A 144,179-nucleotide genomic window follows, 5' to 3' on the forward strand; every position below is an offset into this window, starting at 1 on the left:
TATATCCAAGGTGTGATGGCTTCCATATACTCCAAACGATTTTTCCTTCTGTTCCCACAGCCAATGCGTTTCGTCATAGTAAATTATATCATAAAAGGGTTCATTTTTAGATTTCCTTTCTTCTAATAATCTCCTGAAACATTTAAATATTCCTGATGATGTCATTAAAATATTCCTACATGAATGTTGCTAAAACTTCTTTTAGAGCTTATACATACACTGAATGCAGAAAATTAACCAGCTCCTAACCTAAGGCAACCTTTTATCATGCTCTGAATGCTCTTGTAAAGGGAGAGTCTGCTAACAGAAGCAATGTAATTCTTTCCAATAGTTTTATTAATTTTAGTATCAAAATAAAGCAATTAATATTACAGCTTCTGAAATACAGTACAACATGTATCCATATACAACATATACATTGTATTAAACACCGGAAACATATCCAGTTTTTAGTTTTCACACGAGTATGTAAACCAAATTTCAATTTTACTGTCAGTATGTTTACACCTGTTATACTGAATGAAAGCTGTGCATCTCTTCCATTCAATATTAAGGCAAAAGGCAAATCAAGCATAATATCAGAAAACAAAAAAACAAAAACAAAAAGCATCAAAGTGTCTATAGACCCAAAAACATAAATGTATTGTATTGAAGCCTACCTGCTCCTAGATTAGGTGGCTGCATTTGTTTTTTTGTTTGGTTTTCTTTCCATAAAATATCATAATTACTGTCTTTGTATGGCTTTACCATGCAGATTTATGAGATTTGTTATTTGCAAAGGAACAAATAAGATTGTTTTTGTTGTCTGCTCAGCTCATGGTAGCACTGCAAATTCTCCGTACTTGCAAAAAATGTTCTTAACCCAAAAAATAAATCTAATGCAGCCACCACATCTAGGGAGTGATAACTTGTTATATATATATATATATATATATATATATATATATATATATATATATATATATATATATATATATATATATATATATATATATATAAAATATTACATGTTTTTTTTTTTCCTCCTGGCTAGGGGAGAAATCTATCACATAATGTAGTAGAAATATATGAATGAGGCATCAGCCAAATCAAAAGCAATATAATGCATGGACAAGAAAGCTAAAGTATATCTAAAGCCAAAGCTTATTTTCATCTTGGATACAGTAAGGAATGGTTAAAATGTGTGTGTTCATTGGAACAATTTCACTTCACTTCAAGGCCTGTAGACACAACAGTAAGTGAGGAGAAATTCCCTCTTAGACATCTGTCCCTGAAATAGGTGTCCCCATTGGAAGGAATATTTCAGTATCCACGACAAAGGTTGCCAGGGCAAATAGAGAGGGTGAATTTCCCCATTGCAGACACAGACAGCAATATAAATCTGTCAGGAGTTCTAACCCCTCACTACTCTATCCAAAACGAAAAAAAAAAAAGTTCTGCCTTTAGATACATTTTAAGTTACTGGTCAAAGCCCTCAGAGCATTCTCTAGGCCCATTTATGGTTGGAGTGTCTATTCTTATCGGTTTAGTTTCATATTTGTTTTAACTGATAAAATTTGTAAATACTATAACCAGATCCCATACTCTTTAAAATAATATGTATTCGTCCTCCATAAAGATAAATCATTTATTCAGTGGTCATAATCCATGATATATTCTTTATCATTCCTTATCTGTCAGAAAAATATTGGCTATCAGTTTTTGAGCATGTTTTAAATTTTCCTCTTTTTATTTGTTCAGAAGAGCAATCTGTGGTATTTTTGGAACATTAATTCGAGTTGCGCTATGGATTAGTATAATAATTCTGGTCTTCACTAACTTACCATAAAATATTGTACAACATACCTCCCAGACTGAATTTGCAGAAACAAAATGAGCTTTGAGGATTAATTTTATCCAGTCTTGATGGAACCAGGGGCGGATCCAGAGCCTAGTCTCGGGAGGGGCACTGCCAGAAAATACATTTTTTGGGGGTAAATTTAATGGGGAAATGGCTGGTGTTAGCGCTTCAATCATCACGGCACCATGGTTGTTATGGTGTCAGGATGATTGAAGTGCATTATTACTATTATTACATTGTTATAAAAAATGAAATGGTTCAACTCACCATAGAAGCAGTGGGAGCCCCGAGCGTGTCACTTGCCACTGTCACCTGCCACACGCTGCGGATTGTCACTTGCCACGTCGCCTGTCACTAGATGTGGATTGTCACTTGCCACGTCCCATGCCACACATTGCAGATTGTCACTTGCCAGGTCCCATGCCACACATTGCGGATTGTCACTTGCCTTCTATAACTGTCTCTTGCTGTGTCCCAGACCCCCCTGTGTCCAAATCACGCTCTGATTGGCTGCCCGCTGCCCCCCTTGTGCCTAGATCATGCTGTGATTGGCTGGCCACTGCCCCCTGTGTCCTGTGACAGTGAATTAACTCATCTCCCAGGACAGCGCTGAACGCAACCCACGCTCGCCCCTTCAACAAGCACCACCTACCCAAGCCGCCATGGGCTGAGCACTGATTCTCGGCCCCGCCCCTCCCAGCCTGCGCTGACATCAGTGCTGGGCAGGGAGGAATGGGCTGGCTGCTGCCGCTGGGAGAGCGGAGAGAGAGAGCAGAGCGCACAAAGGGCTCATCCTGAGCGGACGTGTCAGCGCTGCATCCCGCCCCAGGGGCAGCAGAGAGATGATGTAATCTCTCTGCTGCCACGGCTGCCTGCACACTGCACAGTGAGAGCGGAACTGCAGGGATGCAGGGCAGGTGCTGGGCGGTGAGAGATGATGTTATCTCTCTGCTCCCCCGCCCGCCGGCTGATTGGCCAGCAGCCGCTCACTGTCACTGAGCCGCACAGCTGCTCACCAACGGAGCCGCCCGTGCTCTCAGCCGCGGAGCCGCCCTCTGGCTCCCTTACCTGCAGCGACGCCTGCCCGCCCACTCACCCACATTCTCGGAGGGGGCAGTTGCTCCGTTGCCCCCCCCGGATCCGCCCCTGGATAGAACCACATATTAGATTAATTAGTTTAAAAACAGCTTCAGCTGGAGACATAGTAAGGCACCAGGCATCATTGACATCAGTGTTTAGACCCCTTTCACACTGGGGCGTTTTTCAGGCGCTTTAGTGTTAAAAAAAGCGCCTGTAAAGCGCCTGAAAGAAGCCTCATCTGCAATCCCAATGTGAAAGCCCGAGTGCTTTCACACTGGAGCGCTGTGCTGTCAGGGCATCAAAAAAAGTCCTGCAAGCAGCTTCTTTGCAGCGCTTTCGTGTTTTTGTCACCGGTCTGGGTGCGCCGATGGCCCGAGCCCTTTCACACTGCCAGTGCCCGAAAAACGCCTGAAAAATGCCCCAGTGTGAAAGGGGTCTCAAGTGGTGCTTTACCAGCATTTTTCGGGCGCTGGCAGTATGAAAGGGGCTCGGACTTTCATATTGGGATTGCAGATGAGGCTTCTTTCAGGCGCTTTTTTTAACGCTAAAGCGCCTGAAAAATGCCTGAAAAATGCCCCAGTGTGAAAGGGGTCTTAGACATGCTACGAATCCCAGCTGCAAGAATCTACTGATTCTTGCAGATGGGGTTGACAGCTGTGTGCAGATAGCTGGAGCCATCAAGTTTCTTACTTTTCTTCCCTCTATTCTCTCTTCTTTTTACACTATAAAACCATTAGAGGCATATTGGAATATAATAGTGTTTTACCTTCATGGAGTTGATGACGTGATACTGTTATGTAACAAATTTGCTGATGGTTCTGGCAGCCTTTAACAAACATCTGAATGGCCAACTGTTGTGTATTCTGTACGTCAAATTATACAATTTGTATTTGTATTTATACTCTGCCTCTTTAATAAGTACTGATTTGAATTAAATTTAAATTTCATGGCCTACAACTTTTTTGGCAGCTATATATTAGTCAACAAACTTACTGTTGAAATCATCAAATCATATTTAAAAAGTGGAACTTCTGCTCTTTTTTCTCCTCTCCCCTCAGGTGCCACATTTGTCACCTTTCAGGGGGGAGGGGGGAGCAGATTGTGTAGAAGAAGGATGGAGGGAGCGTGATCAAATGCTTACATCAAAGAATGTTTAGTTTATTCATGTACAATGGAATACAAACATATAGATAATACAAATACTACCTTTCGTAAAGACAGGTAACAAAATATGCACTAAAAAGTTAAAAATGGGACATGCCCATGTTAAGGCAAGTATCTTTGACAGGTATCCTGTCCCCACTTCTGGGAGCCAAAACTGCAGCCATTGACATTACCGCTCAGTTCCCTCCTCCCTCCTCCTTCCCCTGCCGCCGGGTCAGTAGGAAAGAGGAGCGGAGCCTTGCGCATGCACAGTAAGGTTCCCGGTGTGAAGCTGTAAGGCTACACTGCCAAGTTCCCTTACCTACAAAGGCGGCGGCAGCACCCGACAGCTGATGGAAACATCAGCTATGGTGCCGACATCACTGGACTCCAGGACAGGTAAGTGTCCTATTATTAAAAGCCAGCAGCTGCAGTATGTGTAGTTGCTGGCTTTTAATTCTTGCAGCAGTGGGCGGACCGCCGCTTTAAAAAAGTAACCTTGTCATCTTTTGTAACTTCTGGACCTCAGATCCAAAGTGTTCAGGTAGCTACCGATATAAATTAAGGACTCTATTCATGAGGATAAGCTAATTTCTGACAACAGAAGAAGCTGCACTTTGGAGAAATTTGTATTTGTTTAGAGAAAGCATTTCGAAATTCAGTGGCTGCAAAGTAATAACACACGGTGTCCAGAACACAGTTAGCATTAGCAATGATTGATACTATTTTTATAAAGACACTTATTGATTTAAGACTATGGCAGGGTGCATGGTTGCTTTCAGCAACATAGCGTACTATGTATCCCACATGGATTGGCAGGAAACAGACCACAAAAATCACAAAATTAGAGGCAGTAATGTTCATTGCTTTCCTAAAGGCATGCTGCTCTTTGAGGTCCATTGGTGCTTTGACACGTAGATTTTTCATGACCCTTCCAAAACAAAAGCAGATGAATACCATTGGGAGAAAGAACCCAATCCCTGCAAGAGCTAGATTCATTTTATTGGGTTCTGTGTTCACCTTTAAAAAACAGGTATTTGGATTTTCTGCCCCGGTTTGATACAGAATCCTCAGTATGCCAATAGTAATACATAGAGTCCAAAAGAAACAGCATGCAATAGAGGCTTTCATGGGGGACATAGAGCCTTTATACTTCAGTGGATTATTTATGGCCAAGTATCGATCAAAGGCAATAGCTGAGATTGTGAAAATGCTCACGTAAGTGTTCACAAAGTAGAAGATTGTTAGTGTTCTGCACAACCCAGTGCTGAGGTTCCATCCATATAAGAAAGTATATATTCTGAATGGAAAGGTTAATACAATCAAGATATCAGCAAATATCAGGTTCATCAGAAAAACAGTGGTTTCTGTCCTTTTTCTCATTCTACAACAAAAAATCCAGAGGGCAATGATGTTGAATGTGGCACCAAAGAAAAAAAGGAGTATATAAGTAATAAGGCTAAATACATTTAGAGGTGAATCCAGATTAGTAACTGTAACAGAGCAATTCATCCTTACAAGACTCAAACAGCAAGAAAAAAAGAAAATGCCACTTGGGTAGGGTGTTTATCAAGACCCTTATTTTACACTTATTTCTCCAAATGTGCTGAACTAAGTTGTGCTTCCCAAAGAAACAACCACAATGTATCTCTTTTCTTATTAATGTGATGACTGGTGGTTTACTAAAAATTCTTCAGAGTTCTCACAAAGTTCAAATTTATCTGAAAAAAAGACCAAAATTAATTGTGATTTCTTTTTGCATTAGTGTAAAAAGTGATAATCAATATACACAGTAGTATTCAAACAAATCCAACATAAAGTAAGCCTGTGTCAGGAATACAAACACTTATTTTCAACAAGTAGTTAAAGCACTTTAACCCTTTTGCTGCGGGGGGGGGGGGGGGGGGTTTACACATTCGGTGCAAATTAGGCAAGTAAACTGTCAGATGTCAGGTGGAAGTTTGTTGCTGTTTCACAGCTAGACACATTGGGGGTCATTTACTATAGCGTCACGGCGCTAATTCGCGCAAATTGCCACGAATTAGCGCTAACTTGCGGCAATTTAGTGCGAATTAGCGCTAATTCGCTGCAATTTAGCGGAAATAAGCGCTACTAGCGCTAATTCACACTAAAACGGTATTCACTAGCGCTGGTGAGAAAATACTCCCAAAATCGAATTTACTATAGTTCCCTGAAACCAAATAGCTCCCAAAGCGGACTTTACGGCAGACTTTGCCCGGCGGATGGGATTTCGTCGGACAATTCGATCGTGTGTGGGCTCCAGCGGACTTTGTTTTCTCAAAAGTTGGACAGACTTAGATTTGAAACATGTTTTAAATCAATCCGTCGAAATCGAGTCCGGTCGAAAAGTCCGCTCGTCTGTATGCTAGTTCGATGGACAAAAAGCCACGCTAGGGTAGCTATTGGCTACTGGCTATGAACTTCCTTGTTTTAGTCCAGTCGTACATCATCACGTACGAATTCGACGGACTTTGGTGGATTGTGTGTAGGCAAGTCCGTTCATTCAGAAAGTACGTCAAAGTCCGCCGGGCAAAGTCTGCCGTAAAGTTCGCTCATGTGTACGTGGCATTACTCTGCTAAAACCTGGAGAATTGCACATGGAAATAATGTTTAGAGCATGATTTAATTGCCTAAATGGTACTGAAATGTGTGTTATATTATTTAAAGATAATCTGCTTTTAAACTGTGTGAAAAAGTGATTTCTACACTGAAATATCTTTAAAAGTCTGAAAAGTGAAAAATTCCCCGTTTTGGACAACTAGGTGCCAACACAACTGGGCATGTTCAGACCTGAAAATAGCTCTCATTTTAACTCAAGTGTCTTTTTTACCCGGAGCTATAGTAAATACCAAAATGAGAGCTAATTAGAGAGCATTTTTTGGAAATTAAAATCTGCTCTATTTTAGTCCAAATGAAGTTTCAGCCATTGATTCTAATGGAACAATTCTAACTTTCACAAAAAAAAAAACCTTTTAATGTTGAGATGAAATGTATCTTTCTGTGAAATAAATTTTCCTTTGCAACATTGTTGCTTCTACTTAAAATATTTTGATTTTAAGAATACTAGAATGTGGAATGTTTTGATGTTTTGGTAAAATATATTTCCTGACGCATCATGGCAGCACACACAATGGGTTGTGACTCCGCCTCCACAACCTGATAGGACTGGTTAGCTATAAGTTTTGAAGAGGAGCCCACCGCTGCATTCTCCTTTTTTTCCTCACCTAGATGGTTGGACCGGTAAAAGCTGAAGAACCCCTTACCGCTTCGCCCCAGCTAGGTTCAAGCCTCTCCTAGTTGGAAGCCCTGCTGTACAGTCTCTAAAAGAGCTTTATGCAAGGGAACCCCACTCTGGTGGTCTCAGGGGTTAGAAACAAAACAATCCACCTGTGCCTTACAAACCTTAAAGAGGTTTTTGGTGACATCTGCAGCGGCCTCCAGGTACTAGCTTTCTTTCCTTCTCTGCCCTCTCCTGACATGCTGTATTTCTTTATACACATCTGTGTAAGGGGGGCTCCAGGTGTGCTGGGCGCTGTAGTCCCACAGCGTCTTCCTACTATGCATAGCTATGCATAGCACGGGCTCCAGGGCGCACAGGATCTGACATAGGCGGCGTTAGGGCACGCCAGATTCCAAGATGGCGCCGGACACCGCAAATGGCCACTGCGCATGCGCGGTCGTGACGTCAGAGCCACCGCGACGGCGGTATATTTAAAAACGAAAGAAATCTGTCATTTTGCCTCTGTGAGCCCCAGAACATCACCACAGTGCTGCCTTGTGTTTATTTTTCTGATCCCTGACACTGGTAAGTCTGGAACTCTCATCCTCTCTGCTAAAACTCTGCATTTCTATTCTCTGGGCACCTCCTGCCTTTTTTAAAAAAAAAAAAAAACAAACACACATACAAACTTTTTTCCTTTCAGATACACTCTATCTCCTTTTTATGGAGGCCGCTGCTCCAGCAGACCATCCACGGGCTACAAGGTAAGGGGGGACAGACATTAGGTAAGTAGTGAAGAGGAGTAAAAGAGAGCCTTGCCACTAATGCTATATTATTTGATAGCTCTGGCAGATCATCAAGATCAACGCACTCCAAACGCAAGGACCGATCACCTTCAAAACATTCTCAGTCCAGACGGAGTCGGTCAAGAACCTCATCCCACCACCATAGAGATGAGACTTCATCCCGCCAAGCTCGCGATGACCATCGCACCCATCCTGCGGCAAACGCCTGCTGGGTTTGCGGAGCAGTAGCACTACCCGCTAAGCTAGTCTGCCAAGTCTGTTTGGATGAAGCAACCCGTGAAAAAGAAGCGGATGCAAGGGAAGCATCCAATATAATAAAAGAATCTGTGAAAGAGTCTATCATGCAAGTGGCAGCCCACGAATCCATCAGACAGGCTTCAATGGCCTCAACCTCTTATACGCCGCAAGATCTCTCCCCATCAGCCTCCCATACTCTTCAGGAAGACTCCCCAGAAGAGGAAGAAATTCTAATACCCACTTCGTTTGATTTTGCGCTTATAGACCCCTTCGCAAAATCTGTAAAAGAGGCAATCGGTTGGGAAGAGGAGAAAGAGGCACCACGCAAATTAAGGAAGTATTTTCCTAACCTGAAAAAAGACCCTGAAACCTTTCCTTTTATTGAAGAGCTAGAAGAGCTAATAAAGGATGAGTGGCAGAAACCAGATAAAAAAACCAGTCTGAACAACAGGATAGCAAAACTCTACCCATTAAGGGAACCAATGGTGAACCCTCTAATTTCAGCTCCTGTAGTAGATTCCTCACTAATGCGTTTGGCGCGACATGTAACTCTCCCGATCGAGGATGCCGTTACCTTTAGGGATGTAATGGATCGTAAAATAGACCTCGATCTTAAGAAAGCCTATTCAGCAGCAGGAGGAGCATGCAGACCAGCGATCACTCTGGCAGCGGTCGGCAGAGCGATTACCTTTTGGGCAGCCAACATTGAGAAATTGTTGCTAGAGGCAGCGGATCAGGAAAAAATCATATCAGCTATGCAAGAACTTAGCCTAGCAGGAGACTTCGTGGCTGAAGCGGCCGTGGATATCATAAGATCTTCAGCAAGGGCGATGTTGGCTTCAGTAATGTCAAGGAGAGCACTCTGGTTAAAACCATGGGTCGCAGATGCGACTTCTAAGTCGACCTGGTGTAGGATTCCCTACGACGGCACCAACTTATTCGGCCCTAAACTAGACACAGCGATTTCAAAAGTTACTGGAGGAAAGTCTGGCCTCATCCCTTCCGATAGAAGGCCCAAACAAAGAAATCCACCGTTTAGACGCCAGTTGCCAGAAAGATACCGAGAGGCAAGATCTTACAAACCAGGAAGGGAATTCAAGCGAAATTGGCGAAATCCCCAGTCGTCCTTTGTAAGGGTGCAAAAACCTAAAGTCCCCAATTCAGGAGAGCAGCAGAAGTCATTTTGATGGCGTGCACGCCCAGCCCGCGATAGTAGGAGCGAGGTTGAGGCGGTTTACTCAGACTTGGGAAAATCAAATAGGAGATGCCTGGGCGATTTTCACCATCCAGGAGGGTCACAGATGGTCATTCAAACACAAACCTCCAAAAGACCACTTCAGACTGACCAGAACACCATCTTCTCTACCAAAACGAAAGATTCTGACCAGTTATATTCAAGAACTATCGCAGAAACAAGCAATCATAGAGGTTCCTCAGGAACAGAGAGGTTTAGGATTCTACTCTCCGCCTTTTTTAGTAGCAAAAAAGACGGGAGATTTGAGGCCAGTACTAGACTTGAAAGACCTAAACGAAACAATTTCAGTCGAATCCTTCAAAATGGAGAGCCTCCAGTCCATATTACTAGCAATAGGGACAAAGGACTGGATGCTCTCGGTCGATTTGTCCGACGCCTATCTACATATTCCGGTGCACCAAACCTTTCAGAAATACCTACGCTTTGCAATAGGTCATCAGCATTTCCAGTTCCAAAGCCTTCCATTTGGCATATCGACGGCTCCCAGGACCTTTACAAAGGTCTTACTCCCGATCATAGCTCTCCTAAGAGAAAAAGGTCTAAGGGTATTGGGTATCTCGACGACATCATCCTCCTGGCCGACAGCCAACAAGTTGCCCTCCAACATCGAGCAGTTCTAATTTCTACACTTCAACAGTTCGGTTGGGTAATAAATTGGGGAAAGAGCAGTCTGGTTCCAACGCAAAGAATGGTCTTCTTAGGCGCAGAATTGGACACCAGTTCCAATACGGTCGGATTGCCTCAAGAGAAGATAGGCCCATTGATTCACAAAATAAAGAACCTTTTGGCGGCAGAACATCTTCCTGCCAGAATGTGTCTGAGCATCCTGGGCTCCATGTCCTCGACCTTCCTAATGATCCAGTGGTCCCAGTGGAACTCAAGGGTCTTTCAAAACGCATTCCTGTCTCAATGGGACGGGTCCTCAATGAAGCAGAGAATAATCATCAGCCAAGCAGTAAAGAGATCGGCATGGTGGTGGACACGGGTCAGCAACCTATCATGCTGTCGTCCCATAGTTCCTCCACTACCAGAAGTGGTCACGACGGATGCCAGTCTTCAGGGATGGGGAGCACACTACCAACATCACGGAGCACAGGGACGTTGGTCTTTCCGCCCACACGGCATAGTCTCCAATGTCCTGGAACTCAGAGCCGCCTGGCAGGCTATTCTAGCATTCGGACCATACCTAGAAGGGAAAAGTGTTCTCTTACGTATAGACAATACAGTAGCGGTAAATTACATCCACAGACAAGGAGGTACCAGGAGCAAGACGCTCATGGAGGAAGTGCGTCCCATACTCGAGTGGGCTCAGATCTACCTGACGGATCTGAAGGCGATTTATGTTCCGGGTATACAAAACCAACTAGCGGACGACCTGAGCAGGAAGTTTGTATCGAACAACGAGTGGTCTCTCAGTTCCCAAGCCTTTGCTCTCATCACCCACAAATGGGGGATGCCCGACATAGATCTAGCAGCAACCCCAGAGAACAACAAGTGTATTCAATTCTTAGCGAGGAACAATTATCCGACAGCAGCAGGGATCGATTGCCTTCACCACCCATGGGAATTCCACCTGGGATACATTTTTCCTCCAATTCCCCTAATAGCCAGATTTCTGGCCAGGCTGAGGAACTCGACATCCACGGTCATAGCAGTACTGCCCTTCTGGCCAAGGAGGCCTTGGTTCGCGACTATGTTACAATTGAACACAGAAGAGCCGCTTCCGCTCCCGTTGAGTCCGGAGTTACTCTCTCAGGGTCGATTCCTGCACCCGGCACCAGAACGCTTACACCTAACGGCATGGAGGTTGAAAGGGAAAGGCTGCTGGATAAGGGATGCTCACTCAGAGTAGTGGCCACACTGCAACAGGCCAGAAAAAGATCAACAAATGGCACGTACAGCAGGATCTGGGAAAGATTTACCGCATTTGCCCAGCAACATTCTTGGGATCCGTTATCTCCTTCAGTCTATAATATCCTGGAATTCTTGCAGCTAGGCCTGGAAAAGGGCCTGGGTGCGAGCACTCTTAAAGTACAAGTCTCGGCACTGTCCGCAATGATGGGAACTAGATGGGCCCTAGACCCGCTCATAGTTCAGTTCTTGAAGGCATGCATGAAGATAAGGCCGCCCAGAAAACCAGTCTTTCCAACCTGGAATTTGTCCACCGTGTTAGAAGCTCTATCAAAAAAACCATTTCTTCCCCTGCAATCAGTATCCTTATGGGATCTGACGCTCAAATTATCATTTCTGATCGCAATAACGTCTGCCAAACGAGTCTCGGAGATGCACGCTCTATTAATTAAAGAACCACATCTAGTTCTCTACCCGGATAGAGTTGTCCTCAGACCATCAGAACGATTTATACCCAAAGTGACGTCTACCTTCCACTTTAACTCGGAAATCAATCTTCCAGTTTTTCTCTCTAATGAAGGGCATCCACACCCCCTAGATGTCAAGTCTACCATTGTTGCCTACCTTGAAGCTACTGAACCATTCAGAAAGGTCGAAAACCTCCTAGTCATTCCACATGGCCCTAGAAAAGGGCAAGCAGCTTCCCCTAGAACAATAGCGACCTGGTTGATTAAAATCATTAAGAGGACGTACAGTATACAATCGCTTCCAATTCCGGATGGTCTAAAAGCCCACTCGACCAGAGCAGTGGCCACCTCCTGGGCAGCGTACTGCAGAGTGTCAGCGGAAACTATTTGCAAGGCAGCAACTTGGTCTTCTAAAAACACGTTCATGTCACACTACAAAATAGATCCGGCTCAATTAACCACTGTTGAGTTCGGAAGATCAATCATTCAATCTAACTCCTCTATACCTTGTACCTGAGTAAATAAAATGCTCTAAAAGCACCCACCCATGTAGCGAGTTATTTCCCATTGTGTGTGCTGCCATGATGCGTCAGGAAAACGGAAAATTGTATACTTACCTTCCGTAATTTTCCTTTCCTGACGCATCCCATGGCAGCACACGGAATCCCACCCTTCTAAGGTGATAGTTACTAAGAATGCAGCGGTGGGCTCCTCTTCAAAACTTATAGCTAACCAGTCCTATCAGGTTGTGGAGGCGGAGTCACAACCCATTGTGTGTGCTGCCATGGGATGCGTCAGGAAAGGAAAATTACGGAAGGTAAGTATACAATTTTCCGTTTTTTCTCTGTCACTTTCACTTGTTACTCTTCATCTCACAACAATCTTTACTCAAACTCACACAGGTGTCGTTATAATCCACAAACAATACCATTGCTGATGCAAATTTAAAATTAATCACAATTTTTTGTGCTTTTTATTATTTCCAAATATTCATAATTTGAGCCCAAAAAATGTGATATGTGTACCAACATCAGAAATCAAAATGTAATTCCTGAACAAACAGCGGAGGCTGTTTAGGGGTGGTTTGCAGGCGGTATTTTTAGCGCAATACCGCCTGCAAACCGCCCCAGTGTGAAAGGGGCCTTAGTGTGCCTATGGGAATGTTTGATCATTCTTCCAGAAGTGCATTTGTAAGGCCAGGCACTGATGTTGGATGAGAAGGCCTGGCTCGCAGTCTCTACTCTAATTCAGCCTAAGGGTGTTCTATCGGGTTGAGGCCAGGACTCTGTGCAGGCCAGTCAAGTTTCTCCACCCCAAACTTGCTCATCCATGTCTTTATGGACCTTGCTTTGTGCACTGGTGAGCAGTCATGTTGGAACAGGAAGGGGCCATCCCCAAACTGTTCCCACAAAGTTGGGAGCATGAAATTGTCCAAAATGTCTTGTTATGCTGACGCCTTAAGAGTTCCCTTAACTGGAACTAAGAGGCCAAGCCCAACCCCTGAAAAACAACCCCACATCATAATCCCCCTCCACCAAATCATTTGGACCAGTGCACAAAGCAAGGTCCATAAAGACATGGATGAGTGATTTTGGGGTGGAGGAACTTGACTGGCCTGCACAGAGTCCTGACCTCAACACAACAGAACACCTTGGGGATGAATTAGAGAGGAGACTGTAGGTCAGGCCTTCTCGTCCAACATCAGTGCCTGACCTCACAAATGCACTTGGAAGAATGGTCAAACATTCCCATAGACACACTCCTAAACCTTGTGGACAAGAAGAGTTGAAGCTGTTATAGCTGCAAAGGGTGGGCCAAATGAGTTTTGAACCCAATACTAATACTGGGATGCCATTATAGTTCATGTGCATTTAAAGGCAGGCGTCCCAATACTTAGGCCAATATATTGTATATTGCTTGTGACACTGAGCATGGCTATGGACTTAGGGCTGGTTCACACCACAGAGATGCAGAGAACATGTGTGAGGCTGCTGGGTGGCTAAGTGGATAGCACTTCTGTCTAGCAGCACTTGAGATGTTGGTTCAATTCAACATGCTAATGCTTGTGTTGAAGTTTATATGTTCTCCCTGTGTGGGTTTCTCACCACAATCCAAAGACATGCTGGCATTTTATTTGTCTCCTGTCGAAATAGGTTCTAATGTAAGAAAGTTAATTTTGGACTTTAGATTGGAAGCTCATTGCAGCCAGGGACTGATGTTAATGTTTATTAGCACTAATCATGCCCAGGGACTTGGACATTTCAAATTTTAGAGTTTACACTGCACGGGTACATATGCTTAGAAAACTGTTACTTTGTTTATGTGGATGCAAATGGATTTTGATCTTTGTCCTGTAGTTGGAGATTTAATGCACATAGCCAAGGCTAACACATAGTATTATGTGTTCCTGCTCATCAGGTGCAATCACTTTAGACATACATGAAGAGACAGATTGAGCCTGGTTTCACACATGTGCGGTGCGAATTGAAGCTCAGGTTTCACTGGGGAGATAACAATCTCCTGTTCAACGGATTCATTGCGTTTTTGCTCAGGATTAGAGAGCAGGGAGAGGGGGAGGGGGAGGGAGAGGGAGAGGGAGAGGGGGGGGGAGGGAGAGGGGGAGGGAGGGAGAGGGGGAGGGAGAGGGGGGGGAGGGAGAGGGGGAGGTGTAGTGAGGAGAAAGAGAAAATCCTTGTTCAGAACGCAATGCATCTGCGAATCAGATGCGTTCCCATAGGAGATAATAGGCTTGTAGTTCGCACCGCAATGCCCAAAAAACGCACACGTTTTTTGTGCAATGCGCAGTGCGAATGCAACGCACATATGTGAACCAGATGCATTCATATGAATGTATTTTAAAATGTCCTGCGAATTAGATGCGGTGTAAGCCGCATCTAATTCGCATAGGTGTGAACCCGGGCTGAAAGATACTGGTGAGCGTGTACTTCTATTGGGTGTGTCAGTGTGCTAACAATACAACCTCTCTTATATAAAGGCCTGCAGTAGGGGGGTTTGTTTGGCCTGAGAAGGTCAGGTTTTTTTGCTGTGATTTGTGGGGGAGAAGGAATGCTATTGGGAGATTTGATGAAATTCTTGTGCATTTTTTCAATCAAAAGTGGGTTTATGTGGCCATGCTGTCAATGTTGTGTGTGTTGTTCCTGTCTGATCATGCAAACATCGTTTGGAAGCATCTGCTGACCTACTCTTTTGGATCTCGTTTAATCTTGTACACCAAAATGCAGCTTCCAGCAGAACATGGTCACCAATGTATGTATGTGTGGATTGTGGGCTGGTGGTGGGTGTTTTGAATAAGTCTTTTGTAATATTATGTAGGAATGATTTGTAAGAATGATTGTTAAGTATGTTTCTATAATCTTGTAGATAACAATGTGATGTGTTGCCCATTATACACTGAAATTAAAGCTGTGTCTACTCTAAGGTTTTGTCAAATTTTAGATTGTAAGCTCCTATGAGCAGGGCCCTTAAAATCCCATTGCTAAATGTAGCACCATATATCCTGTCCAAATTTTTTTTGAAGTTAGTAAATGAATGTAATTTTTTTTTTTTTCTGCTGGTAAAATAAAAGTACATTATTGAGCTTTTATTGTGTGGTTTTTCTTTTTTTTTTTTGTTTTTTTTTTTTATATCTTCTAATTTTCTTTCTCTTTAGTTTTTGTGGGTGGTGGTTTTGGGAAAGTGCAATATCTCTTATATTTTATTTCAATATGTATTTGTGCACCAAAAAACTAATCTTTTTGCCCTGGTTCACATTGATGCTACTTTGAAATCATGCTACTTCACTTGAAGTAGCACGATTTCAAAGTAGCAAGGTCAGTGTGATTTCAGGTGTGACTTGATAGACATCCGTGTGGCTTCATACACAAATGTCTATTGAAGTTGCACCTGAAATCGGCAAAAGTATAGTGCAGGAACTACTTTAGCAAGTTGGTGTGCCGCCACAAAATTGGTGTCGCATCGATTGGAACAGTGCCATTGCTGCTAATGGGCTGTGTCTTGTCATGCAATTTGAGCTCTCAAATCGCTCCAATGTAAACCTAGGTTTCAGGTACACCTGCAAGTAAATGATAAAGGTGGAATCTTTATATATAATAGCTGTGGAGAATTGCAGTTAATGAATTCAGCTGGTGCATAGGCAGTCTTTGAATGTGCCAGCTCTGGTTCACATTGGTGTGATTTGACATGTCAAATCGGTGGCAATTGCACCGTTCTAATTGGTGCGATTTGTATTGATATTGGTGCAGAAACCTGTACCGATGTCTCTGATGTTGCCCCCATAGTCAGGACTGACATGCAGGAATGAAATTGTGTAAGTTCAGCTAAATGCTTTCCTCCCTCTGTCAGTGTGAACCAGGGCTCAAACTGGGCCTTTTGTGTTTGTAATTCACCCGCTGCTAACCCAGGGACACCATTTCTTATCAAACGCCCTTAAGTTTACCTTCAAATATATGTAGAAATACAGATTTGCATATCAGAAAATAAAAAATACTAATCGTGCTTGAGATCAAATATTCGCAGCTGCAATCAAAAGCGTGGTTTCACCTTCTGACCCGGAAATTAGTCATTGTATGCACCCAGAAGTTCCCGTGCTGGTCAAGATCTCCATCTAGGTGGACATGGCGAGGTCTCTTTAGCAAAGACGAGGTGCTGCTCATTGGCCAGGTAAGTGTAGGATATGTACTTAATCAATGTGGGGGTGGATGTGGTAGTTGGATTTGGTGTGGGTGGGGTTCATTGATTTGTTTGGCATCACCACACATTTGCTTCCGTCCCATGTGCACACATCACTTCCTGCATTTGTTCTGCTGATGTAAATCAGTAAGGACTATGCAAGTATAAATGAGAGCTCCTTTTATTAAAATATATATGACTTGTTTCACAGTTGGGCGAATTTTCCAGCAAATTTGGACCTCTGAGTTGCATGACAAGTTGTACCCCATGATTCTCAATGATAACCATTCATATCTGTGCTACTTTTAAGTCACACCAACTTCAAAGTAGTCCCTGTACTACTTTGGTGTGACTTTCATGTGACTTGAGGTATATCGGGTACAATATTACACATGCATGCCCAGAATTTGGGGCCAAGTTGCAGCGGCAAAGTGGCAGCAAAATAGTGTGACTTTCAGGTTGCAGCAGTGTGAATGAGATTCAAGGATAACACCTTTGAATTTGGCCCTATTGTCACTTGTGCATACTGAAAGTGTAGCAAATTCGTCCCTGCACTACCTTGGTTTGACTTTGATGCAATTTGAGGTCCATACACCACAAGATTACACAGACATTGCTTCAAGTCATGACAAAGCTGTGCAATTTTAAGGTCGCACAAGTGCAAATGGGGCCTTATTCAAAGGTGTTATCAATCTCATTAGGTTACTTCCACACTTGGGTGACTTTTCATGCAGCTTTGGACCTCAGAGTCATATGAAAAGTTATCCCTCATGATTTCCATTCATATTTATTAGAGCTGCACGATTAATCGTCATTGTGATTTTTTTCCCCTTTGCAATCTTGAAAAAAGCGTTTCACGATTCTTGCTATGCAAAGAATTCTCTCTGCTCTTCTGAAGCCACAGCCATCAAAAGATAGGAATAGAAAAACCAGGAAGTCTGCCAAGAATTAGAACATTCTTTATCAGTTAACTTAACTAGAAACATTGTAACAATTTGTCAATGAAATAGACTTCTGTGTAAGTGAGGAAAGTTTAACCACTTAAACACTAAACACTGACATTTGTTGGTTTCAGGTTACAATCATTTTTCTTTTTTTTTGCTAGAAAATTACTTAGAACCCCCCAACATTATATATATTTTTTTAGTAGAGACCCTAGAGAATAAAATGGTGGTTGTTACAATATTTTATGTCACACTGTATTTGCGCAGCGGTCTTTCAAATTCAATTTTTTTGGGAAAAAATTACTTTAATGAATTAAAAAAAAAAAGTTAGCCCAATTTTTTTGGGGATAATGTGAAAGATTTTACGTTGCGAGAATCAGGATCTTTTTATTCTAAGCAAAAAAATTGTGATTCTCATTTTGGCCAAAACCGTGCAGCTCTAAAATCTATGCAACTTCACCCATGTTCACATAGGTCTGAATTGACATGTCAAATTGTGGGCCAAATCGGCACCTATTGATGGCAATGGAACAGTCTGAATTGGTGCGATGCCACAATGATTCCCAAAAGTAGTTCCTGCACTACTTTGGGCGACTTCAGGGGGCGATTGCTTACCTCCCAACTTTTTGAGATGGGTATAAGGGACACCTATTAGCAAAAGTAGGTAGGCATAGGACACCTTCTTAAAGGAGAACAGTTGGGACCTATATGATTTCACTAGACATCTGTGCATGAAAGTGCACTGATGTCTCTGAAATCGCTCACAAAGTCGGGCTGAGTCACACTTGTGCGACTTTGGACATCAGAGTTGCATGACAAGTCATACCCCATGATTTTCAATGTGTACCATTCATATCTGTGCGACTTCAAGTAACACTGACTTCAACGTAGTCCCTGTACTACTTTGGTCTGACTTTGATGTGAGTTGAGGTCCATAGACCTTAAGTTTAGACAGGCATTCCATGGAATTGCGGCAAAATTGCTGATGCAAAATCGTGGGAAAGTTGCGTGCCTTTCCCTGCGACTCCTGCGTCCATAGACCTCAAGATTACACAGGCATTGCTTAAAGTTGCATCAAAATCTCGCAACTTTCAGGTTGCACAAGTGTGAAAGGGGCCTAAGTCACTGTGCTGAGTACTGTTATACCTAGAATATAAAGTAGTCCCACCATCAAACACTAGTAAACGTATGTTCTCAATATAATTGTGCTCAAATGGCTGAAAATCACACAGATTGTATCACCTACTGAAAGCTTGCATTGTACTCAGCAGCATATGCTGACAAGAGGTGAATGCTTATTAGCCAATGCCACATCAGCATGAGCATGGTTGTTACTTTAATATTAATGTCTGAAATGCAAAACATTATTGTATAGAATCAAACATTAGTAAATGTATTTTCTCTGTAGGTATGTGCTCAGCTCTGTAGCATAGCGGTATACCCTGCTGGCCCTGCAAGTTCAAGCCAAGAGTTCAAATCCCACTGACAGCATCACCTCCTGGAAGTGTGCATTGTACTTAGAAGCATAGTTAGCCAATGTACATCAGCTTGGTTTATTCCATATTTTAACTCTTCAAATGCATGCAATGGTATGTACTTATTCAATAATATTATGGTATGGAATTCCAAAAGTCAAGGAAAAAAATGTCATAGGGTCCCTCCAGTACATACCAGGCCCTTCGGTATGGACTTTAAGGGGAACCCCACACCAAAATGTAAAATAAATTTGATGTGGGGCCCCCCAAAATCCATACCAGACCCTTATCTGAGCATGCAGCCTGGAGGTCAGGATAGGGAGGGACGAGTGAGCACCCTCCCCTTCTGAACCTTACCAGGCCACATACCCCAAAGCACCTTTTCCCCATGTTGATGGGGACAGGGGGCCTCTTCCCGACAACCCTGGTTGGTGGTTGTCGGTCTGTGGGCAGGGGGTTTATCAGAATCTGGAAGCCCCCTTTAACAAGGGGGCTCCCAGATCCTGCCCTCCTATGTGAATAGGTATGGGGTACATTTTACCCCTACTCATTCACCAAAAAAAGCAGTGAAATGTAAAAAAATCAATAGCCAGTTTTTGACAAGTCCTTTATTGTAAAATAGCTCCGAGCTGTCTTCTTCCCTGAGCCATCTTCCCCAGACGCTGTCTCTCCCTCCTCCATCTTCTCCCTGAGCTGTATTCTTCCAGAGCCGTCTCTCTTTCCGCCGCCATCTTCATCTGCTGTGTTCTTCCGCAGCGCTGGTTACCCACTAATAAAAAAAAAAGCTGCTCTTCTTCCATGGCGGTCTTCCTCTGCTGTGTTGTCACCAGCTCTTACATAGCCATGGAGCCGACTCTCCGGGTGACATTATCGGATGGCCACAGAAGACCGCCACAAGAAGAGCGGCTTTTATTTTATTAGTGGGTGACCGGCTGCGCGGAAGAACACATCAGCGGGAGAAGATGGCGGCAGCAGGAGAGACAGCTCGGGGAGAAGAAACATCAAACATAGTGAATGTATTTTCTATGTATGACTGTGCTACGCCCAATAGGCTAGTGGTCAGCACTTCTACCTTGAAGAACTCATGGGTTCAAATCCCACAGAGAAATACTAAAAGATTGAATTGGTGAAAAAAAAGGCAAATGACTATTAGCCAATTAGCCAAAGCAGCATATGCTGAAAATAGGTGAATGCCAATTAGCCAATGCACTTTGGCTGATTCTATTATATTAACTCTTCAAATGCATGCAATGATATGTAAGTATTCAATACTATTATGGTGTGAAATTCCAAACACCACACACTAACGGGCAGATTACATTTTTTTGTTTGTTTATTTTAATTCGCTTGTGCACTGAAAAAATAAACACAGCTGGTGGATGGTATTTGAACTTGTACCGTGAGTGCTGTGGAGACATCTGAGCAGACCACTAAGCCATTGTGCTAAGTACGAGACCTGCATAAGGGCCCTTTCACACTGGGGCGGGCGGCGGCATCGGCGGTAAAGTGCCGCTATTGTAAATGGTGCTTTACCGTCGGTATGCGGCCGCTAGCGGGGTGGTTTTACCCCCGATAGCGGCCGAGAAATGGTTAAAAACCACCGCAAAGCGCCTCTGCAGAGGCGCTTTGCCGGCAGGATAGCCGCGCCATCCCATTGATTTCAATAGGCAGGAGCGGTGAAGGAGCGGTATACACTCCGCTCCTTCACCGCTCCGAAGATGCTGCTAGCAGGACTTTTTTTACCGTCCTGCCAACGCATCGCTCCAGCGTGGAAGCCCTCGGGGCTTTCACACTGGAATGAAAGCAGCGGCACTTTCGGGTCAGTTTGCAGGCACTATTATTAGCGCAATAGCGCCTGTAAAAAGCCCCAGTGTGAAAGGACCCTAATAGTGTAGTATAATTAAAGAATGAATATAAATAATTACCGCTTTATAGTCACCTAAATTAAAAAATAAAAAACAACATACAACAAATAGGTAACCTAAATGTTTAATCCATGTAACTTTACAGAATAGCAGACATTACTATGTAATAATCATTCATAACTGCATTCGTTAGCAAAAGAAGGAAAAAAACTAGGAATACTAACTGCAACATACATCAATAGATGGACACGAGGTAGAGCACATCTCACATAAAAATGTTTCTTTCACATACATGGATCATGGTTACAGTGCAGTACTATATAACTTGGTAGGAATTGGCATTTGCATATACGCGGAAGCGCTAATTAGCGCCGATTTGGAATTTACCAATGTATGTTTCTCAACAATAGCGCTAATTTTCATTCGCACATTCGCCTGTTGAAATTTTATTTGGCTAAAATGGGAGCTATTATTTTCCATAGTGCCCAGTACTTCCTGCGCTATAGTAAATGACCCCCATTGAGTATCTATTTAATCAGAGCAACCTCATATTTTATATTTTAACACAACATTTGGTAATATATTTTGTATGTATGCCCTAAAATCAACTTCATTATATATTTACTGACATTTTGGGCTTGATAAACCACTGTGTTAATATTGTGTGACATAAAAAATTGAAACTACAATTATTTTATTCTTCAGGGTCTCTGCTTTCACATAATGTATGGGGGGAAAGCATGGGTATGTATGGGGAATCAATGGTGAAGGTTTGGCAGATCATGAGCTTAATAATAGCAGCCCTCACAAAATCCACTCGCCTGCTTGCATTCTGCGAGTAGATTTTGAGGGCTGGTGAGCGTGGGCTGCCTGGTAGCAAGGGGGAAGAGCACCGCCGGCAGGTTGTATGGTAGTCCTTCACCCAGCACTCGCAGAGGGGTAGAGGGTGGAGAGAGCCGGCTGAATGATCAGAGCGCGATAGACATCACTAGCAGCTTTCATTTCAATAGCCGAGTGTCCCCCACACTCGCTGTCACACATAGCCCCTCCCCCTGGTCCCGGGGAATTTGATAGACAGATCACCCGTCCAATCCCGTCACGAGTGACGTGTATCAAAGTGCCCCAGCCAGGGGGAGGGGCTGTACGGGACACGGAACGGCGGGAACACGGCAAATTAAATCAAAGCTATTCCAGTGATGTCCCTCGGCACTCTTATCACACGGCTGGCAATGCTCTTCCTCTCCTCTGCTCCCCTGCATGATGGACAGGGGTAGGCAGCATGATGGACACGGGTAGGCAGCATGATGGACACAGGTAGGCAGCATGATTTACACGGATAGGCAGCATGATGGACATGGGTAGGCTTCGTTGGTGGACATGGGCAGGCTGCGTTGGTGGACATGGGCAGGCTGCGTTGGTGGACATGGGCAGGCTGCATTGGTGGACATGGGTGAGGCTGCATTGGTGGACACGGGTAGGCTACATGTTGAGCATAGATAAAGTTGCTTAATTCTGCATAAAAAATTTTAAGTGTCATTTCATGAGATAATTTATGAGGGTGTGTTTAGGGGCGAAATTAGGGCAGGGCAGGGTAGGGGTTGGGTGGGGCAACTGGTGGGGAGTCACCCTTGAGGCCTGGCTAGTAGCTCAGGACTTGAAATTTTGAGCCCTGATAATAGCATGCAATGCCAAGTTGCAGTTTCCAAAGCGAGCAAAGTCCTTTCTTGTATTAAGAGAGGTATGGACTCCAGAGAGAAAGAAATAATTTTGCTCCTGTACAAATCATTAGTAAGACCTCTTCTGGAATATGCAGTTTAGTTTTGGGCACCAGTTCACAAAAAAGATATCGGAGACCTGGAGAAAGTGCAGAAAAGGGCAACCAGCTATGGGGAAAGATTAGAGCAGTGGTTCTCAACTCCTGTCCTCAGGACCCACTAACAGGCCAGCTTTTGAGTATTACCTTGGGGAGATGCAGACTATAATACTGCAATCACTGAGCAGCAAATGATATCACCTGTGATGTATTTCAGTTATCTTGCAAACCTGGCCTGTTAGTGGGTCCTGAGGACAAGAAATGAGAACCACTGGATCAGAGGAACTGAATTTATTCTCTCTTGAGAATGAGAAGATTAAGGGGGGAAATGATCAGCATGTACAAATACATAAGTAATAGTGCATAATAGTGAACTTTGTGTTCACTATTTATTCACTTTAAGGTCATCACAGAGGACAAGGGGCACGCTTTACATCTTGATGAAAAGAGATGTCATCGCCCAAATACGGAAAGGTTTCTTTATAGTAAGAGCTGTGAAAATGTGGAATAAACTCCATCAAGAGGTGGTTGTGGCCAGCTCAGTAGATTGCTTTTAAAAAGGCCTGGATTCTTTCTCAAATGTACATAGTATAACTGGGTACTGACATTTATAGGTAAAGTTGACCCAGGGAATATCTGACTGCCTCTCTGGGATCAGGAAGGAATTCCCCTTGCTATAGTAAATTGGATCATGCTTTGTTAGGGTTTTTCGCCTTCCTCTGGATCAACTGTGGGTATAGGATTGTGTATATGGGATTGTATGATTTTCTTTTTTTGGGTTGAACTAGATAACCCTGTGTCTTTTTTCAACCTGACTAACTATGTAACTGTGTAAGTGTGCAAAATAAAAAAAGAAAAGAAAAAGAAATAACATGACTATGGCATTAACTATGGCTTGTGGCCTGCTATACCATTAACCCCCACTCCTCCCCAATAACCACTCAACACTGAAATGGGGTAAATTGGCCGTAGCAGCCATTTTATTAACCAAAATATAAATAATTAACATAATCAACATAATAACAAAATAAACCTTCTTTAATATATCTCCAGTTTTGTAGCACAAAATGTAGCACAAGGTCCCCCATAGGCATAACCCATAACTTGTACCTGCTAGTCATATTTGGGCCTCCAGTCGTGGAAACCCCAACTCAGAGACGATTAGCAGGTACCCTTATACCAACTGGGAGCCGTAAGTCATACGGGTCCCTACACCATGCCTTTTATGCTGAAACAGGACCTTGTACCCCGCCAATTGCCACAAACCACCACCTAGTTGCTGCATATCTTCACCAAAACAGCTAAATTGTAGGGCGGGCAGGTGGGAAGTTCCTAACCCTCTATCCTCGTGTCTATTGACTCCTCCCCTTCCTTTCCAAGACTATTTTCACTGCTCTTCCCCTTCCTGTCTGCACTCACCACTCATAGTTGCCACCCCCTTCCTATCCTCATACAAGCGCCATTAACCCCTGTCATGCCGGCCTTGCGCTGAATTACCTTTTAGGTAATGCTCCAAGCCTTTCTGTTCTAGCATCCAAAGTGTATAAACAAGCTCTCATTCATCTCTGTATCTTTTAACACTGTGAGGAAATACATTTTCAAATTTCACAACACAGTTAGTGAGTTTTTCTATGGGCACAGAATCTTGGCAGACTGCTGTTCCTCTAATGTAAACACAAAGCAGTTTTTTTTTTTAACTAAGCTAAATGATGACTCGTTCTAAAGCTTGTTTACTGCTTGTTGAGAATATGTAAATAGTTTAAAGTCCATAGTCTTGGCTTGGGTATATTTCCATCTAATGACCTGTCCATATGATTGTTTATTACTATGGAAACAAAGTTATTTCACTCCAACCCTAATTGAATGATATTTACTTTGTAAAAGCACAATGAATCATAAACAGTTGCTATGTTTTTTTTTTTTTTTTTTACATAAAATGTTATTTGTATTTTTTATATATATCCTTATATATGTATCCTTTTTTAGTATTCTAGTGCTGCTGATCTCCTCCAGCCTCTTTTGAACACTTCTTGTATTTATGCGCTTGCCCCTGAGTTGGCTCTACTTCATTGATCAGTACCAGCTTTGTAATGAGGACAATGGTGGGCCATACCTATGGAGTATATACTCTCACTGGCCACTTTATTAGGTACACCTCGCTAGTATCGGGTTGGACAACCTTTTGCCTTCAAAACTGCCTTAATTCTTCATGGCATGGCATGGATTCAACAAGGTTTTGTCTTCAAAACTGCCTTAATTCTTCATGGCATGGATTCAACAAGGTGTTGGAAACATTCCTCAGAGATTTTGGTCCATATTGACATGATAGCATCCTGCAGTTGCCTCAGATTTGTTAGCTGCACATCCGTGATGCGAATCTCCCATTCCACCACATCCCAAAGGTGCTCTATTGGATTGAGATCTATTGACTGTGGATGCCATTGGAGTACAGTGAACTCATTGTCATATTCAAGAAACCAGTTTGAGATGATTTGAGCTTTGTGACATGGTGCATTATCCTGCTGAAAGTAGCCATCAGAAGATGGGGAACACACTGTAGTCATAAAGGGATGGACATGGTCAGCAACAATACTCAGGTAGGCCGTGGTGTTTAAACAATGCTCAATTGGTACTTAGGGGCCCAAAGTGTGCCAAGAAAATATCCCCCACATCATTACACCACCATCACCAGCCTGAACTGTTGATACAAGGCAGGATGGATCCATGCTTTCATGTTGCTTATGCCAAATTTTTATCCCTACCATCTGAATGTCGCAGCTGAAATTAAGACTCCTCAGACCAGGCAACATTTTTCCAATCTTCAATTGTCCAATTTTGGTGAGCCTGTGCGAATTGTAGCCTCAGTTTCTTGTTCTTAGTTGACAGGAGTGGCACACGGTGTGACCCGTCTCCTTCAAGGTTCGATGTGTTGTGCATTCAGAGATGGTATTCTACATACCTTGGTTGTAACAAGTGGTTATTTGAGTTACTTTTGCCTTTCTATCATCTCAAACCAGTCTACCCATTGTTCTCTGACCATCAACAAGGCATTTTCCTCCACACAACTGCCGCTCACTGGATATTTTCTTGTTTTACAAACCATTCTCTGTAAAACTTACGGATGGCTGTGCGTGAAAATGCCAGTAGATCAGCAGTTTTTGAAATACTCAAATACTTTGAACATGACACCAACAACCATGCCATGTTCAAAGTCACTTAAATGCCCTTTCTTCACCATTCTGATGCTCGGTTTGAACTCCAGCAAGTCATCTTCGCCTCATCTAGATGCCTAAATGCATTGATTGGCTGATTAGCAATTTGTTTTACCAAGCAATTGAACATGTGTACCTAATAAAGTGGCCAGTGAGTGTATATTCTCCACAAGGAAGTGTGACAGACAGAAAACTCAGATGCACTATAATAGAAAGTGCCTAAAGAAGGACTTTCTTAGCGGGACCACCAGGTAATGTTTTAATGAAAGTTGAATATTTAAAATTAGTAATTAGGTTTAGATCAATGCAATATGTGATGACATATGGGTGTCAAAGTGGCAGGTGTTCCAAATCCTGAATAACAGAATAGCCATTGCCAACACACAACTGTCTGTCCATTTTACACTAGGCTATGGCTTTAATCATGAACAAAACTTCTATTAAAAATAGTTGACATTCCTGCCTGCTAAAGAAAGATTTCACTCTCAGCTATTGAACAATAGTGCTATTAACTGGCTAATGCACAATTTTCATTAATGTGTAAATCTATCAAACATTGGTATGTTATGGACACAAACTGGAGGGTTGAGACACCCATTGGCTTCTTATAGCATTTGGTAATTATAACTGTTCCCAGTTCCACTTAACATGTAGTCACTTTCTCACCACTGATTTCTGCACTGTGTAAAATGATAAAGTCCCTGACACTGTGGCAGATTAGTGTTCAAGAACTCAGGGACCTAGAGTTTGTGGCTGGAATCCTCCATAGATCTAATAAGCTGGAGGACCATTTACTCTACAGAAGTCTACCCACAATTTAAATATCACTTTATGGTAAACAGACACTGGTGAACAGTGTGGGAACTTAATGACTGGATACTTTGAGTTCAGTGTAGCCCTCATTTCTGCTTATGGGTCTAACCTATATAATGTGAAGTCTAACCCTAGTAGCACACCATTACTGATGCTCAGGATATTTTATATGTACTGTATTGATTAATAAAGATAAGCATTATGTCTTGTAGAAACAGAAATAGTTTGAACATGTAAGCTGTGAGGTAATCTTTATAAAACATTACTCTGAAAACCATATGATAATTATTTGACTGTGGAAAACTATTAAAAAAAAACACAATGTGCTTGTGATTACCATCCTATAGTCACAAGTGATATGGCCTTTCTGAGAAAATAATTCTAAGTTCTTAAATTATACTGTTTTTGATGCGTGAAAGGTCCTCACCTCATCCTGTAAGAAAAATGAACACACGTTCGAAGACTCAAGATCATTTGAGATTAATTGTCTTTGTGGCTTCATTTTTGTCGGGATAATAATTGGCAGGGCTCATGTCATCCTAGACAATTTTGAAATCCTCACTGATACAGAAAAATGTATTAAATTCTTCCTCCCACTTACTTCTTCTTTTAACCTGACAATTGTACCCTCCCCCCCATGTCCAGTTCCTCACATTTACCGTATTTTAGTGTATTTTAGTCTTTCTAACTCGGATGTGGCTAATAGTGAAGCACTTCTTTTCCTTCCTTTGATCATTGTTTCCAACCACAAACACATCTATCTCTTCCTCTAATTCTATGTCCTATGTCCATGTCCTTTAAAACAAATGTTGAACAACAGGATAAAAAAGTAGCCCTATATCTTAAAATCAGTTAACCACTTAAGGACTAGAAGGATTTGCCCCCCTAATGACCAGGCCATTTTTGCGATACGGCACTGCGTCCCTTTAACTGACAATTGCGCAGTAGTGCGACATTGTACCCAAACAAAATCGATGTCCGTCTTTTCCCACAAATAGAGACTTCTTTTGGTGGTATTTGATCACCTCTGCAATTTTTATTGTTTGCGCTATAAACGAAAAAAAGACCCTCAATTGTGAAAAAAAACAATATTTTTTACTTTTTGCTATAATAAAAATTCCCCCAAAAAGTAAAAAAAACTAATTTCTTCATCAGTTTAGGCCAATATGTAGTCTACTACATATTTTTGGTAAAAAAAAATCTCAATAAGCATATATTGATTGGTTTGCGCAAAAGTTATAGCGTCTACAAAATAGGGAATAGATTTATGGCATTTTTATTATTATTAATTTTAGCGGCTGGTCGGAAAGTGGTTAAAACAAAATTATCTAGCCATAATTACAACCTTACATCGTTAGCTTGGTTAAAAAAAAAAAAAAAAAAAACGAATGATCACCTCCCCAGAGCAGTACAGTGTCACCATAGTGTACTGCTCTGGTCACACTATGTAGAAAAAAAATGTAAAAAAAAGAAAAAAAAGTTTATAAACTTGAAAAACAATTATTAAAAATGTTTATTTTTACACCAGTCAGTGTCTCATATCACTGCCACACCAGTCATATGATGTTGCTGTACTGCACTGGTGACAGTATTTAAAAAAAAAAAATGTATTTAATTTCTTCATTTTCCCAAAAAATGTTGCCAAAAAAAAATTACAACTCACTCATGCCTCTTACTAAATACCTTGGGGTGTCTTCTTTCCAAAAAGGGGTCATTTGGGGGGGTATTTGTACTGTCCAGGCATTTTAGGGCCTCAAGAAATGAGACAGGACGTCAGTACATCAGGACTGATCAATTTTCAAATATATACAGTATCTCACAAAAGTGAGTACACCCCTCAAATTTTTGTAAATATTTTTTATCTTTTCATGTGACAACACTGAAGAAATGACACTTTGCTACAATGTAAAGTAGTGAGTGTACAGCTTGTATAACAGTGTGCTCCTCCAAACAAGCTTGTGCTCCTCCACCATCCATTTGAGGATGCCCCACAGAAGCTCAATGGGGTTTAGGTCTGGAGACATGCTTGTCCAGTCCATCACCTTTACCCTCAGCTTCTTTAGCAAGGCAGTGGTCGTCTTGGAGGTGTGTTTGGGGTTGTGATCATGTTGGAATACTGCCCTGCGGCCCAGTCTCTGAAGGGGGGGAATCATGCTCTGATTCGGTATGTCACATTTTGGCATTCATGGTTCCCTCAATGAACTGTAGCTCCCCAGTGCCGGCAGCATTCATGCAGCCCCAGACCATGACACTCCCACCACCATGCTTGACTGTAGGCAAGACACACTTGTCTTTGTACTCCTTACCTGGTTGCCACCACACACGCTTGACACCATCTGAACAAAATAAGTTTATCTTGGTCTCATCAGACCACAGGACATGGTTCCAGTAATTCATGTCCTTAGTCTGCTTCAGCAAACTGTTTGTGGGCTTTCCTGTGCATCATCTTCTGGGACGACAGCCATGCAGTCCAACTTGATGCAGTGTGCGCCGTATGGTCTGAGCACTGACAGGCTGACCCCTCCACCCCTTCAACCTCCTCAGCAATGCTGGAAGCACTCATATGTCTATTTCCCAAAGACAATCTCTGGATATGACGGTAAGCATGTGCACTCAACTTCTTTGGTCGACCATGATGAAGCCTGTTTTGATTGGAACCTGTCCTGTTAAACCGCTGTATGATCTTGGCCACTGTGCTGCAGCTCAGTTTCAGAGTCTTGGCAATCTTCTTATAACCTACTGTAGGCCATCTTTATGTAGAGCAACAATTCTTTTTTTCACATCCTCAGAGAGTTCTTTTCCATGAGGTGCCATGTTGAACTTCCAGTGACCAGTATGAGAGAGTGAGAGTGATACCACCAAATTTAACACACCTGCTCCCCATTCACACCTGAGACCTTGTAACACTAACGAGTCACATGACAACGGGAGGGAAAATGGCTAATTGCACCCAATTTGGACATTTTCACTGAGGGGTTGTACTCACTTTTGTTGCCAGCAGTTTAGACATTAATGGCTGTGTGTTGAGTGGGACAGCAAATTCACACTGTCATACAAGCTATACACTAACTACTTTACATTGTAGCAAAGTGTAATAGTGTAATTTCTTCAGTGTTGTCACATGAAAAGTTATAATAAAATATTTACACTATATAAAAATTAATAAAATATATATATATATATATATATATATATATATAAATATAAATATATATATATATATAAGAATAATAATGAAAAAATAAAATAAGTCTAAACTACACAACATCGACCTCATACCTTTAGCAGTGAAAATAGAAATATGCCTCTCAGGCCAGCATCTATCCTTCAATGATACACCAGTGAGACCAATCATTTCAGGCAATGGCTCAATTTCCGAAAGTGCAAGTCAATTGATAGAAAAGCACCTAAGATCCCATGTTGTTAGTCTGGCCTCATATGTAACGGATACATTACATTTTTTGCAAATATTTGAAAATGTAATTATTCCAGAGAATGCGTACGATTGATGTGGAATCATTATATAACAATATTCCTATCAGATGAAGATTTAGCGATGTATACTAGCCAGATAATGATCTGGCAAAGGTACATCAACGATATATTCCTTCGTTTGGGATAGACCCTTGTCCCAACTGATACAATGTTTGGAGCTAATGAATAGAAATAACTTCAATGTATTTTTCACTATGAATTTTGATTTACAAGAGGTAAATTTACCTGGATGTTACAGTAAACAAAATAGACAAAGGCCAATTAACAACCAAACTTTATAGAAAAGTTACTGCAGGTAACACAGTCCTGCACTCTAATGCTACGTACACACGATCCCACATTCTGACAACAAAATCCTGTCTTGCATACACATGGTCACACAAATCTTGTCGGAAATTCCGGACGTCAAGAACGCGGTGACGTACAACACATACGACGAGCCAATAAAAATTAAGTTCAATAGCCAGTGCGGCTCTTCTGCTTGATTCCGAGTATGCGTGGAACCGGGTGGAGGGGCAAAACGCAAGTGCTAGCAGGTATCTGGGCTGATCCCGCTAACACTGCATTTTTGGGAACCCTAAACTGCTGGGGACGCTAGTATAGATCTGATCGGATCAGATATTGATGCGTTCAGATACTATACCACTAAGGGAGGCGTATGCTGCGTGCCTGGGTGTACTGGCGCTAATCTGACGCTGCCTGGGGCGACGCATATCACCGCCGGGCGATCAGGGGGCTAAACCTTTATTCGGTAATAAGCGGCGAGTGCCCTGACACTATAAAAAATAAATGAACTAACCAGCGTCACCCGTAACGGTTATACGGTGATCAGTGGTGAAAGGGTTAACTAGGGGGCAATCAAGGGATTAAAACCTTTATTAGGTAGTATATGGGGGTCCCTGTCGCTATAAAACGCTGACGGCAAACCTAAATATTTACGTCCCTAACTAGCGTCACCAGTGACACGAATACAGCGATCAGAAAAATGATCGCTTAGCGACACTGGCGACAGGGGGTGATCAAGGGGTTAAAACTTTATTAGGGGGGGTTAGGGGGGTACCCTAGACCTACAGGGGGCTAATACTAACTGCCCTAACACAGTAACTGTCACAAACTGACACCATGCAGTAATCAGACAAAAAAAAAAACTGCTTGGTGTCAGTGTGACGGGGGGGGAGGGGTGAGGGGGGATCGGGGGGTAAAGGGGGGTGTAAAGTATGCCTGGCATGTTCTACTGTGTGTGTGTGTGTTTGTATAACTCACTCGGATGTCTTCTCTCCTCGGCGCCGGAATACTTAGGACCATGTGATATTTCAGTTTTTCTTTTTTAATAAATCTGCAAAAATGTCAACAATTCTGTGTTTTTCTGTCAATATGGGGTGCTGTGTGTACATTATGGGGTGCTGTGTGTACATTAATGAGGAAAAAAATGAACTTAAATTATTTTAGCAAATGGCTGCAATATAACAAAGAGTGAAAAATTTAAGGGGGTCTGAATACTTTCCATCCCCACTGTATATCTATCTATCTAGATATAGATATATAGATATAGATATATATATATAATTTTTTTTTCTCTTCAATATTTTTTCATTATTATTTCCTTCTGTTTTATACCCTCAGTTCGCAGTGTCCTTTTGGAACAATTGTTTTCTGCTTGGTCTAATATGCAACCCCACATGTATGGGAGACAACACCTAAATCCTTATACATATTGGTTTGTGTGATCTTGTTGAAAATCCTGCTATGCAAGTGGGAAACTGTGGAGCTCTGCAAGAGATCTTACATATTTTTCAATGTTTTGTGAGTATATGTATATATATTGATGCAATGTATGTCATTATACAAAAAAGAATATTATATTATGGTAGAATTTTCTGATTTCAGAGTGTTGACTCCCATCCCTGAAGAAGATAATCGAAACTTTGTTGGATACAGTACCCATTCTATGTCATTGCTGTAATACGATCAATCAGCTTTTTTAGTTGGGTATCACCACTTCACATTTCAATGCAATCATTTTGTATGTACTAAATTGTTTTTTAATTGTCCCGTGTGGGAGTTTTATGAGTGTTTCAATAAAACCAAAATGTTTTACATATATACATGGTTGTTATGTTGGTTGCCTTTAAAGTCCCAATTCAGAGATTTTCCGTTGTAGATGTTTCATGTCTAAGCCTATTTTTGACATTTGGTGTTTACAAGTTAAAATCTGTATTTTTTTGCTAGAAAATTACTTAGAGCCCCCAAACATTATAAATATTTTTTAGCAGAGAATCTAGAGAATAAAATGGAGATTGTTGCAATATTTTATGTCACGCAGTATTTGTGCAGCGGTGTTTTTGGGAAAAGGGACACTTTCATGAATTAAAAAAAAAAAGAAACAGTAAAGTTAGCCCAATTTTTTTGTATAATGTGAAAGATGATGTTACGCCGAGTAAATAGATACCAAACATGTCATGCTTTATAATTGCACGCACTCGTGGAATGGCGACAAACTACGGTACCTAAAAATCTCCATAGGCGACGCTTTCATTTTTTTTTACGGTTACCAGGTTAGAGTTACAGAGGAGGTCTAGTGCTAGAATTATTGCTCTCGCTCTGATGATCGCGGCGATACCTCACATGTGTGATTTAAACACCATTTACATATGCGGGCACGACTTCATATGCGTTTTCTTTGCTTGCGACGACGGGGGCTCTTTAAAAAAAAAAAAATCTTATTTATTTTAATATTAATAAATTGTTTTTTAAAATAAAAAAAAAAATTTGATTACTTTTATTGCTGTCACAAGGAATGTAAACATCCCTTGTGACAGTAATAGGTGGTGACAGGTACTCTTTATGGAGGGATCGGGGGTCTAAAAGCCATTTTCGGCGATTCTGATTACTGTATATTTTTTTAAAACCGGCGCCATTGGCAGCCGAGTAAACGGGAAGTGACATCATGACGTCGCTTCCATGTTTACAATTAGGAGGCTGGAACGAAGACGCTTACTAGCCGACAGAGGCGGCGGATTGTTGATCGGATCTCCTGGTGGAACGGGAGGCCCGGTAAGAGCAGCGGGAGGCAGCGGGAGGGGGTGCGTCCCCTCCTGCTCCTCCGGTATAACAGCCGAGCAGCTTTTAGCCGCATTGGTTGTTATCACTGGAAAGCCGATCGCCAGCTCGAAAAAACAGTATCAAGATAATGCCTGCAGCTGCGGGCATCATCCCGGTATAACCCCCGAAAGCCGAGTACGCACATTTGCTTACGCTCGGTGGCAAGGGGTTAAATAACAGGGATGATGACAACCCTGATTTAGCTCTAGATGGAATAATATTGTTCAATTTAACCACTTCAGCCCCGGAAGGATTTACCCCCTTCCTGACCAGAGCACTTTTTCCAATTTGGCACTGCGTCGTTTTAACTGCTAATTGCGCGGTCATGCAATGCTGTACCCAAACAAAATTTGCGTCCTTTTCTTCCCACAAATAGAGCTTTCTTTTGATGGTATTTGATCACCTCTGCCGTTTTTATTTTTTGCGCTATACACGGAAAAAGACCGAAAATTTTGAAAAAAAATGATATTTTCTACTTTTTGTTCTAAAAAAAATCCAATAAACTCAATTTTATTCATACATTTAGGCCAAAATGTATTTGGCCACATGTCTTTGGTAAAAAAAATGTCAATAAGTGTATATTTATTGGTTTGCGCAAAAGTTATAGCGCCTACAAACTAGGGTACATTTTCTGGAATTTACACAGCCTTTAATTTATGACTGCCTATGTCGTTTCTTGAGGTGCTAAAATGGCAGGGCAGTACAAAACCCCCCCAAATGACCCCATTTTGGAAAGTAGACACCCCAAGGAAATTGCTGAGAGGCATGTTGAGCCCATTGAATATTCATTTTTTTTGTCCCAAGTGATTGAATAATGACAAAAAAAAAAAAAAAAATTACAAAAAGTTGTCACTAAATGATATATTGCTCACACAGGCCATGGGCATATGTGGAATTGCACCCCAAAATACATTTAGCTGCTTCTCCTGAGTATGGGGATACCACATGTGTGGGACTTTTTGGGACCCTAGCCGCATACGGGGCCCCGAAAACCAATCACTGCCTTCAGGATTTCTAAGGGCGTACATTTTTTATTTTACTCCTCACTACCTATCACAGTTTTGAAGGCCATAAAATGCCCAGATGGCACAAACCCCCCCCAAATGACCCCATTTTGGAAAGTAGACACCCCAAGCTATTTGCTGAGAGGCATGTTGAGTCCATGGAATATTTTATATTTTGACACAAGTTGCGGGAAAGTGACAATTTATTTATTTATTTTTTTTTTTTTGCACAAAGTTGTCACTAAATGATATATTGCTCACACAGGTCATGGGCATATGTGGAATTGCACCCCAAAATACATTCTGCTGCTTCTCTTGAGTACGGGGATACCACATGTGTGGGACTTTTTAGGAGCCTAGCCGCGTACGGGCCCCCGAAAACCAATCACCGCCTTCAGGATTTCTAAGGGTGTACATTTTTGATTTCACTCTTCACTGCCTATCACAGTTTCGGAGGTCATGGAATGCCCAGGTGGCACAAACCCCCCCCAAATGACCCCATTTTGGAAAGTAGACACCCCAAGCTATTTGCTGAGAGGCATGGTGAGTATTTTGCAGCTCTCATTTGTTTTTGAAAATGAAGAAAGACAAAAAAAAAAATTTTTTTTTTCTTTTTTTAATTTTCAAAACTTTGTGACAAAAAGTGAGGTCTGCAAAATACTCACTATACCGCTCAGCAAATAGCTTTGGGTGTCTACTTTCCAAAATGGGGTCATTTGGGGGGGTTTTGTGCCACCTGGGCATTCCATGGCCTCCGAGACTGTGATAGGCAGTGAAGAGTGAAATCAAAAATTTACGCCCTTAGAAAGCCTGAAGGCGGTGCTTGGTTTTCGGGGTCCCATACGCGGCTAGGCTCCCAAAAAGTCTCACACATGTGGTATCCCCGTACTCAGGAGAAGCAACAGAATGTATTTTGGGGTGTAATTTCACATATTCCCATGGCATGTTTGAGCAATATATCATTTAGTGACAACTTTGTGCAAAAAAAAAAAAAAAAATTTGTCTCTTTCCCGCAACTTGTGTCACAATATAAAATATTCCATGGACTCGACATGCCTCTCAGCAAATAGCTTGGGGTGTCTACTTTCCAAAATGGGGTCATTTGGGGGGTTTGAACTTTCCTGGCATTTTATGCACAACATTTAGAAGCTTATGTCACACATCACCCACTCTTCTAACCACTTGAAGACAAAGCCCTTTCTGACACTTTTTGATTACATGAAAAAATTATTTTTTTTTTGCAAGAAAATTACTTTGAACCCCCACATGCATGGTGCAATTGCTGTTTACATTTGACGCCAGACCGACGCTTGCGTTCGCCTTAGCGCGAGAGCAGGGGGGACAGGGGTGCTTTTTTTTTTTTTTTTTTCTTTATTATTTTTTTGCTTTTTTATCTTATTTTAAAACTGTTCCTTTCATTTTTTTTTTTTTTAATCATTTTTATTGTTATCTCAGGGAATGTAAATATCCCCTATGATAGCAATAGGTAGTGACAGGTACTCTTTTTTGAAAAAATTGGGGTCTATTAGACCCTAGATTTCTCCTCTGCCCTCAAAGCATCTGACCACACCAAGATCGGTGTGATAAAATGCTTCCCCAATTTCCCAATGGCGCTATTTACATCTGGCGAAATCTAAGTCATAAAATGCTCGTAGCTTCCGGTTTCTTAGGCCATAGAGATGTTTGGAGCCACTCTGGTCTCTGATCAGCTCTATGGTCAGCTGGCTGAATCACCGGCTGCATTCTCAGGTTCCCTGTTGAGACAGGAGAGCCAGAGAAAAACACGGAAGACGGTGGGGGGGGGCATTCTCTCCCACTGCTTGTAAAAGCAGTCTAGAGGGTAATTAGCCGCTAGGATTGCTTTTACATGAAAGCCGACCGCTGGTTGAAAAGAATGATACCAAGATGATACCTAAACCTGCAAGCATCATTCTGGTATAACCACTCAAAGTCGTGAATGGTGTACCTGAAGACAAAAAAATGGTTAACAATAAAGCACAGTAAACGGTAAAGTATAAAAAATTGCATACCTGAAAAGCAAACATGATAAAACATAATAACAATAAAACATTGCAGAATAGAATACAGTAAAAAAGAGCAGAACAATAGAGAGAATAGAGAGAGAGAGAATAGAGAGAGAACAATAAAACGACAACTATTATTTTTATTTTATATTTTTGTTTGTGTTTTTTTTTTTTTTTTACACTTTTTTTGTAACTGTAACTTTTATAACTGTAACCGGTTCCAGGTTCGGGTCTCTCAAAATGCGATGGCATCTTGGGAGACCCTGCGAAAGTGTGTCCTAGTCTGTGCAATGCTGTACCCTACGCTAATACTGAACTAGTGAATGGTAGCATTCAAAACATTCACCAATGCAAAGACCAGGATTGACAGAAGGGACAATAATAGCGGGTGTCACGCCTATATCCGCGTTTGCTGCAGACACAACATCTTTTTTGGGGGGTTCGTTGGGTAGGGGTACTCGGGAGGACATAAAAATGCCTCTCATGCAGCCGACTGCATTTGGTTGGGGATGTGAATGGGGGAAGTACGGGCGCTGCAGAAGTGGTGGGTTCCCAATTAGTAGGATTGGCGAATGCAGCAGGAAGGGCATTATGGGCACGACGGGCCTGTGTTTGTCTTTTTGGTGGCAGCGGGACACTATTTGTGCTTGCCACCTCACCAGCTTGAACTGCACTTATGGGACTCGCCACGTCACCAAGTGTTACTGCAGTGCTGGTTTGACTACGACTGGGGTGTACTAGGCCGCTGGCGCTTGCCAGTTTACCAAAACACTACCAAAAAAACTGTTAGCGATTGCAGGGATCAGGCCTGACTCTGCGAACGCTGCAGTTATGCGTTTAGTGTTTTGTAAGTGACAGTGATCGATCGATACTGCACTTGGGTGGGCTGGGCTGGGCCGGGCGGAGGGGCAAAACGCTGGTGCTAGCAGGTATCTGGGCTGATCCCGCTTACACTGCGTTTTTGGGAACCCTAAACTGCTGGGGACGCTAGTATAGATCTGAACGGATCAGATATTGATCCGATCAGATACTATACCACTAAGGGAGGATACGGTGCGTGCGTGGGTGTTAGCGCGACCAGCGCTAACCTGACACTGCCTGGGGCTGGTGCTTGCCAGTTCACCAAAACGCTACCAAAAAGCTGTTAGCGATCGCAGGGATCAGGCCTGACTCTGCGAATGCTGCAGTTATGCGTTTAGTGTTTTGTAAGTGACAGTGATCGATCGATACTGCACTTGGGTGGGCTGGGCTGGGCCGGGCGGAGGGACAAAATGCAGGTGCTAGCAGGTATCTGGGCTGATCCCGCTAACACTGCGTTTTTGGGAACCCTAAACTGTTGGGGACGCTAGTATAGATCTGAACGGATCAGATATTGATGCGTTCAGATACTATACCACTAAGGGAGGCGTATGCTGCGTGCGTGGGTGTTAGCGGTACTGGCGCTAATCTGACGCTGCCTGGGGCGACGCATATCACCGCCGGGCGATCAGGGGGCTAAACCTTTATTCGGTAATAAACGGCGGGTGCCCTGACACTATAAAAAATAAACGAACTAACCAGCGTCACCCGTAACGGTTATACGGTGATCAGTGGTGAAAGGGTTAACTAGGGGGCAATCAAGGGGTTAAAACATTTATTAGATAGTATATGGGGGTCCATGTCGCTATAAAACGCTGACGGCGAACCTAAATATTTACGTCCCTAACTAGCGTCACCAGCGACACTAATACAGCGATCAGAAAAATGATCGCTTAGCGACACTGGTGACGGGGGGTGATCAAGGGGTTAAAACTTTATTAGGGGGGGTTAGGGGGGTATCCTAGATCTAAAGGGGGCCTAACACTCACTGCCCTAACACTGTAACTGTCACAAACTGACACCAATACAGTAATCAGAAAAAAAACAAAAAAAAAAAAAAAACCTGCTTGGTGTCAGTTTGTGACGGGGGAGGGGGGTTATTGGGGGGGGATCAGGGGGCGATCGGGGGGGGGGATCGGGGTGTTTTGTGTGCCTGGCATGTTCTACTGTGTGTGTGTGTTGGTGCACTCACATACCTGTCTTCTCTCCTCGGGCCGGAACGGAAATTACCGAGCCGAGGAGAGATGACATCATTTCCTCTGCCTCTGTGTATAATACAGAGGCAGGGAAATGATCCCATTGGCTGGGAGCGATCGCGAGGGGGGGGCCACGAATGGATGGCCTCCCCCTCACCACCGATCGCCAGGGGAGATTTGCCGACCGCCGCAGGCACCGGGGGGGGGGTCCGATCGGACCCCCCACCCGCGGGCAGGCAAGGACGTACCTGTAAGTCCTTTTGCCTGCCCGTGCCGCTCTGTCGACGTACATCGTCGTGCGGCGGTCGGCAAGTGGTTAAATGCCATTTTTTTTCTTTATAAATGTCAGTTTTGCTGCAGCAGGTTCTATACTCTGCACAGATGCACCACTTTACAGGCAGACTAAAGGGACCCCCAGGCAGTTTATTTAAAGGAATTTTTCATTTTTATTGTTTCACTTTAAGCATCATTAAAATCACTGCTCCTATAAAAACAATATTTTTTAAAAAATGTTTTGCATTGGTACACGTCCCCCAGGGCAGTAGCCAGGCCTCCATACCTTTTTTATGGACAATAACTTGCATATACTGTAAGCCTTCAAAATGGGGACTTGTTTGGCCCATCTCTACAGGTAAGTATAACAAGTTTGTTATTTAAAAAAAATTCCAACCTAGGGGCGGAGCTAGCCGGAGACCGTTGCAGACATGCAGTAGCGGAGCTTCGGCAACAGCGGGCACACAACGGCTCATACCAGACAACCCAGGCACTATTCTGACACCCTATACCAGCGTTCTAGCTTGCTTGCACCGGAGGATCATAACCCCAACATGCCTAGACGCAAGGCTGAGGGGAAGCGCCCCCAGAAACTCAGAGTTTTTCTCCCCTGGGCCTAGGTAAAATGGCGCCGGGTCATCATCCACCCTGGCCTCTGGACTCTCTCATCGTCCCTCTCAGAAGGGGAAATCACAAAAAAGGAGCAGCCCACCTTAAGGCGTGCATCCCTCACCAGCTACACCATCATCTGGAAGTCCAGAAAAGACGAGATTCAGGATGGATGCTGCGGATGAAGAAAACGAGGTGAGCTCTCTCCATGGCTCAGGGGATGACACTAGGGAGCTGCCAGACTCCATAGACCAATTCCCCACTAACAATCAGCCTGTTCTAGACACAGTGCTCAAAGAAATGCTGATATCATTAAGAAGGCCCCTCCATTCAGATATGGTATCATCTGTGCATAAATTTAGCATGGACTTACAATCAGTCTCAGATAGAATGTCTCATGTAGAGAACAAGATGGGGGAGTATGCATCCACAATCAATGCTCTGGTAGATGCTAATGAAAGTAATGAATAGGGATGAGCCGAAACCCCCCCCCCCCCCCGGTTCGGTTTGCACCAGAACCTGCGAATGGACCGAAAATTCGCACGAACGTTAGAACCCCATTGACGTCTATGGGACTCAAACACTCAAAATCAAAAGTGCTAATTTTAAAGGCTAATTTGCATGGTATTGTCCTAAAAAGGGTTTGGGGACCCGGGTCCTGCCCCAGGGGACATGTATCAATGCAAAAAAAGTTTTAAAAACTGAAGTTTTTTCGGGAGCAGTGATTTTAATGATGCTTAAAGTGGAAAAAAAAAGTGAAATATTCCTTTAATATCGCCCCTGGGGGGTGTCTATAGTATGCCTGTAAAGTGGCACGTGTTTCCCGTGCTTAGAACAGTGCCTGCACAAAATGACATTTTTAAAAGGAATAAAAGTCATTTAAAACTGCTTGCGGCTTTAATGTAATGTCGGGTCCTGGCAATATGGATGAAAATCAGTGAGACAAACGGCATGGGTACCCCCCAGTCCATTACCAGGCCCTTTGGGTCTTGTATGGATATTAAGGGGAACCCCGCACCCAAATAATAAAAAGGAAAGGCGTGTGGACACCAGGCCCTATATACTCTGAACAGCAGTATACAGGAGGTGCAAACAAGACAGTGACTGTAGGTTTGTTGTTAAGTAGAATCTGTTTGTAATTTTGAACTGGTACATTTTTAACGTGTTAACTCCAGCCAAAAAATCTATTTTAAGCTTTTTGGAAAACATAGGGAAAGGTTATCACATTTGTTATGCTGTCTGAGCTCCTCTTCAGAAGATTTCACCTCACTTTCTGTCCCAATGACAAATGTTTTTAGAAAACTTGGGGGTTTTAGTGAAACAAGGATTGGTGATAAAGCATCAGTGGAAAGGAGAAACGTTTTTCCCATATTAACTCTTACAGGAGAGAATTTCCCTTCCTAGGGGTAGATTTCATCTCACTTCCTGTTGACTCCTTCCGTTTGCAAGTAGGAGTTGTTTGTAAGTTGGATGTGTTAAATTGGGGGCCCGCCCTATATACTCTGCAGAAATTGTGGCCTTAGGTGCTGGTGTTGCCACAACACTGTAAGCCCTCACAGGGCCCTGCTGTGAAATATTAGTTCAAGAATTGTAATTACATGCCCCTGTTGAACAGGGGCATAAAAATTGGGCCTTTGGTGATGGTGGTGGTGCTGGTGCCAAAACACTGTAAGTCCTCACAGTTACTCTTGGTGGGCGCTGGAACGGGCCCTGCTGTGAAATATTAGATCAAGAATTGTAATTACATGTCCCTGTTGAACAGGGGCAGAAAAATTGGGCCTTAGGCACTGGTGCTGATGCCACAACACTGCAACCCCTCACAGATACTCTAGTTGAGCGCAGCAACGAACCCTCCTGCAAAATATTGCATCAAAAATAGTGATTACATGCCCCTGTTAAACAGGGGCAGAAAAATTGGCACTGGTGCTGGTGCCATAACACTGCAACCGCTCACAGATACTCTAGTTGGAGCGCAGGAACGAGCCCTGCTTCAAAGTATTGCATCAAAAATTGTAATTACACGCCCCTGTTAAACAGGGGCTGTAAAATTGGGCCTTAGCCACTGGTGGCAGCGCCCAGAACCAAAAATGTTCTTACAAGCTATCAGCATGATCATTGAGGAGGAAGAGGATAATCACTCAGCATAACAGGATAGTCACTCAGCATCAGCATAGGCAGTCTTGAAGGGATCTGACATTTCAAAAAAAATTATTCGGTTACATCAGCATCAGGTGCTTGGTAGCTGGTGGTGATCCAAGATTCATTTTTATGAAGGTCAGTCGATTGACCGAGTCGGTGGACAGACGCGCCCTGTGATCGGTTACAAAGCCTCCAGCAGCACTGAATGTGCGTTCCAAAAGAACGCTGGATGCAGGACAGGCCAGTAGCTCAATTGCATACTGTGCAAGCTCTGGTCAGGGATCCATCCTCAAGACCCAGTAACCCAGAGGATTTTCGGTGGGAAAGGTGTCCAAGTCAGATCTTGCCCCTAGGTATTCCTGCACCATGTAAAACAGACGCTGGCGATGGTTGCTGGAACCGATCATACCTTGGGGCTGCAGACTAAAAAATTGTCTGAACGGATCGGTCAGACGGCCACCTTCTCCACCGCTCCTTCTTTGACTGACCGAAGCCTCAGCAACACGTTGTCCAGGAACAGGAGTTTGTAACCTCCCAGTCTCTGGGAACGCATTGCACAGACCTTTCTGCAAGGCCTCCCGAAGATGTTTTATCCTCTGCTCCCTCTGCGATGGCAAGATAAGGTCCGCAACCTTACCCTTGTAACGTGGATCAAGGAGGGTTGCCAGCCAGTATTGATCCCTCTCCTTGATACCACGAAAACGAGGATCCTTACGCAGGCTTTGCAGGATCGGGGAGGCCATGCAGCGTAGGTTTGCTGAGGCATTCGGTCCGGAGTCCTCTGGGTCACTAAGGACGACATGATCCGCAGCCACTTCCTCCCAGCCACGTATAAGTCCGTGGGTTTCTTGGGACTGTAAATGATCCCTTGAAGACTGCTGCTGATGCTGAGTGCCAGGCTCCACCTCCATGCTGACACAATCCTCCTCCTCCTCCTCTTCCTGTGTGATCGGCGGGCACGTAGGAACACTGTCTGAAAAAAGGGGGCCTTGAGAGCTAAGGAAGTCCTCCTCTTCCTGTCTCTGTTCTGCCTTAAGTGCCCTGTCCATTATTCCACACAGCGTGTGCTCAAACAGGTGGACAAGGGGGACAGTGTCACTAATGCATGCACTGTCACTGCTCACCATCCTCGTGGCCTCCTCAAATGGTGACAGGACAGCGCATGCATCCCTGATCATGGCCCACTGGCGTGGGGAAAATAAACCAAGCTCCCCTGACCCTGTCCTGGTGCCATAGTCGCACAGGTACTCATTGATGGCCCTCTGCTGCATGTGCAGCCGCTGCAGCTTGGCCAACGTTGAGTTCCACCTGGTGGGCATGTCACAGATTAGGCAGTTATTGGGCAGGTTAAATTCCTTTTGAAGGTCTGCCAGCCGAGCACTGGCATTATATGACCGGCGGAAATGCACACAGACTTTCCTGGCCTGCCTCAGGACATCCTGTAAGCCTGGGTACCTGCCCAAGAACCCCTGCACCACCAAGTGAAGGACGTGAGCCAAACAGGGCACATGGGTCAGTTGTCCCTGTCGGAGGGCGGAGAGGAGGTTGGTTCGATTGTCACAAACCACCATTCCTGCCTTAATTTGGCATGGCGTCAACCACTTATGAACCTGCCCCTGCAGAGCTGACAGAATCTCTGCCCCAGTGTGGCTCCTCTCCCCCAAGCACCCCAGCTCAAGCACCGCATGGCATCTTTTGGCCTGCGTACTTGCATAACCCCTTGAACGCCTACGGAGCACCGCTGGTTCTGAGGACAAAGCACGGGAAGAGGCCATGGAGAAAGAAGAAGAGGAGGGGGTGGAGGAGAGAGGTGCGTCAGAATCACCAGTACTGGCATTTTGGAGTCGTGGTAGCGGAACAACCTCCAACACTACTGCACCTTGTCCTGCATCCTTCCCAGCTGCCAGCAGAATCACCCAGTGCGCTGTGAAACTTAGGTAACGTCCCTGTCCATGCCTGCTGGACCATGAGTCAGTGGTAATATGCACCTTACCGCTGACCGCCCTGTCCAGCGAGGCCAAGACATTGCCTTCCACATGCCGGTAGAGAGCCGGAATCGCCTTCTGTGAGAAAAAGTGGCATTTGGGAACCTGCCACTGAGGAACCGCACATTCCACAAACTCACGGAAGGGGGCAGAGTCTACCAACTGAAAAGGTAGCAGTTGAAGTGCTTGCAATTTTGCCAAGCTAGCATTCAACCGCTGGACATGTGGATGGCTGGGAGCGAACTTCTTTCTGCGGTGCAGAAGCTGGGGCAGGGAAATTTGCCTGGTACAATCTGACGTTGGTGTACCGATAGCAGATTGCCCGCAAATACTTGGCTGTGACACACCTAATTCTACACCTTCATTCCTCTCAGTGCAGGTCTCAGAGAGGACTGAAGGTATAGTGGGGTTGGAGATCCCGGCTGATGAGGAGCAAGGAGAGGTCCTCTTTGTTCTTTGGTGTGGGTCTTTAAGGTACGCTTGCCAACGAACTGCATGGCAGGTCAACATATGTCTGGTCAAGCATGTGGTGCCCAAGCGGGAGATGTTTTGGCCACGCGAGATACGCTTGAGACATATGTTGCAAATAGCAGCGGTGTGATGTGATGCACTCGTCTCAAAAAGGGCCCACACCAAAGAAATTTTGGAATAACGTGCAGAGACAGCAGCGCTCTGCACATGCGGAGCTCTGCAGTGTGATGCAGTCAGTGTGCTGCCCTTAGGCTGGCCCCTGGAGGGCATCCTGCCTCGTTGGTGATGTGCCTCCTCCTCCTCTCTCTTATCAGGCACCCACGTGGAGTCAGTGGCCTCATCATCCCCTCCCTCCTCATCACTGGAGCAAACCTGGCAGTATGCTGCAGCAGGGGGAACATGACTGCCAGATTTCTGTCCTTCTTGGGCACCCCCTCTGTCCGGGCTCACGTTACTGCCTTCATCTAGCACAGTACCATCATCGGAGACTTCAAAACACTGGGCATCCTCCTGGAGCATGTACCCAACACTGTGGTCAAACAGTTCGAGGGATTCCTCAGGAGGACATGGTGGGGCTAGGGAAGGAGTCACTGACGCCATTGAGCCAAGGGAAGAGGCCACGTTGGCAGCTGCTTTGCCAGACAAAGTACCCTGAGCCTGGGTGAGAGAGGATGAGGACAGCTTGGTCATCCTCTCGACCAAGTCTTCCGCATGTTGCGGCTCAACGCGGCCAGCTGCCGAAAAAAGGCCAAGCGTGTCCCACGGCTACGTGCTGATGAGGATGCACCGTGTCCACGACCAGCACTATTGCCTCTAGACACAGAGCCTGCTTGCCCTCTTTTATTGGCTTGTGACTGTCTGCCTCTCCTTGTTTGCCTTCCAGACATACTATTGGCCTGCAGTGAGCTGCTCAAAACTGGGATGTATATATATACCGACTATACTGCAGCTAGCAGAATCAACTGCCTGCCTGTAGTATTATTAGTATGATAACACCTGCACTTGTCTTCAGGTAGCTATACTGTAGGTGCATCTGTGCAGGGTACACAGTACAGTAACTGGAAATACTTCAAAGAGCCTACACAAGCACCTGGCTGCAGGTAGCTATACTGTAGGTGAGACTGTGCGGGGTACACAGTACAGTAACTGGAAATACGTCAAGAGCCTACACAAGCACCTGGCTGCAGGTAACTATACTGTAGGTGAGACTGTGTGGGGTACACAGTACAGTAACTGGAAATACTTCAAAGAGCCTACACAAGCACCTGGCTGCAGGTAGCTACACTGTAGGTGAGACTGTGCGGGGTACACAGTACAGTAACTGGAAATACTTCAAAGAGCCTACACAAGCACCTGGCTGCAGGTAGCTATACTGTAGGTGAGACTGTGCGGGGTACACAGTACAGTAACTGGAAATACTTCAAAGAGCCTACACAAGCACCTGGCTGCAGGTAGCTATACTGTAGGTGAATTATGGGCCGTGACGCGCCACTCGAATTTGGTGCGAACAGACCATATCATTCGTAATTCGGCGAACGACCAAACACACGATGTTCGAGTCGAACATGGGTTTGAACTCGGACAGCGAGCCTTGTCCCAAAGTGGAACATCATATTTCTAGGGCATTTGATTTGGGTTGAGTGTCCCTGTAGCCTGACCGGGTGCGCTTGTCTCTGAGAGTCTGCGCTTTAGTTTATCTGAAGTAGAGTAATGCCTCCAGATACTCCAGATGAAGGAGAATTTTGCATATTTGTCTATGGCTCTGGCTTGCATTTCCTCTATAAGCATGGTATTGTATATCTCACTCACCCACTCTATAAGGGATGGGGGAGAGGTGGATATTCAGTGTCTAGAGATTAATTGCCTTCCAGCACTGAGAAAGAATTTTAGGAGGTTGTGTTTTTGTGACTTAATCTTGCCGGGTAGTATGGAGAGGAGAGCAATAAAAGGAGAGGGGGAGAGCGGTTTATCATATATTTCCATGTAGGTCTGGAAGATTTGAGTCCAAAATGGACGGATCACATCGCATTCCCACCAGATGTGACTATACGTACCCTTCGCTGAGTTACATCTCCAACAGATGTCAGTGGTTGATGGAGACATGATCCTGAGATTCGTTGGCACCCGATACCATCTGGATAATACTTTATAATTTTTTTCTTCAGTATAGCACGAGATGGCTGATTGTGGGTAAAGAGAAAGGCTTTACCCCATTTAGCTACGGTTATGTCCCTCCCGAGTTCCTCTGACCACGCTTTAGTGTATTTAGGTAGGGTATCATGAGTGTGATCTATGATCAGTTTGTAGATCAGTGAAAGGGTGTGACGGGGAGTCTCCGACAATGTGCAAAGTTGCTCGAAGCCAGTCAAAGGTCTGTGAATCTGTTTGGAGTAGTGTATTTTTTTGCAGTAGGCTGTCAGATGCAAACGCGTTAACCACGTCACGTTGGAGGATTTGATGTTTAAGTCTGACACGAAAGTGCCATGTGTGCTGTTAACAAATTGTTGTGCTGTAGGCCAAGCAGCTCTGTGGTAGTTATCTATGATTTGAGTTGAACCGCCCTCAGGGAGGGCCGGATTATCAAATAGAGGAGTAAGGGGACCTGGTTCAGAGGAGAGCGAGTAGCTTTCCTTTCTACGGTACCAGATTACCAGGGCATCTCTGGTCAGAGGGGACAGCTTAGTAAGAGACTTATGGGTCAGTTCATAACCCCATGGTAAAGCCCGGAGGTCAGCTGAAAATAAGTCTTGTTCCACCAAGGTGGAGGCTTTAAGTAAAGGGCGGGGGAACCATTCCAGGATACGGGAGACCAATGCCGCAGTGTGATAAAGTTCAAAATCTGGGAGGCCTGTCCCACCTTTAGAGGTGGGGGCGCATAGGAGTTTGTGTTTCAGTCTTGGATGGTTTCCCCTCCATACAAATCGGATCACCATAGAACGGAGAGTGCGGAAGAAAGCGGATGGTAGAGCAATTGGGAGGGCTTGAAATAAATACAGTAGTTTAGGGAGTATGTCCATTTTCAGCACATTCATATGACCGAACCAGGACACTGGTAATTCCCATCGGCATTCTGTGAGGCATCTAAGTTTTGTGAGTAGTGGGCTGATTTAGGGCGTATATATCTCCAATGTGTGGTTTGGTTTGGTATAGCCGTACCCAGGTATGAAATTGACTTTGTCTGCCATTGAAATGAGAAGTTGGCCTTAAGAGAAGAAAGGGTTGCCTGCGTTAAGGAAATATTCAGTGCTTCCGTTTTGGAGATATTCAGTTTATAGTTACTAAAACCTCCAAACCGGTTGATTTCAGTGAGTATGGATGGTATACTAATATGGGGATGAGTCACATAAAGAAACAGGTTGTCTGCGTAAAGGGAAAGTTTACATTGGGAGGAAAGGGTTTGTATACCTCGTATGTCAGGGTTTGCTCTAATAGCTTGGGCTAGGTGTTCTATTACTAGGGCGAATAGGAGGGGGGAAAGGGGACAGCCTTGTCTTGTGCCGTTTGATATTGTGAGTTTCTCTGATTAGGTCCCATTAACTGAAATTATAGCTGAGGGTTTGGAGCATAGGGACATGATGCGTGAAAGCATTCTAGGCCGTAGTCCTATTTGGGAAAGGTCGGCTTGGAGAAAGGGCCAGCTGACCCTGTCAAAAGCCTTCTCAGCATCACAAGAGAGAAGGCAGATCGGTGTGTGATTACGTTGGGCAAATGCCAGGAGGTGAATGGTTTTGGTGGTATTGTCCCTGGCTTCACGTCCAGGGACGAAACCCACTTGATCTCTATGTATTAGATTGGGCAAAAGAGGTGAGAGACGGTTCGCTAGGATCTTAGCGTATAATTTGAGATCTATATTTAATAGGGATATCGGTCTATAATTTGAGCATAGGGAGGTGTCTTTGCCTGGTTTCGGGATGATTACTATTTGGGCTTGGAGTAAAGTGGGGGAGGGAGCCAGGTTCTCGTCTATGGCAATGAATGCTTTTGCCATCAAAGGAGACAGCAAAAGAGCAAACATCTTATAGAAGCGTGAGGAGAACCCATCTGGTCCTGGGCTTTTACCATTCTTTAGGTTTTTTATGGCAAATTGGAAATCAGAATCAGTCAGGGCAGATTCCAAGTCATCTGCTTCAGAGGCTGGAATGGTTGGGAGTGCAGTTTCCTGAATATATGAGGACAGGTCTTGTATTGGGGAACCCGATTGGGGTTTGGGCGGCGGTGCTTGGGGAGTGAGGTTATATAGGGCGGCATAGTATTGACGAAATTCTTCGGCTATGGCTGAATTATTTATTATTTTACCTTTGTTGGAAGAGTTAATACAGGGGATAGACTTCCGGGTCTGCTTGGGCTGAAGAGTCTGTGCTAGATGTCTGCCGCACTTGTTAGCTTGTGAGTAATGGGCGAATCGCCCTTTATCTCTCGCCACCAGTGAGCGTTACGCAAAAATTTGCAAGAGGTCTCTTCTGGCATTAGTGAGGGCTAGTTGTAGTTTATCATCAGGGGATCGTTTATGTGACTCTTCTAAGGTGGCTATTAAGGATAGGAGACGTGTGATGTCTGCTGTTCGTGCATGTTTAAGCCTGGAGCCGTGTTGGATGAATTTACCCCTAAGGACACATTTGAGAGCTTCCCATTTCATGAGTGGGTTGGTGGGCATGGTCTGAAACGAAGTGTTTGATGGTTTGTATGGTGTCCTGGGTACATACCGAATCAGAAAGCAAATTCTCATTTAACCTCCAGGTGGCTCTCTTCTTTTGTGTAGGTATGCTTCCCAAGCTCATGTGTATGGGAGCATGGTCAGACCACAAAGTGAGGCCCATAGAAGTGTTGGGGGAAAAATCTAGTAAGGATTGGGAGATGAATATGTAGTCTAGTCTACTGTAGGTGGAGTGTGTCGGGGAGTAATATGTGAAATCTTTAGTGGTAGGGTGTAGCATCCTCCAGACGTCCACTAGGGATAAGTCTGAAAGGAGTGTACACATTTTGGTCAGGGAACCTGGGGAAATTGAGGACTTACCCGTTGAGGTGTCAAGGTGCGGTATCAAGGTGGCATTGAGGTCTCCTCCCAGGATCATGTTAGTAGTGCTAAATCGTTTCAGGCGAGAGGTCACCGTAGAGAGGAATTGCAGCTGATCCTGATTTGGAGAATAAACATTGATTATAGTGTAAATCATATTCATATATGAAAGTTTTAGAAAGACATATCTCCCTAGTGGATCAATAAGGATGTCTAGCACATCTGGTGTGAATGAAACATGGAATGCGATAGAGACCCCCTTGGATTTTGCCAAAGGGTTGGTACTATGAAAACAGGTGGGATATTGCTTGTGGAGAAGATGCGGAATCGTGTCAGACCTAAAATGAGTTTCCTGGAGAAGTAGAATTTGGGTGTGGATTTTATGAAAATGATATAGTATTTGCCTCCTTTTCTCTGGGGTGTTAAAGCCCCTGCAATTTAATGAGGAGACTTTCAGGGAGGTTTGTGTTGCCATGGGAAAAGTAATTTGGTAGTTAGGCAAGAATTAACATGGGTGAGGCTCGCTGTCTCAATCAAGGGGGAGGGAGGGTAAAGAGAGGTACTAGAGCAACCTCTAGTGGTAATGAGGTGTAAGGTAAGTATAAGTGAAATTGAAAAGAGAAAAACAGATAGAAAAGAAAGGTTGAAAAACCAAGGCCTCCAAGGCTGCATTAAGAACATTGTGTTCAATATTTCAGCTAATACCACTACGGGCGCTGAGAACCCTATGTAGGGGGTAGTGGTCAGCCCACAGAGGGGCCCGCACACACCGGGCAACAAAAAAAAAAAAGAATTTCTTCTATAAACATAGCAACTCAGGACCCTGCATAGCTGTATGTATTTTGCATATCTAGATTGAGTTGTCCACCAGGACAAGACCTAGGGGTAAATTTCAATAACTTGACAGCATGCAGGGTCAACAACCTAGACAGCAGAAATAACATTGCATCATGAGGAGGTGGGGGGGGGGGCTCCGGAGGAGACACGAAACAGGGTGGGTAATAATAGTATCAGTCAGGGATCTCATTCAAGTGAGAAAGGTCCATTTTACTAGGATCTCAAGTCAAAACCTGTATGTGGGAAGAACACATAAAAGCGTAATGTCCCAACGATACTGTAACTACAAACCTGAACAGCTTCACTCGTGAGGTGCCTGTGAAGGAAAAAATAGTTAGTCAGATAATATGCGGCGGAGGTTCATCCATCTGCTGCTTTGGGAAAATCCGACTTTGAGCGTTTGTTCTTCTTGGACTGCTTTTGCCAGTTAGATGCAACCGGAAATCCAGGAGTCGCTGCGTGGATTGGCCAATCCGGGATGGAGATCTGTGGTAGTTCAAAAGTCCCAAGGAACTTTGGGAGGTCGCCCAGAGTGCGAAATGTTGCTGACTTTCCCTCATGGGATGCAAAGAGGTTAAATGGGAAACCCCAGCGGTATTTAATATGTTTTGCTTGAAGAGCTCGTGTAAGGGGTTTCAAAGCACATCGCATATCCAGGGTCAGCTTAGAGATGTCTGGTAATAGAGTCACAGAGGCGTCATTAAAGTATATGGCATCTTGGTTGCGTGCTGCACGCATAATGGCATCTTTAATCGCATCTTTAGTTTCCACAGACTCCGGGAGGCCGCGGATACGTATATTGTTACGTCTGGCTCTTTTTTCTTGGTCATCTTGGTGATATATCAGTTGCTGTATCTGTAAGGTGTGCTTCTGTAAGATGACTTCATGTGTCTGAAGTGTAGAGACAGTCTCTTCTACAGTTTGTTCTACATCTTCCAGCCTGCTTGTGACATATTTGCGCAGCTCAGAAATCTCCTGCTTGTAAGAGCGTTCAAGTCTCTGAACACATGCCTCAAAATCATGTCTGGTGGGGAGAGCCTTGATATAAGCTTCCATGTCCCATCCACTAAAAGACCGGTGTGATGTTGGGGAGTGACATGCAGAGTGCACAGAATCATTCTCTGAATCTGGAGGGGATCTAGCATGCTGCCTGGTTGTCATATGGGGTGTGGAGCGCTGTGAAGTGGCTCCCTGTGAGGCAGCATGTGTGCCTGTGGAGCGGGTCGGCGCCATCTTGGATTTGGGGGGGCCGTGCTGATTTTGTCCCAAGTGAATGAAGAAACGGTCAATTTCCCCCTCAGTTTGTGTATCGGGGGTACGGCGTCCTTCTCCCCCACCTCTCCTCCCCATTACCGACCTTTATGCGGAGTCCTGGAAATGCTGAGAGCCTCTTTTAGCCCGGTGTGTGCGGGAGCTCCAGAGAGACAAGTCTCACTCCTCCATGAGCTTGGCCATGCCCCCCTTGACTTTACTATGGATAGAATACACCATCTCCCTACACCCACCTATCTCTCTGCTAACGTACCCAGAGATGTCATATTGAGACTCCATTTTTACCACACTAAAGAGAGGCTAATGGCAGTGTCCCGACAAAGAGAACAGATACCATCACCGTACACTGATTTACAATTCTATGCAGACCTATCTCAGCACACCCTCCAAAAACACAGGAATCTAAACACTATTACCAAAGCTCTAAATAATCACAGGTTGAGCTACAAATGGGGTTTTCCAACAAAGTTGATTGTCACTAAAGACAGTACAGAACATGTGATGGATTCAGTGGCTAAAGGCATGGCCTTACTGAGCACATGGGGCATTATCCCTGAACCGACTACACACCCGCATCAAAATGGCAACCACACCAACCCAGACTCTGAATGGCGTACAGTAAACCACAAGAACGCCCACTCTCATAATTGACCTGGAACAGGATTATAGCTACATATGGAAATACCCGCTAGGGAGGAGCTTCCTCTGATCCAAACTGTTTTCTTTTTTTTTTGCTGGTTCGATAGACCACTTCTCTCTCTTCTAACTCTTTGAGTGGCTATGTGTCACACTCATCTACTTTCTCCTGCTGTTTGGCTATTTGCCACCGTTTTATTCAGTTACTGTTCCAATGTTTATTCTCTTTTTACTCTAACAGTCAAAAGTAAACTTCCGATTACAGAGTTAACTAGGACCATACTCGAGAGAACACCATGGACTCCAGAACTCCATCAGATTCCACCCTTCTTCCTGGTAAAGGACACGACACTGCCAACAATAAGTGGCTTATTTAAGCATCACAACACTCAGCACTTTCTCACTTATCTGTCATGGCGGTTAATTTTTTGACCATCAACGCCAAAGGCCTTAACCATCCGGCCAAACGAAGATCCCTATAGAAGGAAGCTCTTCAACATAATTGCGACATGCTATGTGTTCAAGATATGCCCTTTTACAATCTATCACCTCCTAAATGTATACACCCTAAGTTTCCTTTCATTTATAACGCCAACGCAGAAGCAAAAAAGAAAGGGGTGATAATAGCAGTGAGAGACACTGTAGCTTTCCGGCCCGATAAGGTCATATGCGACCCACAAGGTCGATTTATAATCCTGATATATGAAATAAACTCCAATACCTACACAGTCGCCAACATCTACGCACCTAATACTAGACAAATAAGGTTCTTCCACAAGATAATGAGAAAAATACACAAGCTACAGAGAGGTCTGTTGGTGATATGTGGGGACTTCAATATTACTCCAGAGCCAACGATTGACTCCTCCAACCAAAACGCCTCCCACCACCTTTGAAGGCGGTATTACAGTCTTACAAGCTGTATGATGCCTGGAGATGCATCAATGCCAAAGAACTATGCATTATTTTAAAATAACCATAATTCTTATAGTAGAATTGATTTGTTTTTAGTAGATAAATGGGTATTGTTCAAATGCAAAACTGCACAAATTAATAACATTACCTGGTCGGACCATGCCTCTTTGAAATTGACAGTGGGCGACTCCTCCACTCACAATCCTACCTTCGTATGGAGAGCCAGCCCTAGGCATTTCCAGGATGTCCCGACCAGGTATCAGATTGCAAAACAAATTGCAGAATACTTTGAGAACAGCCAGGACTTGGTTTCTAATCCCTCCACTGTATGGAATGCACAAAAGGCATTTACAAGAGGCATTATGATTCAACAAGGGGCTAGAAACAAGAGAAGGAGGCAGCAGCATACCGAAACATTAATCTCACAAATCGATAAGCTTAAAAAACAAAACATGGAGCACACTTCCGAGAAATTGATTGAACAGCTAACAAATCTTTGCAATGAACTAAGACTACTATTTCTGGAGGACTTTAAAAAGGCCTCCAGGAGACTTAAATTGTCCACTACAGAAGCAGTAATAATGCAGGGAAGGTGCTGGCTAGGGATGAGCCGAACACCCCCCGGTTCGGTTCGCACCAGAACCTGCGAACGGACCGAAAATTTGCACAAACTTTAGAACCCCATTGAAGTCTATGGAACTTGAACGTTTGAAATAAAAAGTGCTAATTTTAAAGGCTAATTTGCATGGTATTGTCCTAAAAAGGGTTTGGGGACCCGGGTACTGCCCCAGGGGACATGTATCAATGCAAAAAAAGTTTTTAAAATGGCCGTTTTTTCGGGAGCAGTGATTTTAATGATGCTTAAAGTGAAAAAAAAAGTGAAATATTCCTTTAACTAACATACCTGGAGGGTGTCTATAGTATGCCTGTAAAGTGGCGCGTGTTTCCCGTGCTTAGAACAGTCCCTGCACAAAATGACATTTTTAAAGGAATAAAAGTCATTTAAAACTGCTTGCGGCTTTAATGTAATGTCGGGTCCCGGCAATATGGATGAAAATCAGTGAGACAAACGGCATGGGTAACCCCCCCCCCCCCAGTCCATTACCAGGCCCTTTGGGTCTTGTATGCATATTAAGGGGAACCCCGCACCCAAATTAAAAAAAGGAAAGGCGTGGGGCCCCCAGGCCCTATATATTTTGAATAGCAGTATACAGGCGGTGCAAACAAGACAGGGACTGTAGGTTTGTTGTTAAGTAGAATCTGTTTGTAATTTTGAACTGATATGTTTTTAAAGTGTAGCTCCAGCCAAAAAATCTATTTTTAAGCTTTTTGGAAAACATAGGGAAGGGTTACCACCCCTGTGACATTTGTTTTGCTGTCTGTGCACCTCTTCAGAAGATTTCGCCTCACTTTCTGTCCCAATGACAAATGTTTTTTGACAATTTGGGGTTTTTAGTGAAACAAGGATTGGTGATAAAGCATCAGTGGAGAGGAGACACGTTTTTCCCATATTAACTCTTACAGGAGAGAATTTCCCTTCCTAGGGGTAGATTTCATCTCACTTCCTGTTGTCTCCTTTCGTTTGCAAGTAGGAGTCGTTTGTAAGTCGGATGTTTGAAAGTAGGGGCCTGCCCTATATACTCTGCAGAAATTGGGGCCATAGGTGTTGGTGTTGCCCTCACAGCTACTCTTGGTGGGCGCAGAAACGGGCCCTGCTGTGAAATATTAGATCAAGAATGGTAATTACATGCACCTGTTGAACAGGGGCAGAAAAATTGGGCCTTTGGTGGTGGTGGTGGTGTCACAACACTGTAAGTCCTCACAGTTACTCTTGGTGGGCGCAGAAACGGGCCCTGCTGTGAAATATTAAATCAAGAATTGTAATTACATGTCCCTGTTGAACACGGGCAAAAAAACTGGCCTTAGGCACTGGTGCCACAACACTGCAACCCCTCACAGATACTCTAGTTGGACCGCAGGAACGAGCCCTGCTGCAAAGTATTGCATCAGAAATTGTAATTACACGCCCCTGTTTAACAGGGGCTGAAAAATTGGGCCTTAGGCACTGGTGCTGGTGCCACAACACTGCAACCCCTCACAAATACTCTAGTTGGAGCGCAGGAACGAGCCCCGCTACAAAGTATTGCATCAAAAATTGTAATTACACGCCCCTGTTAAAAAGGGGCTAAAAAATTGGGCCTTAGGCACTGGTGCTGGTGCCACAACACTGCAACCCCTCACAAATACTCTAGTTGAGCGCAGCAACGAACCCTCCTTGCAAAATATTGCATCAAAAATTGTAATTACACATCCCTGTTAAACAGGGGCTGAAAAATTGGGCCTTAGCCACTGGTGGCGGCGCCCAGAACCAAAAATAGTCTTACAAGCTATCAGCATGATCATTGAGGAGGAAGAGGATAGTCACTCAGCATCAGCATAGGCAGTCTTGAAGGGATCTGACATTTAAAAAAAAATTATTCCGTTACATCAGCATCAGGTGCTTGGTAGCTGGTGGTGATCCGAAACTGATTCATTTTTATGAAGGTCAGTCGATCGACCGAGTCGGTGGACAGGCGCACCCTGTGATCGGTTACAAAGCCTCCAGCAGCACTGAATGTGCGTTCCGAAAGAACGCTGGATGCAGGACAGGCCAGTAGCTCAATTGCATACTGTGCAAGCTCTGGCCAGTGATCCATCCTTAAGACCCAGTAACCCAGAGGATTTTCGGTGGGAAAGGTGTCCAAGTCAGCTCTTGCCCCTAGGTATTCCTGCACCATGTAAAACAGATGCTGGCGATGGTTGCTGAAACCGATCATACCTTGGGGCTGCGGACTAAAAAATTGTCTGAACGCATCGATCAGATGGCCACCTTCTCCACCGCTCCTTCTTTGACTGACCGAAGCCTCAGCAACACGTTGTCCAGGAACAGGAGTTTGTAACCTCCCAGTCTCTGGGAACGCGTTGCACAGACCTTTCTGCAAGGCCTCCTGAAGATGTTTCATCCTCTCCTCCCTCTGCGATGGCAGATAAGATAAGGTCCGCAACCTTACCCTTGTAACGTGGATCAAGGAGGGTTGCCAGCCAGTATTGATCCCTCTCCTTGATACCATGAATACGAGGATCCTTCCACAGGCTTTGCAGGATCAGGGAGGCCATGCAGCGTAGGTTTGCTGAGGCATTCGGTCCGGAGTCCTCTGGGTCACTAAGGACGATATGATCCGCAGCCACCTCCTCCCAGCTACGTACAAGTCCATGGGTTTCTTGGGACTGTAAATGATCCCTTGAAGATTGCTGCTGATGCTGAGTGCCAGGCTCCACCTCCATGTTGACACAATCCTCCTCTTCCTCCTCCTCCTCCTCTTCCTCCTCGTCCTCTTCCTGTGTGATCGGCGGGCATGCTGGAACACTGTCTGTATAAAGGGGGCCTTGAGAGCTAAGGAAGTCCTCCTCTTTCTGTCTCTGTTCTGCCTCAAGTGCCCTGTCCATTATTCCACGCAGCGTGTGCTCCAACAGGTGGACAAGGGGGACAGTGTCACTGATACATGCACTGTCACTGCTCACCATCCTCGTGGCCTCCTCAAATGGTGACAGGACAGTGCATGCATCCCTGATCATGGCCCACTGGCGTGAGGAAAAAAAACAAGCTCCCCTGACCCTGTCCTGGTGCCATAGTCGCACAGGTACTCATTGATGGCCCTCTGCTGCATGTGCAGCCGCTGCAGCATGGCCAACGTTGAGTTCCACTTGGTGGGCATGTCACAGATTAGGCGGTTCTTGGGCAGGTTAAATTCCTTTTGGAGGTTAGCCAGCCAAGCACTGGCATTATATGACCTGCGGAAATGCACAGAGACTTTCCTGGCCTGACTCAGGACATCCTGTAAGCCCGGGTACCTGCCCAAGAACCGTTGCACCACCAAGTTAAGGACATGAGCCAAACAGGGCACATGGGTCTGTTGTCCCTGTCAGAGGGCATAGAGGAGGTTGGTGCCATTGTCGCAAACCACCATACCTGCCTTAAGTTGGCTTGGCGTCAACCACCTCTGTACCTGCCCCTGCAGAGCTGACAGAATCTCTGTCCCCAAGCACCCCAGCTCAAGCACCGCATGGCATCTTTTTGCCTGCGTGCTTGCGTAGCCCCTTGAATGCCTACGGAGCACCGCTGGTTCCGAGGACAAAGCAGAGGAAGAGGCCATGGAGGAAGAAGAAGAGGGGTGGAGGAGAGAGGTATGGCAGAATCACCACTAGTAGTATTTTGGAGGCGGCTGGGGCGGGGAAATTTGCCTGGTACAATCTGACGTCGGTGCACCGATAGCAGATTGCCTCCAAGTACTTGGCTGTGACACAGCTAATTCTACACCTTCATTCCTCTCAGTGCAGGTCTCAGAGAGGACTGAAGGTATAGTGGGGTTGGAGATCCCAGCTGATGAGGAGCAAGGAGAGGTCCTCTTTGTTCTTTGGTGTGGGTCTTTTAAGTATGCTTGCCAATGAACTGCATAGCTGGTCGACATATGTCTGGTCAAGCATGTGGTGCCCAACCGGGTGCTGTTTTAGCCACGCGAGAAACTCTTGAGACATATGTTGCAAATAGCAGTGGTGGAATCTGATGCACTCATCTCAAAAAAGGCCCACACCAAAGAACTTTTGGAATAACACGCAGAGACAGCAGCGCCCTGCACATGCTGAGCTCTGCGGTGTGATGCAGTCGGTGTGCTGCCCTTAAGCTGGCCCCTGGAGGGCATCCTGCCTCGTTGGTGATGTGCCTCCTCCTCTCTCCTATCAGGCACCCATGTGGAGTCAGTGACCTCATCATCCCCTCCCTCCTCATCACTGGAGTAAAGCTGGCAGTATGCTGCAACTGGGGGAACATGACTTCCAGATTGCTGTCCTTCTTGTTCACCCACTCTCTCTGGGCTCACGTTACTGCCTTCCTCTAGCTGGGTACCATCATCGGAGCCTTCAAAACGCTGGGCATCCTCCTGGAGCATGTACCCAACACTGTGGTCAAACAGTTCGGGGGACTCCTCAGGAGGACATGGTGGGGCTAGGGAAGGAGTGACTGATGCCATTGAGCTGAGGGAAGAGGCCACGTTGGCAGCTGCTTTGCCAGACAAAGTACCTTGAGCCTGGGTGAGAGAGGATGAGGAGGATGAGGACGGCTTGGTCATCCACTCTACCAAATCTTCCGCATGTTGTAGCTCAACACGGCCAGCTGCCGAAAAAAAGGCCAAGCATGTCCCACGGCTACGTGCTGATGAGGATGCACCGTCTCCATGACCAGCACTGTTGCCTCTAGACGCAGAGCCTGCTTGCCCTCTTTTATTGGCTTGTGACTGTCTGCCTCTCCTTATTGGCCTACCAGACATACTAATGGCCTGCAGTGAGATGTAGCTGCACAAAGCTGGGATGTATATATATATATATATATATATATATATATATATATATATATATATATATATATACTGATACTGCAGCTAGCAGAATCAACTGCCTGCCTGTAGTATTATTATTATGAGAACACCAGCAATTCTCTTCAGGTAGCTTTAGGTGCACAAAGTGCAGAGGACACAGTACACTAACTGTAAATACTGTAGCTGCCTGCCTGTGGTATTAATATAGGATCAGAAGAACACCACCAATTTTCTTCAGGTAGCTTTAGGTGCACACTGTGCAGAGGACACAGTACACTAACTGTATATACTGTAGCTGCCTGTCTGTGGTATTAATAGGAGCAGAACAACAGCAATTGTCTTCAGGTAGCTTTAGATGCACACTGTGCAGAGGACGCAGTGCACTAACTGTAAATACTGTAGCTGTCTGCCTGTGGTATTAATAGGATCAGAAGAACACTACCAATTTTATTCAGGTAGCTTTAGGTGCACACTGTGCAGAGGACACAGTACACTAACTGTAAATACTGTAGCTGCCTGTCTGTGGTATTAATAGGAGCAGAACAACAGCAATTGTCTTCAGGTAGCTTTAGGTGCACACTGTGCAGAGGACGCAGTACACTAACTGTAAATACTATAGCTTCCTGCCTGTGGTATTAATAGGATCAGAAGAACACCACCAATTTTATTCAGGTAGCTTTAGGTGCACACTGTGCAGAGGACACAGTACACTAACTGTAAATACTGTAGCTGCCTGCCTGTGGTATTAATATGATCAGAAGAACACCACCAATGCAATTTTATTCAGGTAGCTTTAGGTGCACACTGTGCAGAGGACACTGTACACTAACTGTAAATACTGTAGCTGCTTGTCTGTGGTATTAATAGAAGTAGAATAACAGCAATTGTCTTCAGGTAGCTTTAGGTGAACACTGTGCAGAGGACACAGTACACTAACTATAAATACTGTAGCTGCCTGTCTGTGGTATTAATATAGGATAAGAACACCACCAATTTAATTCAGGTAGCTTTAGGTGCACACTGTGCAGAGGACACACTACACTAACTTGTAAATACTGCAGCTGCCTGCGGTACTGTACTAATAGGATCAGAAGAACACCACCAATTTTCTTCAGGTAGCTTTAGGTGCACACTGTGCAGAGGTCGCACTACACTAACTTTTAAATACTACAGCTGTCTGCGGTACTGTACTAATAGGATCAGAAGAACACCACCAATTTTCTTCAGGTAGCTTTAGGTGCACACTGTGCAGAGGTCGCACTACACTAACTTGTAAATACTACAGCTGCCTGCGATACTAATAGGATCAGAAGAACACCACCAATTTTCTTCAGGTAGCTTTAAGTGCACACTGTGCAGAGGACGAACTACACTAACTTGTAAATACTGCAGCTGCCTGTGATACTGTACTAATAGCATCAGAAGAACACCACCAATTTTCTTCAGGTAGCTTTAGGTGCACACCATGCAGAGGACGCACTACACTAACTTGTAAATTCTACAGCTGCCTATGATACTAATAGGATCAGAAGAACACCACCAATTTTCTTCAGGTAGCTTTAGATGCACACTGTGCAGAGGAGGCACTACACTAACTTGTAAATACTGCCTGCGATACTGTACTAATAGGATTAGAAGAACACCACTAATTTTCTTCTGGTAGCTTCAGGTGCACACTGTGCAGAGGACGCACTACACTAACTTGTAAATACTACAGCTGCCTGCGGTACTAATAAGATCAGAAGAACACCACCAATTTTCTTCAGGTAGCTTTAGGTGCACACTGTGCAGAGGACACACTACACTAACTTGTATATACTATAGCTGCCTGCGGTACTCATAGGATCAGAAGAACACCACTAATTTTCTGCAGGTAGCTGTAGGTACACACTGTGCAGAGGACGTACTACACTAACTTGTAAATACTACAGCTGCCTGCGATACTAATAGGATCAGAAGAACACCACCAATTTTCTTCAGGTAGCTTTAGGTGCACACTGTGCAGAGGACGCACTACACTAATTTGTAAATACCTCAGCTGCCTGCGGTACTGTACTAATAGGATCAGAAGAACACCAGCAATTTTCTTCAGGTAGCTTTAGATGCACACTGTGCAGAGGAGGCACTACACTAACTTGTAAATACTGCAGCTGCCTGCGATACTGTACTAATAAGATCAGAAGAACACCACCAATTTTCTTCAGGTAGCTTTAGGTGCACACTGTGCAGAGGACGCACTACACTAATTTTAAATGCTACAGCTGCCTGCTATACTAATAGGATCAGAAGAACACCACCAATTTTCTTCAGGTAGCTTTAGGTACACACTGTGCAGAGGACGCACTACACTAACTTGTAAATACTGCAGCTGCCTGCGGTACTGTACTAATAGGATTGGAAGAACACCACTAATTTTCTTCAGGTAGCTTTAGGTGCACACTGTGCAGAGGACGCACTACACTAACTTTTAAATACTACAGCTGCCTGCTATACTAATAGGATCAGAAGAACACCACCAATTTTCTTCAGGTAGCTTTAGGTACATACTGTGCAGAGGACGCACTACATTAACTTGTAAATACTGCAGCTGCCTGCGATACTGTACTAATAGGATTAGAAGAACACCACTCATTTTCTTCAGGTAGCTTCAGGTGCACACTGTGCAGAGGACGCACTACACTAACTTGTAAATACTACAGCTGCCTGCGGTACTAATAAGATCAGAAGACCACCACCAATTTTTTTCAGGTAGCTTTAGGTGCACACTGTGCCGAGGACACAGTACACTAACTTGTATATACTACAGCTGCCTGCGGTACTAATAGGATCAGAAGAACACCACCAATTTTCTTCAGGTAGCTTTAGGTGCACACTGTACAGAGGACGCACTACACTAATTTGTAAATACTGCAGCTGCCTGCGGTACTGTACTCATAGGATCAGAAGAACACCACTAATTTTCTGCAGGTAGCTGTAGATGCACACTGTGCAGAGGACACACTACACTAACTTGTAAATACTGCAGCTGCCTGTGATACTGTACTAATAGGATCAGAAGAACACCACCAATTTTCTTCAGGTAGCTTTAGGTGCACACCATGCAAAGGACGCACTACACTAACTTGTAAATTCTACAGCTGCCTATGATACTAATAGGATCAGAAAAAAAACAGCAATTTTCTTCAGGTAGCTTTAGATGCACACTGTGCAGAGGAGGCACTACACTAACTTGTAAATACTGCAGCTGCCTGCAATACTGTACTAATAGGATTAGAAGAACACCACTAATTTTCTTCAGGTAGCTTCAGGTGCACACTGTGCAGAGGACGCACTACACTAACTTGTAAATACTGCAGCTGCCTGCGGTACTAATAAGATCAGAAGAACACCACCAATTTTCTTCAGGTAGCTTTAGGTGCACACTGTGCAGAGGACACACTACACTAACTTGTATATACTACAGCTGCCTGCGGTACTAATAGGATCAGAAGAACACCACCAATTTTCTTCAGGTAGCTTTAGGTGCACACTGTACAGAGGACGCACTACACTAATTTGTAAATACTGCAGCTGCCTGCGGTACTGTACTCATAGGATCAGAAGAACACCACTAATTTTCTTCAGGTAGCTGTAGGTGCACACTGTGCAGAGGACGCACTAAACTAACTTGTAAATACTACAGCTGCCTGCGATACTAATAGGATCAGAAGAACACCACCAATTTTCTTCAGTTAGCTTTAGGTGCACACTGTGCAGAGGACGCACTACACTAATTTGTAAATACTGCAGCTGCCTGCGGTACTGTACTAATAGGATCAGAAGAACATCACCATTTGTCTTCAGGTAGCTTTAGGTGCACACTGTGCAGAGGACGCACTACACTAACTTGGAAATCCTACAGCTGCCTATGATACTAATAGGATCAGAAGAACACCAGCAATTTTCTTCAGGTAGCTTTAGATGCACACTGTGCAGAGGAGGCACTACACTAACTTGTAAATACTGCAGCTGCCTGCGATACTGTACTAATAAGATCAGAAGAACACCACCAATTTTCTTCAGGTAGCTTTAGGTGCACACTGTGCAGAGGACGCACTACACTAACTTTTAAATACTACAGCTGCCTGCTATATTAATAGGATCAGAAGAACACCACCAATTGTCTTCAGGTAGCTTTAGGTACACACTGTGCAGAGGACGCACTACACTAACTTGTAAATACTATAGCTGCCTGCGGTACTAATAGGATCAGAAGAACACCACCAATTTTCTTCAGGTAGCTTTAGGTGCACACTGTACAGAGGACGCACTACACTAATTTGTAAATACTGCAGCTGCCTGCGGTACTGTACTCATAGGATCAGAAGAACACCACTAATTTTCTGCAGGTAGCTGTAGGTGCACACTGTGCAGAGGACGCACTACACTAACTTGTAAATACTACAGCTGCCTGCGATGCTAATAGGGTCAGAAGAACACCACCAATTTTCTTCAGGTAGCTTTAGGTGCACACTGTGCAGAGGACGCACTACACTAATTTGTAAATACCTCAGCTGCCTGCGGTACTGTACTAATAGGATCAGAAGAACATCACCAATTGTCTTCAGGTAGCTTTAGGTGCACACTGTGCAGAGGACGCACTACACTAACTTGTAAATCCTACAGCTGCCTATGATACTAATAGGATCAGAAGAACACCAGCAATTTTCTTCAGGTAGCTTTAGATGCACACTGTGCAGAGGAGGCACTACACTAACTTGTAAATACTGCAGCTGCCTGCGATACTGTACTAATAAGATCAGAAGAACACCACCAATTTTCTTCAGGTAGCTTTAGGTACACACTGTGCAGAGGACGCACTACACTAATTTTAAATACTACAGCTGCCTGCTATACTAATAGGATCAGAAGAACACCACCAATTTTCTTCAGGTAGCTTTAGGTACACACTGTGCAGAGGACGCACTACACTAACTTGTAAATACTGCAGCTGCCTGCGGTACTGTACTAATAGGATTGGAAGAACACCACCAATTTTCTTCAGGTAGCTTTAGGTGCACACTGTGCAGAGGACGCATTACACTAACTTGTAAATACTACAGCTGCCTGTGATATTAATAGGATTAGAAGAACACCACCAATTTTCTTCAGGTAGCTTTAGGTGCACACTGTGCGGAGGACGCATTACACTAACTTGTAAATACTACAGCTGCCTGTGATACTAATAGGATTAGAAGAACACCACCAATTTTCTTCAGGTAGCTTTAGGTGCACACTGTGCAGAGGACGCACTACACTAACTTTTAAATACTACAGCTGCCTGCTATACTAATAGGATCAGAAGAACACCACCAATTTTCTTCAGGTAGCTTTAGGTACATACTGTGCAGAGGACGCACTACACTAACTTGTAAATACTGCAGCTGCCTGCGATACTGTACTAATAGGATTAGAAGAACACCACTAATTTTCTTCAGGTAGCTTCAGGTGCACACTGTGCAGAGGACGCACTACACTAACTTTTAAATACTACAGCTGCCTGCTATACTAATAGGATCAGAAGAACACCACCAATTGTCTTCAGGCAGCTTTAGGTACACACTGTGCAGAGGACGCACTACACTAACTTGTAAATACTATAGCTGCCTGCGGTACTAATAGGATCAGAAGAACACCACTAATTTTCTGCAGGTAGCTGTAGGTGCACACTGTGCAGAGGACGCACTACACTAACTTGTAAATACTACAGCTGCCTGCGATACTAATAGGATCAGAAGAACACCACCAATTTTCTTCAGGTAGCTTTAGGTGCACACTGTGCAGAGGACGCACTACACTCATTTGTAAATACCTCAGCTGCCTGCGGTACTGTACTAATAGGATCAGAAGAACATCACCAATTGTCTTCAGGTAGCTTTAGGTGCACACTGTGCAGAGGACGCACTACACTAACTTGTAAATCCTACAGCTGCCTATGATACTAATAGGATCAGAAGAACACCAGCAATTTTCTTCAGGTAGCTTTAGGTGCACACTGTGCAGAGGAGGCACTACACTAACTTGTAAATACTGCAGCTGCCTGCGATACTGTACTAATAAGATCAGAAGAACACCACCAATTTTCTTCAGGTAGCTTTAGGTGCACACTGTGCAGAGGACGCACTACACTAATTTTAAATACTACAGCTGCCTGCTATACTAATAGGATCAGAAGAACACCACCAATTTTCTTCAGGTAGCTTTAGGTACACACTGTGCAGAGGACGCACTACACTAACTTGTAAATACTGCAGCTGCCTGCGGTACTGTACTAATAGGATTGGAAGAACACCACCAACTTTCTTCAGGTAGCTTTAGGTGCACACTGTGCAGAGGACGCATTACACTAACTTGTAAATACTACAGCTGCCTGTGATATTAATAGGATTAGAAGAACACCACCAATTTTCTTCAGGTAGCTTTAGGTGCACACTGTGCGGAGGACGCATTACACTAACTTGTAAATACTACAGCTGCCTGTGATACTAATAGGATTAGAAGAACACCACCAATTTTCTTCAGGTAGCTTTAGGTGCACACTGTGCAGAGGACGCACTACACTAATTTTAAATACTACAGCTGCCTGCTATACTAATAGGATCAGAAGAACACCACCAATTTTCTTCAGGTAGCTTTAGGTACACACTGTGCAGAGGACGTACTACACTAACTTTTAAATACTGCAGCTGCCTGCGATACTGTACTAATAGGATTAGAAGAACACCACTAATTTTCTTCAGGTAGCTTCAGGTGCACACTGTGCAGAGGACGCACTACACTAACTTGTAAATACTACAGCTGCCTGCGGTACTAATAAGATCAGAAGAACACCACCAGTTTTCTTCAGGTAGCTTTAGGTGCACACTGTGCAGAGGACACACTACACTAACTTGTATATACTACAGCTGCCTGCGGTACTGTACTAATAAGATTGGAAGAACACCACCAATTTTCTTCAGGTAGCTTTAGGTGCACACTGTGCAGAGGACGCATTACACTAACTTGTAAATACTACAGCTGCCTGTGATACTAATAGGATTAGAAGAACACCACCAATTTTCTTCAGGTAGCTGTAGGTACACACTGTGAAGAGGACGCACTACACTAATTTGTAAATACTGCAGCTGCCTGCGGTACTGTACTAATAGGATCAGAAGAACACCACCAATTTTCTTCAGGTAGCTTTAGGTGCACACTGTGCAGAGGTCGCACTACACTAACTTTTAAATACTACAGCTGCCTGCTATACTAATAGGATCAGAAGAACACCACCAATTTTCTTCAGGTAGCTTTAGGTACATACTGTGCAGAGGACGCACTACACTAACTTTTAAATACTGCAGCTGCCTGCGATACTGTACTAATAGGATTAGAAGAACACCACTAATTTTCTTCAGGTAGCTTCGGGTGCACACTGTGCAGAGGACGCACTACACTAACTTGTAAATACTACAGCTGTCTGCGGTACTAATAAGATCAGAAGAACACCACCAATTTTCTTCAGGTAGCTTTAGGTGCACACTGTGCAGAGGACACACTACACTAACTTGTATATACTACAGCTGCCTGCCGTACTGTACAAATAGGATTGGAAGAACACCACCAATTTTCTTCAGGTAGCTTTAGGTGCACACTGTGCAGAGGACGCATTACACTAACTTGTAAATACTACAGCTGCCTGTGATACTAATAGGATTAGAAGAACACCACCAATTTTCTTCAGGTAGCTGTAGATACACACTGTGAAGAGGACGCACTACACTAATTTGTAAATACTGCAGCTGCCTGCGGTACTGTACTAATAGGATCAGAAGAACACCACCAATTTTCTTCAGGTAGCTTTAGGTGCACACTGTGCAGAGGTCGCACTACACTAACTTTTAAATACTACAGCTGCCTATGATACTAATAGGATCAGAAGAACACCACCAATTGTCTTCAGGTAGCTTTAGGTACACACTGTGCAGAGGACGCACTACACTAACTTGTAAATCCTAGAGCTGCCTATGATACTAATAGGATCAGAAGAACACCACCAATTGTCTTCAGGTAGCTTTAGGTACACACTGTGCAGAGGACGCACTACACTAATTTGTCAATACTGCAGCTGTCTGCGGTACTGTACTAATAGGATCAGAAGAACACCACTAATTTTCTTCAGGTAGCTGTAGGTGCACACTGTGCAGAGGACGCACTACACTAACTTGTAAATCCTACAGCTGCCTATGATACTAATAGGATCAGAAGAACACCACCAATTTTCTTCAGGTAGCTTTAGATGCACACTGTGCAGAGGACGCACTACACTAACCTGTAAATACTGCAGCTGCCTGTGATACTAATAGGATTAGAAGAACACCACCAATTTTCTTCAGGTAGCTTTAGGTGCACACTGTGCAGAGGTCACACTACACTAACTTTTAAATACTACAGCTGCCTGCTATACTAATAGGATCAGAAGAACACCACCAATTGTCTTCAGGTAGCTTTTGGTGCACACTGTGCAGAGGGCGCACTACACTAACTTGTAAATACTACAGCTGCCTGCGATACTAATAGGATCAGAAGAACACCACCAATTTTCTTCAGGTAGCTTTAAGTGCACACTGTGCAGAGGACGCACTACACTAACTTGTAAATACTGCAGCTGCCTGTGATACTGTACTAATAGGATCAGAAGAACACCACCACTTTTCTTCAGGTAGCTTTAGGTGCACACCATGCAGAGGACGCACTACACTAACTTGTAAATTCTACAGCTGCCTATGATACTAATAGGATCAGAAGAACACCACCAATTTTCTTCAGGTAGCTTTAGGTGCACACTGTGCAGAGGTCGCACTACACTAACTTGTAAATACTGCAGCTGCCTGCGGTACTGTACTAATAGGATTGGAAGAACACCACCAATTTTCTTCAGGTAGCTTTAGGTGCACACTGTGCAGAGGACGAGTTACACTAACTTGTAAATACTACAGCTGCCTGTGATACTAATAGGATTAAAAGAACACCACCAATTTTCTTCAGGTAGCTGTAGGTACACACTGTGAAGAGGAAGCACTACACTAATTTGTAAATACTGCAGCTGCCTGCGGTACTGTACTAATAGGATCAGAAGAACACCACCAATTTTCTTCAGGTAGCTTTAGGTGCACACTGTGCAGAGGTCGCACTACACTAACTTTTAAATACTACAGCTGCCTGCTATACTAATAGGATCAGAAGAACACCACCAATTGTCTTCAGGTAGCTTTAGGTACACACTGTGCAGAGGATGCACTACACTAATTTGTCAATACTGCAGCTGCCTGCGGTACTGTACTAGTAGGATCAGAAGAACACCACCAATTTTCTTCAGGTAGCTTTAGGTGCACACTGTGCAGAGGATGCACTACACTAACTTGTAAATACTACAGCTGCCTGCGGTACTAATAGGATCAGAAGAACACCACCAATTTTCTTCAGGTAGCTTTAGGTGCACACTGTGCAGAGGACACACTACACTAACTTGTACATACTACAGCTGCCTGCGGTACTAATAGGATCAGAAGAACACCACCAATTTTCTTCAGGTAGCTTTAGGTGCACACTGTACAGAGGACGCACTACACTAATTTGTAAATACTGCAGCTGCCTGCGGTATTGTACTCATAGGATCAGAAGAACACCACTAATTTTCTTCAGGTAGCTGTAGGTGCACACTGTGCAGAGGTCGCACTACACTAACTTGTAAATACTACAGCTGCCAGCGGTACTGTACTAATAGGATTGGAAGAACACCACCAATTTTCTTCAGGTAGCTTTAGGTGCACACTGCGCAGAGGACGCATTACACTAACTTGTAAATACTACAGCTGCCTGTGATACTAATAGGATTAGAAGAACACCACCAATTTTCTTCAGGTAGCTGTAGGTACACACTGTGAAGAGGACGCACTACACTAATTTGTAAATACTGCAGCTGCCTGCGATACTGTACTAATAGGATCAGAAGAACACCACCAATTTTCTTCAGGTAGCTTTAGGTGCACACTGTGCAGAGGTCGCACTACACTAACTTTTAAATACTACAGCTGCCTGCTATACTAATAGGATCAGAAGAACACCACCAATTGTCTTCAGGTAGCTTTAGGTACACACTGTGCAGAGGACGCACTACACTAACTTGTAAATACTACAGCTGCCTGCAGTACTAATAGGATCAGAAGAACACCACCAATTTTCTTCAGGTAGCTTTAGGTGCACACTGTGCAGAGGACACACTACACTAACTTGTATATACTACAGCTGCCTGTGGTACTAATAGGATCAGAAGAAAACCACCAATTTTCTTCAGGTAGCTTTAGGTGCACACTGTACAGAGGACGCACTACACTAATTTGTAAATACTGCAGCTGCCTGCGGTATTGTACTCATAGGATCAGAAGAACACCACTAATTTTCTTCAGGTAGCTGTAGGTGCACACTGTGCAGAGGACGCACTACACTAACTTGTAAATCCTACAGCTGCCTATGATACTAATAGGATCAGAAGAACACCACCAATTTTCTTCAGGTAGCTTTAAATGCACACTGTGCAGAGGACGCACTACACTAACCTGTAAATACTGCAGCTGCCTGCGATACTGTACTAATAAGATCAGAAGAACACCACCAATTTTCTTCAGGTAGCTTTAGGTGCACATTGTGCAGAGGACGCACTACACTAATTTGTAAATACTGCAGCTGCCTGCGGTACTGTACTACTAGGATCAGAAGAACACCACTAATTTTCTTCAGGTAGCTTTAGGTGCACACTGTGCAGAGGACGCACTACACTAACTTGTAAATACTACAGCTGCCTGTGATACTAATAGGATCAGAAGAACACCACCAATTTTCTTCAGGTAGCTTTAGGTACACACTGTGCAGAGGACGCACTACACTAATTTGTAAATACTGCAGCTGCCTGCAGTACTGTACTAATAGGATCAGAAGAACACCACCAATTTTCTTCAGGTAGCTTTAGGTGCACACTGTGCAGAGGTCGCACTACACTAACTTTTAAATACTACAGCTGCCTGCTATACTAATAGGATCAGAAGAACACCAATTTTCTTCAGGTAGCTTTATGTGCAGACTGTGCAGAGGACGCACTATACTAACTGTAAATACTGTAGCTAATAGGACTAAGAGGATCAGAAGAACACCAGCCATTTTCTTCAGGTAGCTGTAAATACTGTAAAAACACCTGCCTGCCTGTCAGTAGGAAGAAGATAACAGGAACGGATCTAGCTAAACTGAATACAGTATATATAATATATATATATATATATATATATATATATATACACACACAACACCTAGGATGTATATATACACAATACACTGTATTTGCAGCTAACTAACTCGTCTGCCTACTCTAACTTAAATCAAATGACACTGTCTGTCTCTCTATCTATCTATCTCTCTCTCAACGCCGGAACATGCTACACAGGGCCGACGTGCAGGCAGCCTTATATAGTGTGGGGCATGTACTAAACCCCCTGAGCCATAATTGGCCAAAGCCACCCTGGCTTTGGCCAATTACGGCTCTCTGTACAGACAGCGCTGTGATTGACCAAGCATGCGGGTCATAGTGCATGGTTGGCCAATCATCAGCCAGCAATGCACTGCGACGCCACGGTGAATTATGGGCCTTGACGCACCACTCGAATTTGGCGCGAATGCCCATATCGTTCGTAATTCGACGAACGGTCGAGCATACGATGTTCGTGTCAAACATGGGTTCGACTCGAACACGAAGCTCATCCCTACTGCTGACTAACAAACTTAGGGGCCACAGATACAGAACCCAAATCCACTTCATAATACACCCACCACATGCACAAAACAACACCACCCACAAGTCATTGCTGACGCCTTCAGCCAATACTGCGGTTTACTCTATAATATTAAAAACGATGCTACTGCAGCACAACTGATGCCAGCTATTATAGAAACATTTCTTGAAAAAAATCAAACTTTCCAAACTGACACACGACCATCTCGCTAACCTGAACTTTCCTATCACCGCTGAAGAGGTGAGGAAAATTATATTCTCCCTTCCGACTAACAAATGCCCAGGCCCAGACCGGTTCACAGGAGAGTATTACAAAACATTCCAAGATATTCTAATCCCGCATCTAGTTGGAATTGTTATCACGTGAGTGTTTGTATTGGTTCAGCAGCGCACCAACATCTTTGTAGCCATTGTGCTATTGCTGGGTGTTTGGTGTGCTCCTGTACCTCCACTGTGGGAACACTCATAGTTTAGTGTTAGGACCTTAGGACCACAGATACAAGGGTGCCGTGACGTGGCTCTCGCATGCGTTTGCAAATGTGTGCGGACTAAGCCCCTTTTTTAACGCTTACTGTTAGATAGGTCAATTTGGTTGTCTGCAAGCTGGTGGTAAGTAGACTTTGGCTTTTTCTTGGGCATTCCCCAGACTTTGTTGGTACCTGCTTTAGCCTCCCAATGCTGCTTACTGCGATAGCCAGCTATAAATGAGAGTGGTGGCAAGCTTTTGTTATCACGTGAGTGTGTGTATTGGTCCAGCAGCGCACCAACACCTTTGCAGCCATTGTGCTATTGCTGGGTGTTTGGTGTGCTCCTGTACCTTTTAAGGAGGGGTGGGCTCCCCTCCAGTCCACCTGCTCTCATTTATCCATTAAAATGCATGTGCCTCCACTGTGGGGACACTCATAGTTTAGTGTTAGCACCACAGATACAAGGGTGCCGTGATGTGGCTCTGTGGCTCACGCATGTGTTTGCAAATGCGTGCGGAATAAACCCCTTTTTTAACGCTTACTGTTAGGTCAATTTGGTTGTCTGCAAGCTGGTGGTAAGTAGACTTTGGCTTTTTCCTGGGCATTCCCCAGACTTTGTTAGTACCTGTTTTAGCCTCTCAATGCTGCTTACTGAAATAGCCAGCTTTAAATGAGAGTGGTGGCAAGCTTTTGTTATCACGTGAGTGTTTGTATTGGTCCAGCAGTGCACCAACAGCTTTGCAGCCATTGTGCTATTGCTGGGTGTTTGGTGTGCTCCTGTACCTTTTAAGGAGGGGTGGGCTCCCCTCCAGTCCACCTGCTCTCATTTATCCATTAAAATGCATGTGCCTCCACTGTGGGGACACTCATAGTTTAGTGTTAGCACCATAAATACAAGGGTGTCGTGACATGGCTCTGTGGCTCACGCATGCGTTTGCAAATGCATACAGACTAAACCCCTTTTTTAACGCTTACTGTTAGGTCAATTTGGTTGTCTGCAAGCTGGTGGTAAGTAGACTTTGGCTTTTTCCTTGGCATTCCCCAGACTTTGTTAATCCCGCATCTAGTTGGAATCTATAGCTCTGCTGCTGCCTCCTCCCCATTTCCTCCAGAGATGTTAAAGGCCTTGATAGTAGCTCTGTCGAAACCAAGAACCTGATTCCCCACAAAATTTTAGGCCTATCTCATTGCTTAACAAGGATATCAAGATATGTGCAAAACTATTGGAAACGAGATTAGTGAACATCTTACCTTCTCTTATTGATATCGGCCATTCTGGTTTCACTAGAGGAAGACAGCTGACGCTACCAGGCGCTTGATAAATGTGATACATTTAACCAGTTGGTGCAAAACGCCTTCTCTGCTCCTAGCATTGGATGCAGAGAAGACGTTTGATAGGATATATTGGCAATTCCTAGCACAGGTGTTAAACAAGTTTGGCTTTCACGGCTCGATATACAAAGCCATAATGGCTCTATATACCTACCCATCGGCCCAAGTTTATATTTTTGGGGAACTGTCTACTCCATTTACAATTACAAATGGAACTAGAGAGAGATGCCCCCTTTCCCCACTAATTTGTAATCTCCTGATGGAACCACTAGCCACCTACATACGATCACATTCACAGGTGAGAGGAATAAAAATTGGTACCAGAACTCACACCATAAGTCTCTTCGCTGATGACATAATATTAATGCTCACAAACCCAGAAATCTCTCTCCCTTCCATACACGAAGCATTACAAACATTTAATAAGGTAAGGTTTATAAGGTAAATGAAACAAAATGCTATATTTTGAATTTAGGCATCCCGGAAAAGCTTAGCCATGATCTAGCGCAAAAATTCCCACACATTTGGAAAAAAGAGGGCATCAAGTATCTAAGCATAACTTTAACTCCTAAAACAGAAGACACCTTTATACAAATTATACACCTTTCCTAAATTCACTAGAGGCTAGGTTAAACCAAATAGCACAAAACGAACTATCGTGGTTGGATAGGCTTGCAGCTTTTAAAATGCAGATACTACCTCAGTTACTCTGTCTTTATAGAACATTACCGATTCCAATTCCCAACTCCTTTTTCAATGCATTATAACCAATACTAAATAAATATCTTTGACAGGGGAAAAGAGCTAGATCCGCTTTTAGCAAGTTGATTAAACATAGAAAAGCAGGGGGAGTAGGCCATGTACATCTACAAGATTATTATTTTGCAACAATTTTAGCACAACACAGGGCCTAAGCAATACCTCTAAACTAGAGTGTTGAATATTGATACAAAAATGGATGCACTATACTTAAAGTATACATAGAGCACAAACGACCGAGCAATGTTAATATTCATACTCACAATGTAAAGTACATTATGTTGATTTTCTTTTCTGTCAACTAAACTTAATAAAAATTATTGAAACAAAAAAAAAATTCCAACCTTTATAATCACTTTAAAGGCACCATGTCATGAAAGAATAATGGAAATAGATATTGCGGGACTCTACTTTTGAAATTGCATTTTTCCTGGCTGTCATGCTAATGCTTTGGCCTAAATACTGTTTGAGATGCCAAAAAATAAGGAATTATAGCACTTTTATGACATTCATTTACAGTATGGCTGTTCGGGGTCTGTTAGTGATGAGTTTGTGTTTAAAGTTTTGCTTATATTTTGTAAGATCTACAGAAAAGCAGAAGCTTATTAACCACACAATAGCTACAGAAAAGTGGAAAAACATAAACATGAAAAGTGCCTTACATTGAAAGCAAACGGTTCCCTCTAGTTTGAGACTTTACCAGGATAAGTATTAAACTGAATTCTGCTTGGCAGTTTCTTTTGGTTAAAAAAAAAAAAAAAAAAAAGAGCATTCTGCTTGGCAGGAAGCACCGCCCTAAGCATTGAGCGAACCCACAGTGTGGTCAACACATGTATGATGAAAACTGCTACTAGTGTGCTGAATTGATCAACTTTAAGATGTATTAAGATGCATTGTAGAACTAGATCTAATTATACTTCAGTCCTGTGGGAATTTGCCTGATTTACTAAAAGAGTAGAGCATGTTCCCTTTGCAAGGAAGTTTTCACTTAGTTTAGTGAAAGTGGGAAAGCTGTGCTGATTTTGATTATCCAGTCACTTAATGCAAGCACTTTTTTTTTTGTTTTTTTCTGTGCGTGTAAAGTTTCCATGCACGTAATCAGGTATTTTATACTACATTCATTTAGCTAAATGAAAATTTCCTTGTAAAGTGAGCATGCGCGATTTCTTTTGTAAATCAGGGTAATTGTTTACACTCCAGTCCCCTTCTCTACAGCACCCCAACCTTCAATATACGGTAAATAGTCATGTTCTTATTAATGAGTTAAAACATTTTTATTTATGCCTTATCATAACTTTAAATGTTCCTATTAGGCCGAATTGGTTTCCTTTTCATTCTGAAATAAATTTGTTATCATAGGATGTTGTACATGTTATAATATTTAAAATCTTTTTTGCAAGTTAGATTTTAGGTTATACAAACCTAATTAATATTATGTGTTCTTAATCTACAGTGAATGTATCTGATTTTTGGGATCCTAAAACTCATAGTTTTTTGTCGCCCCATTTTTTACCTATTATACAGAATACAGATGTATAGCGTCCAGTCTGTTACAAAAATAAATCAGTTTCTTGAACACATCTAAGCGTGCAGTAACTTGTAAATTAGCATACTTTTCATTATCAGATGACTTACTGTTGATCAGTGATTTGGTGCTAATTAAATACCTCTTTTCTTGCATAGAAAATAACCGAATGCGCTGCACTCCTCTGCCAAATATAACCAAAAAGATGAAAGAAAAAATGTACTGAGTGTACAGGATGTACTTACGTTACATGGTTCTTCTTTTACTATTTATATATGACAATACATGATTTCTTCACTGCCTTACTGTATTTTGTCACAGCAGGCTGTGAATAAGTATTATTTTAACTAAATAAAACATGTATTGCAAAGACTGTGCGGCTTAGACGATGAAGAACACAAATGAAGTGCATCATTAATGGTTTTAAAAGCTAAAAATGTTTGAAATAGTCTGTCATGGTGCAAATATGGTCCTATAGCAGACTTCTGTGCTCCAGGCCACTGCTTGTAACCAAAGCCGGTATGGGCCAAGGGGCCCATCACTACTCAACCCAATGTAAATTAAGGGCAGGATATTGAGGCTACATAGCAATACATTGTTGCATAAGGTATGTTTATTGTATTGGCTGGGCCACTCTGCTCAGTGCCAACGCCATAATCCCGACATGAAATGATCCTGACACTACAATAAACATACCTGGCATAAGGATTGCGCAGTCTTCATTTCATGTTCTTAAAGCTTAACTCCAGGCAGATATTTAGGGCAAACATTAATGCTCTTTATTCATTAATAAATCATTAAAGCGGAACTAAAAATCTCTCAATCAGCATTGACTATTTTTAATCCTAATCCTTAATACTGCTAGCATTACTAAATAGATAGGAAGGTGTATTATATTTACTTGTTTTAAACGTTTTATTTTTTTAAATATTTTTTCAGTTGTCTCCTGGTTTCTGGCCTAGGCCAAAATGATATTGTAGCACTGACAAATTTTTGCTTCTAATGTAATTCTGTAATGTTAATAAGTTGGTATATGGCGCCATCTAGCGGGCAAAATATAAAAGTACTGCATCTTTATTTTTCATCATTTAAGAAGTTGACATGGGAGTGTTTTGTTGTTTACATTTGGACATTAACCACTTAAGGACCAGCCCCGTTTTGGATTTTAGGTGTTTACATTTTTAAAACAGGTTTTTCTGCTAGAAAATTACTTAGGACCCCCAAACATTATATATGGTTTTTCTTTTAACACCCTAGAGAATAAAATGGCGGTCATTGCAATACTTTTTTTTGCGCCGTATTTGCGCAGCGGTCTTAAAAGCGCACTTTTTTGGGAAAAAATTCACTTTTTTGAATAAAAAAATAAGACAACAGTAAAGTTAGCCCAATTTTTTTTTATATTGTGAAATATAATGTTACGCCACGTAAATTGATACCCAACATGTCACACTTGAAAATTGCGCCTGCTCGTGGAATGGCATCAAACTTTTACCCTCAAAAATCTCCATAGGCGACGTTTAAAAAATTCTACAGGTTGCATATTTTGCGGTACAGAGGAGGTCTAGGGCTAGAATTATTGCTCTCGCACTACCGGTCACTGCGATACCTCACATGTGTGGTTTGACCACCGTTTTCATATGCGGGCGCTACTCGCGTATGCGTTCGCTTCTGCGCGCGAGCTCGTCGGGACGGGGGGGTTTAAAATTTTTTTTTTTTTTTTTTTATTATTTATTTTACAATATTTTATTTATTTTTACACTGTTTAAAAAAAAATGGTGTCACTTTTATTCCTATTACAAGGAATGTAAACATCCCTTGTAATAGAAAAAAGCATGGCAGGACCTCTTAAATATGAGATCTGGGGGTCAAAAAGACCTCAGATCTCATATTTACACTAAAATGCAATAAAAAAAAAAAGTCATTTAGAAAAATGACATTTGAAAAAAATGTGCCTTTTAAGAGGCGTGGACGAAAGTGACGTATTGACGTCGCTTCCGCCCAGCAGTGTCATGGAGACGAGTGGGCGCCATCTTAGCCTCACTCGTCTCCAGACACACCACGGGGAAGGACGCGATCGCCTCCGCTGCTACCGACGGCTCCGGTAAGCGGCGGAGGGCACCGGATCGCGGCGGGAGGGGGGGCCCCCTCTCCCACCACCGATAAAAGTGATCTCGCAGCGAATCTGCCACAGGGACCACTTTTATCTGAAAGCCGGCCACCGCACGAAAACGGGGATACTGGGGTTATGACAGCTAGCTACTGCCATAACAACATAGTCGTTGGACGTACATAGTCACGCGGCGGTCCTTAAGTGGTTAACTTGACCTACCCATGATGCCCATTAACTCCCATGAACATCAGGGGAACAAAACTGCATTGTGGGAAGGTTATAAAAGGGCTGGGGGGCGGCCATCTTAGGTCTCTTGTACACGCATGGCCAGCCTGGGAGAATCTGTGTGAAGTTTCCAGCACAGTGCGGCCTACCTCCACGGAAGAGAGATCCAAGCAGCAGTACTGTGACACCCCAGAGAGCTGGACTGATGGCGGGGCAATACTGGGAAGGAGCCAGAGGAGCCTGTCGGAGCCATCTGGGAGTTCGGGAGCGTCTTGTTGTGTGGAGCAGAGCAGCACAGCAGTGCCGGCCGGCCGGGGACAGAACCCTGTACATCAGAACGGAGTCTTCTGACAACACTGTCCTGGTTGGGTGAGAGGGCTATTGCCCAAAAGCTTCTTGATACACTTTTACACATTCATCTGTACAATACAGAGTTGTTGGGACCCATAGTCCCACAAGCAAAGTCAAGAGGATTAGACTGAGTTAATATTAGGCTTCGGGCCTGTACCTCATAAAGGATTTAGTACTGTGTCATTGGCATCAGAGAAAGTTGCAGTGCTGTTGCACCAGAACTTTGATCCTATATTTCAGCCTACTTTGATCAGGAGTCATTAACCCTTTGGATTACAAAATTCACTTTATTCTTTGCTAGCAGAAAGAAAGAAGAAAAGAAGGACTGTTTAATAAAACACAAGGCTTTGTGTCTCTTTAACATATTGAGGTTATTGTGATACTAATTAAGGGGAGCTCCCTAGATATTGTACTATATTTCAATTAAATTAGTCTCTGATTTAATTGTAGTTACAAAGTGCGCACAGGATAGGATAGTGCTCATAGTGAGATCAAATCACTCTGTCATTTATCCTATGTTCTTCTAGCACATTAATAACAAGTTACTTAAAAAACTCTACATTTGTGTAATATCTTTGTGGTTGAAGTCAGTTGACTGCTAGACTACGTTGGTCTGACAGTACAACCATTGTAGTACTTGCCTTAAAGCAATTACAGTAAACAAAGATTTACTTAAGTACAACTTTGCGAGTGTTTTCCCTCTTTCGTCTTTCAGGACAGCACACTTGAGAGACCTCGGCTCCTCCCCTCTGATGCCCCGTACATACGGTCGGACTTTGTTCGGACATTCCGACAACAAAATCCTAGGATTTTTTCTGACGGATGTTGGCTCAAACTTGTCTTGCATACACACGGTCACACAAAGTTGTTGGAAAATCCGATCGTTCTAAACGCGGTGACGTAAAACACGTACGTCGGGACTATAAACGGGGCAGTGGCCAATAGCTTTCATCTCTTTATTTATTCTGAGCATGTGTGGCACTTTGTCCGTCGGATTTGTGTACACACGATCGGAATTTCCGACAACGGATTTTGTTGTCGGAAAATTTTATATCCTGCTCTCAAACTTTGTGTGTCGGAAAATCCGATGGAAAATGTGTGATGGAGCCCACACGCGGTCGGAATTTCCGACAACAAGGTCCTATGACACATTTTCCGTCGGAAAATCCGACCGTGTGTACGGGGCATAAGGAAACACCGCCTCCACCAGACTTTTAAGTCGCCCCTTCCCTCTAGCCCTTCAGTTTTGGTGTTTCCTCCAGGAGGGAGACATCGCTAGGAACCTAGGCCATATCAGCTGGTGAGGCTGAAGCTGGTACAATCATTGGAAAGGAGAGACAGAGGTCTCTCATTCACAGCAGTACGGATGGGGAATCTGGTTACCTGCTGTGGCATTGCGCTCCCTGTCCTCCCTTGGGGAATGTGAAGGCCTGGGAGTTTGTTTTTCCGCTGCCTGGGGAAGGCAATACAAAGGTGCCCAAATTCCCCTCACTCTGAGAGTCAGCATGGAGAAACGCTGAGTCGGATGACGGGCGACGTCATTTGCGATGGGAAGGGCACTTCCGTTCGGACCGTGGCTTCCGGTTCCAGCCGCGGGACGGATAAACAAACGGTGCGACGGCTGGTTCGGGCTCCATTAAAGCTGAAGTGTCAGACAGAGGAGCATTCTGAGGCAAACCACTCCCCTGGCCAGAGGGATGTCAGAGACGGATGGTTCCCGTTCTGTGCTGGGTGACGCCAGCACCAGCCACACTAAGGTAAGTGGAGCCCTGGGGTGGTGTTCCCTTACCTTATTCCCACTTAGCTCCATGAGATAAACCCACCTCTTGGTGGTCAGAGGGGAGGAGAGGCACGTCTGGGACCCTGGTGGTGGTTGGTCCTGGGGGGGTGCACTCCTGGTGTTGGTCACTTGTTTTTTTTGTTTTTAAAGACTGTTGCTGATGCTGGCACTTGTTTTGTCATTCCAGGACAAACCTGCGGAAAAGACCAAGCCCTTACATGTGTCCAAAAGAAAGTGTCCATCATGTAGAAGTACTTTAGGAGAGTCCTGAGGGAAGGTTTTGTGCAAGAAATGCATTGAAGGCTTAGTTAAGGAACACTCTATGGAACAGAGTTCTGACCTGGCAGCTTCTGTTAGGCTCGATTCACACCTATGCATGTTGCTTTTGAGCGTTTTTGGAGGTTTTTTTTTCATGCTTGGCACGTTTTTTGAGCAGCGTTTTTGTAGCGTTTTTGCGGCATTTTTGCCGCGTTTTTGCCGCGATTTGCGTTTTGCGTTTTTTTTTTTTTTTTTCATTTTTTTTTTACAGTCTTAAAAAAAAATTACAAAAAAAACCCGGCAAAAACGCACCAAAAACGCACCAAAAACGCTGCAAAAACGCTGCAAAAACGGTGCACTTGCGTTTTTGATGCTTGTCCATTGAAATCCATTACATGCAAAACGCTGCTTTTTGCATGAAAAAAAGTCCCCGACCCTTTCCAAAAACGCAGAGATACAAAAAAGCATTGATGTGAACATGTTCCATAGGAACCCATGTTAAAAAATTCCCATGCATTTCTGCAAAATGCAAAATGCATCAAAAAACGCGCTAGTGTGAATGGAGCCTTAAGGAGCTTTCCAGCACTTTTCAATCTTTCAAAACATGGTTTGAAAATTTTCAGCCTATTCAGCCCCCAGCAGGTCCTCTGCCAGCACAGCAAGATGTCGCACCTGGTCCTTCAGGTCCCTCAGTCAGTGAGGAGTTACCGGGGGTTTCCACAGAGGCTTTAGAGGATGAATCAGATGGTGCATCCTCACATTCCTCAGGCGAATCAGATGGAGAGAAGGTGGATGGCGAGTCCTCCAGAACCTCCCGATATAAACTCTCCTTGGAGGAGGTGGAGGAGCTCTTGGGAGCAATTCACACCACCCTAGGTATCCAGGAGGAGAAAAAATCTCTGTTTCTACATGACCGAATGTACGTGGGTCTTGAAGAGCAGAAGAAAAGGGTCTTTCCGGTACATGAGGTCCTAGTAGATACCATTAAAAAGGAATGGCGGGACCCAGAAAGGAAACCTTTCTTTTCTAGAGCGTTAAAGCGCAGATTCCCTTTTTCAGAGGATGAAGCTGCTGTATGGAACAAGTTACCTAGACTGGATGCAGCCTTTTCTCAGGTATCCAGAAAAACAGACTTGGCGTTTGAAGATATGGGGGTGCTAACAGATCCCATTGACAAACGGATGGATTCTCTACTTAGAAAATCCTGGGATTCCTCTTTAGGCAACCTTAAGCCGGCCATGGCCGTCACAGTGGTGGCACGTAACATGGAGCCCTGGCTAACACATATAAAAGCTCATATTGAAGCTGGAACCGCTAAGGAGACGATTCTCCCCTCCTTCCCAATGCTCTTGAAGGGGATCGCATACATTGCTGACGCCTCGGCGGAGTCGGTCCGCATGTCTGCTAGATCTACTGCCTTGGCCAACTCAGCCAGGAGAGCCCTTTGGTTAAAGACCTGGCAGGGGGACAATGCTTCAAAAATAAAACTTTGCGGGGTCCCTTTCACTGGGGACTTGCTGTTCGGTCCGGATCTGGAGGCGGTTATTGATCGAACGGCCGATAAAAAGAAGGCCTTCCCCTTTAAGAAAAAGTTGGGAGAACAGCCTAAAAAGAAGACTCGTTCGCAAAGGAAGTTTAATTTTCCTAGGGCAGAGTCTAAGAAAAAAAGTCTGGACCAACAAGGGCAGAGGGCGCGGGGGAGCGATTTTTCGCCCTCCTGAACAGCCCCGAAAGCCCCAATGACGGGTTAACCCCAGTGGGAGGAAGACTGGGGGCCTTCCTCCCACAGTGGGAGTCAGTTACCTCCAATCAGTTTATTCTGGGGATCGTAAGGAGGGGTTACAGATTAGAATTCTCAAGTCCCCCCCACACAGGCTGCTGGTTACGGTGTTGCCAAAGTGTGTGGAGAAGGCAGCGGCATTAATAGCCTCACTGGAGGATCTAGAGCGGCAGGATGTGATATCACGTGTCCCATCCGGAGAAATAGGCAGGGGTTGCTACTCCCGCATCTTTGTGGTTCGGAAGCCTTCAGGGAAATTCAGGCTCATCCTGAACTTAAAGCCCCTGAACCTATCAATCTCCTACAAGAAATTTCGGATGGATTCAATTTTTTCTGTAAAAACACTACTCCCTCCGAATTGCTACATGGCGTCCATAGATCTAAGGGACGCCTATCTGCACATTCCGATTGCAGAGGACAGTCAGAAGTTCCTCAGGCTGGTGGTAAGGTCTGGGGAGGAAGTAGTGCATCTTCAGTTCCAGGCCCTCCCCTTTGGGCTCTCCTCTTCACCCTGGATATTCACCAAAGTTTGGCGGAAGTTCTGGCATTTATGTGCCTTCGGGGAATTTCGGTAGTGGCATACCTGGACTACCTGCTCCTTTTTGTTCCCTCCTCAGAGCAGCTGGTCCAAGATTTGCAAGTAGCGAGAGGTATACTGGAACATCTGGGATGGCTCCTAAACTTGGAGAAGTCCAGCCTGGTTCCATCCCAGAGGATTACTTTCCTAGGTTACATCCTGGACTCAATCCAACGGAGAGTCTTTCTTCCCGAAGAAAAAATTGCCAAGATAGACAGGGCCTTGGCAGTTCTGCAGGGCAATCACCATAAGAAGGGCCATGTCAGCCTTGGGATTGCTGACAGCTGCCCTCCCAGCAGTAAGGTGGGCAGGAGTGCACTTCCGCCCTTTACAGTGGTTCATTCTGAAAGTTTGGGACAACACTCAGAAGTCCTTGGACTCGGCGGTCTTCATTCCTGTATGAGTGAGAGATCCCTGTGGTGGTGGAGAAAGGCAGCAAACCTATCGCAGGGTCTGGAGTGGGTTCTGCCTGTGTCCAAAATTGTGACAACGGATGCAAGTGGCACTGGTTGGGGCGCACACCTGGGGACGAGTCTGGCACAAGGTTCCTGGGGGGTCGAGGACGCAGTACTGAGGGCCATTTTTCTGGCTCTCAGAGCCTTCCAACAGGATCTCCGGGGACATCATGTACAGATCCGTTCAGACAATTCCTCAGCGGTTGCTTATGTAAACCGACAGGGGGGCACCAGGAGCAGATCCCTTTGGGGTCTGACAGAGATAATTTTCAGTTGGGCCGAGGTCACGGTACTCTCTCTATCGGCAGTTCACCTGAAAGGGGAGTTAAACCAGAGAGCAGACTTCTTTAGCCGGAGGAAGTTGAAGGAAGGCGATTGGGTCCTCAATCAAGTCATCTACAAGATGATTATCGAAAAATGGGGGATCCCATGTGTGGACCTTTTCGCTTCAGGGGAAAACACGAAGGCCCCCCTCCTTTTTCTCCCTGAACCGCTGGGACGGGGCGATAGGGGTGGATGCTCTGTCTCAGAGCTGGCATTTTGCCAAATTCTATGCTTTCCCCCCTCCGGTTCTGTTGCCTGCGGTCTTGAGAAAATTCCAGTTAGAGGACACGACCCTAATCCTGATAGCTCCACACTGGCCCAGGAGGCCATGGCTCTCGGTCCTAAGGAAACTGGCGGTGGAATCACCCTGGATTCTACCGGTCCGGGAAGATCTACTCTATCAAGGCCCAGTCTGCTGCCCTCAGGTGGAGAGTTGGAATCTGGCTGCCTGGCTACTGAAGAGGACTTGCTGAGAAGTAAGGGGTTTTCCGAAGGACTGATAACAACTCTTCTGAATTTTAGAAAAAAGGAGACGTGCAGAATCTATTTGAAGGTCTGGAAGAAATTCAGTTCTTGGTGCGCAAAGAGCTCCTTTAATGTTCGCAGTCCAGAAGCAGTGCTAGAGTTCCTACAGAGTGGAGCAGATAAGGGGTTGGCACTTAGTACCCTTAAAAGTCAGGTGTCAGCTTTAAGTGTATTCCTTGAACAACAGCTAGCAGTGGATCCCTGGATATCCAGGTTTTTCAGAGCTTTAAGTAGGCAGAGACCAGTCAGCTCTCGCCCCTTTCCGGTATGGGATCTATCCTTAGTACTACAGGCCCTTACAGAGGGTCCTTTTGAACCTATTGAGTCTTGTACGGTGAAGTTTTTAACCCTCAAAACGGTTTTCTTAGTAGCCATCACTACTGCAAGGAGGATCAGTGAGCTATAATCCCTCTCTAGGAGGGCACCTTTCTTTCAAGTTTTTCCGGATAGGCTTATTTTTAAAACCGATCCGGCCTTTTTTCCAAAGGTGGTTTCGGAATTTCATAGAAGCCAGGTAATTTGTTTACCCACTTTTTGCTCAAATCCTGTGAAGGAACAGGAACAGGTCTTCCACAAGTTAGATGTCAGAAGATGTGCATTAAGGTACCTGGAGGTTACGGAGCAGTTTAAGAAATCCGACTCCTTTTTTGTTTCCTTTTCAGGGGCAAGGATGGGTTCCAAAGCCTCTAGACACACTATAGCCAGATGGCTAAGATTGGCTATCAGTCAAGCCTATATAGCAAAGGGGGTGGAAGTTCCGGAAGGTATTAGGGCTCATTCCACTAGGGCTATGGCAACATCACAAGCAGAGTGGGCTGGTGCTACACCCGATCAGATCTGCAGAGCAGCAGTGTGGTCAAGTTTTAAGACTTTCGTTAAGCACTACAGACTGGACTTATTGTCTGCCCAGGACCAGGCTTTTGGGCAAAAAGTTCTGCAGGCAGTAGTCCCACCCTAGGGTAAGTGCTCGCTTATCCTCTCAAGTGTGCTGTCCTGAAAGACGAAAGAGGGAAAATCGAAGTTACTTACCGGTAACGTTTTTTCCAGGAGTCTTTCAGGACAGCACCGGTACCCACCCAGATATTGTCTTGCCACTAGGACGTGAGAGCATCAGGAATATAAATGTTGTTATGATGTGTTCTTATGTCTCCCTAGACTGGCCGGAGGTTCTCGCGCAAAAACTGATGGGCTAAAGGGAAGGGGCGACTTAAAAGTCTGGTGGAGGCGGTGTTTCCTAAGAGGGGAGGAGCCGAGGTCTCTCAAGTCGCTGTCCTGAGACTCCTGGAAAAAACGTTACCGGTAAGTAACTTCAATTTTCCTTTGCATCAAACAAGTGGAGATCCAGGTAAAGACAAACAGGTATACCACATTGTGCATTGTGAATTTATCTCAAGGTCTTGTTTTGACCGCATACTACTGCATCACAGCTGGGTTAAAGGGAAATTGAGTCTGTGCTATTACACATGATGGAACCCGAAGTGTCAGAGGTAAGGGTAGCTCCGAGGGTCTGGGATGGCCAGTGGGAAAATGAACAAATTAGCAGCTCCTATGGGGGTAGTGCGCTACAATATCATACATCCCAGGATTCTTCTTAAGCATTTTATTTCTTTCATCTGATGGAGGGGCTTTCTCAGCTAAGCACACCATCCTGCCTACATGCCTGAGCTAAGGGCAGATGGATTACAGGAAGTAAATGCTAAATTAATCATTTATCCTTATTCAAAATAGCTAAAAATGCCAGGGGAGGTGTCTTTCAAAGTAATTTCCAACAAATTAAAGCATGGAGACACAAATGGATGTGTGAGTATGCTTTGCATATTAAAATAAATGAAACAGTGTTTTAAGTTTGTGTTGCTCAGATACAGTTCATTTTTACTTTAATTGTATTTTTTTGAATGCAACTAGTGTAAATACCCAGCTTTGACTTGGTATCAGCCTGTTGCAATCTTATTTAAAGCAGCACTCAGGCTGAAAGGAGGAGTAGGACTGGATGCCAGTCAGGTGTGCTGCAGGCAAATGGGTTGATAAAGAACATACTGATAGGAGAAGAGAACAAAGCAAGTAGATGACCTCACCAGTCTGCACCAGTCTGCTGCTTCTCTTTCACTGTCCATTTTCTTTTTAATAACAAGCATGTCATACTTACCTGCTCTGTACAATGGTTTTGCACAGAGCAGCCCCAATCCTCCTCCCTTCTTTTCCCCATTGGCGTTTCAGGCCCCTCCCCCTGTTCTACTTGCTCGCTCCCGAACTGCCTCTGTGTGCCTATGCCTCCCCCCGCGCCCTCCTCACTGGTTGTGATTGACAGTAGCGGGAGCCAATAGCTGCTGCTGCTGTGTCCCAGCCAATTTTCATTTTTTTTTTTAAATACGGATGTATTTAAATTTCAGAATTACAATAGTACAGAATTTAAACGAATCCAAAACAACAACAAAAATTCAGATGGAATTTAAATTAGAATCGATTCGAATAGTTTTCATGTAGGTTTTTTTTAGAATTCGTAAAGTTTTCAAATTTGAATAGTTTTCCAATTTCCAAAGAGAATAAAATAGAATGGAAAATAAAGGAATATAATTGAAAAAATATAAAAATTATAAAGATAAGGAATTATAGCACTTTTATGACATTCGTTTACAGCATGGCTGTTCGGGGTCTGTTAGTGATGAGTTTGTGTTTAAAGTTCTGCTTACATTTTGTAAGATCTACAGAAAAGCAGAAGCTTATTAACCACACAATAGCTACAGAAAAGTGGAAAAACATACACATGAAAAGTGCCTTACATTGAAAGCAAACGGTTCCCTCTAGTTTGAGACTTTACCAGGATAAGTATTAAACTGAATTCTGCTTGGCAGTTTCTTTTGGTTAAAAAAAAAAAAAGAGCATTCTGCTTGGCAGGAAGCACCGCCCTAAGCATTGAGCGAACCCACAGTGTGGTCAACACATGTATGATGAAAACTGCCACAAGTGTGCTGAATTGATCAACTTTAAGATGTATTAAGATGCATTGTAGATCTAGATCTAATTATACTTCAGTCCTGTGGGAATTTGCCTGATTTACTAAAAGAGTAGAGCATGTTCCCTTTGCAAGGAAGTTTTCACTTAGTTTAGTGAAAGTGGGAAAGCTGTGCTGATTTTGATTATCCAGTCACTTAATGCAAGCATTTTTTTTTTTTTTTTTCTGTGCGTGTAAAGTTTCCATGCATGTAATCAGGTATTTTATACTACATTCATTTAGCTAAATGAAAATTTCCTTGTAAAGTGAGCATGCGCGATTTCTTTTGTAAATCAGGGTAATTGTTTACACTCCAGTCCCCTTCTCTACAGCACCCCAACCTTCAATATAAATACAGTCATATTCTTATTCATGAGTTAAAACATTTTTATTTATGCCTTATCATAACTTTAAATGTTCCTATTAGGCCGAATTGGTTTCCTTTTCATTCTGAAATAAATTTGTTATCATAGGGTGTTGTACATGTTATAATATTTAAAATCTTTTTTGCAAGTTAGATTTTAGGTTATACAAACCTAATTAATAATATGTGTTCTTAATCTACAGTGAATGCATCTGATTTTTGGGATCCTAAAACTCATAGTTTTTTGTCGCCCCATTTTTTACCTATTATACAGAATACAGATGTATAGAGTCCAGTCTGTTACAAAAATCAGTTTCTTGAACACATCTAAGCGTGCAGTAACTTGTAACTCAGCATTCTTTTCATTATCAGATGACTTACCGTTGATCAGTAATTTGGTGCTAATTAAATACCTCTTTTCTTGCATAGAAAATAACCGAATGCGCTGCACTCCTCTGCCAAATATAACCAAAAGATGAAAAAGAAAAAATGTGCTGAGTGTACAGGATGTACTTACGTTACATGGTTCTTCTTTTACTATTTATATATGACAAGACATGATTTCTTCACTGCCTTATTGTATTTTGTCACAGCAGGCTATGAATAAGTATTCTTTTAACTAAATAAAACATGTATTGCTTAGACGATGAAGAACACAAATGAAGTGCATCATTAATGGTTTTAAAAGCTAAAAATGTTTGAAATAGTCTGTCATGGTGCAAATATGGTCCTATAGCAGACTTCCGTGCTCCAAGCCACTGCTTGTAACCAAAGCCGGTATGGGCCAAAGGGCCCATCACTACTCAACCCAATGTAAACTAAGGGCAGGATATTGAGGCTACACAGCAATACATTTTTGCATAAGGTATGTTTATTGTATTGGCTGGGCCACTCTGCTCAGTGCCAACGTCATAATCCCGACACTGTATGAAATGATCCTGACACTACAATAAACATACCTGGCATAAGGATTGCGCGGTCTTCATTTCATGTTCTTAAAGCTTAACTCCAGGCAGATATATAAGGCAAACATTAATGCTCTTTATTCATTAATAAATCATTAAAGCGGAACTAAAAATCTCTCAATCAGCATTGACTATTTTTAATCCTAATCCTTCATACTGCTAGCATTACTAAATAGATAGGAAGGTGTATTATATTTACTTGTTTTAAACGTTTTATTTTTTAATTCTTTTTTCAGTTGTCTCGTGGTTTCTGGCCTAGGCCAAAATGATATCATACATCCCAGGAGTCTTCTTAAGAATTGTATTTCTTTTATCTGAAGGAGGGGCTTTCTCAGCTAAGCAAACCATCCTGCCTACATGCCTGCGCTAAGGGCAGATGGATTACAGGAAGTAAATGCTTAATGAATCATTTATCCTTATTCAAAATAGCTAAAAATGCCAGGGGAGGTGTCTTTCAAAGTAATTTCCAACAAATTAAAGCATGTTGACACAAATGGATGGGTGAGTATGCTTTGCATATTAAAATAAATGAAACAGTGTTTTCAGTTTGTGTTGCTCAGATACAGTTCATTTATGCTTTAATTGTATTTTTTTTAATGCAACTAGTGTAAATACCCAGCTTTGACTTGGTATCAGCCTGTTGCAATCTTATTTAAAGCAGCACTCAGGCTGAAAGGAGGAGAAGTAGGACTGGATGCCAGTCAGGTGTGCTGCAGGCAAATGGGTTGATAAAGAACATACTGATAGGAGAAGAGAGCAAAGCGAGTAGATGACCTCACCTGTCTGCACTAGTCTGCTGCTTCTCTTTCACTGTCCATTTTCTTTTTAATAACAAGCATGTCATACTTACCTGCTCTGTACAATGGTTTTGCACAGAGCAGCCCCGATCCTCCTCCATTCCTTTACCCGTTGGAGTCTCAGGCCCCTCCCCCTGCTCTACTTGCTCGCTCCCAAGCCGCCTCTGTGTGTCTATGCCTCCCCCCGCGCCCTCCTCACTGGCTGTAATTGACAGTAGCGGGAGCCAATTGCTGCCGCTGCTGTGTCTCAGCCAATGAGGAGGCAGAACCCATAGACCTTCTTCACTTATGCACATCTGTAGATCGGGGTGGGCCTCAGGTGAGTATGGGGGGGGGGTGAGGGGGGAGATGCACACAGAAGATTTTTTTTAGACATGTGCAGTTTGTTTCGTACCATATCTAAATTCGGACGAATTTTCATTTTTTGGAAATTTGGATGTATTCGAATTTCCGCATTACAATAGTACAGAATTTAAATTTGAATCGATTGGAATAGTTATTGAATAGTTTTTTTTTAGAATTCGCAAAGGTGCACAATGCGGCACATCTACGTGGGCACGTGCGCGCCACAGCGCGAGATCCCCCTGGCGGGCCTATAAAAGGCAGCTCTGCCCCTTGCTTATTGCTGGTTTGTCTCTTCAGCTCCCAGTGTTCCTGTTCCTAAGTTCTGTATAACTGTGCCTGCCTGCTGTGACCTGGATCGTCTTGACCACCTCTGAATCTCTCCTGCACTTGACCTTCGGCTTGCCTAAGGACTTCTCTACTTGCCTGATCTCTGTGTTTGACCCTCGGCTACTCTAGGACTTTGCTATTGCCTGATCCCTGTTCTTGACCCTCGGCCTGCTCTAAGGACTTCTCTGTTGCTTGACCATTGTGTATGACCCCGGCTTGCCTTAAGGACTTTCCTTCTGCCCGGGCCACTGTGTTTGACCCTCGGCCTCCTCACCAGACCCTGCTCCAGTCACCTTCTTCGGATCAAGGTGCTTGAGTCTTGGCCAGGCTTCTCATCCTTCCAGTGTCAAGTCCGCTCTGCACTGTTCTTCTCTCTGCCAGAAGATCTCCACGCAAGTCGCTCCTACCTGCTGGCGACCTGTGCCTCTCCGTGACCGATACCTTCTGTGCCACCTTCGGGGTATAGCGCACTCAGCTGCAAGGGGAGCCGCTCTCAGCATTTCGGCCCTGGTGAGTACCTGACAACCACCTTCCGAAATTCGAATTTCGATTAGAATAATTTTGAATAGAAAAGAATATAATAGATTAAATAAATAGAAAAAGAATAGAATTGAAAAAAAAAAACAATAGAATAGAAAGAATATAACCATTTCTCAAAATTCAAAGAGAATCAATTTGAATAGAGTAGAAAAGAATTGATTAGAATAGGAAGATAATTGTATTATTTCTATTCTATTCTGTTGTTTTTTTCCATACTATTCTGTTATTTTCTATTCTGTTTTAATCTATTCTTTTCTATTCTATTCAAATTCGAATTTCTATTCTATTGTTTTTTTTAATTATATTTTCTATTCTATTCTTTTCTATTTGAATTTCATAAGATGGTTATATTCTTTCTATTTTATTCTATTCTTTTTTTTTCTATTCTGTTGATTTGTATTCTATTCTATTCCATTATATTCTGTTATTTTATTTTCTATTCTATTTTGTTCTGTTTTACTCTATTATATTCTATTATTTTATTTTCTGTTATATTTTTTTTCTCTATTATATATGTTTGCTATTCTATTCCATTATTTTTTTATTCTATTTTATTCTCTTTGGAAATTGGAAAACTATTCAAATTCGAAAACTTTTCGAATTCCGAAAATGTGAATCAATTTGAATACGAATAAACAAAACAAATTCCAAAAACAAATTAAACGGGTTTATGTAAATAACTTAACAAGACCAAACAATTTTTTTTTTCGTTCTGCACATGTCTAGATTTTTTACCTTTATGCATAAAATGCATTGCATAAAAGTAAAAAAAAACTTCAGCCTTTAGAACTACTTTAACTATAATGTCATCAACCTGGCTGTGTTGCATAGTAGGGCTTAGACATGTGCATTTGTTTTAGTCCGAATGCATTTTCGCCTGAATTTCAGGTATTTTCGTTATCGTTTTAACAAACGATAACGAAAGGGCAGAATACGAAAACCGAAAGATCCGACATAAACAAATGCTTTATTTTCGTTTTCGTTGTGACAACGGTGCGATATAGATAGGAGATTCGACATGACGCTGACAATAACAATCTGTGTCTATCGAACCTGTGGTCGAATGTGCCTAACCTTAAGTCTATTAGTCCAAGATTATTCTAAATAGAGAGAAAAGATTCGACATAGAGAGAAAAGATCGCTGTTATAATTGGGTGGGGGAAGTAAGATAAAAATAATGATGATGATGATGAATGTTATTGGCTGATTGTAACCAAAGAGGAGGGGCAGTAAAATAGCTAGAACTAAGTACACAAGTACAGCCAACTTACTTTCACTTACGATTTGCTAGCAGAGAGAGACACACACACACTGAATCATTTCAGAAGACAGTCAATCTTAGCTGGTCCGTTTGTCAGAGAACCTGAATTATTTAGCAATAAAGCATAAGCACAGCAGCAGAACAATAGTGAAGTAAGCTACAGTTAAACTTAACGTTTTCATAATAATTTGCTGCTATTGTGTTAGTGTTGTGAACTTGATAGTGATACTAGTGTTGCTAGTGTTGTGATAGCCTCAGAGGCTGCCCGTGTTTTGGGGGGGAATTTATTATTATAGATTCTATATTATAATGCCATATCAATATCTGACACAACGTCGGATGCCGCGCCCGCCATTGCACTTGGAGTTTGAGAAATGAATGTGAAAGTTGGCTGACTGTTGGGGTAGAGTAGACCATTCAACATCAACGACGAAGATTTGACAAAGCAACGAAAAACATACAAACATCAAATCTTTGGCTTATGGTGTCTGTCGAAAGTTCTAAGAAGATTTGACGGAGCAGCTAAACTGTACGACGCTGCAATCGTACATTTCCGGTCAAATGCATCCGCCCAAAGAAAAATTCTAATTTTGGTTGACTAGTAAAATAATTATTAAATATAATTATTACTAGTCATACAACATTTAGAATTCTACTACAGCTAGCTTGTAGGTGGAAAATTCGACCGGAAATGTACACGTACAATTTTAGCTGCTCCGTCGAATCTTCTTTGAACATTCGACAGAAACCATAAGCCTTCAATGACAGATTCGACCTTAATTAATTTGGATTTTCGGACGAATGCAATTTTTAACGAAAAACAAAATAAATAAAAACGAATGCATCAGAGTCTCCCTAGTATGTTGTGTCCCACAGGCTCTCTCTAGTGGATGGAAGTGAAACAGCATTTGCTTGATCAACATAGAAGTCCTGTGTGAGCATATAGAGCAGCTGCCGCATGGTGTCTCTGTAGTTTCTTCTTCTCTGCCAGCTGTGTGCCGGTTACATCCCCTTCTTCCCTTTTCTTTATCTTACATCTCTCCCTTCTTCTTTTTTCCTTTTATCCATTTCTCCTTGGACTGCAGGGAGAACATTGCGGACTGCATATTCTTTTTAAAACAGCCATCATTTATGTAGCAATGGTATAATTAAAAGGTGAATGTGAAGTACTTTACAAACATTCTACTGTAGGCAAATTTATTAATGGTAAATTTATCCAATACATTAACCCCTTCCCGCCCACGTTATAGCCGAAAGATGGCTACAACTCGGGCTTACCTTGCCTGGGAGGGCGTACATGGATGTAAATCAACCCCATTCATTTAGTAAATCCACCCCATTACATGTAGTAAAACTTATTTTCTCCGGTCATTACACCAGATTTTTAGAGACTTTATTTGTGAATGTACAAGCATATACATCATTTGCTGCAAAAATTGTGCACAACTTTTCATGCAGTATTTTTTCTTTCAATAAGTTTTTATTGAAAATATGATTAAACATAACAGTCAGTTTTTTCCGCATAGAAGTATTTGAACATACAGTACATGACAAGGAAGATATATGTAGCAGGATAAATGCAGAGTCTTTGGGCTCTTTCACACGGGGCGGATCAGTGATGATCCGCCCCGTGAACATCCGCTGGCTCAGCGGGGATCGCTCCGCCGATCCCCGCTGAGCAGGAAGATGACAGGTGCATCGCTGCACGCTGTGCAGCGACGGACCTGTCAGAGCGCCGCTCTCCCCTATGGGGGATCGGGTGATGACGGACCGTAGTGTCCATCCTCACCCGATCCGATCCGAAAACGGATGGAAAAGTAGGTTTTTCCTCCGTTACACTTTTCGGATCGGAGCGGGGTCGGATGTCAGCGGACATGTCACCGCTGACATCCGACGCTCCATAGGGATGAATGTATGTCCGTTTTTCATCCGAAAACGGAAGGATGAAAAACGGACATACGGATCGTCCGTGTGAAAGAGGCCTTAGTGTTTTGCCTTGAGGCCATCAAGGAAAAAAGAAAAAAGTAAAGTAAAAATACATACAAAAATAGAAAGATAGGTTTTAAGGCACTATTGCTACATCAACTCTCAATCGCTTGTAAATAGTGAGAACTGTAATCTAGGTTAAATGTAACAGTAAACTTGGTCAACTGGTTTGAGATTAAAGCATCATTGAGCCTTGCTTATGTGTAATGTGTTCCATATAGGAGAGAGCTCTGTAAGATTGGTCCTTGCTCTTATGGTCAAAAGCGGAGTCTAAACTGCACTACTAGGGAGTGCGTCAGAGAATTTTATACGGAAAGAAAGGACAGAAAGGAGTAAGAAAAGAAGAAAGTATTCAGGAGAGCCAGCCTTTCGGGAGCCCTCTCCATTTTTACGTGATGCAGATTTTTATTCGGGAATTCCTATATATGTTGTCCAGGGTTTCCAGGTCAGCTCGAACCTAGCTACGGTATCTTTCAGGGAACTAACCATTTTCTCTTGGGCCATTATCCAGGAAATTTTCCTTTTAGCTGCCAAAAAGAAAACCTTTGATTGTTTCCATGCTTTTGCTATGGATAATTTTGCCCCCAAAAATATGAAAAACATTAAATCCCAGGTAGCTCTATTGATGTAGGGTACATGAGCATTGAGCAATGCCATTGCGGGGTCTTTAGGGATATGGCAGCTTGTTACATTGCGGATCATGTGAAAATTTCTATTCCAGAACCCTCTGATTTTCAGGCATTCCCACCAGATGTGGAGCATGGACCCTGGAGAATCACATCCTCTAAAGCAAAGGGGGGAGGAAGAAGGGAACATTTTTGCCAGCCTCGTCGGGACTAGATACCACCTCTTGACTACCTTCAGATTAGCTTCAATTAGTGCTGTATTGTGTATGCCTTTGTAGGCCCGTTTCTGGCATTTGCAATTTATTTTTACAGTAGCTGAGTGAAATTGGGCCCATGGGAGTTAGGTAGTGTCCAATGCGGTATAACCCTTTATCTAACCACCATTTGAAGGCTTTAATGTTAATTCCCGGTGTGAATTTTGGGTTATGAAAAATATGTGCAAATGGTTGCATACCCGAAGTCAGTGAGGAGCAGCATTTCAGGCCATCCCAAAGGGATAAAGAGTGTGAGAGCACTGGTGACATAATGGGTGGGCAATCTCTTGGAGGGCACCATAGAAGGAAGTCCAATGTGTGTGTTGGGACCGCTTGCCGCTCTATATGCACCCAATTGGTTTTCTCCAGGTTTGAGTAGATGACCAACAATTGTCCCAAGCGTGCCGCTTGGTAATACCACATTAAGTTAGGGACCCCTAGTCCTCCTTGTGTTCTAGGTCTAAGTTTGTTGCAAGAGGCAATATCCTGAGGTTCCCCAGATAAATTTAGAAATTTTGCTTTGAAATGTCCTTAGGCTCTAAAAGGGCTTCAAAAAAGGGTGTGCTCTGAGCGCAGAGCATTGCGCTCCGAGGTCACCCAGTTGTATGCCCATAGCGAATTAATTTTTGCTGTTTTCCCACTAAAGTCCCTCCCCGCAAATCAGGAGGCAGGTCTGTGAGATCTGTTTCCTGATTGGCCAAAGCGTCAGACAATCCTATTGGATGCCCAGTGCTTTGGCGGAAGAAGAGACACATGGCGGAGGAAGCTGGAGGAGCGGACACTGGAGCCGCTGCCCGCACTCCAGGAGAGGAGGATAGGACACCACACCAGATTCTACAGCAGGCTCATGTCAGGTGGTCTGAATCCTTGAATGACATGTTTAATACATACATCCGAGCGGTCTGTTCTACTGCTACCAGTGGTAATTATTTACTCTACAATTAAATAATTTTTTAAACAATGTTGTACTATTGTATACATATTGCTAAATTACCTATTCATTCATACAGTGGGGGTCATTTACTATAACTCCAGGAAGTACTGGGCACTATGGCAAATAATAGAGCCCATTTTAGCCAAATGGAAACAAAATGGCGAATTTGCGCATGAAAAATTAGCGATATAAGCGGGGAACAAACGTTTGTAAATTCTAAATTGCCGCTAATTAGCGCTTCCGCGTATATACAAATGCCAATTCTTATCAAGTTGTTATATAGCACTGTACTGTAGCCATGATCCATCTATGTGAAAGAAACATTTTTATCAGAGATGTGCTCTAGTTCCCGTGCATCTATTGATTTATATTGCAATTAGTATTCCTAGTTTTTTTTTCCTTCGTTTGCTAAGAAATGCAGTTCTGAATGATTATTACATAGTAATGTCTGCTATTCTGTAAAGTTACATGTATTAATCATTTAGGTTACCTATTTGTTGTATGTTTTTTTCATGTTTTTGATTTATTATTTATTAATTTAGTTGACTATAAAGCAGTAATTATTTATGTTCATTCTTTAATAATACTACACTATTATGCAGGTCTTGTACTTAGCACAATGGCTTAGTGGTCTGCTTGGATATCTTCACACCACTCATGATATGAGTTCAAACAACAGCCAACCTACCATCCACCAGCTGTGTTTATTTTTTCAGTGCACAAGTGAATTAAAATAAACAAACAAATAAATGTAAACTGCCCTTTAGCTAGTGTGTGGTGTTTGGAATGTCACATCATATTATATTTGAATACTTACATACCATTGCATGCATTTAAAGGGTTAATACAATAAAAATGTTCACATTAAAGTGCATTGGCTACTTGGCAACCACCTATTTTCAGTGTGTGTGTATGTGTATATATATATATATATATATGTGTTGCTTTGGCTAATTGGCATTCTCCTTTTCCCACCAATGCAATCTTTTAGGATTTTTCTGTGGGATTTGAACCCATGAGTCTTTCAATACCTGAATGTTTGAAGGTAGAGGTGCTAACTGCTAGCCTATTGGGCTGAGCACAATTATACATACAAAATACTTTTACTAGTGTTTGATGTGTTATATACTATACAATAAAGTTTATCAAATGTAAACTGCTTGTTAGCTAGTGTGTGGTGTTTGGAGATTCACACCATAATATTAGTGAATACTTACATACCATTGCAAGCATTTGAAGAGTTAATACAATAATATCAACCACATTAAAGTGTATTGGTTACTTGGCATTCACTGTATGCTGCTTTGGCTAATTGGCTAACAGTAATTCTCCTTTTCTCCACCAATAGTAAACTTTTAGGATTCTTCTGTGGGATTTGAACCCATGAGTCTTTCAATACCTGACTTTTTGAAGGTAGAGGCGCTAACTGCTAGCCTATTGGGCTGAGCACAATTATATATACAAAATACTTTTACTAGTGTTTGATGGTTTATATACCATACAATAAAGTTTATCAAATGTAAACTGCTTGTTAACTAGTGTATGGTGTTTTGGAGATTCACACCATAATATTAGTGAAGACTTATTTATTTTTATTTAAGGTACTTCTATAGTGCCGTCAATTTACGCAGTGCTTTACATATACATTATACACTCACATGGGCCCCTACCCTCAAGGAGCTTACAATCTAAGGTCCCTAACTCACATTCATATACTAGGGCCAATTTAGACAGAAGCCAATTAACCTACAAGCATGTCTTTGGAGTGTGGGAGGAAACCCACGCAGGCACAGGGAGAACATGCAATCTCCAGGCAGGTAGTCTTGTGGTGTGGTTGGGAATACGAACCAGGGACCCTTTTTACTGCTAGGTAGGGATGAGCCGACCCCCTCCCCCCCCCCCCCCCGTTCGATTCGCACCAGAACATGTGAACAGGAAAAAAGTTTGTTCGAGCACGCGAACACTGTTAAAGTCCATGGGGGTCATTTACTATAGCGCCAGGAAGTACTGGGCACTATGGCAAATAATAGCTCCCATTTTAGTCAAATAAAATTTCAACAGGCGAATGTGCGAATGAAAAATTAGCGCTATTAGTGAGAAACACATGTTAGTAAATTCTAAGCTGGCGCTAATTAGCGCTTCCGTGTATATGCAAATGCCAATTCCTACCAAGCTGGAAGCTGCAAGTTGTTATATAGTACTGCACTGTAACCATGATCCATGTATGTGAAAGAAACATTTTTATGTGAGATGTGCTCTACCTCGTGTGCATCTATTGATGTATGTTGCAATTAGTATTCCTAGTTTTTTCCTTCTTTTGCTAACTAATGCAGTTATGAATGATTATTACATAGTAATGTCTGCTATTCTGTAAAGTTACATGTATTAAACATTTAGGTTACCTATTTGTTGTATGTTGTTTTTTATTTTTTAATTTAGGTGACTATAAAGCGGTAATTATTTATATTCATTCTTTAATCATACTACACTTTTATGCAGGTCTCATACTTAGCACAATGGCTTAGTAGTCTGCTCAGATGTCTCCACAGCACTCACGGTACAAGTTCAAATGCCAGCCAACCTACCATCCCCCAGCTGTGTTTATTTTTTCAGTGCACAAGCGAATTAAAATGAACAAACAAAAAATGTAATCTGCCCATTAGTTAGTGTGCGGTGTTTGGAATGTCACACCATAATAGTATTGAATACTTACATATCATTGCATGCATTTGAAGAGTTAATATAATAGAATCAGCCAAATTTAAAGTGCATTGGCTAATTGGCATTCACCTATTTTCAGCATATGCTGCTTTGGCTAATTGTCATTTGCTTTTTTTTCACCAATTCAATCTTTTAGTATTTCTCTGTGGGATTTGAACCCATGAGTTCTTCAAGGTAGAAGTGCTGACCGCTAGCCTATTGGGTGTAGCACAGTCATACATAGAAAATACATTCACTAGTGTTTGATGTTTCTTCTCCCCGAGCTGTCTCTCCTGCTGCCACCATCTTCTCCCGCTGATGTGTTCTTCAGCGCAGCCGGTTACCCACTAATAAAAAAAGCCGCTCTTCTTGTGGCGGTCTTCTGTGGCCATCCGATAATGTCACCCGGAGAGTCCGCTCCATGGCTATGTAAGAGACGCCACACAGCGGGTGGCAACACAGCGGAGGAAGACCACCATGGAAGAAGAGCAGCTTTTTTTTATTAGCGGGTAACCAGCGGTGCGGAAGAACACAGCAGATGGAGAAGATGGCGGCGGCAGGAGAGACGGCTCTGAGAGAATACAGCTCGGGGAGAAGATGGAGGAGGGAGAGACAGCGTCTGGAGAAGATGGCTCAGGGAAGAAGACAGCTCGGAGCTATTTTACAATAAAGGACTTGTCAAAAACCGGCTATTGATTTTTTTACATTTCACTGCTTTTTTTGGTGAATGGGTAGGGGTAAAATGTACCCCATACCTATTCACATAGGGGGCAGGATCTGGGAGCCCCCTTTTTAAAGGGGGCTTCCAGATTTTGATAAACCCCCTGCCTGCAGACCAACAACCACCGACCAGGGTTGTCAGGAAGAGGCCCTTGTCCCCATCAACATGGGGGAAAAGGTGCTTTGGGGCATGTGGCCTGGTAAGGTTCAGAAGGGGAGGGTGCTCACTCGTCCCCCCCTATCCTGACCTCCAGGCTGCATGCTCGGATAAGGGTCTGGTATGGATTTTTGGGGGGCCCCACATCAAATGTATTTTACATTTTGGTGTGGGGTTCCCCTTAAAGTCCATACTGAAGGGCCTGGTATGTACTGGGGGACCCTACAACATTTTTTTCCTTGAATTTTGGAATTCCATACCATAATATTATTGAATAAGTACATACCATTGCATGCATTTGAAGAGTTAAAATATGGAATAAAGCAAGCTGATGTGCTTTGGCTAATTATGCTTCCGAGTACAATGCACACTTCCAGGAGGTGATGCTGTGGGATTTGAATTCATGGCTTGAACTTTTGGGGGCAGCAGGGTATACCGCTATGCTACAGAGCTGAGCACTTACCTACAGAGAAAATACATTTACTAATGTTTGATTCAATACAATAATGTTTTGCATTTCAGGCATTAATATTATATTAACAACCATGCTCATGCCGATGTGGTATTGGCTAATAGGCATTTGCCTCTTTTCAGCATATGCTGCTGAGTACAATGCAAGCTTTCAGTAGGTGATACCATCTGTGTGATTTTCAGCCATTTGAGCACAATTATATTGAGAACATATGTTTACTAGTGTTTGATGGTGGGACTACTTTATATTCTAGGTATAAAATAATACGCAGCACAGTGACTTAGGCACCTTTCACACTTGTGTGACCTGAAAGTTGTGAGATTTTAATGCAACTTTAAGCAATGCCTGTGTGATCTTGAGGTCTATGGACGCAGGAGTCGCAGGGAAAGACACGCAACTTTCCCACGATTTTGCATCAGCAATTTTGCCGCAATTCCAGGGAATGCCTGTGTAAACTTGAGGTCTATGGACCTCAACTCGCATCAAAGTCAGACCAAAGTAGTACAGGGACTACGTTGAAGTCAGTGTTACTTGAAGTCGCACAGATATGAATGGTACACATTGAAAATCATGGGGTATGACTTGTCATACGACTCTGATGTCCAAAGTTGCACAAGTGTGACTCAGCCCAACTTTGTCAGCGATTTCAGAGACATCAGTGCACTTTCCTGCACAGATGTCTAGTGAAATCACATAGGTCCCAACTGTTCTCCTTTAAGAAGGTGTCCTATGCCTACCTACTTTTGCTAATAGGTGTCCCTTATACCCATCTCAAAAAGTTGGGAGGTAAGAAATCGCCCCCTGAAGTCGCCCAAAGTAGTGCAGGAACTACTTTTGGGAATCGTTGTGGCGTCGCACCAATTCGGACAGTTCCATTGCCATCAATAGGCGCCGATTTGGCCTACAATTTGACATGTCAATTCAGACCTATGTGAACATGGGTGAAGTTGCATAGATATTAGAGCTGCACGGTTTTGGCCAAAATGAGAATCACAATTTTTTTGCTTAGAATAAAAAGATCACGATTCTCGCGACGTAAAATCTTTCACATTATCCCACAAGAAATTGGGCTAACTTTTCTTTTTTTTTTTTTTAATTCATTAAAGTAATTTTTTCCAAAAAAAAATGCATTTGAAAGGCGCAAATACAGTGTGACATAAAATATTGTAACAACCACCATTTTATTCTCTAGGGTCTCTACTAAAAAATATATATATAATGTTGGGGGGTTTTAAGTAATTTTCTAGCAAAAAAAAAAAAAATTATTTTAACCTGAAACCAACAAATGTCAGAAAAATGTTTAGTGTTTAAGTGGTTAAACTTTCCTCACTTACACAGAATTCTATTTAATTGACAAATTGTTACAAGGTTTCTAGTTAAGTTCACTGATAAAGAATGTTCTAATTCTTGGCAGACTTCCTGGTTTTCGGCTGTGGCTTCAGAAGAGCAGAGAGAGTTCTTTGCATAGCAAGAATCGTGAAACGCTTTTTTCAAGATCGTAAAGGGGAAAAAAATCACGATGGCGATTAATCGTGCAGCTCTAATAAATATGCATGGAAATCAAGGGGGACAACTTTTCATGTGACTCTGAGCTCCAAAGCTCCATGAAAAGTCACCCAAGTGTAAAAGTAACCTAATGCGATTAATTGATAACACCTTTGAATAAGGCCCCATTTACACTTGTGCGACCTTAAAATTGCACAGCTTTGTCATGACTTGAAGCAATGTTTGTGTAATCTTGTGGTTTATGGACCTCAAATTGCATCGAAGTCAAACCAAGGTAGTGCAGGGACAAATTTGCTACACCTTCAGGATGCACAAGTGACAATAGGGCCAAATTCAAAGGTGTTATCCTTGAATCTCATTCACACTGCTGCAACCTGAAAGTCACACTATTTTGCTGCCACTTTGCCGCTGCAACTTGGCCCCAACTTCTGGGAATGCCTGTGTAATATTGTACCCGATATACCTCAAGTCACACCAAAGTAGTACAGGGACTACTTTGAAGTTGGTACGGCTTAAAGTAGCACAGATATGAATGGTTATCATTGAGAATCGTGGGGTACAACTTGTCATGCAACTCAGAGGTCCAAATTTGCTGGAAAATTCGCCCAACTGTGAAACAAGTCATATATATATTAATAAAAGGAGCTCTCTTTTATACATGCATAGTCCTTACTGATTTACATCAGCAGAACAAATGCAGGAAGTGATGTGTGCACATGGGATGGAAGCAAATGTGTGGTGATGCCAAACAAATCAATGAACCCCACCCACACCAAATCTAACTATGACATCCACCCCCGCATTAAGTACAAGTACATATCCTACACTTACCCGGCCAATGAGCAGCACCTCTGCTAAAGAGACCTCGCCATGTCCACCTAGATGGAGATCCTGACCAGCACAGGAACTTCCGGGTGCATACAATGACTAATTTCCAGGTCAGAATGTGAAACCACCCTTTTGATTGCAGCTGCGAATATTTGATCTCAACCATGATTAGTATTTTTTATTCTTAGATATGCAAATCTGTATTTCTACATATATTTGAAGGTAAACTTAAGGGAGTTTGATAAGAAATGGTGTCCCTGGGTTAGCAGCAGGTGAATTACAAAGGCAAAAGGCCCAGTTTGAGCCCTGGTTCACTCTGACAGAGGGAGGAAAGCGTTCAGCTGAACTCCCACAATTTCATTCCTCCATGTCAGTCCCGACTGTGGGGGCAACAGCAGAGACATCAGTGCAGGTTTCTGCACCAATATCAATACAAATCGCACCAATTAGAACAGTGCAATTGCCACAGATTTGACATGTCAAATCACACCAATGTGAACCAGAGCTGACACATTCAAACACTGCCTATCCACCTGCTGAATTCATTACCTGCAATTCTCCACAGCTGTTAATGATAAAGGTTGAACCTTTATATATAATTTGCAGTTGTGCAGAAGCCTAGGTTTACATTGGAGCGATTGGACATGCGATTTGAGAGATCAAATCGCATGACTATTGGCAATGGCACTGTTCCAATCGATGCAACATTTTTTTTGTGGCACCACATCAATTTGCTTAAGTAGTTCCTGCACTACTTTTGCCGATTTCAGGTGTGACTTCAATAGACATTTGTGTATGAAGCCACCTGAAATCACGCTGACCTTGCTACTTTGAAATCGTGCTACTTCAAGTGAAGTAGCGCAATTTCAAAGTAGCATGTGAACCAGGGCAAAGAGATTAGTTTTTTGGTGCACAAATACATATTGAAATAAAATATAAAAGAGATATTGCACTTTCCCAAAACCACCACCCACAAAAACTTAGGAGAAAGAAAAGTAGAAGGGAAAAACAAAAAAAAAAAAACACCACACACCACAACAAAAGCTCAATAATGTACTTTTATTTTACCAGCAGAAAAAAAAATAAATTTACATTTACTAGCTTCAAAAAAATTGACAGGATATATGGTGCTACATTTAGCAACGGAATTTTAAGGGCCCTGCTCATAGGAGCTTACAATCTAAAATTAGACAAAACCTTAGAGTGGACACAGCTTTAATTTCAGTGTATAGCGGGCAACACATCACATTATTATCTGCAAGATTATAGAAACATACTTAACAGTCATTCTTACAAAGCATTCCAACATAATATTACAAAAGACTTATTCAAAACACCCACCACCAGCCCACAATCCACACATACATACATTGGTGACCATGTTCTGCTGGAAGCTGCATTTCGGTGTACACGATTAAACGAGATCAAAAAGTGTAGGTCAGCAGATGCTTCCAAACAATGTTGGCATAATCAGACAGGAACAATACACACACAACATTGACAGCATGGCCACATAAACCCACTTTTGATTGAAAAAATGCACAAGAATTTAATCAAATCTCCCAATATCATTCCTTCTCCCTCACAACAAAAAACCTGACCTTCTCAGGCCAAACGAACCCCCCCTACTGCAGGCCTTTATATAAGAGAGGTTGTATTGTTAGCACACTGACACACTCAATAGAAGTACACGCCCACCAGTATCTTTCAATCTGTCTCTTCATGTATGTCTGAAGCATGAGCAGGAACACAATAGTATTTGCAACTGTGTTAGCCTTGGCTATGTGCATCAAATCTCCAACTACAGGACAAAGATCAAAGTCCATTTGCATCCACATAAGCAAAGCAACAGTTTTCTAAGCATATGTACCCTTGCAGTGTAAACCCTAAAATTTGAAATGTCCAAGTCCCTGGGCATGATTAGTGCTAATAAACATTAACATCAGTCCCTGGCTGCAATGAGCTTCCAATCTAAAGTCCAAAATTAATTTTCTTACATTAGAACCTATTTCGACAGGAGACAAATAAAATGCCAGCATGTCTTTGGATTGTGGTGAGAAACCCACACAGGGAGAACATATAAACTTCAACACAAGCATTAGCATGTTGAATTGAACCAACATCCCAGGTGCTGCTAGACAGAAGTGCTACCCACTTAGCCACCAGGCAGCCTCACACATGTTCTCTGCATCTCTGTTGTGTGAACCAGCCCTAAGTCCATAGCCATACTCAGTGTCACAAGCAATATACAATATATTGGCCTAAGTATTGGGACGCCTGCCTTTAAACACACATGAACTGTAATGGCATCCCAGTATTAGTATTGGGTTTAAAACTCATTTGGCCCACCCTTTGCAGCTATTACAGCTTCAACTCTTCTTGTCCACAAGATTTAGGAGTGTGTCTATGGGAATGTTTGACCATTCTTCCAAGTGCATTTGTGAGGTCAGGCACTGATGTTGGACAAGAAGGCCTGACCTACAGTCTCCTCTCTAATTCATCCCCAAGGTGTTCTGTTGTGTTGAGGTCAGGACTCTGTGCAGGCCAGTCAAGTTCCACCACCCCAAACTCACTCATCCATGTCTTTATGGACCTTGGTTTGTGCACTGGTCCAAATGATTTGGTGGAGGGGGGGATTATGATGTGGGGTTGTTTTTCAGGGGTTGGGCTTGGCCTCTTAGTTTCAGATAAGGGAACTCTTAAGGCGTCAGCATACCAAGACATTTTGGACAATTTCATGCTCCCAACTTTGTGGGAACAGTTTGGGGAAAGCCCCTTCCTGTTCCAACATGACTGCTCACCAGTGCACAAAGCAAGGTCCATAAAGACATGGATGAGCAAGTTTGGGGTGGAGAAACTTGACTGGCCTGCACAGAGTCCTGGCCTCAACCCGATAGAACACCCTTTGGCTGAATTAGAGTAGAGACTGCGAGCCAGGCCTTCTCATCCAACATCAGTGCCTGGCCTTACAAATGCACTTCTGGAAGAATGATCAAACATTCCCATAGGCACACTAAACCTTGTGGACAGCCTTCCCAGAAGCTGTTCTAGCTTCAAAGGGTGGGCCAAATCAAATTTTAACCCTACGGACTAAGACTGGGCTGCCATTAAAGTTCATGTGTGTGTGTAAAGGCAGGCGTCCCAATACTTTTGGCTATATAGTGTATCTGGAAAAGACTTACAATGGTGGTGGAACCCTCCTACACATAACTACTACATTTAGACATAGTTATAGGACCTGGGAGATGAGACAACTTCTCTACATGAAGTAACATGGTTGGGATTTGGACCCAGACCCTCAGAGATACTAAGCAGAAGTTTTAACCTCTAAGCCACGGAGCTGCCACATGTAAGACCCTCCTACACATAACTACACATAAATACACATAAAAACACATAAATACTGCATTTCTATGGACATACAAGTGATGGAATTACATTACTCAAGAGTTATTCTTCTTGATTTATTCTGTGATATTTGGTGTTTTTTTGTGGGTGAGAGTAGAATATTACCCTCAAATTTTTGGGAATTACATTTTGATTTCTGATGTTGGTACACATATCACATTTTTTGGGCTCAAATTATGAATATTTGGAAATAATAAAAAGCACAAAAAATTGTGATTCATTTTAAATTTTCATCAGCCATGGTATTGTTTGTGGATTGTAAAGACACCTGTGTGAGTTGGGGTAAAGATTGTTGTGAGATGGAGCGTAACAAGTGAAAGTGACAGAGATAAATATATTTGACCAAAACATCAAAACATTCCACATTCTAGCATTCTTAGGCCCCTTTCACACATGCGGACCCTATGTCCGTATTTCATCCATCCGTTTTCGGATGAAATACGGACATACATGCATCCCTATGGGATAGCGGGTGTCAGCGGATGTACATCCGCTGACACCCGATGTCATCCGGCTCCGCTCTCGTCTGATTCTGCAGACGGAAGAAAATCCTATTTTTCTATCCGTCTGCAGAGCGGATCGGATGAACACGGACAGACAGTCTGTGCTCATCTGATCCCCCATAGGGGAAAGCGGAGATCTGACAGGGCGGTCCCTGCACAGTGTGCGGGTCCCGCCCTGTCATCCGCCGGCTCAGCTGGGGAAAACAGAGCGATCCCCGCTGAGCAGCGGATGTTCATGGGTCGGATCAACACGGATCTGTCCCATGTGAAAGGGGCCTTAAAAACTAAATATTTTAAGTAGAAGCAACAATGTTGCAAAGGAAAATTTATTTCACAGAAAGATACATTTCATCTCAACATTAAAAGGTTTTTTTGTGAAAGTTAGAATTGTTCCATTAGAATCAATGACTGAAACTTCATTTGGACTAAATTAGAGCAGATTTTAACTCCCAAAAAATGCTCTCTAATTAGCTCTCATTTTGGTATTAACTATAGCTCCGGGTAAAAAAGACATTTGAGTTAAAATGAGAATTATATTCAGGTCTGAGCATGCTCAGTTATGTTGGCACCTAGTTGTCCAAAACGGGGAATTTTTCACTTTTCAGACTTTTAAAGATATTTCAGTGTAGAAATCACTTTTTCACACAGTTTAAAAGCAGATAATCTTTAAATAATATACCGCATATTTCAGTACCATTTAGGCAATTATGTCATGCTCTAAACATTATTTCCATGTGCAATTCTCTAGGTTTTAGCAGAGTAAGGGTTTGGGCACTATTTAGATTCAGGGAGCTATAGTAAATTCGATTTTAGGAGTATTTTCTCACCAGCGCTATAGTGAATACCGTTTTAGCGTGAATTAGCGCTATTAGCGCTAATTCGCGCTAAATTGACGCAAATTAGCGCTAATTCGTGGCAATTTGCGCGAATTAGCGCCATAGCGCTATAGTAAATGACCCCCAATATGTCTTTTAGAAATCTATAATGCTTTCCCCTTGAGGAAGACCGACACTGCATATGGTCGAAACGCATGGGGGCTCTTTCAGCATTAATTCTGTGTATGGTCATGTAATGTTTAATGTACACTGTTCAGCAGTTTGTTTCATGTACTTTTTGAACGTATCCTGTTTTCTCACAGTGCTCATATTTTTAACAATGGTTATGTTAATGTAACCCCACTAATCATTGTAATAATAAAATATTTTTTCTAAATTAATGACTCCATTGCTGCAGTTTAAAACCCCATAGGGAAACTTCTTATATTTTTTATATATTATATATTATTTTCTGAAAGCAGAGAACCTGAAGAATAAAATGATAGTAGTTCCAATTTTTATGTTACACAATATGGTTTATGAAACACAGAATATCAGTAAAAAATACAATAAAATTAATTTTAGGCCGAATGTACCGTGGTCCATGAAAGCGATCGGCAGCAGGACTTGGCAGTCGGCTTGTTAATTTAGACACAGCTGCCAGGAGTGCATGGAAACCGCCTGTTGCTATTGATGTATGCCATACATCGCTGCCAGCGAAAGAATTAACCCTCCAGGCGGTATTCCCGAGTGTGGCCGGGGTTAAATTTCAGTACCATTAGCGGTAACCCCGAGCCACATTGGGTTGTAGAATCCTGCTCCAGGTAACTTACCTTGTCCCCAGGATCCTGCAATGTCCCCCCACTGTCTCCTCCGCAGGATCCTCCGCCCAATGCTCTGTGTGCCAGGCTTCATTCCCTGCGAGCATCACGACGCATGGGGGCGGAGCCCGGCGGCAAATTCAAAAAGTACAAAAAACATAACACATACAGTACACTGTAATCCTACAGATTACATTACTGTATAAAATTATTTCACCTCCCTTTTGTCCCTAGTGCTTTGTCCAGTGCTCTGCATGCACTTTTATATTATATATACTTTTCTTTCTGTCTGGAAACTTGAGATTGTCCATGGCAACCAAAAAGTGTCCCTTTACATCAAAAGTGTTTTTTGACCAGCTAGAAAACAGTGATAGTAAATTGGGACCTTTGCAGGATTGAGCGATAGTGATTCATGGGGAAATTCATTTTATTATTATTATTTTTTATAATTATTTATAGTTATTTATTATGTTATAATTTATGATTTCGTGTTTCAAACTTTATCATACCCGGGATGTCTACTAGACTCTTGTTTGGACAGATTTAAGTGTGTTGTTACTAAGAATTACAGGCCTACAGTAAAAAACGCAGAATTTCTATGCAAAACGCTTTGAGATTCGAAAATATGACATAATCATACCGCCAGGGAGGCTACGAGAGCTGATAATGACATGCTTTTCTAATCTCTTGAATCAAACATACTTAAAGTGTTACTAAACCCAGAACAGTAAAATCAGTCTGTATATGCAACATAACATGCTGATTAGATTCACTGTGGAACTTAAGGGGTTAATCTTAATTGTGCAGAAAGGCTGTTTTATCCTGTATGCATAGATTCTCCCCCTCCTGAACTGTCTATCTGTGGAAGGCCAGCTAACACAGGCAGAGTAGCCAACCTGCACATGCTCAGTTGTGTCTTTAATGCTGGAGAGAACAGTTTCTTGTTCTCAGAGATAGCCAGGTCACATGAGGCCCTTGTCCCCATCAACGTGGGTGCAAGGTGCTTTGGGGTGGGGGGCGCAGGGCCCCTCCTGTCCCAAAGCACCAACCCCCCCATGTTGAGGGCATGGAGACTGGTACGGTTCAGAAGGGAGGGGGGCGCTCGCTCATCCCCATCCCCTTTCCTGACCTGCCAGGCTGTGTGCTTGGATAAGGTTCTGGCATGGATTTTGGGTGGGACCACATGCCGCTTTTTCGGCGTGGGGGGTTCCCCTTAAAATCCATGCCAGACCGAAGGGTCTGGTATGGTCTTGGAGGGGGAACCCATGCCGTTTTCTTTTTAAATTTTAGCATGGGGTTCCCCTTCAAGATCATCAGAACACAAGTTGCATGCCAAAGTCGGATCATTTAGGACAGTGATCCGACTTCAGTGATATTCAATGGGCTGAAGTAGAGTCAAAGTCGGACCAAAGTAGTGCAGGGAGCATTTTCAAAGTGGGACCGACTTGTGTCGGACCAGTTAAGAAGGCTCTCAAATGTCATGCGACATGAGGTCCCAATGTCGGAGCATTTGTCGTACAAGTGTGAACCCAGCCTCACAACACATTGAGGCTGGGTTTACACTGCTGCGACACGACAGCCATCCTACTTTGGATCCGACTCAGAGGGCTATATCTGCACGCCTATTAGACCTTGCTATTAAGGAGGTCCACCTTGTCCGGTAAGGGTCCATCCTTATTGTCCTCTGAAGTCACCGGTTGCTGGGATCCTTTTTCATACTTCCTTCCTCCCTCTTCACCTATATGGGCTGTATTTATACGAACTGTGGATGTGTGATCCCTCTCCATGTAATTTGTGTTTCTTCACTGGACTTTTTTTTTAACCTTTTTTGAATGGACTTTTTTTCTTTTATTACTTTTTTCTGTCAATGATTTATTGATTTTGTATGAATTTTGAAAATAATCTTGTTATTCCTTATAATCATTTTTCGTGTAAGATCACTGAATGCACATTAATTTACACTTATTTGTATAATTTATTCATTAGCACTTTTTGACACTCATCATACACAGTATTTATTATTTATTGAGTTATTCCACTCACATTTTTTCACTGGATTGTAAGCGCACTTAGTCCATTCCTCTGCAGTTAATTCTCTTTTCCCCGTGACAATGCACACCTTCTCTGCCGAGCTCTGTCCACATTCACCCGGTCAGCGTTTTCCACTACTACTCCTCAATAGTGGAGTGGGCCCTGCCATGCACTGTGCGCTGGCTTCACACATGCACCTAACTTAACTCTTCACCCTCCGTACCTCTGTACAGGATGGGAACCTCTGTGATGCGAATCAGCTCCTGCTACTTTGGGAAACATGCCGCTGGCGGAAAGAGTGCTGACAACATCTCCCTCCCTGCTAGAGGCCATTCCACCAATAGTAAGTACCCGATATCGACAGGATGATTGTAAAACTTCCGTTACCCTAGGTAACCATATGTGTCTTTACATTACTCCACTCCACACTGATATCTTCATACCTGATGTGTTAAGACCCACTCGGTGAACTATGTGTGCGCTGGTTACTTGCAATACACCTCTTTAGTAACTTCAGACCAGCCAAGGACAACGTTTCAATATTTTTCTTAGAAAAAATGCAAAGGTAACATCTCCAGCATACAAAAACAGGGTTTTTCCTATGTCCCAACTCCTAACTACAGGTGTGTGTTCCCCTTGGCATACCTGCTCTGGAGTGAACCCCAGGTTGAGGTGACTTTACATCCCGATGGTTATAGTTAATCTCCTTCTGCACCTGATGGGTATCATTCTCTGCCGCCTTACAGGCCCTGAATACAGCTATCCCTTTCTCTCGAGGGACTCACTCTCTCTAACTACCTCTCAGGGCCAGATCTAGCTTGTCTGATGTGGGGGTGCAGTAAAAAATGTCAGGGGGCAGAGGATGGGAGGTCAGCAGGGCAGAGGATGGGATCACCAGTTTGTAGGGCTGTGTACAGAGGCTATTGGTTTTTAGGGGCTGCATACAGGGAGTCAGCAAGGCAAAGGATGGAAGGCCAGCAGGGGACAAGCAGAGGACAGGGGTAAGCAGGGTGGAGGACAGGGGTCAGTGCTGGCAGGGCAGAGGACAGAGGTCCCTGCTGGAGAGACAGAGAACAGGGATCACTGTTGGAGAAGCAGAGAACAGGGATCACCACTGGCAGGACAGAGGACAGGGGTCACTGTGGGAGAGGCAGAGGACAGGGATCACCGCTGGCAGGTAAAAGGACAGGGATCACTGCTGGCAGGGCAGAGGACAGGAATCACCACTGGAGAGGCAGAGGATGGGGATCACCGATGGCAGGGCAGATAATAGGGATCACAGCTGTAGAGGCAAAGGTAAGGAATCACCACTGAAAACAGGAAGGATAGGGATCACCACTATAGAGGAAGAGGACAGGGATCCCCTCCTGGAGAGGCAGCGGACAGGGATCGCTGATGGAAAGGGAGAGGGCAGGTATCACAGCTGAAGAGGACAGGGATCACAGCTGGAAAGGCAGAGGATGGGGATCATGGCTGTAGAGGCAGAGCACAGGGATCACGGCTGTAGAGTCAGAGGACAGGGATCACATCTTAAGAGGGAGAGGACAGGGATCACAGCTCCAGAGGCAGAGGATGAGGATAATGGCTGTAGAAGCAGAGGACAGGGATTATGCTAGAGAGTCAGAGGACAGGGATCACCGCTGGAGAGAAGGAGGACAGAGATCACAGCTGGAGAGGCAGAGGACGGGGATAATGGCTGTAGAGGCAAAGGACAGGGATTACAGCTGGAGAGGGAGAGGACAGGGATCACCGCTGGAGAGGGAGAGGACGGGGATCACCACTGGAGAGGCAGAGAATGGGGATCACCGATGACAGGGCAGATGATATGGATCACAGCTGGAGAGGCAAAGGTAAGGAATCACCACTGAGGAAAGGAAGGATAGGGATCACCACTAGAGAGGGAGAGGACAGGGATCCCCGCTGGAGAGGCAGAGGACAGAGATAGCTGATGGAAAGGGAGAGGACAGGTATCACAGCTGAAGAGGACAGGGATCACAGCTGGAGAGGCAGAGGATGGGGTCATGGCTGTAGCGGCAGAGCACAGGGATCACGGCTGTAGAGTCAGAGGACAGGGATCACCTCTGAAGAGGGAGAGGACAGGGATCACAGCTCGAGAGGCAGAGGATGGGGATAATGGCTGTAGAAGCAGAGGACAGGGATTATGCTGGAGAGTCAGAGGACAGGGATCACCGCTGAGAGGAGGAGGACAGGGATCACAGCTGGAGAGCAGAGGATGGGGATAATGGCTGTAGAGGCAAAGGACAGGGATCACGGCTGGAGAGGGAGAGGACAGGGATCACGGCTGGAGAGTCGGAGGACAGGGATCACAGCTGGAGAGGCAGAGGACGGGGATAATGGCTGTAGAGGCAAAGGACAGGGATTACAGCTGGAGAGGGAGAGGACAGGGATCACCGCTGGAGAGGGAGAGGACAGGGATCACCACTGGAGAGGCAAAGAATGGGGATCACCGATGACAGGGCAGATGATATGGATCACAGCTGGAGAGGCAAAGGTAAGGAATCACCACTGAGGAAAGGAAGGATAGGGATCACCACTAGAGAGGGAGAGGACAGGGATCCCCGCTGGAGAGGCAGAGGACAGAGATAGCTGATGGAAAGGGAGAGGACAGGTATCACAGCTGAAGAGGACAGGGATCACAGCTGGAGAGGCAGAGGATGGGGTCATGGCTGTAGCGGCAGAGCACAGGGATCACGGCTGTAGAGTCAGAGGACAGGGATCACCTCTGAAGAGGGAGAGGACAGGGATCACAGCTCGAGAGGCAGAGGATGGGGATAATGGCTGTAGAAGCAGAGGACAGGGATTATGCTGGAGAGTCAGAGGACAGGGATCACCGCTGAGAGGAGGAGGACAGGGATCACAGCTGGAGAGCAGAGGATGGGGATAATGGCTGTAGAGGCAAAGGACAGGGATCACGGCTGGAGAGGGAGAGGACAGGGATCACGGCTGGAGAGTCGGAGGACAGGGATCAACACTGGAAAATCGAAGGATAGGGATCACCCCTGGACAGTAAGAGGACAGGGATCACCCCTGGAGAGTCGGAGGAAAGGGATCACCGTTGGAGGGTCAGAGGGATTACCTCTGGAGAGTCAGAGGAAAGGAAACATGTCTGGAGATTCAGAGGACAGGGATCACCCCTGGAGAGTCAGAGGACAGGGATCACCATTGGAGAATTAGAGGACGGGGATTACAGTTGGAGAATCAGAGGGCAGGAATCACCGCTAGAGAGTCAGAGGATAGGGATCACCCCTGGACAGCCAGAGGACAGGGATCACCGCTGGAAAATCGAAGGACAAGGATGACCACTGGAGAATCAGAGGACAAGGATCACTACTGGAGAGGCAAAGGAAAGGGATAAACCCTGGGGAGTCAGAGGACAGGGATCACAACTGAGGAGTCAGAGGACAGGGATCACCCCTGGCAAGGCACTTGGCTGAGCTCCTTTCCCATCTCAGCACTGTGAACAGCTTCTCCTGCCCACACTACACAGAGCTGAAATCACATTCCTTTACACACAGCCATGATATTTACAGGGTGTATCTGGCTGCTTTGTTGACATTCTGACCTGTGAAATTCCCTGGTCGGAACAGCAGTGTAGAAAGGGGCGTACTTAAAGCATTTGGCACCCAGGGCGGATCCTATATCTGGCACCCCCCCTTCACTGATCATGCCTGTACGCACTCAGTCCCCCTCACACCTCTATACACTCAGCCCCCCTCACACCTCTATGCACTCAGCCCCCCAAATTGTGTCTATGCATTTAGCCCCCAACACACCCGTAGACACTCAGCTGCCCCCCCCACACACACACACCTGTACACACTCAACCCCACACACACACACACACACACACCTGTACACACTGAGATGCCCCCCCCACACACACACACCTGTACACACTCAGCTCCCCCCCACACACATACACACCTGTACACACTCAGCTGCCCCCTCACACACACACCTGTGCGCACTCAGCTGCCCCCCCCCACACACAAGTACACACTCAGCCCCCCCACACACACACACACCTGTACACACTTAGCTGCCCCCCCACACACACCTGTACACACTCAGCTGCCCCCACCCCCACACATACCTGTACACCCTCATACACTCATCTCCCCCCCAGACACACACACACCTGTACACACTCAGCTGCCCCCCCCACACACACACATCTGTACACACTCAGCTGCCCCCCCCACACACACACCTGTACACACTCAGCTGCCCCCACACACCTTAACACACTCAGCTGCCCCCCTCAACCACACACACAACTGTACACACTCAACTTCCCCCTACACACACACACACACACACACACACACCTGTACACACTGAGATGCCCCCCCACACACACACACGCCTGTACACACTCAGCTCCTCCCCACACACATACACACCTGTACACACTCAGCTGCCCCCCCACACACACACCTGTACGCACTCAGCTGCCCCCACACACACACGTACACACTCAGCCCCCCCCCACACACATACACCTGTACACACTTAGCTGCCCCCCCCACACACATACCTCTACACCCTCATACACACATCTCCCCCCCAGACACACACACACCTGTACACACTCAGCTGCCCCCCCACACACACACACACCTGTACACACTCAGCTGCCCCCCACACACCTGTACACACTCAGCTGCCCCCCACACACCTTAACACACTCAGCTGCCCCCCTCAACCACACACATACCTGTACACACTCAGCTCCCCACCCCCCCAACACACACACACACCTGTACACACTCAGCTCTCCAACCCCCCCCCACACACACACACCTGTACACACTCAGCTGCCCCCCCAACACACATACCTACCTGTACACACTCAGCTGACACTCCCCCCCCCCCCGTACACAAACAGCCTCATACCTTCACTTGTACTCACAGCCCTCACTTGTAAGGTGGTCTTCCTAGTCCCAGATCCTGTTTCTACATGTCCCTGTGAGACACGAGAGGAGCTGCAATCCAAAATATAGTACACACGAGGGGTGCACATGCAGGAAGCAACCAGAGGTGGAAGTAAAGAGCCCGACTGTGAGCTGAATAACACAGAGGAGCAACGCTGCTGACACGCACGAATATAGAGAGCCAGCTGCAGCTACAGAGCACCCGCCCTACCTTGTCCCGTCCCTAAGGCCCCATTCACACCTGAGCGTAGCGTTTTTGAGCATTTTTTACGGCGTTTTGTTGCGCGTTTTGTCGCCTGTATTTGTGCGTAATTGCGCCTTTGCATGCAGCGTTTTCTGGCGTTTTTGAGCTTTGGTGGTTTTTTTTAGCCAATAGGAAAAATGATCATCTGTTTCATCATTTGTTGCTATGTTTTTAGATTTTTTCATCTGCATCCTGGGTGAATATTCTTCTTTCGGATCATCATTGTGCTTCCTGCTCCATGTGTTTGTATTGTCCTCTGCAAAGATGAGTGATGATGAGACGGCGTGTTTTGTGGCAGCAGCCACTGTTACGTCATATTTTCTGCATGAAAGAGAGAGGAGAAAGAAGAGGGCACGCAGATACTGGATCCACCCCATAATTGCTGATTGAGAAGAGAGAGGCTAATTTTGGGTCATGTACAGTGACCTACGTGATCATGAGGATACATTTTTGGACTACACTAGGATGTCCATAAAAAGGTTAGTCAAACTTATTTGGAATCATGATGTTTGACATTGTTCCTTTCTTATCATGTCCACTAATAAACCCCACATTTCTTATCTTTGCTCACAGCTTTGATGAGTTACTGTGTTTACTCAGTAGTCGGTTGCAATGAATGGACACATATTTCCGTAACAGTATACCCCCTGTGGAACGACTAATCATCACATCACTGAGGTAATTTTTTTCTTATTTTTGTAATTTTTAAAGACTGATGCATGAAGAACCCAATAAATTGTAGGTACCTAGTAACCGGACAATCAATAACAAGTCTACACTATGCCTTTCGGGTTGGAAAATCAACAGCAAGTTACATAGTCCGTGACACCTGCTCTGCTATTTGGGATGTGTTGAAGGATATTGTGTTTAACAAACCTACAACAGAAGAATGGTCACAGATCTCTGAAGTTTTCTGGCAACGCTGCAACTTCCCCAATTGCGTTGGAGCGATCAATGGAAAACATATTCAGATCATAAAGCCCATGGGTAGCGGAAGCCAGTATTTTAACTACAAGAAACATTTTTAATTTGTTTTAATGGCAGTGGCTGATGCTAATTATTGCTTCCGTTTTATAGATATTGGGTCGTATGGCAGCAGTGCCGACTCTACTATTTTTGTGAATTCTTCTTTTGGACACATGCTGCATACCAATAGTCTGGACCTTCCGGAAAACAGTCCACTCCTGGGCACGAATGGCCCTCCCCTACCCAGTGTTTTTGTGGGGGATGAGGCCTTTGCTCTGAGTGAGCATCTTCTACGGCCTTATTCGGGGCACAATCTAACTGTACAGAAGAGTGTGTTCATTTATCGGCTAACAAGAGCATGTTGAGTTGTCGAATGTGCATTTGGCATTTTAGCAAACAAATGGTGGGTCCTGCACACTCCCATTGTTCTAAACATGCAAAATGTGGTCTGTGCTGTTAAAGCTGCATGTGCCTTGTATAATTTTGTAAGGCAGCGGGATGGATTTGAGTTTGAGGACCCATTACATCAGAACATGGAAAGAGCTCATTGGACTGGTGTTCGTGTAAGCAGACAAGGTACACATGTCAGGGATCAATTTGCGTCCTACTTTATGTCTCCAGTAGGACAGATCCCATGGCAGCTTGAGGCAATTGAATAATTTAAAATCTTTATTATCTTTATCTGTTTGTTAAAACAACCATATACTATGCTATACTGAATAATCAATAAAAATGCTTGATTTATTGATAAGAAGTCTCGTGTTTTTTTTTTTAACGTTTATCTTTGTGTGCAGTATCCATACAATATCCACTAGGGGTCAGAGTGTGCCATCATGTATTTGTGACATGCTGACAATACGAGTTTATACTCATACTCCTATGCATTAGGTGCTTATTAACATGGGGACAAGGTGCTTTGGGGTGGGTGGGAATGGGTGGGAAAGCCCCTTTCGCCCCAAAAAACCCCCATGTTGAGGGTATGTGGGGAATTCATGCTCTAGAAAAGGTTGCAAGTAAGTGATTACATGGAGAAATCAGGCTCTAGAATACCATTGCAAGAAGGTGAATACACTGAGAAGTCAGGCTCTGGGTGGTCACACTAATTCATGCTGTAGAATGCAGCTACAAAAAGTGATTACAGTGAGCAGTCAGGCTCTACAGTACAGCTGCAAGAGGTTGTAGCAATGTAAAATTATTATTTGTTCCCCTGCAGATTTTGTAAGTTTGCCCACTTACAAAGAAATAAAGGGTTTATCATTTTTATCGTAAGTGTATTTTAAATGATAGATACAGAATATCAACCAAAAATCCAGAAAAAACACATGATACAAATGTTATAAATTGAGTTACATGTCAGTGAGTAAAATAAGTATTTGATCTCCAAGCAAAGTATGGCTTAGTACTTGGTGGAGAAACCCTTGTTGGCAAGTACGGGGGTAAGACATTTCTTGTAGTTGGTGAACAGGTTTGCACACATCTCAGAAGGGATTTTGGTCCACACTTCTTTACAGATCTTCTCTAAATCCTTAAAGCGGGGGTCCACCTATCTATCGTTTTTTTTTTTTTTTTAGTTCATTCACAAACTTTTCTTCTCAGCATTACATACTCACATATTGTGTGTAATATGTCCGCCTGTGTCAGATTTCGTCGGAAAGAATAACTTATATTATACACTGCAGGCGGTTTCCATCTTCATTGTGGGCATTTGAAGCCCACAAGCATTTATTTCCTGGATGTGGTGAATGCTGTGCTCCCAGCATTCACTGCTCCTTCCCGCACATGCTCAGTGGCATCCTGGGAAGCCTGAGACTAGCTCCCAGGATTCTGTGCGGAGTCTGGGAGAGGCTAGAAACACGCCTACTCCCACGGGAGGAGAACCAGGAAGTGCAAAGAAGAATAGAAAAATAAAAGGTAATTACGGCGATTTAAATTTTTTTAAACAGCATGTCAGCATCTAGGCAAGGAAGAGAATACATACAGATATTGTTCAAAATTTGGGTGGAACCCCGCTTTAAGGTAGCGTTCCACTCAAAAGTAGAACTTCCACTTATCTGATTCCCCCCCTCTGGTGCCACATTTGGGAGGGGGGGGAGCGGGTACCATTTTTTACAGGTACCCTGTCCCCACTTCTGGGAGACCGGGCTGCGGCAAATTACATTAGCAGCTCGGCCCTCCTCCCTCTCCTTCTGCCGGGCCAGTGAGAGAGCGCAGCACGCTTTGCTCATGCGCAGTAGGGACTGCGGCCGTGAAGCCAAAAGGCTACACTGCCACGTTCCCTTACCTGCAATGGCAGTGGCAGCACCTGACCAGCTGATGTAAATATCGGCTGCGGTGCCGATATTGCTGGACTCCAGGACAGGTAAGTGTCCTAATGTTAAAATTCAGCAGCTACAGTATGTGTAGCTGCTGACTAGGTATGAGCTTAGTGTTCGAGTCGAACCCATGTTCAACTCAAACATCGCCTGTTCAACCGTTCGCCGAATTGCGAACGATATGGGCCGTTTGCGCCAAATTCGAGTGGTGCATCATGGCCCATAATTCACTGCGGCATCGCAGTGCATTGCTGGCTGATGATTGGCCAAGGATGCACTATGACCTGCATGCTTGGCCAATCACAGCCCCGTCTGTACAGAGAGCTGTAATTGGCCAAAGCCAGGGTGGCTTTGGCTAATTATGGCTCAGGAGGTTTAGTACACGCCCCACACTATATAAGGCCGCCTGCACATCGGCCCTGTGTAGTGTGTTCTGGTGTTGAGAGACAGAGACAGAGAGACAGTGTCATTTGATTTAAGTTAGATAGATTAGGCAGGACAGTCAGTCAGTTAGCTGCACTTACAGTGTATTGTGTATATATATGCATCCCAGGTGTTGTATATAAATATATACACTGTATTCAGTTTAGCTAGATCTATTCCTGTTCCTACTGACAGGCAGGCAGGTGTTGTTACAGTATTTGAATAAAATTGCTGGTGTTCTTCTGATCCTATTAGTCCTATTAGCTACAGTATTTACAGTTAGTGTAGTGTGACTTCTGCACAGTGTTCAGCTAAAACTACCTGTAGAAGATTGGTGGTGTTTTTCTGAATCTATCACTACCGCAGGCAGCTACATCATTTTTTAGTGTAGTGTGACCTCTGCACAGTGTTCAGCTAAAGCTACAAGTTAGTGTAGTGAGACCTCTGCACAGTGTTCAGCTAAAGCTACAAGTTAGTGTAATGCGACCTCTGCACAGTGTTCAGCTAAAGCTACCTGTAGAAGGCTGGTGGTGTTTTCCTGATCCTATCACTACCGCAGGCAGCTACATTATTTACATGTTAGTGTAATGCGACCTCTGCACAGTGTTCAGCTAAAGTTACAAGTTAGTATAGTGCGACCTATGCACAGTGTTCAGCTAAAGCTATAAGTTAGTGTAGTGCAACCTCTGCACAGTGTTCAGCTAAGGCTACAAGTTAGTGTAGTGTGACCTCTGCACAGTGTTCTGCTAAAGCTACAAGTTAGTGTAGTGTGACTTCTGCATAGTGTTCACCTAAAGCTACAAGTTAAAGCTACAAGTTAGTGTAGTGTGACCTCTGCACAGTGTTCAGCTAAAGCTACAAGTTAGTGTAGTGTGACCTCTGCACAGTGTTTAGCTAAAGCTACCTGTAGAAGGTTGGTGTTGTTTTCCTGATCCTATCACTACCGCAAGCAGCTACATTATTTACACGTTAGTGTAGTGCGACCTCTGCACAGTGTTCAGCTAAAGCTACAAGTTAGTGTAGTGCGACCTCTGCACAGTGTTCAGCTAAAGCTACCTGTAGAAGATTGGTGGTGTTACACTAAGAATACTACAGGCAGACAGTTGATTTTGCTAGCTGCAGTATGAATATATATATATATATATATATATATATATATATATATATATATATATATATATATATATATATATATATATATATATATCCCAGCTTAGTGCAGCTACATCTCACTGCAGGCCTTTAGTATGTCTGGAAGGCCAACAAGGAGAGGCAGACAGTCATAAGCCAATAAAAGAGGGCAAGCAGGCTCTGTGTCTAGAGGCAACAGTGCTGGTTGTGGACATGGTGCATTCTCATTAGCACGTGGCCATGGGACACGTTTGGCCTTTTTTTCGGCAGCTGGTCGTGTTGAGCCGCAACATGCGGAAGACTTGGTCGAGTGGATGACCAAGCCGTCCTCATCCTCCTCATCCTCTCTCACCCATGCTCAGGGTATTTTGTCTGGCAAAGCAGCTGCCAACGCGGCCTCTTCCCTCGGCTCAATGGCATCAGTGACTCCTTCCCTAGCCCCACCATGTCCTCCTGAGGAGTCCCTCGAACTGTTTGACCACAGCGTTTAGAAGGCTCTGATGATGATACTGAGCTAGATGAAGCCAGTAACGTGAGCACGGACAGAGGGGGTGCCCAAGAAGGACAGCAATCTGGCAGTCATGTTCCCCCTGCTGCAGCATACTGCCAGGTTTGCTCCAGTGATGAGGAGGGAGGGGATGATGAGGTCACTGACTCAACGTGGGTGCCTGATAGGAGAGAGGAGGAGGAGGAGGAGGCACATCACCAATGAGGCAGGATGCCCTCCAGGGGCCAGCCTAAGGGTAGCACACTGACTGCACAACACCTCAGAGCTCCGCATGTGCAGGGCGCTACTGTCTCTGCACGTTATTCCAAAAGTTCTTTGGTGTGGGCCTTTTTTGAGATGAGTGCATCAGATGGCACTGCTGCTATTTGCAACATATGTCTCAAGCGTATCTCATGTGGCCAAAACATCTCCCGCTTGGGCACCACATGCTTGACCAGACATATGTTGACCTGCCATGCAGTTCTTTGGCAAGCTTACCCACACCAAAAAACAAAGAGGACCTCTCCTTACTCCTCATCAGCTGGGATCTCCAACCCCACTATACCTTCAGTCCTCTCTGAGACCTGCACTGAGAGGAATGAAGGTGTAGAATTAGGTGTGTGACAGCCAAGTACTTGCGGGCAATCTGCTATCGGTACACCAACGTCAGATTGTACCAGGCAAATTTCCCTGCCTCAGTTGCTGCACCACAAAAAGAAGTTTGCTCCCAGCCATTCACATGCCCAGCGGTTGAATGCTAGCTTGGCAAAATTGCCAGTTGGTAGACTCTGCCCCCTTCCGTGAGTTTGTGGAATGTGCGGTTCCTCAGTGGCAGGTTCCCAAACACCACTTTTTCTCATGGAAGGTGATTCCGGCTCTCTACCGGCATGTGAAAGGCAATGTCTTGGCCTCGCTGGACAGGGCGGTCAGTGGTAAGGTGCATATTACTGCTGACTCATGGTCCTGCAGGTATGGACAGGGATGTTACCCAAGTTTCACGGCGCATTGGGTGACTCTTCTGGCAGCTAGGAAGGATGCAGGATAAGGTGCAGTAGTGTTGGAGGTTGTTCCGCCACCACGCCTCCAAAATTCCACTACTAGTGATTCTGACACACCTCTCTCCTCCACCCCCTCCTCTTCTTCTTACTCCATGGCCTCTTCCTGTGCTTTGTCCTCGGAACCAGCGGTGCTCCATAGGCGTTCAAGGGGCTACGCAAGTACGCAGGCCAAAAGATGCCATGCAGTGCTTGAGCTGGTGTGCTTGGGGGACAGGAGCCACACTGGGGCAGAGGTTCTGTCAGCTCTGCAGGGGCAGGTTCAGAGGTGGTTGACGCCACGCCAACTTAGGGCAGAAATGGTGGTTTGCGACAATGGCACCAACCTCCTCTCTGCCCTCCGACAGGGACAAATGACCCATGTGCCCTGTTTGGCTCATGTCCTTAACTTGGTGGTGCAGCAGGTCTTGGGCAGGTACCCGGGCTTACAGGATGTCCTGAGGCAGGCCAGGAAAGTCTGTGTGCATTTCCGCCGGTCATATAATGCCAGTGCTCGGCTGGCAGACCTCCAAAAGGAATTTAACCTGCCCAAGAACCGCCTAATCTGTGACATGCCCACCAGGTGGAACTCAACGTTGGCCATGCTGCAGCGGCTGCACACGCAGCAGAGGGCTATCAATGAGTACCTGTGCGGCTATGGCACCAGGACAGGGTCAGGTTTTTTTCCCCACGCCAGTGGGCCATGATCAGGGATGCATGCACTGTCCTGTCACTGGTCTGTGCAACGCGTTCCCAGAGACTGGGAGGTTACAAACTCCTGTTTCTGGACAATGTGTTGCTGAGGCTGCGGTCAGTCAAAGAAGGAGCGGTGGAGAAGGTGGCCATCTGACCGATGCGTTCAGACCGTTTTTTAGTCCGCAGCCCCAAGGTATGATCGGTTTCAACAACCATCGCCAGCATCTGTTTTACATGGTGCAGGAATACCTAGGGGCAAGATCTGACTTGGACACCTTTCCCACCGAAAATCCTCTGGGTTATTGGGTCTTGAGGATGGATCACTGGCCAGAGCTTGCACAGTATGCAATTGAGCTACTGGCCTGTCCTGCATCCAGCGTTCTTTCGTAACACACATTCAGTGCTGCTGGAGGCTTTGTAACCGATCACAGGGTGCATCTGTCCACCGACTCGGTCGATTGACTGACCTTCATAAAAATGAATCAGTCTTGGATCACCACCAGCTACCAAGCAGCTGATGCTGATGTAACCAAATAATTTTTTTTGAAATGTCAGATCCCTTCAAAGACTGACTATGCTGATGCCGAGTGACTATCCTGTTATGCTTAATAATTATCCTCTTCCTCCTCAATGATCATGCTGATAGCTTGTAAGAAAATTTTTGGTTCTGGGCGCCGCTACCAGTGCCTAAGGCCCAATTTTTCAGCCCCTGTTTAACGGGGGCATGTAATTACAATTTTTGATGCAATTCTTTGCAGCAGGGCTAGTTCCTGTGCTCCAACTAGAGTATCTGTGAGGGGTTGCAGTGTTGTATCACCAGCACCAGTGCCTAAGGACCAATTTTTCAGCCCCTGTTAAACAGGGGCGTGTAATTACAATTTTCGATACAATTCTTTGCAGCAGGGCTAGTTCCTGCGCTCCAACTAGAGTATCTGTGAGGGGTTGCAGTGTTGTATCACCAGCACCAGTGCCTAAGGACCAATTTTTCAGCCCCTGTTCAACAGGGACATGTAATTAGAATTCTTGATCTAATGTTTCACAACAGGGCCCTGTGAGGGCTTACAGTGTTGTGGCCACAACAACACCTAAGGCCCAAATTTCTGCTGAGTATATAGGGCAGGCCCCTACTTTCAAACATCCAACTTACAAACGACTCCTACTTGCGCTCGAATGGAGACAACAGGAAGTGAGATGAAATCTACCACTAGGAAGGGAAAGTTTCTCCTGTAAGAGTTAATATGGGAAAAACTTTTCTCCTTTACACTGATGCTTTATCACCAATCCTTGTTTCACTAAAAACCCCAAATTTTCAAAAAACATTTGTCATTAGGACAAAAAGTGAGGTGAAATCTTCTGAAGAGGAGCACAGACAGCAAAACAAATGTCACAGGGGTGATAACCCTTCCCTATGTTTTCCAAAAAGCTTAAAATAGATTTTTTGGCTGGAGCTAAACACGTTAAAAATGTACCAGTTCAAAATTACAAACAGATTCTACTTAACAACAAACCTACAGTCCTTGTCTTGTTTGCACCGCCTGTATACTGCTGTTCAGAGTATATAGGGCCTGGGGGCCCCACACCTTTCCTTTTTTAATTTGGGTGCGGGGTTCCCCTTATTATCCATACAAGACCCAAAGGGCCTGGTAATGGACTGGGGGGTACCCATGCCGTTTCTCTCACTGATTTTCATCCATATTGCCAGGAGATTACATTAAAGTCGCAAGCAGTTTTAAATGACTTTTATTCCTTTAAAAATGTAATTTTGTGCAGGGACTGTTCTAAGCACGGGAAACACGTGCCACTTTACAGGCATCCCTCAGGTACGATATTTAAATGAATATTTCACTTTTTTTAAAAATTATTTTAAGCATCAATAAAATCACTACTTCCGAAAAAACGGACGTTTTTAAAACTTTTTTTTGCATTGATACATGTTCCCTGGGGCAGGACCCGGGTCCCCAAACCCTTTTTAGGACAATACCATGCATATTACCCTTTAAAATGAGCACTTTTGATTTAGAACGTTCTAGTCCCATAGACGTCAATGGGGTTCTAACGTTCGTGCCAATTTTCGGTCCGTTCGCAGGTTCTGGTGCAAACCGAACCGGGGGGTGTTCGGCTCATCCCTACTGCTGTCTGTTCATTTTTAAAAGGGCGGACGGAACTTCGCTTTAAGGTTTCTTGGCTGTCGCTTGGCCATTCGACGTTTCAGCTCCCTCCATAAATGTTCAATAGGATTAAGGTCTGGAGACTGGCTAAGCCACTCCATGACCTTAATAAGCATCTCCTTGAGCCACTCCTTTGTTGCCTTGGCAGTTAAGGTTGGGCGAGCGGTTCGGCCCGAGCATGAGTTGGAACTGAACATTGGCTCTTTGCTTCGTTCGGGGAACACCCAAATTTACAGGTGTTCGCCCAGCCAATCGCCCTGCAACGCACTGCGTACTGCACAGTGCATTCTGTTCCTAATCAGGGTGCAGTAAGAGCTGGCTGTAAGGAGCGGGGCAGGGAAGCTGGCCATGGCATCCTTAACAACCGATGAGTCATCAGCTGTCAATGGGCTTACCCGCTGACAACTGAACAGAAAAAAAAAAATTTGCTGGTAAAAAATAATTTAAAAAAAAGGTGTGGGATCCCTCCCAGTCCATACTAGACCCTTATCCATGATGCAGCCTGGCAGGTCACATACGAGGCCACAATCCCTCAACAAGGGAGATGGGTGCACCGGTCCGTAAAGTCACAAGGGGGCAGGGCCACCTGGCGACGCCATCTGATGCCAATATAAGAACTGTTAAATGGCAGAGAAGGCATTTAGTGGTCAGCCATCAATGAGTGCATAGCTTTTTTTTTTGGGCAGCGTCGTGATTGACGATGGATCTACATCAGGGGGGACACTTTTTTTTTTTTTTTTTTAATAAAGGTATTGTCAAAAACTGCCTCTGTGTTTTATTATTTTTTGACACTTTTTTGGTGAATGGGTAGCGGTACTATTTACCCCATACTCATTCACATAGGGGGACAGGATCTGGGAGCCTCCTTCTTAAAGGGGCTTCCAGATTTTAATAAGCCCCCTGCCCTCAGACCCCCACAATCAAAGCCCAGGGTTGTGGGCAAGAGACCCTTGTCCCCATTAACATGGGGACATGGTGCTTTGGGGTGGGGGGGAAAGCCCCTCTCGCCCAAAAAAAAACCCATGTTGAGGGTATGTGGCCTGGTATGGTTCAAGAGGGGGGGCGCACACTCATGCCCCGTTTCCTGACCTGCCAGGCTGCGTGCTTGGATAAGGGTCTGGTATGAATTTTGGTAAGGGGTTCCCTTAAAACCCATACCAGACCCCATTTTTTTCTTAATTTCTTTTAAATAGCTGGGTGCCAGTGTTTCATCAGATTAGGGGACCCGTCAAATTTTGAAACAGAAGTGATGTTCCATCGCCGCCATCTTGCTACACCCCACACTCGCCTACAGTAAGGATACAGTGAGACAGTGGCAAGCGAACACCCACCAGAGTCTGGCATTTTAACCACTAAACGGAGCTTATATAGTGACATTCAGTGTTTTTTAATCCGTCTGACTGTGGACGAGTACAGGGTGTAGCAAGATGGCGGCGACGGAATGTCACAAATTCTGACAGGTCGCCGAATCTGATGAAACACCGGCAATTGTAACCATAATTCATTTTAAATGTGATTTAACTCATTTTTTTTTCTTTAGAAATTTAATTTTTGCTGCAGCATGTTCTATACATGCTACAGATGTGCCACTTTCCCGACAGACTAAGGGGACCCCCCCAGGCACTATATTTAAAGGAATTTTTAATTTTTATTGTTGCACTCATTTTTTCATCTTTCCATCTATTAAATCCTTTGCCCTTGTTGTTTTAACTTTGGAAAGTAAAACATTTTTTTTTCTGCCAGTAAATACCTTATACAACCCACTTCCTGTTTCTTGTCTGAAAAAAGCCTAGGCTTATGGCATCATGCACAGCTCTCTCTCTCACTCTCGTGAGAGTTTGCCAGGAAGGGAGGGGGGATGAGTCATAAGAGGGCCAATGCGAGCTGCAGAGCTTGAGGTGTGCCTCTTTGTGTCTGTGTAAATCCAGGAAGTGAACAGGCAGCAGCTTCAGCTGCCCACAGTTAAAATGATTTCAGCCAGACTCCGTGGAGGGAGATTTCTGCAGCATATTTGGCAAGTACAGAATCACAGTATATATAAAATAATATGCAAAGTGGTTGGAGGACAGCTTCAGAATGGCAAAGATTTTTGTATTACAAATGATGTGAGCAGACTGCAGTTCCTCTTTAAGCATAATTAAAATCACTGCTCCTTTAACAATGATCGTTTTAAAAAAAAATGTTTTGCATTGATACATGTCCACCAGGGCAGTACCCGGACCTCCATACCCCTTTTATGGCCTATTACTTACATATAAGCCTTCAAAATGGGCACTTGTGATTTCTCATGTTTGGCTCCCATAGACTTCAATGGAGTTTGCGGTTTGATGCAGAACTTTTCCCCTGTTCAGGAGTTCTGCTGCAAACCAAACAGGGGGGTGATCGGCCCATCTGTATTGGCAGTATGTTTTGGGTCAGTGTCATGTTTGAAGACCCATCCACGACCCACCTTCAGTGTTCAGAGGGGAGAAGGTTCTCATCCAAGATTTTGAAATACATGGCCCCGTCCATTGGCCCTCAATGCAGCAAAGTCGACTTATACCGCCCCATAGCATAATGTTTCCACCTTTGTGCTTGACTGTAGGGATGGTGTTCTTAGGGTCATAGTCAGCATTTTTCTTCCTCCAAACACGGCGAGTCATGCCAAAGAGCTCAATTTTGGTCTAATCTGACCACAGCACTTTCTCCCAAACCTTCTTGGAATCATTTCATTGGCAAACTTCAGATGGGCCTGTACATGTGCCTTCTTGAGGAGAGGGACCTTGCGGGTGCTGCAGGATTTCAATCCCTGTCAGAGTATTGTGTTATCAATGGTTTGTTTTGTGACTGTGGTCCAAACTTTAGATCAGGGTTGTTGCTAGGTCTACAAAAGATCTGAGGCTAGAGCCCATAGCAGCGAAGTACATAGAGAAAATTGAGTACTGTCCGTGATACTTTTTTTATTTGCACTAACATACAATTTTTCAGGACAAACTTTCGTGCTATGTCCCCTTCTTCAAGGTCCAAGCAGTACTGATTCACAAATTTTTTATCAGAATGTTAAAAAAAAAGAAAAGGAAAGAAAAACAAACACATACAAATTAATGGTAATAAAGATAGCAGCAGAGTTAGTGATATAAGACAGAGGGAGAGCTATAGACTGGAGGGCGGGGGGGTGGTGGTGCTAGTCACAGAGGGGGTCGTAAAACTTTAGTATAATGGGTAAGGAAACCAATATCTAAATTTAGGCCATTATTTTTTGTATCAAAAAGAATTATCATTCTTAGTTCAAACGTTTTCCTGTCCTGGATAGTTCTCAAATTCCCTTTAAGAACTAAAACATTGAGGTCTTCTATAGTGTGGTCCAGCTGTGAGAAATGATGTCCCACAGGTGTGCATAAACTGTCTTCTTTATGTTCCTTGATGGTATGTCTGTGCAAATTCATCCTCACTTGCAACCTCTGTCCTGTTTCACCAACATAAGATGCTTTGCTGCACCTTTTGCATTGGATGAGGTACACAACATCACTGGAGGTACAGCTGTAAGATCCCATGATATTGAAGGTCCCATTTGTGTGTGTCTGTAAATATATAAAGACAAGAGAGCGCACGCCAGCCCTAGTGTATTATCGTTTAATAGATGAAGATAAGTGTATAAAAAACTAGGGTTGCACTCACAAACATCCAGCGTTAAATGGCATAAACAGCTCCATAATAGCCTCCTCTCCTGGTCTGTAGGGATCAGTTAGCTCACAGCAACTAGCAGCGTGGTAAAGTATTTCAGTAAGCACAGACCACCTGCTCCCTTGTAACACACACTGCCCAAAGCACTCGCATAGACCAGCCGGAACTGCCTGACGTCACTCGTGGCCGGGGAGGGGATGCACAGTGATGCAGCTGACTCCTGTCGTAAGCTTCATGCAATTGCTAGGACAACATGTTTCGTAGGAGCGTGGCCTCCTTCTTCAGGTAACGCCCTCATCTCCTCTAGTGATAATATTTGCTCAAACCCCCCGCCCCTCCTATCTATGAACCAATGGCATCATAACAGACCAGGAGCACGGAGTACACAGCAAGAGGTATCTACAAGATGGAGGGGTTATATAGCAACAGCATCACTGTGCATCCCCTCCCCAGCCACGAGTGACGTCAGGCAGCGCCAGCTGGTCCGTGCGAGTGCTTTGGGCGGTGTGTGTTACAAGGAAGCCGGCGGTCTGTGCTTACTGGAATACTTTACCACGCTGCTAGTTGCTGTGAGCTAACTGATCCCTACAGACCAGGGGAGGAGGCTATTATGGAGCTATTTATGCCATTTAACGCTGGATGTTTGTGAGTGCAACCCTTGTTTTTTTATACACTTATCTTCATCTATTAAACGATAACACACTAGGGCTGGTGTGCGCTCTCTTGTCTTTATATATTTTCAGAATCATGTCTACCACCCAGTGGACTTTTGGGAGAGCTGCAACACCTTACGCGAGGAATATACATACAGACTGTTTACTGTTGGAGTAGGTATAATTGGGCAGCGATAAACTTAGTTTGTTGTGTGTGTTTGGACCATTTGTGTGTGTGACACTTCCATTATTTGTGACTTCATAATCAGTGTTAAGTTTCCTGCTGATTAATTTGTGTCTGAGGTTGGGTGGTTGTCTGAAAGCCAATAATGGGGGTTGTTGGAATATTCCTTTCAGAGTTTCATCTTTCATCTGTTATAATGGGTTGTAAATCTTTGATTATCTTTTTGATCCCTTCTAGTGTTGGGTTGTATGTGGTGACTAGAGGTACTCAGTTATTTGTTTTTTTTTCTCTGTGTATTGGAGGAGATTTTCTCTTCGGGTTTTCAAGGCTGTGTCTATGCTGTTGATGGTTTTGTCTTTGTAACCTTTCTTATGGAAGGAGCCTGCCAGTGTTCTGAGATGTTTTATCTCTGTCTTCTGGGTCTAAACAAATTCGTTGGTATCTGATGGCCTGGCTGTGTATGATGGCCCGTTTAGTGTGTTTGGGGTGAAAACTGGAACTATGAAGATAGCTGCATCGGTCAGTCCGTTTTCTGTATACTGGAGTGTGAAGCTTGTCATCCCTGATGTATACTGTGGTGTCTAGGAAGTTGACATGTGTGTTCGAATAATCAATTTTTAGCTTGATAGATGGGTGAAAAGTGTTGATCAATGAGAAGAAGTGGTTTAGATTTACTTCACCTTCAGTCCATATCATGAAGATATAATCAATATAGCGATAATATCTGTATGGCTTTTGTTGTATGCTGTTCAGAAATGTGTCCTCCAGGACAGCCATAAATAAGTTTGCATATTAGGGTGCCATTTTGCTTCCCATAGCAGTACCCATACACTGGAGAGAGATATCATTATTGAAATTGAATTAGTTGTGTGTAAGAATGAATTCGGTGAGCTGTGTCACATTCTCAGCAGGGTATTTGTGGTTTGATGAGGATGATAAGAATCTGTGACATGCTGTCAACCCATCCTTGTGAGGGATGTTACTGTACAGAGATTCTACATCCATAGTGACTAGAAGTGTATTTGGTGGTAATTGTTGTATATTGTTAAGCTTGTTCGGAAAATCAGTGGCGTCTTGCAGATAACTTGCAGAGTTCATGACTAAAGGTATTAACATGTTTCCTGAGATATGTTTGATAAGTGTATTCATACCTGTTATAATGGGTCTGCCTGGATTTCCTGTCTTGTGAATCTTGGGCAGCATGTAGAAGTCTCCAATTTCTGGATTATCCGGAATCGCATTGATGAGTTCTGAATGCAAAGTAAAGAAAGTCATACGCTTGGGCTGGCATACACAGATATATAATATGTGTGTGTGTGTGTATTTATATGTATATATTAATATTACATTATATATATTATTTATTATTATTACATCAGGGTCCCCAGGGAGCCCCCCCTTACATCAGGGTCCCCAGAGAGCCTCCTCTTACATCAGGGTCCCCAGAGAGCCTCCTCTTACATCAGGGTCCCCAGAGAGCCTCCTCTTACATCAGGGTCCCCAGAGAGCCCCCCCTTACATCAGGGTCCCCAGGGAGCACCCCCCTCATTACATCAGGGTCCCCAGGGAGCACCCCCCTCATTACATCAGGGTCCCCAGAGAGCCTCCTCTTACATCAGGGTGCCCAGAGAGCATCCTCTTACATCAGGGTCCCCTGAGAGCCTCCTCTTACATCAGGGTCCCCAGAGAGCCTTCTCTTACATCAGGGTCCCCAGAGAGCCCCCCTTAAAACAGGGTCCCCAGAGAGCCCCCCCTTACATCAGGGTCCCCAGAGAGAGGGCAGGCAGTGAGAGATGATGTAATTTCTCTGCTGCCCGCAGCTGCACAGTGAGAGCAGAACAGCAGTGATGCAGGGCGGGCGGTGAGAGATGATGTCATCTCTCTGCTCTCTTGCCCGCCAAACGGCCAGCTGGCTCTCCGGTGCTGCCCGCCGACTCTGTCATGCTGCCCACCGGCTGGCTCTCCAGCTCTTCCATTCTGCCGGCTCTCCAACTCTGTCATGCGTCCCGCTGCACTCGCTGCCCAGCTGCAGAGAAGCCGCGGCTCTGTGGTTGGGGACCCCTGCAGAGACTCAGGGCTATGGGCTCTAGATTCGGGCCTATAGCTCCAGAAGCCACCCCCTACCAGCGCCACTGCTTGACATCATTCACAAGCTCCTCCTGTGTAGTTCTGGGCTGATCCCTCATTTTTCTCATGATCATCCTTACCCCATGAGGCGAAGTCTTGCATGGAGCTCCAGACCAAGGGAGATTAATGGTTATTTTGTATTTCTTCTATTTGCAAATAATAGCTCCAACAGTTGTCTCCTTCTCACCAAGCTTCTTTCTGATGGTCTTGTAGCCCATTCCAGACTTGTGCAGATCTACAATCTTGTCCCTGACGTCCTTTGACAGCTCTTTGGTCTTGCCCATGATAGTGAGATTTGAATGAAAGAAAGAGATTCCGTGGACAGGTGTCTTCTATACACATAACGAGTTGTCGTTAGGAGCACCTTCTTAAATCAACAGGGCTAATCTGTGTACCACAAGAGCACATACTGTAGCCAGTCTGTGGGAGCCAGAATTATTGTTGATTGGTAGAGGATTAAACACTTATTTTACTCAATGAACTGCAACTCAATTTATAACATTTATATCAAGAATTGGAAGATTTATTCTGCTTTATATGGCCTCATCCCTTGGTTAATATAGAAAAATAATTCCCCCCCCTGCTAAAATGGGACTTTAAAGGCTCGAAGAGAAAACATATATTTATATAAAAGCTATAATGTAAAGTTGTACATAGTAAAAATGGGGCACAGTAAAAATGGGGTACAGTGCTGTTCATAACAAAGTCACATAATGTTACTGTTAAGATCCATGTGCTGTTAACCTCCACTTCCTGAGGAAGGAGTCTCAGGACTCTGAAAATCATTGGATTTGCTTAGGCCCCTTTCACACTGCTGCAACTTGAAAGTTGCCTGATTTTGCTGTGATTTTATGGCCGCAATTTTGTTGCGATTTCAGGGAATGTAAACTTGAGGTCTATGGACCTCAACTCGCATCAAAGTCAGACCAGAGTAGTACAGGGACTACTTTGAAGTTGGTGTGACTTGAAGTCACACAGATATGAATGGTTACCATTGGGAATCATGGGGTAGGACTTGCCATGCGACTCTGATGTCCAAAGTCGCAGGAAAAGTCGCACAAGTGTGAAAGGGGCCTTATGCAACCTCTGCCTGTGGATCTTAACAGTAAAATTATGTGAATTTGTTATGAGCAACACTGGACCCCATTTTTACATCTCTATGATTTGATTGTCTGTGCATGTCAAATAACTTTTTTTCTACAAATAAAATGATAGCTTTTAAATAAATATATGTTTACTCTTAGAGAGAGAGAGAGAGAGAGAGAGAGAGAGAGAGAGAGAGAGAGAGAGAGAGAGAATGAGAATAAAAAGGAAAGAAAGAGAGAGGGAGAGAGGTCAGATCCACAAGGAGGAATAGGGAGATGATTTTTATTAAACTGCCTGGGAAAGTTCTTTCTCTTGGCACCAAAGGAGTAAGAGAAAAACCTCTGTCTTTATATTTACCTGCCAGCGGGAGACCATACCAGTGGAGATCAGAGCCTGAGACTGGAAGTGAGGAGGGCGCATGCGCGGATGCCTGAGGGAACGGTAATGCCGCCTTAGAGCTCCGCTCCACGGGAATTCGGACCGGAGAACTACAGGTCCCAGCGGCTTACAAAATACCACAAAATTGTAGGTAAACCTCCCCAGCGCCTTACTAAACATAAATTATGGTCCTGAAAGGACCAAAAAGCAAAATAAAAGCCAATTACAAATCTGAGGCGGCTCTCAGACTGGCGGCTAATATGGCGGCGTCATCTATCTCCTCACAGCACAGCGCTTCACAGGCTGGGAAACCACAGCCTCCCAGACAAAAAACACAGGCTGACAAAACAAATCTTGACATTGTTACTATTCCAGCTCAAAATGTATCACAAACAGATATGTTTGCTACATTTGAAGCGATGTTACAGAAAGCATTGAAACAGACTTCTGACCATATCACAGATAAATTAACTAAGGAAATTAAAGAAATTGGTCAGAGAACAGCTGAACTGGAATTGAGGGTAGATGATATTGACTGTCAAACACAATATTGCACTTCTGAGATAACAGCCCTTAACCACTTCAGCCCCGGAAGGATTTACCCCTTCCTGACCAGAGCACTTTTTACAATTTGGCACTGCGTCGCTTTAACTGCTAATTGCGCGGTCATGCAATGCTGTACCCAAACGAAATTTGCGTCCTTTTCTTCCCACAAATAGAGCTTTATTTTGATGGTATTTGATCACCTCTGCCGCTTTTATTTTTTGCGCTATAAACGGAAAAAGACCGAAAATTTTGAAAAAAAATGATATTTTCTACTTTTTGTTATAAAAAAAATCCATCAAAATCAATTTTAGTCATACGTTTAGGCCAAAATGTATTCGGCCACATGTCTTTGGTAAAAAAAATGTCAATAAGCGTATATTTATTGGTTTGCGCAAAAGTTATAGCGCCTACAAACTAGGGTACATTTTCTGGAATTTACACAGCTTTTAGTTTATGACTGTCTATGTCATTTCATGAGGTGCTAAAATGGCAGAGCAGTACAAAACCCCCACAAATGACCCCATTTTGGAAAGTAGACACCCCAAGGAAATTGCTGAGAAGCATGTTGAACCCATTGAATATTTATTTTTTTTGTCCCAAGTGATTGAATAATGACAAAAAAAAAAAAAAAAATTACAAAAAGTTGTCACTAAATGATATATTGCTCACACAGGCCATGGGCATATGTGGAATTGCACCCCAAAATACATTCAGCTGCTTCTCCTGAGTACGGGGATACCAAATGTGTGGGACTTTTTGGGAGCCTAGCCGCGTACGGGGCCCCGAAAACCAAGCACCGCCTTCAGGATTTCAAAGGGCATACATTTTTGATTTTACTCCTCACTACCTATCACAGTTTTGAAGGCCATAAAATGCCAAGATGGCACAAACCCCCCCAAATGACCCCATTTTGGAAAGAAGACACCCCAAGCTATTTGCTGAGAGGCATGATGAGTACATGGAATATTTTATATTTTGACACAAGTTGCGGGAAAGTGACAATTTTTTTTTTTTTTTTTTTGCACAAAGTTGTCACTAAATGATATATTGCTCAAACATGCCATGGGCATATGTGGAATTACACCCCAAAATACATTCTGCTGCTTCTCCTGAGTACGGGGATACCACATGAGTGGCACTTTTTGGGAGCCTAGCTTCATACGGGGCCCCGAAATCCAATCACCACCTTCAGGATTTCTAAGAGCGTTAATTTTTGATTTTACTCCTTACTACCCATCACAGTTTTGAAGGCCATAAAATGCCAAGATAGCACAAAACCGCCCCAAAATGACCCCATTTTGGAAAGTAGACACCCCAAGCTATTTGCTGAGAGGCATGGTGAGTATTTTTCAGCTCTCATTTGTTTTTGAAAATGAAGAAAGACAAGAAAAACGTATTTTTTTTTTTCTTTTTTCAATTTTCAAAAGTTTGTGACAAAAAGTGAGGTCTGCAAAATACTCACTATACCTCTCAGCAAATAGCTTTGGGTGTCTATTTTCCAAAATGGGGTAATTTGGGGGGGGTTTGTGCCATCTGGGCATTACATGGCCTCCGAAACTGTGATAGGTAGTGAAGAGTGAAATCAAAAATTTACGCCCTTAGAAAGCCTGAAGGCGGTGCTTGGTTTTCGGGGTCCCGTACGCGGCTAGGCTCCCAAAAAGTCTCACACATGTGGTATCCCCGTACTCAGGAGAGGCAACAGAATGTATTTTGGGGTGTAATTTCACATATTCCCATGGCATGTTTGAGCAATATATCATTTAGTGACAACTTTGTGCAAAAAAAAAAAAAAAAATTTGTCTTTTTCCCGCAACTTGTGTCACAATATAAAATATTTCATGGACTCGACATGCCTCTCAGCAAATAGCTTGGGGTGTCTACTTTCCAAAATGGGGTCATTTGGGGGGGGTTTGAACTGTCCTGGCATTTTATGCACAACATTTAGAAGCTTATGTCACACATCACCCACTCTTCTAACCACTTGAAGACAAAGCCCTTTCTGACACTTTTTGTTTACATGAAAAAATTATTTTTTTTTGCAAGAAAATTACTTTGAACCCCCAAACATTATATATTTTTTTAAAGCAAATGCCCTACAGATTAAAATGGTGGGTGTTTCATTTTTTTTTTTCACACAGTATTTGCGCAGCGATTTTTCAAACGCATTTTTTGGGGAAAAAACACACTTTTTAAAATTTTAATGCACTAAAACACACTATATTGCCCAAATGTTTGATGAAATAAAAAAGATGATCTTAGGCCGAGTACATGGATACCAAACATGACATGTTTTAAAATTGCGCACAAACGTGCAGTGGCGACAAACTAAATACATTTTTAAAAGCCTTTAAAGCCTTTACAGGTTACCACTTTAGATTTACAGAGGAGGTCTACTGCTAAAATTACTGCCCTCGATCTGACCTTCGCGGTGATACCTCACATGCATGGTGCAATTGCTGTTTACATTTGACGCCAGACCGACGCTTGCGTTCGCCTTTGCGCGAGAGCAGGGGGGGACAGGGGTGCTTTTTTTTTTTTTTTATTAATTTTTTGATTTTTTATCTTATTTTTAAACTGTTCCTTTCATTTTTATTTTTTTTAAATCATTTTTATTGTTATCTCAGGGAATGTAAATATCCCCTATGATAGCAATAGGTAGTGACAGGTACTCTTTTTTGAAAAAATTGGGGTCTATTAGACCCTAGATCTCTCCTCTGCCCTCAAAGCATCTGACCACACCAAGATCGGTGTGATAAAATGCTTTCCCAATTTCCCAATGGCGCTGTTTACATCCGGCGAAATCTAAGTCATGAAATGCTCGTAGCTTCCGGATTCTTAGGCCATAGAGATGTTTGGAGCCATTCTGGTCTCTGATCAGCTCTATGGTCAGCTGGCCGAATCACCGGCTGCATTCTCAGGTTCCCTGTTGGGACAGGAGAGCCAGAGAAAAACATGGAAGACGGTGGGGGGGGGCATTTCCTCCCACTGCTTGTAAAAGCAGTCTGGAGGCTAATTAGCCGCTAGCATTGCTTTTACATGAAAGCCGACCGCTGGCTGAAAAGAATGATACCAAGATGATACCTAAACCTGCAGGCATCATTCTGGTATAACCACTCAAAGTCCAGCAACATACCAGTACGTTGCTGGTCCTTGTTGGGCATATATTGTAAACTTTTTTTTCATGCAGCCTGTGGGCTGAACGAAAAAAATATATTGATCGGTGGGTATGCCCACCATTAGAATACCTCCCTTCATCCACCCACTTCTAATGATGGGCATACATGCACCATTTATATATGCCGAAGCATGGGGGCATCCTCCCGCAAAAGGCAGAAGCAAATTGCTCCTCCACCCACTGCTGCCCCCACGCTTCGGCATATATGCTGAAGTATGTAACTGTGGTGGTGAAATCACCTCCGACAGCGCTGGAGTCACGGCTTTATGTATCGTGGGAGCAAACACTGTTGCTGTCAAGATAAATAAATCCGCGCTGCAACTGAATGGCGTACCTGCTAAGCAAATGATGGTTAACAAAAAACAAAGTAACATTACAGTATAACAGTAATACTTACCATACCTGCAAAGCAAATACAAAAAAAAAACATAGTAAAAAATAAAACATTTAACGCAACCTGTGCCTACCTAAAATATATATATGCCGAAGCATGGGGGCATCCTCCCGCAAAAGGCAGGAGCAAATCGCTCCTCCACCCACTTCTGCCCCCACGCTTCGGCATATATGCTGAAGTATGTAACTGTGGTGGTGAAATCACCTCCGACAGCGCTGGAGTCACGGCTTTATGTATCGTGGGAGCAAACGCTGTTGCTGTCAAGATAAATAAATCCGCGCTGCAGCTGAATGGCGTACCTGAAAACAAAAAAATGTTTAAAACACAGTAAACTATAAAAAAATTACATATCTGAAAAGCAAACATGATAAAACATAACAATAAAACATTGCAGAATAGAATACAGTAAAAAAAAGCAGAACAATAGAGAGAAAATAGAGAGAGAGAACAATAAAACGACAACTATTTTTGTTTTTTTTATTTTATATTTTTTTGTGTATTTTTTTTTTACTTTTTTTTTTTTTTACTTTTTTTTTTTTTTATAACTGTAACTTTTAAAACTGTAACGGTTCCAGGTTTGGGTCTCTCAAAATGCGATGGCATCTTGGGAGACCCTGTGGAAGTGTGTCCTAGTCTGTGCAGTGCTGTACCCTACGCTAATACTCAACTAGTGTATGGTAGCATTCAAAACATTCACCAATGCAAAGACCAGGATTGCCAGGACAGGAGGGACAATAATACCGGGTGTCACGCCTAAATCCGCGCTTTCTGCAGACACGACATTTTCTTTGGGGGGCTCGTTGGGTAGAGGTACTCTGGAGGACATAAGGAAAATGCCTCTCATGCAGCCGGCCTACTGCATTTGGATTGGGAAGGTGAGGTGGAGCACCGTCTGGAAACAGAAGGGCTCTGACGATCTCTTCCTGGAATTTAAGGAAGGATCCAGTCCGTCCTGAAGCTCTGTATAGCACATGAGCGTTCAGCAAAGCCAATTGAAATAAATAAACAGACACTTTTTTGTACCAGCGTCTGGCCTTACGGGCAATTAGGTACGGCGCCAACAACTGGTCGTTGAGGTCCACCCCTCCCATATTAAGGTTGTATTCGTGGACACAGAGGGGTTTCTCCACAACACCAGTCGCCGTAGTAATTTGGGTCGTCGTGTCTGCATGAAGGGAGGTGAGAACGAAAACATTCTTCTTATCCCTCCACTTCATAGCGAGCAAATTATTATACTTCAAGCAGGCTCTCTCCCCCAGCCTAAGACGGGACTCTACAAGCCGCTGGGGAAAGCCCCGGCGATTAGGTCGCACGGTGCCACATGCTCCAATCTGCTGATCAAACAAGTGACTAAAAAGTGGCACGCTCGTATAATAATTGTCCACGTACAAGTGGTACCCCTTTCCGAATAGGGGTGACACCAAGTCCCACACTATCTTGCCAGCGCTTCCTATCTAGTCAGGACAGTTTATCGGCTCTACGTGACTATCTTTGCCTTCGTAAACCATAAATCTACATGTATAGCCTGTGGCCCTGTCACAGAGCTTATACATCTTGACCCCGTATCTGGCACGCTTGCTGGGAAGGTACTGTTTGAAGGACAAGCGGCCAGAAAACTTAATCATAGACTCATCAACGCAGACAACTTGATGGGGAGTAAACAAGTCTGCAAAACGTTGGTTGAAGTGGTTTACGAGGGGCCGAATTTTGTAGAGCCGATCGTATGCAGGGTCTCCACGAGGATGACAGAGTTCATTGTCGTTGAAGTGCATGAACCGCAAAATCTGCTCGTATCGTGCCCTGGCCATTGAAGCAGAGAACACGGGCATATGGTGAATTGGGTCAGTGGACCAATATGACCGCAACTCTCTCTTTTTGGTTATGCCCATGTTGAGGGAAAGGCCCAGAAAGATCTTAAATTCGGAGACCGTAATTGGTCTCCAATCTCTGGCAAGGGAGGACTGGGGATTAGCGGCGATGTGTTGACCAGCGTACAAATTGCTTTGGTCCACAATAGATCTATAGAGATCTTCGGTGAAAAACAGTGAATAAAAATCCAGTGGCATAAAGTCAACTGTTTCCACCTGAATTCCGGGTTGGCCAGTGAAAGGGGGAAGTACGGGTGCTGCAGAAGTGGTGGGTACCCAATTCGGATTGGTGAATGCAGCAGGAAGGGCACTATGGGCACGACGGGCCTGTCTTTGTCTTCTTGGTGGCAGCGGGACACTAGTTGTGCTTGCCACCTCGCCAGCTTGAACTGCACTTATGGGACTCGCCACGTCACCACGTGATACTGCAGTGCTGGATGTACGACCAGGGTGTACTAGGCCGCTGGTGCTTGCCAGTTCACCAGAAGGAGTAGCGGCACTAGTACTTCTCTGCTCCATACGAGAGCCCTGCGGTTCTTGCACTTCAAGGACAGAAGAAGAAGTTCGGGGTCTGGTACGCCTGACCCTAGAAGGGACCACAACTCCGTCGTCAGAGCTATCTGTCATGGAGCCGCTGTCCTCTACAGGTTCGTATTCTGAGCTTGAACTTGACAGATGAGTGACTTCCTCTTCACTATCTGTCATGCTCAGAAACGTGTAGGCCTCTTCACTAGTGTACCTTCGATTTGCCATTTTGGGCTCTAAATTTAGGGGTACACTAGTGAGACTCACAGGCAAAAAAGCTCCTGACTGTCAGCGACTGATTCAAAGCGCTACCAAAAAACTGTTAGCGATCGCAGGGATCAGGCCTGACTCTGCGAACGCTGCAGTTATGTGTGCTTAGTGTTTTGTGACAGTTATCGATCGATACTGCACTTGGGGGGGCTGGGCTGGGCTGGGCCGAGGAGCAAAACGCAGGTGCTAGCAGGTATCTGGGCTGATCCCGCTAACACTGCGTTTTTTTGGGGGACCCTAAACTGCTGGGGAGTATAGATCTGATCGGATCAGATATCGATCCGTTCGGATACTATAGCACTAAGGGAGGTGTATGCTGCGTGCGCGGGTGTTAGCGGTACTGGCGCTAACCTGACGCTGCCTGGGGCGACGCAGACCTTATCTGATCCTAAAAACTTAACTTCTATCACCGCCGGGCAATTAGGGGGTTAAACCTTTATAAGGTAATAAACGGCGGGTGCCCTAAAACTGTAATAAACTACAATAAACTACAAAAAACAAACCAACTAACCAGCGTCACCCGTAACAATTATATGGTGATCACTGGTGAAAGGGTTAACTAGGGGGCAATCAAGGGGTTAAAACCTTTAGTAGGTAGTATATGGGGGTCCCTGTCGCTATAAAACACTGACAGCAAACCTATATACTTACCTCCCTAACTAGCGTCACCTGTGTCACTAATACAGCGATCAGAAAAACGATCGCTTAGTGACACTGGCGACGGGGGGGTGATCACGGGGTTAAAACTTTAATAGGGGGGTTAGGGGGGTACTCTGGACCTAAAGGGGGGTACCCTAGACCTAAAGGGGGCTAACCTAACTGCCCTAACACTTGTAACTGACACAAACTGACACCAATGCAATAAATCAGAAAAAAAAAAAACCTGCTATTGGTGTCAGAGTGACAGGGGGTACAGGGGGGTGATCAGGGGGTGACTGGGGGGTGACAGGGGGGTGACAAGTGTGCCTGCGTGTTCTACTGTTAGTGTAGTGTTGGTGCACTTACTTGGATGTCTTCTTTCCTCTGCGCCGGACGAAAAGACTTGAGATGACATCACTTCCTCCGCTTCTGTTTACATTCACAGAAGCCGAGGAAGCTTGTCATTGGCCAGGAGTGATCGCGAGGGGGGAGCCACGAATGAGTGGCCTCCCCCTCACCTTTGATTGACCCTGACCTCGATCCGACCGCCGCTGGCACCGGGGGGGGGTCCGATCGGACGCCCCACCCGCGGGCAGGCAAGGACGTACAGGTAAGCCCTTTTGCCTGCCCGTGCTGCTCTGGCGACGTACATCGTCGTGCGGCGGTCGGCAACTGGTTAAAGAAGAAAATACCCTTTTACAGTCACGTTTGGAGGAACAAGAAAACAGAGATAGACGATCCAATCTAAGGATAAGAGGTATACCTGAATCTATCCTAGACCTGCAGGCAACCATTACCACACTTTTTCAAGAATTACTCCCTGATATTACCATTGATAGATTAGAAATGGACAGAGTGCACAGAGCCTTAACACCACGTAAAACCAACGGCCCCCCAAGAGACATAATTGCTAAATTGCATTACTACAAAACTAAAGAACAATTGTTATCAGCTGCTAGAAGAAAAGAGTCTCTCAGCTTTCTGGGTTATTCTTATCAGTTATTCACAGACTTGTCTCCTCTTACAGTTGCAAAAAGACGGGCCCTCAAACCCCAGTTACAGGTACTCCAGAATAACCACATTACCTATCATTGGGGCTTCCCTTTTTGCCTTCGCTTTACACACCTGGAAACAAGATATGTCTGTCGCTCTTCAGAGGACCTACAATCGGCTTTATTGGAATTAGGCTTAGTAGAAACAGCCTTACCTAAAGATCAGCCTCGCAGACGTTCAACAGCTCGTTTTCCTCAGCAAAAGAAAAGTTTAGACCCCAACTCTTATTCATCTTCATACCAAAATCTCCACAAGTGCGGCCGATATGAACACTCACCGCCTAAAAATGATGATTCAATGGACTGAAAAGAAGAAACCTACTACCAATAATTTTCTCTCACTACAGGTTTTATTACTGAAATTGGTCTTGGTTTTTTTTTTTTAGCATAACCACCTGTTCTTTACTTTTCTCCTTTTTTTTCACTAGGCAAAAGATATGTCTAAACATGGAGGTTATGCTATAATTGGATAGTCAATTTGACTTTCTTCTCATTAGTCCTTTTTTTTTCTATATATAATATAATTTTTAAGCAAAGCTTCACACATCTCTTGCTGGGTTTCTGATTCTCCTTTTTTTTTCTATTTTTTGGTACCTGTGGTTCTCCGGGGCCGTTCTTCCTATAGGAATTTCTTGCTGCCCCTTTGATTTTCCCATTTGCAGACTCCTGCCTTTTTTTATGGAGGATTCTGCTGATGGACTTGGACCCTCTCAGGAAGTTTTAAAAACTTTCTTGAGATGCTCCCTAACCCTATTATTCTGCTTTCTATTTATGCAGCACTATTTATGTTACGGGTTAATACGATTGTTCTATTTACCTCTTTCTTTCGTTATTTATATTTTTTTTCTTCTTTTTTCTTGAATCCCGATTTCCTCATGTTTCTCAGAGTGGTGGATCTGGCTCAAAGTATATATTTTTTATGCTATGATACATCAGTTACCTTGGTTAACCACTTAAGGACCGCCTAACGCCGATTTACGTCGGCAAAGCGGCACGGGCAGGCAAAATCACGTACATGTACGTGATTTGCCTTCCGCGGGTGGGGGGTCCGATCGGACCCCCCCCCGCCGCCCGAGGCGGTCCCGTTCTGTTCCCCGGCGATCCGAGATGAGGGGGAGGCCATCCGTTCGTGGCCCCCCCCTCGCGATCGCCGCCGGCCAATGGGAACATTCCTTTGCTGCTGTATGCTAAACAGCAGCAAAGGAAATGATGTAATCTCCCCTCAGCTCGGTATTCCGTTCCAGCGCCGAGGGGAGAAGACATCAATGTAAGTGCACAACACACACACACACAGTAGAACATGCCAGGCATACAAAACACCCCGATCCCCCCCCCGATCGCCCCCCGATCCCCCCCCAATCACCCCCCCCCCCTGTCACAAACTGACACTAGCAGGTTTTTTTTTTTTTTTTTTTTTTTTTTCCTGATTACTGCATAGTGTCAGTTTGTGACAGTTACAGTGTTGGGACAGTTAGTATTACCCCCCTTTAGGTCTAGGGTACCCCCCTAACCCCCCCTAATAAAATTTTAACCCCTTGATCACCCCCTGTCACCAGTGTTGCTAAGCGATCATTTTTCTGATCGCTGTATTAGTGTCACTGGTGATGCTAGTTAGGGACGTAAATATTTAGGTTCGCCGTCAGCGTTTTATAGTGTCAGGGACCCCCATATACTATCTAATAAATGTTTTAACCCCTTGATTGCCCCCTAGTTAACCCTTTCACCACTGATCACCGTATAAACGTTACGGTTGACGCTGGTTAGTTCGTTTATTTTTTATAGTGTCAGGGCACCCGCCGTTTATTACCGAATAAAGGTTTAGCCCCCTGATCGCCCGGCGGTGATATGCGTCGCCCCAGGCAGCGTCAGATTAGCGCCAGTACCGCTAACACCCACGCACGCAGCATACGCCTCCCTTAGTGGTATAGTATCTGATCGGATCAATATCTGATCCGATCAGATCTATACTAGCGTCCCCAGCAGTTTAGGGTTCCCAAAAACGCAGTGTTAGTGGGATCAGCCCAGATACCTGCTAGCACCTGCGTTTTGCCCCTCCGCCCGGCCCACCCAAGTGCAGTATCGATCGATCGCTGTCACTTACAAAACACTAAACGCATAACTGCAGCGTTCGCAGAGTCAGGCCTGATCCCTGCGATCGCTAACAGTTTTTTTGGTAGCATTTTGGTGAACTGGCAAGCAAGCACCAGGCAGCGTCATGTTAGCGCCAGTAGTGCTAACACCCACGCACGCACCGTACACCTCCCTTAGTGGTATAGTATCTGATCGGATCAATATCTGATCCGATCAGATCTATACTAGCGTCCCCAGCAGTTTAGGGTTCCCAAAAACGCAGTGTTAGCGGGATCAGCCCAGATACCTGCTAGCACCTGCGTTTTGCCCCTCCGCCCGGCCCGGCCCACCCAAGTGCAGTATCGATCGATCACTGTCCCTTACAAAACACTAAACGCATAACTGCAGCGTTCGCAGAGTCAGGCCTGATCCCTGCGATCGCTAACAGTTTTTTTGGTAGCGTTTTGGTGAACTGGCAAGCACCAGCCCCAGGCAGCGTCAGGTTAGCGCCAGTACCGCTAACACCCACGCACGCAGCATACACCTCCCTTAGTGGTATAGTATCTGAACGGATCAATATCTGATCCGATCAGATCTATACTAGCGTCCCCAGCAGTTTAGGGTTCCCAAAAACGCAGTGTTAGCGGGATCAGCCCAGATACCTGCTAGCACCTGTGTTTTGCCCCTCCGCCCGGCCCAGCCCAGCCCACCCAAGTGCAGTATCGATCGATCACTGACACTTACAAAACACTAAACACATAACTGCAGCGTTCGCAGAGTCAGGCCTTGATCCCTGCGATCGCTAACAGTTTTTTTGGTAGCGTTTTGGTGAACTGGCAAGCACCAGCGGCCTAGTACACCCCGGTCGTAGTCAAACCAGCACTGCAGTAACACTTGGTGACGTGGCGAGTCCCATAAGTGCAGTTCAAGCTGGTGAGGTGGCAAGCACAAGTAGTGTCCCGCTGCCACCAAGAAGACAAACACAGGCCCGTCGTGCCCATAGTGCCCTTCCTGCTGCATTCGCCAATCCTAATTGGGAACCCACCACTTCTGCAGCGCCCGTACTTCCCCCATTCACATCCCCAACCAAATGCAGTCGGCTGCATGAGAGGCATTTTCTTTATGTCCTCCCGAGTACCCCTACCCAACGAACCCCCCCAAAAAAGATGTTGTGTCTGCAGGAAGCGCGGATATAGGCGTGACACCCGCTATTATTGTCCCTCCTGTCCTGACAATCCTGGTCTTTGCATTGGTGAATGTTTTGAACGCTACCATTCACTAGTTGAGTATTAGCGTAGGGTACAGCATTGCACAGACTAGGCACACTTTCACAGGGTCTCCCAAGATGCCATCGCATTTTGAGAGACCCGAACCTGGAACCGGTTACAGTTACAAAAGTTAGTTACAAAAAAAGTGTCAAAAAAAAAATATATATATAAAATAAAAAAAAATAGTTGTCGTTTTATTGTTCTCTCTCTCTCTATTCTCTCTCTATTGTTCTGCTCTTTTTTACTGTATTCTATTCTGCAATGTTTTATTGTTATTATGTTTTATCATGTGTGCTTTTTCAGGTATGCAATTTTTTATACTTTACCGTTTACTGTGCTTTATTGTTAACCATTTTTTTGTCTTCAGGTACGCCATTCACGACTTTGAGTGGTTATACCAGAATGATGCCTGCAGGTTTAGGTATCATCTTGGTATCATTCTTTTCAGCCAGCGGTCGGCTTTCATGTAAAAGCAATCCTAGCGGCTAATTAGCCTCTAGACTGCTTTTACAAGCCGTGGGAGGGAATGCCCCCCCCCCACCGTCTTCCGTGTTTTTCTCTGGCTCTCCTGTCTCAACAGGGAACCTGAGAGTGCAGCCGGTGATTCAGCCAGCTGACCATAGAGCTGATCAGAGACCAGAGTGGCTCCAAACATCTCTATGGCCTAAGAAACCGGAAGCTACGAGCATTTTATGACTTAGATTTCGCCGGATGTAAATAGCGCCATTGGGAAATTGGGGAAGCATTTTATCACACCGATCTTGGTGTGGTCAGATGCTTTGAGGGCAGAGGAGAGATCTAGGGTCTAATAGACCCCAATTTTTTCAAAAAAGAGTACCTGTCACTACCTATTGCTATCATAGGGGATATTTACATTCCCCGAGATAACAATAAAAATGATTAAAAAATAAAAATATGAAAGGAACAGTTTAAAAATAAGATAAAAAAAGCAGAAAAATAATAAAGAAAAAAAAAAAAAAAAAGCACCCCTGTCGCCCCCTGCTCTCGCGCTAAGGCGAACGCAATCGGCGGTCTGTCGTCAAACGTAAACAGCAATTGCACCATGCATGTGAGGTATCACCGCGAAGGTCAGATCGAGGGCAGTAATTTTTGCAGTAGACCTCCTCTGTAGATCTAAAGTGGTAACCTGTAAAGGCTTTTAAAGGCTTTTAAAAATGTATTTATTTTGTTGCCACTGCACGTTTGTGCGCAATTTTAAAGCATGTCATGTTTGGTATCCATGTACTCGGTCTAAGATCATCTTTTTTATTTCATCAAACATTTGGGCAATATAGTGTGTTTTAGTGCATTAAAATTTAAAAAAGTGTGTTTTTTCCCCAAAAAATGCGTTTGAAAAATCGCTGCGCAAATACTGTGTGAAAAAAAAAATGAAACACCCACCATTTTAATCTGTAGGGCATTTGCTTTAAAAAAATATATAATGTTTGGGGGTTCAAAGTAATTTTTTTGCAAAAAAAAAATAACTTTTTCATGTAAACAATAAGTGTCAGAAAGGGCTTTGTCTTCAAATGGTTAGAAGAGTGGGTGATGTGTGACATAAGCTTCTAAATGTTGTGCATAAAATGCCAGGACAGTTCAAACCCCCCCCCAAATGACCCAATTTTGGAAAGTAGACACCCCAAGCTATTTGCTGAGAGGCATGTCGAGTCAATGGAATATTTTGTATTGCGACACAAGTTGCGGGAAAGAGACACATTTTTTTTTTTTTTTTTGCACAAAGTTGTCACTAAATGTTATATTGCTCAAACATGCCATGGGAATATGTGAAATTACACCCCAAAATACATTCTGCTGCTTCTCCTGAGTACAGGGATACCACATGTGTGAGACTTTTTGGGAGCCTAGCCACGTACGGGACCCCGAAAACCAAGCACCGCCTTCAGGCTTTCTAAGGGCGTGAATTTTTGATTTCACTCTTCACTGCCTATCACAGTTTCGGAGGCCATGGAAAGCCCAGGTGGCACAAACCCCCCCCAAATGACCCCATTTTGGAAAGTAGACACCCCAAGCTATTTGCTGAGAGGTATAGTGAGTATTTTGCAGACCTCACTTTTTGTCACAAAGTTTTAAAAATTGAAAAAAGAAAAAAAAAAATGTTTTTTCTTGTCTTTCTTCATTTTCAAAAACAAATGAGAGCTGCAAAATACTCACCATGCCTCTCAGCAAATAGCTTGGGGTGTCTACTTTCCAAA

At 44.0% G+C, this 144,179-nt stretch overlaps 1 protein-coding gene and 1 pseudogene across 5 annotated transcripts; one reads left to right on the plus strand and one right to left on the minus strand.

The window, feature by feature from the left end:
* Positions 1 to 4,057: 4,057 nt before the first annotated feature.
* LOC141139578 (G-protein coupled receptor 35-like) lies at positions 4,058 to 86,396 on the minus strand. Of its 5 annotated transcripts, XM_073625851.1 has the most exons (3): positions 86,038 to 86,396; positions 48,902 to 49,019; positions 4,058 to 5,784 (listed from the first exon to the last, which is right to left on the minus strand). In XM_073625851.1, exon 3 carries the CDS (start codon positions 5,573 to 5,575, stop codon positions 4,634 to 4,636), a length of 942 nt encoding a protein of 313 aa, XP_073481952.1. In that variant the 5' UTR covers positions 5,576 to 5,784; positions 48,902 to 49,019; positions 86,038 to 86,396; the 3' UTR covers positions 4,058 to 4,633. The 5 variants fall into 5 exon arrangements, with proteins under 5 accessions (XP_073481952.1, XP_073481950.1, XP_073481953.1 ...); XM_073625849.1 differs by lacking the exon at positions 48,902 to 49,019; XM_073625852.1 differs by lacking the exons at positions 48,902 to 49,019; positions 86,038 to 86,396 and adding an exon at positions 74,026 to 74,118.
* Positions 78,299 to 114,476, plus strand: LOC141141207 (uncharacterized; annotated as a pseudogene).
* Positions 114,477 to 144,179: the final 29,703 nt, after the last annotated feature.

This window comes from Aquarana catesbeiana, linkage group LG04, assembly GCF_042186555.1.
Source record: "Aquarana catesbeiana isolate 2022-GZ linkage group LG04, ASM4218655v1, whole genome shotgun sequence".
NCBI lineage: Eukaryota > Metazoa > Chordata > Amphibia > Anura > Ranidae > Aquarana > Aquarana catesbeiana.

What these genes read in the sequence shown, in the direction of transcription:
- LOC141139578 (XM_073625849.1), bottom strand. Translation starts at nt 5,575, where the DNA reads ATGAATTGCTCTGTTACAGTTACTAATCTGGATTCACCTCTAAATGTA.